The following is a 118,231-nucleotide window of genomic DNA, read 5'->3' as shown; positions in this document are numbered from 1 at the left end:
TTGCTAAGATGGGAGTGGAGGATCTAGGCCTTTTAATAGTTCTGAACTCAACCTAAGTGAACATATCTGAGCAGGTTCGGACTGGGCCGCCGGGACACCAGGAAAAACTCGGTGGGCCCCGGAGGCTTTGACCCGACCCCTGCAGGTGCTCCTCTGGCCCGTTCCTCCCCTTATGCGTTAAACTTTCACGTGCTTAGGGGAGGAAATCGGGTGTGGGTGAGGGGGTGTGGGGGACGCAGCTGGCAGGGGCACCTGTAGGGCCCCGGTGGGCCCTGCACCCCCCAGTCCGACCCTGTATCTGAGATGATTTAGAATGCTGCCTGCAAACCAGGCCAGATCACCCTACATTGGTGCCCAAGGAGTGCCACTGGAAGCAAATCTTAAAAACAATGTTCTTACATCTAGTGGGAAGCATTCCTAAAAGAGTGGAAACTATTGTAGCAGCAAATATGCCAATATTACTGGCTGTTTACTGTACTGAAATCAGAAACTACGGGAAAATAGAACATGTTTATTATATCTATAGAACCAATCCAGATATCACTGGGATGAATTAAAAAAAAATGTATGGAGAAAGAAAATAACACAAAGCTAGAAGGGTAACAACTGCACTGGCTTATTGTAGTAACAAGAGAAATAATTCAACTAGTAATCCCAAAATTACAGCAACAACAGGCTGCTCTTCCCACAAGCAAGGGCCCAGCAGCACAGACAGGCAGGCAGCACAAAAGCACGCCCAGAAGGAGGGCCTCATCCCCAATGTGACAGGACAGAGTGGAGCCCACACCGGAACTGTGAGTGGTGATTGTGAGGCACAGAAAGCCCAAACACTGGCATGCAGGAGAGGCTTCTTCTTGTGCTGGGGCAGGTGAGACATAGCTGCACTGCTAGGGGGCGGGCAGGGCGGAATGAAAGTGCAGGATTGTGAGGGAAGCGTGAGTATGAATGCGGAGAGAGTAGGGGGAGGCGGGAGAGCTAAGACAAGGAAAGCCTGAGTAGTGGTAGGGAAGTTTTGGGTGGGAGGTCAGTATCTGGGGTGTTTTGGGGGAATGAACGTTGATGTGGAGGGCAACAGCAGTGCAGAAATAGATTTTCGTTGTTTGCAGGATTCTGGTTATAGGATGAGGGTTATTAGGAAGAAACGTGATTGTGCTTTAGTGTCTATGTATTGTGTTGGGTTGGTAGGGAACAGATGTGCTGACTGTAGATTTGGCAGGCACTGAACAAAACACAAGCCACTAGTGAAGGGGGTGTGGGAGTGATAATAGAAGGAAACCATGCCTGCGGTGTCTTCTTCGTATGAAAGGACTCTGAGATTTGATCTGTCAATGCAGGACGCAGGAGCGGCCGCTAGGGGGTGCTGTGTATCGAGAAGCTGCCGGTACTCTCTTTATTTTGGAACCGGCGCCGTGTCCGTCCTGCCCAAAGCAATCTGACATGCAACGGTGAGAGCGGGCCGGCGTCCTGCTGCAGGATGTGGCTGAAACCTGAAGAAGTGCTGCTGAAGAACGCGCTGCGGCTGTGGGTTACTCAGAAGTCTAACGAGTACTTCATTCTGCAGAAGCGACGTGGACATGGGGACAGTACGGCCAAGTTCACTGGTAAGTTGCACTCTCTGAATGGAAAAACAATCCCATGCATAGAGTCGCCGTCTGCGACTCCTCCAGGTTGTACTTGAGCAGCAGCAGCAGCTGGGAAGCTCCAGACTGGAGATCCCTGTTTAGCAGAACACACGCACTTGTGATACTTCTCATTTTCACATGCTTGTCAGATTTTCAGTCTTCTGGCCTCACCCTTCTGTAAACTTACATTACAAATGAGAATTAGAAGCAAGCAAACTGTTGTAATTCAGTAGAATTTAGAAGCTGCATTAAATTAGGATTCCACTGGAGCTTCTTTAGATTTGAGCACAAACTATGCCAGCGATGCCCGGCCTTACAATTTGGGGCCTCATATAGAGGTGTTTGAATGTGCATCCATTAAAATGTATGCTTAACTTGTCAGAAGCACATAGAGCCTTGTGTTTTGTGTTATTACTCCGTTTTATGTATTTTTAAGTCTTGCCAGAAGCATAAACATGCAGTATATGTATAAGATTGCACTAAACCACAGGGCTGAGCGCTTGTAGCAATCACATTAATTCACATTAGTTATTGCAATTTATCTCCCAAGTGTTTTTCACTTCTTAATTGCCCCAGTTCATTCCTATAGGAATTGCCTGTATCTGTGGATGCACCTTCCTATTAGGCAATTAGAAAGAGTCTTCGATCTAAGATAATCTGATCCATGAGCACCCATGGGCAGGAATGAATAGAGGTAGATTCTGAGCATTTGTCACTTATCCGGCAAGTGGAAAATTCTCAGGTTACAAAATGCACAGCATTTCCCCATGTGCCTTGCCCATAAAGGACATGGGAATGTGGGTTCACTGGGGTGAGCCAGTATGTTAGGCACCCTTAATAAATCCAATAAAAAAAAAAAATGAACTGACCTGGTGTAAAAAAAAAAAAAAAGAACAGAACAGAGCATCCAGGCATGCCTAGCATTGACTGACACTCACACATGCACAGCAGAGTAAAATAGAAAAAATTTACTCTACTCAGCATGTCCAGATCTAACCCAGGGTTGTCTGGGAAAAGGTAAAAGGAATAGTTCAGTGTAAAAATGAATAAAAATAAATGAAATAAAAATGAAACTGGCTAAAATAGATAGACTGCGCAAAATAAAATATTTGTGATATAGTTAGTCAGGCAAAAATGACTTTAGAGGGGGCCACATGAGACTTAACTGTTCAGTTAGTATGTGAGTATGCACGTCAGATTCAAATGCAAACTAACTGAACAGTTATGTCCCATATGTACCCCCTATAGTCACTGATTGGTTACTGACTGACTGATAGCTGTAAAGGAGGAAGTAAAGTTCTGGCTATTATGTTAGACATCTGCCCACTCCAGCCTTTATAGATTACATTTTTGTCTAACTATATTGAAAACATTTTTTATTTTGTGCAGTCTGTCTATTTTACCCAGTTTCATTTTTACAGTGAACTATTCCTTTAAATGGCAGCACTGTGGTCTGCTTATTATTTCCCCAGTCTGGTGCAGGGATTTCTTAAAGGGAGCACTGGCCCAGGGAAAAAACTTAATGATTGGACAGGAATGCTTGGTTGTTGTATATCATAGTTGCAGTCCCTAGTGAATGTATCCTTTGTTGTCTTTTAATATGCATTTCCAATATACAAAAGACAGATACCCCTGTGTAAGGGCACTTCGGAATGCACAATGTAATTCTATAAATGGTTATGTGCTGCTGTTTTTATTGGGTTACTGCATTTGTATGCTAGTGATTAAAATAAGTGCCAGTACAGTACTGATTTAGTTCTTGGACAGAATTCACTTTAAAAAAAAACAAACAAAAAAAAACCTGTAGTATTTGTACTTTGTAATTTTAGCTTTGATCTGTCAACTGGACTGAGAAATATTTACTCCTATTTTATGAAATGCCCCTATTCTACCGATACAAAAAGCAATATCATAATCTTTTTATTGTTTGTACTTTGTGATTATGTGTGACTAATCCCACATTCTAGTTGTGAAGTATTTCAGAAAACCTTCAGAAGCAACTGAAGCCCTAAATTAATTAAAGGGGTTCTGTCATGATTTTTATGGTATACTTTTATTTCAAAATTATACTGTTTACATAGAAAATAATTCACTCTACCATTTAAAATTTGATCCTTGAACCAACAAATGAATTTTTTTTAGTTGTAATATTGGTGTGTAGGCAGCCATCTCAGTGCATTGTGACTGAGTCTGAGCTTTCAGAAGGAGCCAGCGCTACACATTAGAACTGCCTCCAGATAACCTATTATTTCTCCTACTCCCATGTATCCAAAGTTGTCCCAAGCTTGACTTGGATTTCTTACTATTAAGTGCAATTCTGCTATCTTTCCTTCCCATTGTTCTGATCGGCTGCTGGAATGGGGGGTGATATCACTCAAACTTGCAGTGCAGAAGTAAAGTGTGAACAAGTCACATGGTTGTGGCTCCCTGGGAAATGAAGAATATAGCTAGCCCCATGTGAAATTTTATAATTAAACTTAAAAAAATCTGTGTTTCTGAAAAACCGATTTCAATGCAGGATTCTGCTGGAGAAGATCTATTAAGTGATGCGTTTTGAAAAAAAACATGTTTTAACGTGACAGTATTCCTTTAACTGTGTGACTACGGAGGGCACCACATTTCAGCTGTCAACTCGACTGGCCATCCTGTAAACACTTCTGTATCAACCAAAATGCAAACTCAATCTTTGAGTGTTCCCTTAGAGCAGTGTTCCCCAACCAGTGGCTCGTGAGCAACATGTTGCTCGCCAACCTCTTGGATGTTGCTCCCAGCGGCCTCAAAGCAGGTGCTCATTTTTGAATTTCTGGCTTGGAGGCAAGTGTTGGTTGCATACAAACCAAGTATAATGTCAAACAGGGCCTTCTGTAGGCTGTCAGTCCCACATAGGGGCTATCAAATAGCCAATTATAGCTCTCCCTGGCACCCCCAGGAAACTTTTTCACGCTTGTGTTGCTCCCCAATACTTTTTCCATTTAAATGTGGCTCACGGGTATAAAAGGTTGGGGATCCCTGACTTAGAGAGTGGAGTTAGCCTTTCCTTCTCCATTAATGCTGTAAAATAATAAACAAAAGAGTAAGTTCTGTTTTTTTGTGGGAAGTTTTCAAACATATATTTAGAGATTTAAAGGGACTCTGAAAGGGGTTGCTGCAACATCTCCCTGTGCCAGCCACAACACAGGAGGAACCCACTGTTGTGGTTAAAGCAAGAAGGGAAGTTTCTAGCTGCTGCACGATGATGCTGCCTGCTAACAGTTTATTTTTCCCAGTGCTGTCAGTGTCACTGTACTTTGCTGGATATTATTTGGATATTACTTTGGTTAAATCAACTAAGGTTTGGTTTGGCATTTTGGTTAAAGGTTTGGTTTGGCATTTTGGTTAAAGGAACAGTAACACCAAAAAAGGAAAGCGTTTTAAAGTAATAAAAATATAATGTACAGTTGCCCTGCGCTGGTAAAACTGGTAAGTTTGCAACAGAAACGCTACTATAGTTTATATAAATGAGCTGCTATGTCAACACGGGGGCAGCCATTGAAGTTGGGAAAAAGGAGAAAAGGCACAGGTTACATAGCAGATAACAGATAAGCTTTGTAGAATATAATGGGGTTTTATCTGTTATCTGCTAAGTAACCTGTGCCTTTTCTCCTGTAAGGGCTCTGGCACACGGGGGAGATTAGTCGCCCGCGATAAAACTCCCTGTTCGCGGGCGACTAATCTCCCTGAGTTGCCTAACCCTGCCATCCCACCGGCGAACATGTAAGTCGCCGGCGGGATGACAGACGCGGCGGGGCAATTTCAGGGAATCGCCGAAAAAGACTCGCGAGTCTTTTTCGGCGATTTGCGCGAAATCGCGCCGCCGCGTCTGCCATCCCGCCGGCGACTTACATGTTCGCCGGTGGTATGGCAGGGGTAGGCAACTTGGGGAGATTAGTAGCCCGCGAACAGGGAGTTTTATCGCGGGCGACTAATCTCCCCCGTGTGCCAGAGCCCTAAATGGCTGCCCCCGTGGCTACACAGAAGCTTTATTTATATAAACTATAGTAGGGTTTCTAAGGAAAACACACCAGTTGTACCAGTACAGAGCAGCATTACATTATATAGTAATTACTTTTATACACTTTCATTTTTTGGTGTTACTGTCCCTTTAAAGGTTTGGTTTGGCATTTTGCAAGATTGAGGCAAACCTTTAGGGTTCAGTTAAACACTAAAAATCAAATGACTTTCAAGCGGTGAACAAGTGATTGCGACAAAATTTTGTTCACAGATTCACAGGGTTCAGATTTAATTCTGTGATTGGTCAAATCTTTTGTGGAAGTTTTGGTGATAGGCTGAATCCAGTCTTCAGAATGACAAAGAAGCTAGACTTTTAAAAGAAAATAGGTTACAATATAATTTTCTAGATATATAGGGAGTGTGAGTGGAAACTGTAAAAAAAATCTAGGAGGTGTGAAATTCTTTTAGCAGGATGAGAACAAATACTTATAATTTTAAGGTGTGTACTTTGCTTCTAATGATAAGACCCTCTGCTGTGTTTCTAATGCTATATATGCAGTGTGAGGAACTTAAAGGGATAGAGCCTACCTCTGAATTTTAGTGGTAATGTCTCTAAATTAATCTATGGTTCTCTGTGTTCAGCCACCTTCTTCATACTCACATGGCTTAAAGGTGGCCAGTGCGCATAGGTTAATTCTCATTAAGGCTTGGGGAGGCTTAGCCTCCCCAAACTTGACTGACCACTCAAAAAATATACAGGTACAGGTAACTTTGATGCAAAGGAACTTTTTTCACCCCTATCAAGAAGCTTGTTACACTGCGTGATTTTTACCTAAAACTTCTGACAAGCAGCAGTGGCAGACACTACTCTGATAGGTGGAAGATTCATTTTTGAACCACCTACCATTTTAGCCATTCATTGCTTTACTCACAGTAGCTGCTTATCAGAAGTTCTAGGTATTGGGCACAGCCTTCCAGATAGGGGCGAGTAAAATTCGCCCGCTGTTCGCGGGCGACTAATCTCCCTGAGTTGCCATCACCTGCCATCCCACCAGCGACAATATAAGTTGCCGGTGGGATGGCACATGAACATCGAGATTTGTCGCGGGCGACTAATCTCCCCGTGTGCCAGAGCCCTAAAACCTGCTTTTTTCTGTAGCTGTTGCGTTTTTCTTTCCCTGAAGATACCAGCAGTGCTGTGTTTCTTCAGCGACTCCCACCTTTCCCTAAGGGCTCTGGTACACGGGGAGATTAGTCGCCCGCGGCAAAACTCCCTGCTCGCGGGCGACTAATCTCCCCGAGTTGCCTTCCCTCTGCCATCCCACCGGCGAACATGTAAGTCGCCGGCGGGATGGCAGACGCGGCGGGGCGATTTCGGGAAATCGCCGAAAAAGCCTTGCGAGTCTTTTTCGGCGATTTGCGCGAAATCGCGCCGCCGCGTCTGCCATCCCGCCGGCGACTTACATGTTCGCCGGTGGGATGGCAGAGGGAAGGCAACTCGGGGAGATTAGTCGCCCGCGAGCAGGGAGTTTTGCCGCGGGCGACTAATCTCCCCGTGTACCAGAGCCCTAATCCTCCTGAAAAGAAGGGCTCTGATTCTGGTCGTCAAAAGACAGCTATACAACAGCTGAAAGAGGCAGATTATTTCTTGTTTATCTAGGGCTACATCAGTCTTGGACTTAAACTAGTTCATGGGTACTATTTTACTACATGTAACTTCACTCAATTAGCCTAATTGTGCTTGTCTTATCTATAACTACTTATTTTCATATAACATTAATAATAATACTAATAATATTTTTAGGCTTATTAAAACCTACTATATGTCTCTCCATTTTATGCTAAAAAAACCTGTTGGATGATCTAGTAATAAAATTTGCTGTACTGACCAGGTATTATTATTTCAGCCCATGTATAGGCCTCTTTAGCCTCCCAAACAAAAAAAATCACTCCGCCTATGCCAGCACACAATCAAGCAGTAATCGGAGATCTCTGTATAAGGGCAGCCTAAGGAGTAGTTCAAAATAGATGTACTCTGTGTTTAAACAGGTATTTTATTTACAACCATTCAGGACTGATCACTAGTCCTGCGACAAGGGTAACATTTGTGTCTTTATATCTTATTTTTACTATTTTACATATTTTACTTGACTGGTCATAGTTGGATAAAATAAAAACAAAACTAAGTTAGCCAATGACCCTATTCTTTGTATAGTGTATGAGTTCTTGGCCAACCTGAAATTTGATGCATGCAACTCCAATAGGCATCTGATTCACTGAACTATGTTCATGTTAATTTAACCTTCACGTTACAAGGGATCTTGTAAGCTCTGTGTAGTATGTTGGGCATTTTGCATGAAGTTTCTTTGTTAAAAATAAGTCATCCAAATTTCTGAAATTTTATAAAATGGCAGCATAGGTGATTTTCATTAGATTTTGTGTCCTGGCAGTGAAGGTAGTATTGAGCATTATTATGCCAGGTATTTAGCAAGGAAAAACGCAGAAGACAAAATGCCAGAAATCACTCCTTGTGCCTTTAAGTAATTTTTGTTGTCAGAATATATGCTTGCTGTCAACAAATAACATTACTGCACATTTGGCTTCAGATAATAGTTATGTCTAACACTCTTTTCCCCTTAAACACTCATTGTTTGTTCTGTCTGCTCTCTTACTGGTTTTGCTGTAGGAAATTAAAATTTATGTAATGAAACATGTAATCTTTATTTTAAGTAGTCTGGGATAACTAAAAAGGAAGCAGACCCTGTGAATGCTGGGATGCTGAGAGGTGACTGATAAGCAGTTTTTAAAAATGTCTTGTTCCCAAAGTTACAGTTAGTTCTAAAATGTTACTGTGGGGCCCAATAAATTCTGTTCTGCAACTTTTTATATTTTTTAAGGCCTTGCCATTAATGTGGTGTAATTCAGCCTTTTAATAGAGCACAAACCCTTGAACTCTATGTAATGGAGCATTACAGAAGAATGATATTGGCTTACTGTATGTGTTCCGCTGCATGGCTTCATTTAATTGAAACTGTGCCGTATACAGTATGTAGCTTGTAATTTTCCAGCACTGGCACAGCTGGCCTTTTTTTACTGACATTTTCACTGAGCTTAAGGTTTGTGGAAGTGAATTTATATAGCACATAAAGATATAGCATACATTTGCAATGATTAGGCAATAAACCTTCATGCAGGCTGATTTTACTACCCTTTTTGATGCATATTGAGGCTTTCTGGGCACTGCAGAATAACACACATTGTCTCCCCATCCAACTCCAAGCCAAGGTAATATGTTGTGACATCATTTCCTGAGAATGTTATGGAGCAAAGGGCACAAAAGATATAAGTAACAAACAGAGAGAGGGCAAACTGCAGAGCATATTGTAATTGAGACAGCAAATCTGTGTGGCTTTCCATACATCGGTAGACTGAGTTAATAAGAAAGGCATGTGGTATTTTTAACTGGAGTAGGGGGAGGATGAGCTAATTTTATGTTCTTGCTTCCTTCTCCATAGATCAAGGATGTACAACCCGTGGGCACTCAGCTATTATGCATCTACATTTCACAGGCAGATCTAGCCTCTAGGAAATCCCTACTGTGCAGAAGGAATGACAAACCCCTGGCCCTATTATTGTGTACTGGCACTGCAACATGGTTAGGATCAAGCATGTGCAAAGTTTGCCCATGCAATGAGTAATTTATGTTTAAATGTTACTGCCCACAATACATCAGCAATCCAACTCCCTGACACAATTACAAATGATGCAATATTGACCTCTTAAAACTGTTATTGCATATTATATTACTAAATCCGCTTTAAACATATAGACACATTCTATAATTGCAAAGTATTGTTCAAATACTTCCTGCAATTGTTTGCAGGCAGTTTATACAGCATAAGAAAATGGCAGAAAAAGTTGCAGAAATAAAACTTGAATCTTTACTGTGCATCAAAATAGCTAAAAATTCCAAATCCGACAATTCGCCAGCTAAAGGTGGCCATACACATTTAGATTTTAGTCTTCTTCCAAGAACATTTGAATATGGATCATATGTTTAAATGCAATGATCTAAAACTAATGTCTGAAATTGTAGGATAAAGCAAATCGGATCTTCTGAACATGAAATAGTTGGCAGACACCAATCGTACGAAAGTGACTTCCTGGAAATGCATTGTAGGTAGCCAAGGATATAATCAGATAAACAATAGGTGTGCAGATTTTATCGTTATCTGACCAAAATTTTCTGACCTGGGCAATTAACTAAATGACCAATCACCATGGTATGAAAACTATCAAGACGATAATTCTGAGCCCATGCACGGTCCGAAAACTGTACAAAACTCAGTTTAGTATGATTTTATCAGTGCGTATGTGACCAGCTTAAAACCTGCCAATGGCAGATGTCCCTTCCCTTGCATGGAGGATCCAATTCGCTTGAATGTGTTATACAATAAATAAAATGGCATTAAATAAAATATGGCAATAGGGTGTTGTAAAAGAAAATACACAGCTTTATAAATTTGCTGTTTACTTTACAACAGTTTTCCTGCGTAAATAATTTTATACAGTATGTTAATTAGGCCTCTTTTTGTGGTACACTGTAATATTGTAAATGTACATGTGGTTTATTCTTATTACTAAACTGATGCGGAAACCCTGTCCAAAAAAAGGCTGACATGAAGAAGTAGTGCACAAATCAGCAATGGTGGGCCTTTCTTATATTGTCTTTAATCCCCTTTGTCACAGCAGCTGACTGCATCTTTATGGCTTTACTGCATTATTTCATTTCTTGGTTCCCACAGCTGCAGAGACTACAAGTAATCTTTCCAATGGAGCAACTGTTTGAATGGGCTAAAAATAAGTGCATAGTTGTTTCAGCTGAATCATAATGGCTTCTAATTTTTAAAACTTTTTAACTTTTTTTTGAAGAATAAACTTTTTAATATTTTTTTTTATATCTGCCCCTACCTGCCCTATCTCTAATGTCACTAGAGGGGCTGACAATGAAATGTTCACACAACTCTTTGGTATAGTATAGTCATTGGTTGACTGTTGGCTTAGTGGTTATCAAATAGATCACTGTTGCATCAGGCACCAAATTTAAACCGTAGACACTATAGAAAGATATTACATAGAGGCTTGTTTACTAACACTGGTGTTTGCAAATGAACCCTGTGCCTGAAATATTTTGTGCAGAATACGTAGCTCTGTATTAGAATAAATGCAGTAATTATATTAAAAAATACATGAGAGACTGGGGATAAAAAAGACAAGCTAGCAGCACAAATGAATAGGAGTATGCCCAGTTAGATGAGAGACTATTTAGCACCCACCTTAAGGAGATGTGGCCATAACAAAGTTCCATACAGGTAATGTAATCTAAATATGTGATAAATACAGGTTACTGTGCTAAACAGAGAGAGAGAGACTTATCTTGATCTACACTCACAAGACAAGGGCAAAAAAAGTATGTGCTAGGCCTAAAAGTTCATGTAGACAACTTTTATAAATTCTAAGGGCATATCATTTTGGGTCATTGCAATAATTAACAAAAGGCTAGGTAACGATTTACTTAACCATTATCAGATAACACAGATTGTATAGTATAGTACATAATATATTAATCGAGCTCGGACTGGCAATCTGTGGATTCTGGCAAATTCCAGAGAGGCTGCTGTAAGATACAATAGACAGTTACTAATTAGTAGGCTAGTTGGGTGCTGTTTCGGCCTACTTTGAATCCCAGTCCAGGCCTGATATTAATTAATATATATTATACAAGTATGGAATCTATAATCCAAAACTTGTTATCCAGGAAGCTTTGGAATACAGCAATGTATCCCAGGAGAGTAAAGCTTTGGTAGAGAGGTGCTCCACAACCAAGAAATATATAGCAGAGCAACTATACTTGTTCAACCAGCCTCATTTCTCTGCAGAAAAGTGGGTATTCTAGGAGACTTATGCACCCCTTAGCACTCTGTACCCAGGGTGTTATAAGCGTGGAAGAAACCACAGGCTAGAGGTGCAAAGGTCCAAGGAAATAATGTAACAATTTTGCTTAAAGGGCTACTTTACATACTGTGTCTTTTTGATTCACAGGGGAAAAGAGAGGACTAAAAACTGCTGTAGTAAATCAACTAAAGGACAGGGTTAAATGCTAACCTAATCGAAAACCATTGGTTTGTATTTATAAAACTATACACCTGTTTTAGGGAAAGCTGCTACTCTAGATGAGAGGAATTTGTTATTACAACAGAACCCCCTCCATTGATCTCAACTGCTAACCTTGCAGGGTATTCAAGGCTAGCATTCTTACTATAGGCAGAAAAGACAGAGAAATGCATATTTTTTCATATACAGGGATGGGCAAATACTTCTGTTCCGCTATCACTGATATCTAAATGTTAGGAATTGCAGTAAGTGAGCTGGGAGATTGCAGGGGAGCTGCTCTTCTGGTTTCATTAGATTTTATTTATAGGCATGTTTGTCTCTAATTCTTGTAGTAACCTCATAGTGCATGACTTTATGCATTAGGGTTAAGACACACGGAGCTACTAGTAGCAGCTACTTGTCGTGGACAGGTACAATGGTTAAACAAGAGTGAAGATACACTTGCAAATGGAGAGAAGAGAATAGCTATAGCAAGGCTATATAACACATGGTGTTCTTTGTAGCAGCTACAAAACACCAGAAAATCCCCTGCCATAGACCATACCTCTGCTAAAACACACATAGGGGCCGATTCATTAAAACACGAGTTTGAATCCCGAATGGGAAAAATTCGGATTGTATACGATAATTTGTGAATATCACGAAAATGTTTACGAAAAAAATCGTATTAGTCACGATATTATTGTATTGGCGATTCGAAAGTCACAAAATTTTCGTAAACAGCGGCAGAACCTTTCCGAATTTTTCGCACAAGTGTATGGGAAAGTCGCGCAAGCGCGAAAAAATCGCCGAAAGCATTCATGTCTTACTATATCTCCCTATAGAGACACTTATCAGTATTGTCTATTTTGTAGCTTTGACAAGTAGCTAGCAGGAAACTTTGCACGACTTCGCAAAATGAAGTGATGCAGATTCCTTTATTGCCGATAAGAAGGCATTTTGGGGAGATTAGTAGACCACGGTAGTTGAGATTAAACCGTAGGCGACTAATCTCCCCGTGGGCCATTACCCTAAGGGACTGCAGCTATCGCTTAATCTCCTCAAGCATGGGCAACAAAATATCCAAAGTTTCCTTCCATCATCAGTAATTTAAGTTTGCAATGGGGAAACATAAATCACACAGTAATCAAAAATTGCTACTACAGGCAGCAGAGGCAATGCATATGTTTTCCCACCGGCAAATTACAGTAATGCTGGTGTAAAGAAAACTTAGGACATTGTTTTGTGCTGAAGGAGATGAAACACGGGCGACAAAATGTCCCATGTGCCTGTGAATAAACACGTAAATAGCTGCTAAAGTGCCAGGCTCCTCTTTTGTATGAGTCCCAAATTTAATTGCTGTTCTTGCAAATAAAGTAGACTGTTAGGCTAGTAATGCATGCACAGGATCAATTCTGTTATGTAATTGAGTTATTCAAAAAGCAAAGGTGCTATTTTGATAAACTGTACAGCAGAAACCCATATCATTACTCTTGTGTATTATTGTTTTAGTGGGAGCCATTGTCCTTATGTCTTAATGTTTTGGCTTCAGCGTTGCTTTATTGTTAACTTTGTTACCATCAAGTTATAGATACTTTATTATTTTTTTTGGAAAAAAAAGTTATAAAAACTGTTTGCTTTAATAGGACACTAGAAAATGTATTTTCTGTATTTTGGAGCTTTCTATATAATGAGTAAGGATAATTAGTCCCGTACCTGTACATATGTTTATATTACAAGAGGTTATTTTTCTGCACCTGGGTATATACATCTACACTTCTAAAAACATTTCAGTTATTTGTTATGTAAAAAAACACTAGGCAGCATATAGTTCAGAAAAAGCAATAAAAGGGTCTATTTCCTTGTTCATCTAGATAAGGGAGAGATTGGCAGTGGAGAAAAGTGGTAAAGGTTATGACAACCCCCACCCATCCCGCACAGTTTTCGAGGGGTTATAACATTTCCTTCGTTTTAACATGGGAAAAGGTATTTTTCCGTTTACTAAGTTATTGAAGCAACAGATGGAAATACAGGGACTTTTAGCAATGTTTCCTTGTTAAAGGACAATGAAAGGTTAATATAAATTAAAAGTAAGTCTAAAGGCATTCTTTTTAAGTACTTACTGCATATCTAAATTCCCAGATCCCTGCTTGCTTCTCTGAGATATGGTGCTGGCAGCCTACAGCAGTGTGAAGACTCCAGTGACATCACTGTAATCTCTCTTCCCCTCCTGTAGGCTGCCAACGGCAGCCTTCCTATTCTCTGAGCATGTGTGTAACTTGATCCTGTCTCCTGCTCTGAGCTACACATGCCCACCAGCCAATCAGAAGCACATCTGGCGGAGGGGGGAATGAAACACATGTGCAGTATGAAGCAAGGAGGGAAAGGAAGGCAGAATACCTTTTTAGAGATTGCTGCCTGTTCTAGAAAATGTGAAGTAAGTGTGACTGAGTAAATATTTGATTAGGTGAGCCAAAAGTGTGGGGTTTTTACCAAACAATAGGACGACTATTGGGCAGTATGCTTTTTAAATTTTGACTTGCATTCTCCTTTAAGCTTGTTATAATGTTCTTATTGTTTTAAATTTTCTCTCTGCGTATTGTGGAACACCAACTCTCTAAGCAATTTCAGCATTTCTGAAAACATGTACAGATCAGATTACAAAGGCAAAATGTTTTTTTTTTTTTTTTTTTTTTTTTGCATAGTTGGCTTGTGCATTTCTTTTCTACCATGGGAAATTTAAACATGAAAATAACTAGAACTGCTTAACTTCAAATCCCTGAATCATGAATTGTTTGCTGTGTTTTAGAATAGAAGTGTGTTCCTTGAGAAGCCAACAGCTTTTCACTTCTGTCACTACTGTTTTTTTCTCAGTAGAGCAAGACAAAATGACTGATCTTACACAATAGAGGTGCATTTTTACAGTAAGTGATTGCTCATGCACAGTAGAGATAAATTTTGACCATGGAACTGCTGCAGTAATTTTTTTTATGTTGTCCTTATGTCTGCATGTGTTTCTCCAGGTTTCTTGTCATACTCAAAAAACATAAAGGCAGGTAAATTGGTTACTGATTCAATTGACCATACTGTATGTGTTGTGTGACTGTAAAAGGGAAATTAGACTGAAAGGTCCTGTATATCACACATTGGGGCTTATCATCTTTGCTCTTTCTGTACCTATTATCTGCATCCACCCTCTGGATGTATTGTTTACATTGTGCTCCAGGCAATTTGGTGTTTGCTGCTGCCAGAGAAGATTGGGATTCCAAAATATACATGCACAAGGTGGTTAAAGGGAATGAGATTAATGGGATAATGTTATAAAAGTCTCAACGTTTGGGGAAAAAAAAAACCAGTAGGAAATATTTAGATTTCCCAATAGGTGACCCATAAATTCTACCTGCTGATTGGCTAGCATGGGTTACCAAATCTGGGAAAATTTCAAATTTGAAAGCATTACTTCCATTTTTTTACCAGTCCTAGATTATACAGAGGGCTGACCACCGATCATATCCATGGAGAGCCTACTAATGATGGGCTGCACCAAAAAGTTTTCTGTTGACATGTTAAGCTTTGACCAATGTCAGTATTGTAAATATGGGTCTTGGTATTGCCAAAGTCAAACCAGTACTGCAAGGGAAAGCTGCCAGGTACATTCTTACAAAAGTGCCTCTGTTGTCTAATGTTATTTACAATATACAGATAGCTGCCAAAACTCAATTTGTATGCATATACTAGACTTTTAGAGAGTTTGCCTATCTTTTCAGTGCTTTCTTGATGCCCATACAGTTTTTTTCAGCTCTGCACCTCCAATCAATATCTAACACCCACTGAATATATAATGCCATCAATCTATAATTCTCTGATGGAATTTTATGTGGCTATGAAGCTCATATGGAGACTCTTTGAAATCTATAGCACTTGACTATAACTGTAGGTGGTGAAGGGTGTTTTTGACAGTCATTTTTCAGTTCAAATACAGTTTAGCCTCTGTGTTGTTCGCTTGTCCAAGTGAAAATGCAACCATTGTTCAAAGTAAGTAGGGGTGTACGTGCTGAGTCTTCGTGTTTTTTCCTTTAGTTAACGCTGCATGATCTTCCTGTGTAAAACAAATTCTCTTTAAAGTGGCTAAGGAAATGATTTTTCTAGGAAATAAATAACCACAGTGCTGAACTAAACAAGTGTCTAAGTACCATTATAGCAACATTGTTAGGGAATATCACATTGTTACAATTCTACCTATTCTATTTTTGATTTAAATCACTGACTGAATTAGAATAATTACTTACATATGCAAAATAAACACAGGTCCTGGGCCTAGCCAAAGCATTCGCATGATTGAAATAATATGTATTCCGAAATCAGCTTACAGGATCACTGGGATTCCTGGGCCCAAGATGTGCTCAACCACATAAATAAAAAAGTTAATCACTTGCTGCCAGCAGGCCGACACATTAAGTGATGGTTGGTAATTACGCAGACTGGCCATACAGCCCAAACACATTACTAAGAATACATGTAGTGTGTATTGGTTAAACTGAAAATTGCATCTTAACAAGCTTTATTTAGAATTAAGCCACTTAAAATATGTAGAATATATGCTGTTAGGGTGAGATTTCAAAAGAATACCTATTTTCTCTCCTACAGTCTCACTTTGAGAGTTAGGTAAAGATATTTTGGGATGTCTTATTTGTTTTTCTAGATTTTGAAATTATGATTAGTTGACTGATAAAAAAATAACCCTGAGAAAAAAAAAAAAAAAAGTGTAAAACCCACAGCTGTGAATAAAAATGGATCACAAACACAGGCAAATAATTGGATGATATGTTATTCTGATGAAATTCAGGTTAAAACTGGGGTTGCAGCTACAATAATAACTTGCATTTTTTTTTTACATTTTTATCTAATGCCACCACAGGGAGGGAAGAACTGTCATCTGAGCAGTTATATTTAAAAACAGTCTGAAATCTCATGTGATACTGATAAGCTGAACCCTTATTGGGAATAATTAGGCAGTGGAACACTTCTTTACCAATAATAGAAAGAGGTGGGCAGCAGGTCCTCCCACTCGATCGCTGCTGTTTTACACAGCCTTGTGGTCTGTTGCATTACTTTGAGATGTAGAGACTTATAGTTTTGTATTTTAGTTTTAAAATAATACTTTTTCTAACTTTTTTCTACCTGTTTTTATTTTTGCTTCCTAGCTTTTGGGTTCAAATTTCAGTCAATATTCCTTAATAAATATATTAGAAGAGCAGATTATTATTATTTTTTTACATTTGTTAACACTCTTATATTCTCTAAATGCCTGTCATTTGAAATAACTAATAGAGCTCTGTGGAATGACCTTGGATATAGTCCTTTCCTTTTGCTTAGAGTGAAAACAAACACTCCTTTATTTTCCTTTTTTACAGTCCATAGTTTCTGTTACCTGGGTTGCCTTTTTTATTTTATAATACAGCAAGGAAACTTGTGCTGTACATGTTGCCTTAGGGCACCAAGTACACAAATACTGATGCAAGCAATGTTCAGATTTTAGCCTCAAGCTGTAGTGCTCCATAAAGTAGCAGACACCATTAGATTTTTAGTTGGAAGTCCATGCTTATGAAGAGTGTACATTACACATAACTGAAAATAGCCAAGGGTTGTGGCACAGCCTACAAATAGTTTACATTCTATAAATGGCCATCAAATAGCACTTTGCCAAATGGGTTCTTATAATCACCTTCCCGTAACTACAATTCTTGTCTGATTGGCGTTAGCCTATGGATCTGGAAGCGAGGTCCCAATTTATTTATTGTTTACTACTATTACTGTAGTTCCAGTATATGTCTTATGGGCTATTGATTTCTCTACTCTTGACATTTGTTCCTCTTTAAAGAGCCATTTATACTGAACAATGAGTAAAACAGTAGCACTTCCATGTCTTAAGGATGCTTAATTCCAAAGTTATTACTCAGCAAATCCTGGAAAATATGCAAATAATTACGGCTCCCTGGGTAGAAAAATCTATTGCTTTGTGTTTTACTGGACGATTAGAGAAAAATAAAAATGTAAATTCTACTTTCAGGACATTTTCTCCCTTTATTTCTGGGACAGTATGCTTATGTTCGTAAATAATATTCTAAAGTTACGCTGTCACACAAAGACCAGAGGGACTTTATCCCCCTTATCTCTGTTTACCAGCTCTACTGGTTATTTCTTTTCTAACCTGTTTTTGATTTTTCCTTTTAATAAAAATATACCTATATTTTTCTAGCATTCTAAATTAAGTTACAATAAATGTTTTAGGCACCAGCCATATATATATGGATGGTGTCATATAATTCTCTTACTATTCTCATATATATATGGGATATATATATATATGGGATTAAACTCAGGACCCTAGTGCTGCAAAGAAGAAGTGCTTCTCACTGAGCCACTGTGCTGCCAGTTACATTCACAGCTAAGGCATTATCTTTGTGGAGACTGTATGTTTTCTTTGAGCTGCTGTCAGTTTTATGCAGGTCCACCAGCATCCTTCCACAGCTAAAAAACTAAACCTAAATATAGGTTAATTGGCTTCTAATGAAACTAGTGTGCGTTGGTTTGGGTATTTTTTTCTCCCACACAAAGCACCCAACTCAATAAATCGGCCCATAAGATATATAAGTGTGATGTTGTTTTTTTTTTAATCCCACAGTAAATACTATACCGATACCTTTTAATTTCCAAAACTTTTTTTCCGTTTCAGTGTGGAAAAAAACTTTTTTTTTAATTTGAAACACACATGGACTAAAATTAACTAGCACTGTATTAATTTTGACACAGTGCCCGTTGCTTTCTGAGCTCTTATACATCAATGAATCGTTAAGCTGAGCTGAGCTGAGCTCTAACACCTTAAGAGACGGAACACATACAGCTCAAAGCAGTAACACATATTCTGCCTAACTTTTCTTGACTGTCAGTTATTATATTCAACACTGTCACTATGATTTTAGTGAGTGGCACAACATATGTAAGCTGTTTGGAGGCAACTAAGAATGTAGATCATTGTATGGACTTTTGTATAGAATTGTTAAATTATTTAATATAAAAATATTACATTAGGTCCAACCTTTCAAACCAGGTAAGATAGAAAGGCAAATAACCATCTGGAGATAGAAGTTCTTTAATTTATGACCATGCTGCATTAATCACTGATGTTGCCTTATAACAGTGGAATGGTTCTGCTTTTGAAAAAAACAAAACAAAAAGTCGTGCTTTCATTCTGCCTGGCAGTCTACTTAGGCCTGTGCTCATGTGTTTCTTTAGAAAATGGGAACTATTGAATGTCACTCACATGGGTGCAGCTGTTGCCCGTGACCTGTTTTGTGACAAAAGCTTTAACATTATTGTGAAATTTTACTCTGAGAGTAAAAATATTTATTTACCACTAAATAAAAATGAAAAAAAAAAATTTTTTTTTCCAAAAATAAATCTTGTTGATGATGTCTTTTCATGTAGAGGTAATTGGTTTTCTTGTACAAATGACCCTATATATTTAGATTCTGAGTACAGGTATGGGGCCTGTAATCCAGAATGCTCGGGACCTGGGGGTTTCTGGATAAAAACCCCCCATGCATTGCCCTTCACTGGCTCCCAATCTCCTCTGGCAACATCCAGATTACTAATACAGGTATCGGACCCCTTATCCGGAAACCCGTTATCCAGAAAGCTCCGAATTACGGAAAGCCCGTCTCCCATAGACTCCATTATAATCAAATAATTCAGAATTGTAAAACTGATTTCCTTTTTCTATGTAGAAATAAAACGGTACCTTGGAATTGATCCCAACTAAGATATAAATAATCCTTATTGGATGCAAAACAATCCTATTGGGTTTAATTAATGTTTTATTGATTTTTTAGTAGACTTAAGGGGTTGAGATCCAAATTACGGAAAGACCCCTTATCCGGAATACCCTTGGTCCCGAGCATTCTGGATAATGGGTCCTATACCTGTACTAACATTCAGTGTTCTTAACATTACAGTTGCTTCCTTCTGTATATCTCGGTTCTAATCTCAAAATATACAAGAAACCTATGCCTTCACTTTTTTCCCTGATCTTTAATTTATTCTATTCCTGACTGCAAGACTTATCTTGAGGTTCTACCTGTCTTTGGGACTGCCTACCAACACCTAACACTCCTAAAGACCTACATTTTTAGAAAAGCATATTCAGTTTATCAGAAATCAGCTTATCACATATAACCAATAGATTTTTCATCCTTATGTTTCCCATTGTTCCCTAATCCTCCATATTGTAAGCTCTTGGTGTGCAAGGCCCTCTGATCCTATTTTTATTGTGTAAAAATATTGTAAGACCCCTGTTTGTTAAAAATGAATGTAAAGTATAACTAACTGGTGCAATATAAATAAGTCATGATGATGACAGATTACAGTCATTAGCATTGTTATAGTCTATTTCCTGTCTTTACATATAGGTCGTCTGGTGGGAGCACTGGATGCCGTTTTGGATTCCAATGCACGTGTTGCCCCATTTCGCATATTACTTCAGGTCCCTGGATCTCAGGTTTACTCGGCCATTGCTTGTGGTGAGTTATTGAACGGATCAGAAGTGTACTGGGCCATAGCAATTGGTGAGTTATAGAGCTGACATTCTCAGCATGCTCAGTGACTGCATGTCAAGGATCTGAAGGTAACCTGAAATAACAGATGCTTGTGCAGTGATTCATAGCTTAATATTCCCTTCTATAACAAATGCTTGTTTTTTTGCTGCTGTTCCAATTCAAAATATGTGGCAAAAATGTAGCCATGACTGGAAGGTTTTAACTAGAAAACTAAACAAAATAGATAGTAGAGGGAAAAATCTAATATTTATAATAATTTAGCAAAGGCAATAAAGTTTAACTAGAAAATTAAACAAAATAGATACTAGAGGGAAGAGGGAAAATAAAACCTTTTTTATAATTATGGCTTACACATGATCCTCAATTTCACATTTAATTAATTGTATATTTTACTGCAATTTTTAATTTCCAGAATCACAGAGTATGGATTTTTTCCTCCATTTACAACATGTTTATCTAAGTGCTTGATGGTAAAATCAAGGTTCGTTTCAAGAATAGCATATTCTGGACATAGCACTTTCATTAGCTTTTTATGGAAGTTGTCATATAAAATGCTTTGCTTAGGAAAGGTAAAGCTCTTATCCACAAAAGTAGAGTTCTCAAGTGCCAAAAAGTAAAATAGTAAGTGTAAATTTGTAAAATAGGAAGTTAAAATTTAGCAGTCCATATCTTTTGAGCAAAGCAGCTGTAAGCCATGGCTTGTTTTTCTAACAAATAAAATCATAAAAACATTTTTTATCACTTGAAATTGGTCAGTGTAATAGTTCTGGGATCGTTCATGACATTAGGGATGGCTTTTTTGTGTTGTACAAAAATCTTGTCATCTTATATTCATGTGGTATAACTTTATATAGATAGATAAAAATGTACACACAACAAACAATGTAGAAAACAGCAAAACAATGTTCTGCACTCATGGGATTTTGGCAAATGAATGAAACATTTATTTAATCACTTTGCATGATATTTTTTATTTTTTTTGCTAGAAACCCATGAGTGCAGAATTTTCTTTTGCATATATTTATATATAAATAATGTGAAAGCTGCACTCCCTTAAAAATGGGTGGCCAGAACCAAAAAAATGTAACACACATAATACACTTGAACCAGCAAATAATTTGTACATAATTTGTATGTTACAGTTAGTAAACAGTGAATGTTTAGCCTTTATAGTAAATTTCATGTTCATGTCAGTAGCTTGGTAAATGTATAATGTAAATAACTCGCATCACATTTGATTAGAAACCATTCAAATATGGGCTCATTGTTTGATTCTTTATTCAATTCTTCGCCCACTGTACTATGCAAACATTGCATGCTATTTCTTAAAAGCTAAGTGTACTTAGTCCACGGTTTAATTATTACATTGACAGTTGGCGGTGTCCAAGACTTAGCAAGTGTGTCCTGGTAGTATGGATTTCTAACGATATAATCCTACCCCCCAGCTATATTCGAACTTCTCTGATAAAGAATACCAAGAGTTATAATTCAAAAACAGCTGGACATCTCTGGATAATTGGGTCAGATCTATTGATGAGGGTTGAAGGCAGAGCACAAACACACTGACAAAGATTTGTGGTATCAATTACAAGGAAGACACTACTCCAGCCTTTACCCATCCCAGTTCAAGCTTACAGCATTTGTCAGACATGTACAGCCTGCAGCACACTAGTTATTGATCAGCTACAGCTACCAACAACAAAATGAACTAGGGAAGAAATAGACAGTGGAACTCAGGGAATGTAAAAGTAAAGGAAATAACTGAATGAGTGTCATTGTAAGGATGCAGTACATTGGGTTTCTACTTTTAATAGACAGTAGCCTTTTGAAATCGAGCATGTTGCCCATCAGTTCAACATGCATGTTGAGGGCCAGCTAAACTATATGGTTCATTTTCTATTCTTTGTAGTTTGTGTGACTACTTTAAATGTTCCAATTGATTTTGCTATTTAAAAATTGCTTAGATAAATGAAATGCAGAATTGTCTTTAATCTATTTAATCTAAAGGTGAACTAGCCATTTAAACACTAAAGATCGCTTTAGTGTTTAAGGGGTCAAAGTTCACCTTTGTAAGACAATTTGCAATTGGTCTTCATTTCTTGTGTTTATTTTTTTAATTTGTTTTTGTTCAGCAGTTAACTGGTTGCAAGGGTACAATGTATCCTAGAAAGAAGGCTGTTATTTGAATGAGACTGGAATATGAATAGGAGAGTGTCTCCTATAAAAATCCCAAAATAATGCCTTATAGAGAACGTTCTAATAGTTTTTTGACTGCTATTTGACTATTTGAAAGCTGGAAAGACACAGTACAAAGAACTATATAAAAAATGAAGACCAACTGAAAATTTCTAAGAATAGGACACTATTAAACTCAGAAAGAACTGAATGCATAGTACCCAACTTCAGGCTCTGATTCTTTTATTAGGTGCCACAGTAGAAGAGATCACTCAACACTGGGAATGGCTGGAACAGAACTTGCTCCACACTTTATCAGTGTTTGATAACAAAGAGGATATTTCTAACTTTGTCAAGGGCAAAGTAAAGGTAGGATGAACTCAGTATTTCCTGAGTAAAAGGCTTATACATTTTACAAAATATTATTCTTTATACAGTGCCAACACATGTGTGCAGAACTTTTACAGATATTGTACATCATTATTCCCCAATAAAGCCTGAAATATCTGAATTCCTGTGTAAATGATTTAACTGATATTTGGGGGGAAGTGGTACAGTAGCAGACATTGTGTAGTGGTTGTATTGGTAGATTTGTGCAGTAAGAAGTACAGCCCTTGTACACAGAAAATGGGCTGTGGCTCACAGGAATTCAGCTTAGTGTTAGTATTATTTATAATAATAAATATATTCACAAACATCAACATATTTCACTTGGTGTGCAAGTTAAAATTACCGAATTCCATTGCATTCTAGAACCGTTCCTATCCAATACAGAAATTCCGAACAACCTAATACAGCAGTAATATTCTTTATGCAGTACAGGCATTCTACATGAATGTGATGGTTGCAGTCCATTGTTAATGTTTTAATATAATGCCTTAGCATATGTAAAGATTCAGTCATAAGTAATAATGGAATTTTAAAGTCCTAAATGATGATAATACTAAGAAATGCTAACATTATTATTATTTTATTATATGTATAAAGTTAATATTTCACAGTTCTGTACACTTAAAGATGCAAATTACAAAAAAGACTATGGGGCTGATTTACTAAGACACGAATTCGAATCCGAATTGGAAAAAATCCGATTGGAAAACGAACATTTTGCTACTTTTTCATATTTTTTGCGATTTTTTTTCGTCGCCTTTACGACTTTTCGGAAATTGTCGCGACTTTTTCATAACCAATACGACTTGCGCGAAAAGTCGCGAATTTTTCGTAGCCATTACGATTTGCTCGTATCTTGTCGCGACTTTTTCGTATTGAGCGCTCGTAAGCGGCGGCCCAAACTTTCAGACTTAGCATGATTTTGGAAGCCTCCCATAGGACTCAATGGCACCCTGCAGCTCCAACCTGGCCCAAGAAAAGTCACCATACTGAAGCTTGAATGAATCCGAATCTCTCGTACTCGGTGCGAAAGCTGCGAAAAAGTCGTGACTTTTCGCGCAATTCGTAACGGCTACGAAAAAGTTGCGAAACATTCGTAATGGCTACGAAAAAGTCGCGTCAATTTTCTGAAAAATCGCAAAATACCGATCATTACGAAAAAAACGCATTCGGATGCCGTCTGAACGTTCGTGGGTAAGTAAATGTGCCCCTATGAGTGTTAAAAGGGTTGTGTTTAAAAGAGCTTACAGAGTAAAGAAGGGGCTATGAAGCACAAGATGTGGAGATAGGCAAGAAGAGGAGACTGCAAGTCAGAGATTTGGCATTGACCATTGCACGTGGCAGTGGCATATAGTGTACTAGACTAGATATGGCTAAAGAAAACTGTTTTAAGAGATTGTTTATAGACAGAGAGATTGGGAAAATGTTTGATAGAATGTGAAAAAGAATTTGAGAAGGGGTACAGCTCAAGCTAAGTCTTGAATGCATGTGTATAAAGCTGTAATAAATTAGGTATATTTTATTGGCAGTAAGGTGGCTATTATACATTTGATTTTATACCTTAGGCATGCTAATTGACTGGTGTGTGAGCTGCATACCCAAATTATTAAGTACTAATATACGTTTAATGTACATTGCTGCAGAATATGTTGGCGGTATATACATTTGTGCTAATGATAAAAATAAATAATATATATTTTTACTATCCCATCTGTTTTTGGGCCAAAGAGTTATGACTGTTAATGCACTTCTTACTATTTTGCATAATTTTTCTTATTAGTTGCTGATATATAGAACTCTTTTTATTCCATACAGGGCCTTATTGCTGAGGAGACCAGCAGCAAGCTGGCAGAACAAGAAGAGGATCCTGAAAAATTTCGTGATGCCCTGGTTAAATTTGAGAGCAGGTTCAACTTTTCAGAGGCAGAGAAACTGGTAACTTTCTACTCCTGCTGCTGCTGGAAGGGCCGGGTACCACGACAGGGCTGGCTCTACTTAAGCATCAACCACATCTGCTTTTATTCCTTTTTTCTGGGAAAGGAATGTAAGTAACCACCATTTTTTACTCTAGTGCATGTGGCCTTGTATCCGGTTTCTTTAATATCAGGACAGTTTTATTTTAAAGGTGAAGAAAAGGCTAAATCACCGGGGGGTGCCAAATGATAGGCACCCCCAGTGATTGTAATTGCTTACCTGAAACACCTGGCTGGTGCAGTTTTTTCCTAACAGGAGATCCTAACAAGCGATCCTCTTCCTTCCTTCTCTTTTGATGAGATCCCAGGGCCGGGGCATGCGCAATTGAGCAGAAAGCTGTATTTTTTTCTTAAAGTTTGTCTTTTCACGCCACTGCGCATGTTTGAAGACCGAAGAAGGAAGAGGATCGCTATGTTGCAACATCCCGGCTGATGCAGTTTTCTCCTAACAGGAGCACCATCCGGGGGTGGTTTTTGATTCAAATGCCTAACATTTTGGAACCATCAAGTGATTGTAGCCAGGGCATGTTAGAGAACATATCTAAACAGCATCATGAAGACCAGTAACCTATAAATACATATCTTGGATAAAGGTCTGGATTCCCCCAGATAGGGGAAGGTTATAAAAAAAAAAATATCAAACTTCGAATATCTACCATAGCACTGTTACAGGAGACATATAGGATAAACAAAACTCTTGTAGGCAGTTATGAACAATATATGGTGCTGGATTCACTTTGCTCTAAAAATTCATATCTGTAAAAATAGTCCCTTTATTGAAGCTCCCTATAGATCTATTGAGGTCCATGTCCATGTTTCAAATGAGGGGTGGGTGTCCCCTAACAGTCGCTGCCAGAAGCACAGTAGGAGGAGGATAGCCTATTACAGCCCTGCAGTCACACAAGTAAAGACAGGCTTCAGTTCTCTATCAGGTCAGCATAGCTGCTGATGGTTCCTATCCTACACAGTGCAGTGCAACAGGAAGTGGAACAGTGGAGGACTAGTGGGGTTTTTGGAGAAATTTTCAATAAATCAGCCTGAAACATTACATTTAAGAGTACATTCATTCTATATTACAATTAATTTGCACAGTACTGTTTTTCACATAAAATGTGTAATTTAAAAAAAAAATCTGGCACTCCAACTTTCTACCAAAATTCAGCGACTGGATAAGGAGGGTATTAGTCAGAGAAACTGTTAATAGATTCACGGTTGATATGGGAGCAACCATCTATTGGGACAGCTATAACCCAGAATCTTTATAAAGCTGAGCCTTAAGCAGTTGTGGCAAAAAGAAATCCATTGCTGACAAAATAACTTTTGGGGTTTGCCAAAAGTATGTGGGACACACAGCAAACATTAGAAAATGTTCTCTGGTCTAGTAAGACCAACATGTAACTGTATGACTTGAATACAAAGTTCTGTTTTCACCCTGAGAACACCATCCGGAGAAGCATAGTGGTGTTATGGGAAAGCTTTTTATCAGTGGGAGTTGATACTGTACAGGACTGAAGACAAGACTGATGGAGCCCACTGGGGGGTGCCTAACAATTTGTTACCCCACCTGTCCAACTTGTTACCCTGCCTGTCCATGTCATCTAAACCAAAGAACCTGAATATTTTAAAATGACCAAAAGGCTGTGAAATTAAAGGTTTAGGTCCATAGTGATCTTTAAGCAGAATACTTTATCAACAGAATCCTTCACGATAGACAAGTTTAGAGCTAATTTAATAAAACTACTACCTTCAGCTTTCAGAAAAAAAAATAAAAATCTGCCTGAATGTCACTTTTAATTTTTTATGTATTACAAATCAATTTCTTTATGCTAGAATTATTGTATAGTAGCAGGAAATTATATAAATTTTAGCCTCCTTTTCCAACTCATTATCATTTTATGTAAGAGTTATAAAGGCTCAGAGGGTTCTAGACTTGAAGCAGAACAAGGATGGTATGTTTTGGGTTACTTAAAAGAACAGTTCAGTGTAAAAATAAAACTGGGTAAAATAGACTGCGCAAAAAAAAAATATTTGTAGGTAGTTGGGCAAAAATGTATAATATAAAGGCTGGAGTGAGTAGATGTCTAACATAATAGATAAAACACTACTTCCTCCTTTCAGCTCTCTAACTTCTTAGTCAGTGACTAAAGGGGGGGCCACATAGTACTTTCTCAAAACCTCACCCCCATGAACCCTATGACACTATGGTGGTCATTTTGGGGCACACGTGCATAATGAGTTCCCATTATGCGCATGACAGAGATTGGGGACGGTTCAGCTGATTCTATGTCACACGTAATGAGCAAGCTGGAGCAGCTGAACTTTAGATGATATTGATCTACCATCAGTCATACATAAACATTGTGGAAGGATATGTTTATTTGTTTTTGGCCTCTGATAATTATATTTAATTTCAGTGAAGCTTGTGATCCCCTGGGTTGATATTCAAAAACTTGAAAGAGCATCCAATGTTCTAATGGCGGATATTATCATAGTCACCACACATGAAAAGGAGAGAGAGTTTTCAATGTTTCTGGATATCAATGAGGTCTTCCGGATAATGGAGCAGCTAGCAGATGTGGCAGTGAGGCGGCTGTTGGACAATGAAGTGTTTGAGCTAGATCCAAATCTGCAGGAGCCAACACAGATAACTAAGAGGTAAATGTAATTTGAACTGAAAATTTCACATTACTGTTGACTTTGATACTGTTACCCCACAATACATTCTTTTAACACCCCTACTTTTTTAAATACAAAAAAAAAATGAAAAAAATTTAATTATCCATATAAACTAGCAATGTGTAAATAGGTCCAACCGAATTCTGTGCCAAGGTGGAATTGTGTCGGGAGCAATGTAGAAAATCTGTTCTGAACACTGCTCCTTTACAAAGGCTGTGCACTCCATTTCTAACAATGAACTTTTTCAGAATAAATTATAATCTCTCAAAGTGACCTTTGGTCAGTAACCTACAGTACATGTTTGTGACTTGAGGCAGTGAAGGAAGTTGAGACAAAAAGATACTGTAAAGACAGCCTGTCATTTGGAAAATTTAAAATGGTAGTAAAAAATAGTTTTACATGTAAATATTAGCGTCTTATGTAACGTTTCTGTTTTACTGCATTTAATATTGTTAGTCCAGTGCACCCTGTACAGTCTTATATGGGCCTGGCAGAGAATGTGTTGCATAGCTGTGTATAAAGAATATCTTTATCTTTTTAGAACAAAATAAATGTTAGCATTTTTGCAGAAGCCTTGAACAATATTTAGTCATTTCTTTTAAAGGATAAAAAGAGTTTTATCATATGTTCTGCTTAATGTTCGATAATAATTTTGAAACTATGAAAGTGACACATTCAGATTTTAAATTCCACACACTAATTTCATGTTCTTTTACCTGTTAACTTTTTCCCTGTTACTTACTTGCCGCTGTCAGGGACACAGTTTCCCCCCAGGTCTCTGAAGTGACATTTATAAGCCATATTCTCATGTTAATACAGGAAACATGTCAGTATTGGTTTTATCAAGATTACGAACTTAAATATGCTGGTTGCATAAGTATTTTGTTCCTGGAGCAATAACAAATTTAAGACTATTGGGGTAATTTATGTACCAGCTTTGTACACTGATCAGACTAATCTTGTTGTGCAAGCTAGTTGGATTAAATTTGTGATCCTTGGTTAAATAGTCAATCAGACTGAATGAGATTAGGACATAGTGTTTGGGATCTTTGTCCTGCTGAGGCATGAACTTTCAGATTCAGTTTATTTTGCAGACTTAACAGGCCCTTATGGCACAAATCTAAAACTGGCCAAACCTAATTAAAACACCATACCTCCCTATGAAGAATGGTGGTGGTTGTGGTGGTAGCATTTTGCTGTTTGACTGCCTTTCATCAGCAGGGACTTGTTAGGAGAATGGATAATGCAATATACAGGGAATACTGCAAGTGGCACCATTTGAAAAGAAGAGTGTGTGAGCTGTATCCAACCCCCCCATCCCCAGTGTTTAGCCATTTCCTTCTCCAATATTACAAGGTAAACACTTTTTGGGGTTTTTACAGAGTTAAAATTTTAGGGGCCTCTTCCCCAGCCTCCTGTCAGGGTGTGCAATTTCCGAGGGTTTTCAGCAGCTCAGAAAAAAAAGTTTATGTGCACATGTGCAATGATCTTTCAGGGAGGCAAAGGGCCTAGGGCACAGGTGCAGTGAGTTTTTAGTGGTGTAGGAACTGCTTTTGGGCATGAATGATGATGTCGCCTCATACTGTCACTTAACCTCACCCCCTTTTGGCATAGGTCCCCCGATAACTTTCATTTAGCAATTCACGTCTCTGTTGTTATTCAGTTAAAGGAGAAGGAAAGGTAAAAGCTAAGTAAATTTTATCAGAAAGGTCTATCTAAATACAGCCATCAACATTCACAGAAAAGCTGCTCTGAGTCCTCTATCAAAAGAAACACAAGATTTCTTTTCTTCTTTTGTGTAAACATGTTCTTCAGTGTCAGACTTCCTTTTCTCAGAAATCCTTCAGGGCAAGACATGAGTCTGCACAGCTTGCTCTTCTCTCCCTCACCCCTCTGTCCCTCTCTGCTGTAATCTGAGCTACCAGCAGCCAGAGCTGTAGCATGGAAGTTACTGACATCAAGCTAAAATGGTAGCTGGTTTTTAAACAAACAGAGAGAGCTCAGGTATGGTAAATCTTTCTACTAATTAAATATAGGGTTCTAGCTTGCACTATTGTGGCTAATCTGTTCGCAATAAAATGCCAAAATGCTTCCTTCTCCTTTAATGAAAAAATTGAAAAGTGTCTGAAATCATTATGGTATTTAGGGTACAGCTACGGAAACCTGAGATGCGAGTAATTCATTTTTTATTTTTGTTTATTTCAGTATGGATGTTCGTGTAACCTAATGAACGTAGACAAAATTTTGGTGCCACAGATTGCCCAGCCTGGTCTCTGGCTTACAGTTGTCCAATTTATTGTGCTTCCCAGCATTCCAAAATAGTATACATACATTAATATTTAATAGGACTGGTTTGCAGCAAAGCTTATTAGTCATTAAAATAGTTCTGAAGCAAAAGATTGTGGGTACGCTATAATTATGGCTAACAGACATCCTGCTGTTTATTGAATTTTCCTTCCTCATTGTTTTATCTCAGACAGGCAGTGCATAATGCATGCAGGTTGTGTATATCATGGATTGAATGTTCTAGTAATGTTTCAGATGGCAGAGGACTATTGAGCTGTTGGGCTGCAATAAACTGTTTTGCCAAGTGCTGAGCTTGCTTTTGATTTCTTAAAATATTGAACAAAAAAAAAAAATAGAAAAACCATAATTTATTTTCAGTGAATACTGGTTTCCTTAGAAAGCAACTGTCAGGTATGTATAATTTTGAGGTTATCACCTTACACCTTGTATAGAGATTAACTTTACTAATCCTTGGCGAAAGAAATAAGATGATTCAGCAGTGGGTGAAAAATAGTTTTGCAATTATTATTTTAAGCTAACATTTTATATATATATATATATATATATATATATATATATATATATATATATATATGTGTGTGTGTGTGTGTGTGTGTGTGTGTGCTTTATGGCAGTGAGCTAATAATTAAGCATCCTTTATTTTAGTTAACAGTTAATTTTACAGTTTTTACAGTCAGTAGCTTTGTCCTTTAAAAATGACTCACTGGGCCCTGCATTGTATCTTTGAGAAGTTTAATAAATAGCATTTTAGATGTGTGTAGTAAAACCAGTCTCACTTCCTTAATTCTTATATATTTTTCAAACATTACTACTAATTGGGCTCATTTTGAGGGACCTGAAAGCCTCACATAACACCAGATCCTTCTGTGTGGGATTAATCAAGTGGTTAAAAGAGGAAAACTTAAGTTGCCTAATTTATTCCTCTTGTTAATTCTAGGGGCAGTATCTTGGCCAACAGCTTGATAGGATACTATAGATTTATTATTTCTAGACTTTTTAGCAGATTTAATATTAGTGAATGCATCTGTAAACATTTATATTTTATTTCTGTATATCTGCCTGTGCTGTTTTGGCTTTATAACCTGCTCAAAACAAAGCATTTGCCAATTTCCAATGTGTCTGAGAGGCGCCTTTTCAAGTTGCAAAGAGATATCAACTGCAATCATTAATAATTCATTCCAAGAATATTAATAAGTAGGTCAGTCATATTAATGATTACAGTTAGCAACACTTCCATTTTTCTCATTTGAAAACAACCCGACGCCAATAGAGAAAAGTATTTGTCTTGTGTTTCTGAGCTTTCTCCTGAGATTCAAAATTGTTATAGTCCCTAAGTAACACAATGCAGAAGTATAAATTTGATACATATTTTCAGCATGAACAGAAATACTTTACTTTATGATGGCTCAATTCGGAGATTTGAAAGTTATTGGTCAGACAGACCAGTCGTGTGCACATGTAGGGGTTCTTTGACTTTTATAATATTATGTGAAAAAGTCTCTTGTGCTGCTTGGCAGTGTGCCATTTTGGCTTGTTAGACCAGGGAAATTAGTCTGTGACTGATAACATGAATTGGTTGTTTGCAGCAAAAAACAGGTTAAGGAATCCTCTGAAAATTGGTAATAAATACTAAAGACTAAAATTCATTATCTCTAATTACAGTCAGTTTTATATAATGATATATACTGATGTCAAGTGCTTAGTGTCGGAGGCAGTATAAAGGGTTAAATGGAAATATAAGGCAGACAAGTCTGTACTTGATATGGATACATTCTCTTAAAGTTAACTGTTATTACAAGGTAAAAGTCAGTTAAAATACAGTAAAATATAAAAAAATACTTAAAAAATATATTGCGGAAAAATGGCATTGCTATTTTTAGGGTGACATGTTTATAATTTGATACATGGTAGGATGGAGTATTACAGGCAGTCAAAGGTTGAATTTACCAGGGTAGTTTATCTTAGGGGCAGATTTATCAAAATGTGAGAGAAATTTACCACAGAGAAATTTACCAACTTTCTATTCATTCCTATAGGAATTTTTAAAAGCCTATTTATTAAATGGTGAACTCAATCTCACATTTTGATAAATTTGCCCCATAGTGTTGACTACAGGAGGCTGAGTTGTTAATATAGCCTTTCTGTGATTGTGGAACCCTGGTTTAGTTTTTTTTTTTTTTGTTGGGGGGAGGGAATGGGGTGGTTTAAATAAAAGATCCTGGTAGATGATACATATGTTCATTATGGGATCTACCTCCATAGGTCATTCCTTTGTTCTTTGACTTACAGTCTTTCTTATACAGGTATGGTATCTGTTATCCAGAAACCCATTATCCAGAAAGAGTCTATGGGAGATGGTCTTCCCATTTTTCAGAGCTATTATAAGCAACTCATTTTAATTTTTAAAAATGATTTCCTTTTTCTCTGTAATAATAAAACAGTACCTTGTACTTGATCCCAACTAAGATATAATGAATCTTTATCGGAGGCAGAGTAATTTGATTGGGTTTATTTAATGTTTAAATGATTATTTAGTAGACTTGAGGTCAGGACATCCAAATTATGGAAAGAAGACTCCTTATTCTGAAACCCCAAGGTCCCAAGCATTCTGGATAGCAGGTCCCATACCTGTACAAGTAAGCATAACCGCATATATGAGCCCAATCATTTTGGGTCTACTTTCATAAATTTGCTAGAAAGGTTTGTAACATGTTTCCCTCCCCCTGCTGGGACATATAGCCCAATATATAATAAATTATTAGTGGGGAAAAAAAGCATGCATTGCAAAAATGTTACCTCTGCACAAGTTAAGATATACTTTGTGAACACATTGTAACACAACCTCCAACAGAAAAATTGTGCCTAACAAATCATGCCTCTTTCAAGCAGGTATTGAATTAGCTTTCTATAGAGCTCACAACTGTATAATTACATTGTTTAAAAGTCAATATTCATGTCATCACTAACGTTTTAAGGTAAAAGCTTGCTTGGGTGCAGTCCATACTTGTATACAAATGAGCACTACAGTACAGATCTGCACTCACAGGACTTATAAATCAAAAAGGTGATCTATTTGAGAACAAACGTAATGTTTTGGCTAATGTTAGGTTAGTTCTCAAGTCCTGTGAATGCGAATTTCTACAGTGGATTTTGTACCAAACTAATGTGCTACTTGCAGCTTACAGATAATAAGCAATCAAAAACTAATGTGCTACTTGCAGCTTACAGATAATAAGCAATCAGTCATGTTAAAAGGGTACAGACATTTTTGATGTCCACTAATATTTTCCTAGTGATACACATTCTGATATTGCTTGCCTGGTTAGTTCTTGGCAATCTATTCATTACTGGAAATGTTTCCTCAGTGAAGCTGGTTTTCCTTTGCTTGTTTTCCATCTCTTTGTTTAAGGAACATTTCTTAGATGAACTATTATTCTGTGTGTGTGTCCTTGTTTGAAGGCGGTTACTTTCCATTGTGCAAGTGGGAATTTTTTTTCCTCTATTATTTGCCCTGTGTAAGATAGGAGACAACATTTTTTTGCATTATGCTTCATTAAAATGTCTGTGTTTAATCAGACTAATGTTTGCTTGGTTGAAAGTAAATTAACTAAATAAAATACTGCTGGGCTGTTCTCCACTCAGTGTTCCTGCGCTCAGGCGGAAGCTGTACTTGTCAGTGCACATAGACAAAGCTTCAGAAGAGGCAGATCCTAACAAAGCTAACTGAATCCATATTGGTGATTAAACAATCCTATTGGGTCTATTTAATGTTTAAATGAACCCAGATTCTTGAAACCTTAAGTAGCAAGAATCTGGGTTAATGGATCCCATACCTGTACTATGTATGCTGGGTGAAGGGTTCATCTTGCGCATGCCAGGAAAGATGTATATCTAATTAAGCATGGGCATATAAAGAAGGTCCCCTAGATATACCACACGTCCTCTCATGAAGTATAAAATGTTTTATATGGGAGGAGTCATAGGTCAATGGAAGTTTCAATGTTTTTTTATATTTGAATGTCCACATTGCAAGACCACTACATTCTATAATACTTAATAAGGACTGCCTTTTAAGCTTGACTTCTTCTACGATCTAATGGCCTATAGTTGTAAGTCATACTCATTAGGTTTAACCATATTAAATAGAGAAAGAAATTCTTAAAATAGATTTGTCATTCTTACAAAGTAGAGCATCATACAGAATTTTCTGTCTGAGAACCTGACATTTAAACTTTTGTGCTTTGGGTATGTACGCATTGCCTTCTTTATATGCCTCTCCATTTGTGTTTAAGTTACTATAGGGGGATTCATTAAAACTGTTGTTAGTGGAGAAAAAATGAGCAGTGCAAACAATTGTACCTACACGCAGACATTCTTCCTTTTTACTTGTTAGTATTCATTTAGGTTTGCTAATCTGCAAAGGTATTTAGAGACTAAACAGCCCAAAGAACACTTCCTCTTCAAGCTGTGGTAAAAAGCATGCTATGTGCATTGTAAAACTGCAGTGAAATAACAGGGGTAATATTACTTTGTGAAATGTATTTTATAACTTTTAAAATTCATGCATTGCTGTTTGAATATGTACTTGAAATGAGCACACCTTGAACACACATCAAACAACGTCATATTCCTTGAATAGCGGAATTGACGCATACAGTACCTTTCATCAATATTTATTTTGTTGGAGTTCTCCACATTTTGTTGTGTAACATCCTGGAATTGGAATAGATTTAATTGGGGTTTCTTCCGTTTGATTTACAGACCATACTTGACACTATGAAGGTTTATTTTTAATGTGACTTAACATTTGGTAGAATCCCCCTCCCCTTTGGCTGCAATTGCAGCTCCAGGACTTTTGACGGTAATTCTTAGCCAGTTTTGCCCATTTTACTTAGCTACATTGCTTAGGCTCAGTCAGGTTGGGTGGGGGGGCTATTGGTGAACAAATTTGGCCACTGATTCTTAAATGAATTGGGCTTTAACTGGGCCATTCTAAGATATTCAGGATCTTGGTCCTAAATTCTCCAGTGTAGCTTTGATTGTATTCTCGATGGTAAACCTCTGCCTTGTCTTAAGTCTCTTATAGACTGAAACAGGTTTTCTTCTAGAATCACAGTGGCTCAGTAAGTAGCACTTCTTTCTGGCAGTGGTTGGGTCCTGAGTTCGATTTTGGCTTGGGCACTATATGCAAGGTGTTTGTATCTTCTCCCCGTGTCTGCACACTCCAATAACATGCAGGCAGGTTAACTGGCTTCTGCTAAAAATTGAACATAGTCTGTGTTAATGATAGGGACCTTAGACTGTATGCTGCAGGGTGTAAATGATCTATAATCTCTGTAAAGCGTGGTTGAAATGCGTCAGTGGTATATAAATAAAGGAAATAAGCAGATCATCCCATATTTGCCTCTGTCCATCTTGCCTTCTTTCCTGACCAGTTTTCCTGCTGTAGAAAGGCATTACCACAAAATGATGCTACCACAACCATGCTTCTGCCACACATTCCATTTTGTACTAAAACCAGAAATTTCAGCTTTGGTCATACAATTAAACCTTTTTCTCCATGTGTCCCCCCATGCCTTTCGGCACACTCAAGGAGGGCTTTGCAATATTTATTTTTAGTGACGTTTTTTTTCTAACAACTTCAAATTTTGGGTATCACCAAACCCTGATTGGTGCTTTTCCAGGACTTTATTTCAGACTTGTTTTGAAAGCATCATTTGACATTCCCTTGAGCCTTCCAGAAGACGTACAGTATTCTGAGAATATATAAACAGTTAACTTTGATTTTGTCGCTTCTGAAGGCAGTTGGCAGCACCAGAATTAAAGGCTCTTGCACACAGGCATTATCATTTAAATAAAGGCAAACAGACATTTTAAATTCTGAACAATTATATCTTATGGACCAAGTTACACAAACATGGACTCACCAAACATCTATAAACATAGTTACATAGTTAAGTTGGATTCAAGTTCAACCCTTCTAAGTGAAGGGTCAAATCATTCTGCAAACTGGCAGCATCCTGCATGAAATTTATGGTTTTGCACAATTTAGTATCATCAGCAAAAATAGAAACCGTACTCTCTATGCCCACCTCCAGGTCGTTAATAAACAAGTTAAAAAGTAAAGGACCAAGGACAAACCCCTGCGGTACTCCACTTACTACACTGCCCCAATTAGAAGAATGTTCCATTTACCACCACTCTTTTTAATCTATCCTTCAGCCAGTTCCTTATCCAAGACCAAATATTATGTTCCAGACCAGTCTTCCTCAATTTTATCATTAGGAATGATTAGGATGAGATGTTTGCTTGCAATTAATGGAAGATCTATGTTGCTCATCCTCCAACAAACACATACATGCATTTGCATAAGAGGGAGCAAAACTCAGCAAACCACCCCCCCGAAAAAATGCAATTTCTTGTTGGTTAAATAAGCCAGAATTATTCAACACATCTTTAATAGCCTCCATACCCCCATCATAAGGGATGGAGGTATAGAGGCTAGGCTAGTGACATCTAGACCAGCCAGTATTAGACTCCCCTTATAAATATGCTTCTGAAAATCCAATAGAACATGGGTTTTATGTATTAAGCTCTAAACTCACATTTTGATAAATATGCCCCATTGAATCTACCACCTCCTTATTATCGTTTTTAACAAAAATTACTTTTGTTAGACCAAACAATTTCAATTTACCTGATCCACCATCTGGTTTAAAAAAAAAAACAAAAAAAAACGTGCCTAAAGAATGGATATAAATCAATGTCACAATCCAGATCATCAAATTTACTGGTAGGGGCAAAGTTCAAGTGTTTAGATAGAATAATGAGTTGATCTGGCAACAAAAAGTGAGACGTTAAAGATCACCTGAACTTTATTCTGTGACGCAGTTGTGCCCTCCATTCTGTGGCTTTAGTTTGCCTTCTGCGACAGCCCTCTCCATGTTTTTTTATGGCAGGACTTATTGTCCATGACCTGTATGCCAGCAAATTCTGCAAATTCTGTACATTTATTTGTATTGGAAGTGGTAAAAATAAATTATAAAATGTCTTCACGTCTCTTTTTGACTTTTTTTTTTTTTTTAAGGGATCTGGAAGCTAGAGCACAGAATGGTTTTTTTCAGGCCCTATTTAAGCTCCCAAGGAAAGAGAAGCTTCATGAAGTAGTAGACTGTTGTCTTTGGACACCTTTCATCCGCTGCCACACAGCAGGAAAGATATACACATCTGATCGCTACCTATGCTTTGCCAGCAAGGAGGATGGACTATGTAATGTTGTCATTCCTCTAAAAGAGGTACCTATTCCTCAAATACAAATAAATAAATAAATATATATATATATATATATATATATATATATAATATATATTATATATAAAAAATTATGCCCATCTTTTGTTCTAAATTGTAATGCTTAGGTATTGTAAACACATTTTGATATAGGCATTAAAACAGGTGGGCTTCTGACACATAAGTAAAACATTTTATTTCTAACTGTATGTCCCTTGCTTATGGAATGCTTTTTTCTTTAATTCCTACAGGCACGGTAATTCTTATGATAAAAAATGTATTTGTTTTGTCTGATTTTTAGGTAGTAAGTGTCGAGAAAATGGAAGACACCAGCCTTCTTCCAAATCCTATCATTATCAGCATTCGACATCAGATGGCTTTCCAATTTATAGAGCTAAAAGACAGAGATAGTTTGGTTAATGGCCTGCTGTACAGACTCCAAGAAATCAGTTCCAGTACCCTGTCTGCCAGGCATAACGATCTGGTATTTTCTTTTACACTGATTTCATAGTTTACATAAAATAGAAGTGTCAGTTTATTTTATATAAATATTTAACTTATGTGAACTATTGTGCTTGGGATGATTGAGTGTTAACCATACTAATAATAAGCAGTAAGTCTGGGAGAATTGGTACTATGTATAGGGCATCACACTGAAGCACTGGGTTTTCTTTTTTTTTTACTGGTCAGAAGTTCAGACAAGATTGCTTTGGTAATATGAACATAATGGTTAACCAAAGTGAAGATGGAAATGAAAAGGAGAAGCCGTCATTGAATGCAGAAGCGTTGATGGCTATGTTTCATCAAACAGGAACTGAGAGCCCTGATGCTGGCATGGTATACTTTTCTCACACTTATTTATGGTTTTATCAGTAGTAAAAGAGGAACTTCCGTTAGCCTTCATGAATATGTATTTTAGGCTTTACTGTAGTTGAGGTGACTCTTCATTCAGTGCTTATAATGCTGAATTCTCTCCTTGGGTGCTATTGTGGTTTTGCTTCTAAGTATAACAAGGACACTTTTATGCCTTAAGAAATTTAAAGGAACAGTTCAGTGTAAAATTGAAACTGGGTAAAATAGACTGCACAAAATAAAAACAAACTAGCCAGAACGCTACTTCCTGCTTAGCAGTTCTCTAAGCTGTTAGCAGTCAGTAACCAATCAGTGACTCACTAACTGAACAGTTATGTCATATGTGGCCCCCTCTAAAGTCACTGACTAACTAAGAGGTTATTATTTTGCGCAGTCTATCTATTTTACCCAGTTTCATTTTTACACTGAACTGTTCCTTTAAGTGTTCTTAAAATGATTTTCATAATAATTGAGCCTTAAAGTACTATTTCCCCCAGTCTTTATGACAAATTTAAAGGAACATTTCACCTTTATGTAATCTTATACAATATAATTTTTTTCTCTTATTTCCTAGTTTAACTGACACAAATTAAAATGCTTACTCCTAACTGTGAGTCCAAATAGTATTTTCTACAACCTCCCTTTTTTGGATCCACCCCAGCATACAATTACCAGACTTTATAAAACTGTTGCTTGTGTACTTTCAAACTGTGTATAGTATCTGAAAGCCTGCACACCAGTTTCCTATCTGTCACTATCAGCTCAGTCAGTCAGCACAGTCTTTGCAGGCAGAGTGGGTGCAGCAGATGAGGTATTTTTACCTGTTTATTCAGTAGAGCAGCTGGCCACATATGATGCAAGATGTTTCTTTTTCCCTATTGCAGCCATTTTTAACTAAATTGATCAATTATAGCTCTGTTTCTAAGAGTGTTCTGATTTCATTGTGTTGCTGGGGACTGAAAATATTCTTGTCCCCTTTGGCGTGAGTGGCAATTACTGGCACCCAATAATAATTAGCATGCAACCTCCCTCATGCAATTTCTTTTTAAAGAAAAACGATAGTTAACACTGGAAGTAATTTTCTACTCTTTTCAGTCCAGGGAACAGATAAAAGAGCGGCTATGGAATGACCATTTTGCAGAATATGGGAGAAGCGTATGCATGTTCCGTACAGAAAAAATCCAGAAGCTTGTTGCAATGGGAATACCCGAGTCACTCCGTGGAGAACTTTGGCTTGTTTTCTCTGGTAATCTGCACTATATATCCTCAGGTCATTTTTGATTTAAGGGGTAGTGAATCAGATCTACTGAAGTTTGTACTAAGAGATGAAAACTGGTTATCCCCTATATGTAATGAACATTTGCTCAGGTGCATTAACCCAGAGATAAAGACTACATGTTTGCTTTAAAACAGGAGACCTGGAAATGCTACCTTTTGATTGGTTGCCATTGGTGACTAGACCTATAGCAAACTTTGGTACATATTGTATAACTAATTCAAAATTAGAACCATAGCACATCTTCTAAGTTTGTTTTCAGCATGCCATGTTGCCATATCTCCACACAACTGACCAAGCATATTACTTGTATTACTAAGGATGACCATGACCAGAATGTGCACAGCAATTATTATTATTATGTTATATTTTCTGTTCTTTCTCTGCCTTCCTTGCCAGATGCAGTAACTGAGATGGCATCACACCCAGGTTATTATGGTAGGCTAGTGGAGGAGTCAATGGGCAAGTGCTGCTTGGCGAATGAAGAGATAGAACGGGATCTTCACCGCTCCCTTCCAGAGCATCCTGCCTTCCAAAATGAAACTGGCATTGCAGCTTTAAGAAGAGTTCTGACTGCTTATGCTTACAGAAATCCCAAAATAGGATATTGCCAGGTGAAGTGATTTGTAGAAGGAACTATATATGCTAGATCTTAATGCCATGATAATAACAGTTTGCATTGTTTTGCTCAATCCTTATACTGTTTCTGCTTTGCATTAGGAATACATGCACCAACGGATTACTAGAAAAGAAAATACTTATTTTTATTTTGAACTATTTTTTATGAGTATTCTAGTATTTCTATTTGCAAAGCTTTTATCTGTTTTCTCACGAAGAAGAAAAATAAATGCATGAATTTCATGCACTAGTTTGCGGTAATGTTGTATATCACAGGAACTTTTACATTGTTATTTCTGTCCTGATCCACTTACCTGCCTTAGATTGTAAAACTGAAAGTTCTGTCTGTTAAGTACCTGCCATGCAATCTACATTTCCATTGTCTTCTTTAATCTGTGCCCTGTGCACTAGTCACTGCAAGGAAAAGGATTAAGAGGGATTCCTGACTTTTACAAACAAGTCATGGCTTAATTTATCAGGCTCATTTACCTATCTACTTACCCCAGTGCAGTTGAAGAAAGTTGCCAATAAGTATTTGGCTGTTCACTGTGTCATAGGATGATTGGTTGCTATGGTTTACTGTATAGGTCAAATTTGCCGGTGTCCCTAGGGACCCTATAGATTATTCATTATTTCTAATACAGAATATGTAAACAAGTATTTGTATTAGTGAATCTTGTAAAGTGGCATAAAGTGCGGTACTTTAAACAAACTGGTATACAGTGTAGTTTTATAATTAAACAATTTTCTTATATTTCATTTCAGTCTATGAACATTTTGACTTCAGTCTTACTTCTGTATGCCAAAGAAGAGGAGGCTTTTTGGTTGCTGGTTGCTGTATGCGAGAGGATGCTTCCAGATTACTTTAATCACAGAGTCATTGGTAATGCTGTAGTTTAATATTACATGTTCTGTCTTTTGCTTCTGATTATACGATAAGTGGTGTAGGTGGAGGGAAAATGTCCCATATTCCATAACTTTCTAAAGCACAGCTATGTTTGCTAAAGTAACATTTTAGAGCTCTGTGAAAAGATTTTCATGTACAGTATATTTGGAGCAGCGGTACACGCTCGCATGAAAATATCCTGGATACTATATGAAGAATATATATGGTTCTGGGTCAGTAAAATTTGGATGGATTTTATACCTTATAAGGTATAAAGGGAGTGTAAATTGTTCTTAATGCACATAGTTAAAGAAGAACTAAACCCTAAAAGTGAATATGGGTACAAAATGCCACATTTTATAGACCAACTGTGGGCGATATCGGGGAGCTTGAAGTTAAGCTGCCGAGTCGGTCCAAGGGACCGATATCGGCAGCTTCTATCGGCCCGTGTATGGGGGCCTTAAGTTCAGTAACTGACAGCAGCACAGAGCAGTGCAGTAAATCAGCAGAGAAGAAGATGGGGAGTTACTGGGGGCATATTTGGGGGCACAGATCTTCCCTGCTAAAGGGCTGTGATTGCCTTAGACTGGTACAGAAGCCCAAAACATAATGTACAACATTTCTGCCCTAAACTTTAGTTCTCTTTAAAATATGGCAGACTGTACTTTTTGTTTATTACTGTTTTAATACATGCTTTTACTGAACAAATGTAGAAGTACTTACCTTTACTCCATAAATCTTCCCAACATAACACCAGTATAATTGCTGTTTTGTAGGAGCTCAGGTTGACCAATCCGTATTTGAAGAACTTATAAAAGAGCGACTTCCTGAGCTGGCTGAACATATCACAGATTTATCTACGCTAGCATCTATATCTCTGTCATGGTTCCTTACCCTCTTCATAAGTATTATGCCTCTCCAAAGTGCTGTGAATGTTGTGGACTGTTTCTTCTATGATGGTATCAAAGCCATATTCCAGATTGGGCTAGCAATTCTGGATGCCACTGCAGTAGAGCTGTGCAACAGCAAAGATGATGGTCAGGCTCTCATGATCTTGAGCAGGTACTGTGTGTCAGGTGCAGTGTCTTTGTTCTGTCTAAACTGCGCTATGGCCTGAAAACAAAATTATCAGAGCTATCTCTTATATTCAGCGGCCCATTAACTTCTACTGCTACTGAGGTAAGCACCTCATGTGCCATAGCCATGTAGTGCTATAATGTAGAGTGTAGTGTTTTTGTGAAATAAGCAAGTAGTACGTTGCTAATTATTTTAGACTCTTTCTGTGTTTTGCTTAATGTAGTACTGGTCTGGGATATCAGCATCTTCATCCGAATAAATATATATGTGTATTATATATATATATATATATATATATATATATATATATATATATATATATTTTTTTTTTTTTTTTTTTACAATTTCTATTAACAGTTATAATGAGGTTAACAAAAAAATATTTCAGGTTTTTGGAACATGTTAAAAATGAAGAAAGTCCTCTACCACCAATCGGCAACTTGCACAGTTTACTCAACAATGAGCAAGAGGTGTACCCAGTGACCGACATAGCCGATTTGATTCGGGATTCCTATGAGGTATTCAGAAATTAATATCACTTTCTTCTTTTGTCTTTATACAGTTTATCCATTACGGTTGTGTCTTTAAAGTGTAGGACACTAGCACAGCTGGAGTTAAGTACCCACATTTTATTTTTAGGAAAGAAATGGTCACAGCACCCAACTCATTAAAGACATTAACATGCATCAATCCCTAATACCAAAACTGCATTCTTATGTCAGTTACAAGATGACACTAGAGGGATGTAAAAATGGTGGGCAAACAAATGCTTTGTGGCTGTGCTATAACTACATACTGTATTTCCGTCCCCTGAGTGCCTTGGGATAATTTAGTGCTAAACTGCAGCATGCATTTTTTAGTCCCAAGTTAGAGTGGTTGGCTGGTCCTCCCATTGCTTTCCTTTCCTTTCCTTTTGCTATAAAGTAAAGAACGAGGACATAGATTATTATTGAAAATAAATTACTTTCTACATATTTGCATTTGTACCCATAAAAAGGCAGCTTGCCTTAGATGTCCTTCAAAGACAGTGGTAGCCATATAATTATTTGTTTACCACCGTGGTTTAGGCAGAAAACCACATTAATCAAACCACCCAAAATAACCTATTACTGCTTCTAATATAAAGTAAAAACTGGTGCTTTAAGACAGCCGCTGCTCTAGCATGCAAACTTTGGCATGTCATCCCGTCCTGTTTGCTAGAGCACTGCAGTGGCCAAAATACCCTGCAATGGCATCCCACTGGCTAGAATGTAAATCGCCGGGGTAAAGCGTGACTGATCTCCCTGTGTGTCACAGCCCTAATAGTAGTTTCAGCCACCTACCAAGCACATTTGATGTTGTGGGGAAAAAAAAGTGGTAAGTGAGAGGCTATTATAAGAATAACTATAGTATGGAAAGCTGGGAGTTGTCAGCAAAAGTTTTCCACTTTTGCATAGTGTTCACTCATAAATGTGGTAAATAATGATAATTCATTGCTTCATCTGTCAAACAGTTTCCTGGGATTGTGCATATGAATAGACAATGCTACTATTTATAGCCAATAATCCAATCTTCATAGACGCAACATCTGCAGCTTCTAGTATGTTGATTTATTCACTACATTAAGCCATATTAACACAAAGAGTACTTAGTGTGTGTCAGTTTCAAAGGACTAATGTTTCCTTTCAGAAATTTGGCAATAACTCTGTGGAACAGATTGAGCACTTACGCTGTAAGCACAGGATACGTGTACTGCAAAACCACGAGGAAACTACTAAACAGAATGTTGTGAGTTTTTTTTCTTTTCCTTGTTCTGCATGTAGGCCAACAAAACTTCTTGTTTTGTCTAATGTAAGTTGAAATGCAGTAAGACCATGATGTTTATGCCTATAGCTATGTACTTAATGCAATTATGGGGAAAGCAGGGAGATGCATTTTGCTGAGAAATTATTAGTTGAGTGCATACTAATCAACAGACATGTGCAGGCAGAGTGTGCAGGATTTTTTTGTATGTCAGCCTGTGGATCCTGACCAATATCTATGTACTAGGATATTGATCAGTTTCTGAATTGGACAAGTTCATGATCTGTAGGCAGATTGGTCTAAAGCTGGCCATACACGTCAGATGTCGCCAAGCGAGTGGATCTTCACCCGATATCCCCACATACGGGTGGGCGATATCGGGGAGGCATGTAGGCGGTCCCCGATACGATTTTTTAACCTGGCCGATCGATATCTGACCAATTTCAGGCCAGATATCGGTTGGCCAGGCCCCTCGGTTCTGCCCCTACACGGGCAGATAAGCTACCGAATCGGTCCAAGGGACTGATATCGGAAGCTATAATCGGCCCGTGTATGGGGACCTTAAGAGTGTACCTGATCTGTCCGTATATGGCTGCCTTTAAAAAGGCCAAGAGACCATGCCTAGCATGAAAGTATAATCATTGCATGTTTGCTTGTTACATGCAGTGATATGGTAGGTGCTGACTTAAGGATTGCTGGTATGGGTTCTTGTAAAATATGTCACTACATTTCCCTCCTTGTCTAGCTCCGAGTTGTTGCCCCTGATGTGTCCTTTGTCCATGAAGAATTAGCAGACCTGTATGATATGTACAAGGTGAGCATCTGATATCTACATCTGGTTATAGTGTAAAGCAAGTTGATTTATTTGGCTGACGGTATTCTGCAGTATTATGCCATATCTATTTGATTGTATTTACAAAGCACTTCTTACTATAAAGAAAAGTTTTATTCTTAGTGGAGAATTGTGTGGACAGCCATGTGTCCTGGCATCTTTTGTACACAATGAATATCTTTGGCTAAACTATAGTGGGGGGATGCGCATAATTGCATGTCGAATGCAGCATAAAATCAGGGTGAAATGTTAGAAGACTGCAGTGATGTTTTACAGATGCTAGTACTGTATGTAAGACAAATATTTTTATAAATAAGCAAATAATACATTTTGTAGAAATAGTGTAGCGCAGCAATGGGGATCATTTTTTGACACATCCAGGAAATGTTGTGGAACAACTACTGCTGGGTCACATATTGCTAACTCTGATATAGTGTATTGGTATGACTGCCATGGGATATATATCTGTGAGGCAAGGCGTGGGTGGGTTAATACGTGCAGCTCTCTCACTTGGGGACTTAAAATATGTATATGTGGAAATGCATTTATCTCCTTATTGGAAGAATTCAACTCTTATTTTTACAGAGAGAGCATCTTATCAGCTGTTACTGGGAAGGAATATCTTCTACACTTGAACGCCATGACCCAAGCAGGCCATATGCACAACAGTACAAGATTGACAGCCAGCAATTCAAAAACCTCTTCAGGCTCTGTTCCCCTTGGACATGTGAAGCTCACACTGAGGTCCTGGCAGAAAGGATTTTCCGCCTGCTGGATGAGAATGTGGATGGCCTGATCGAGTTCAAAGCATTTGCATGTTGTTTAGGTGATTATTCTAATGACTGTGACATTTTAAAAGCTGGAGGGTTTGGAAACTCTTTTGGGGTAATGTAATTAAAGGCACTAAGTTTGCCCAGGAGCAGTAACCCATAGCAACCAATAAGCAGCTAACATTTATTGGTCACTTGTTTAAAAACATACATCTGATTGGTTGCTATGGATTACTGCTCCTGGGCAAACTTAGTGCCTTTTATTACATATGGGGGTTTGTATTTTAACTAATGCATGTTCCATTTTTTAAATAATATCAAATTTATGTTTGGAGTCAATCTGGAGGAACAATTTGGTCGGGGAGAGTATGTAAATGGTAATGATAGTCACATTTAAAGATGAAGTAGTATCTGATTATGATTTTTGGGGGGAGGGTGGTATTTAATTTAAAAGCTCTTGCAGATGCTGTCTGCTATATTATATGCCCCACCCCCATGGGAATTACAAGGCAGATTTTGACCTTTTATATGTGACGCTGTAGCTGCATTCATACTGATCTAATTTTTTTTTTTTTGCAGATATTATGTATTATGGGGAGATGAATGAAAAAATCAAGTTTTTATACAGGCTCCATATCCCGCCAGGTAGGAATTTGGTTGTGTATTCTAAAACCAGTAATGCAGGAAGTGTCTCCATCATGTTTTACCATCTGACTGTACCTAGTGCCTTGTTATTATGCTTCATTTCTTTCCGTAAAACACTGTGTGAAATATAATGAGAAAAAATAGTAAAATACATCCAAAAATAGTGAAATACATAATGCTAAGCAACTTTACAATATACATTAATTAAACCTTTAGTTTTAAAGTTATTTGTAAATGTAATTTCTATTAAAAGCACTATATTTATATTTTTTTTACATTCTCTGCCCTGCTAGCTCTGACTTGTAAAACAAACAAGTTGCAAGGCAGTTAATTAAAACACCTGAAGATCTGACTCCTGGTACATTGTTTAAAAGGTGCACAACCACTATCTAAACTTCTAGAAATAAATACAAATGTAGAGAGAGATAGTAGAGAGAAACCTAATTCCACAGATTAAAAGGATGCAATGGTACTCTAATGAACCATTTCCCAACATCTGTCACAATTAATACACCATTACATCACCTTGTTCCATTGTTTAGATTCTGGGTAATGAAGTCTATCTGTTTCCATAGTGGGTAGTGCACAGATTGTTTGGATAGCAGAGGGCCTTTAAGTCCCAAAGTCCACAACTTTACAATGCAGTAAGGCAAGGCATTACAATGTGAGTCTAAGGGCTGTGACGGACGCAACAAATTTCCCTTGTCACGGGCGACTAATCTCCCCGATATGCCATCCCACTGGCTAAAATGTAAATCGCTGATAGGATGGTATACGCGGCGCCGCAATTTCCCTAAGTCGCGGAAGTTTCCTCTCAAGGCAACATCTGCGATTTCAAGAAATCTCTGTGCCACATATTCCATCCCACCTGCGATTTACATTCTAGCCGGTGGGATGGCATATCGAGAAGATTAGTCGCTGGCGACAAGGGAGATTTGTCGCATGGCGACTAATCTCCCCGTCTACCACGGCCCTAAGGAGTAGGGTGGGAAATGGCAAACACTAATTTAATTTATGGAATCAGGTATGTCTGTGTAAGAAAAAAATCCAGAAATAAATGTAAGTTCCAGTAGTAAATTGGCACCTTTTCTACATAAGCAAACTGAATTAACTTATGCCAACAAGGGGTGTATGTATGTATATCTTTATTTATTTATTTATTTATATAAAGCTGTACTTATGTACGCAGCGCTGTACAGTAGAATACATTAATACAAACGGGGTTAATAAGATAATAATAGATAAATACACAGTATAACAATAAATACAAGATACAGTTGCAATAAGTTACGAGTCAAAGACACAAGAGGATGGAGGTCCCTGCCCCGTAGAGCTTACAATCTAGATGTGAGGGTAACTTACAGACACAAGTAGGCAAATATAAGTGCTGTAGGTCACAGTGGGTGACACTGCAATATAAGTGCTGGTTCCCAAACCAGGTGTTAGGTGAGTATATTTTCCTTAAACCCAGAGAAAATAAAGGGATAAATAAACACAGGTTTTAGTAGCAAATACATTTACAATTAACTTCAAACCATAGAAAACCTTTTATTTATTTATAATGGTTTGCTTTAAAAAATTCATTTTTGGGTGAAGGATCCCTGTAAGTATTAAGATGAGCTCTCTCAAAGGAGAAGGAATCTCTTATTTACTGGCTATGATAAAATGTTAGGATCGCTAATATTTTTGTGCATGGGTCTGTGCTTCTTCTCAGAAAGAACCCTGGCCCAGGGAAGATTCTAGAGCAGCACTGTGCCCATATCTTTCCTACCTTTCTCAGGCTTCTTTTGCAAAGACTTAATTTTTGCATGCAGTTAAAAAAAATGTACTGTAATGTGCATGTGCAAGCCTGCTTTGGGATGCCTGGGAACGGTAAGAAAGGCAACAGTGTAGCGCTGCTACAGAAACTTTCCTGGGCTGGTGCATTCTTTTCTGGAAAGTAGAACCAGCCTGGAGGAAAAATTTGCCATGCTTAATATGTTGCTTTTCTCCTTTATTTAACAGAAATTTGTGCTGTAGAAGTGTTGTTGGGCATGTGACATTACTGCAGTCACTATAAAGCTCAGACACATGATTAAGTTCAGTTTAGGGAAAGGCGCAATGTAATTTATCATGCTATGTAACATCACTTAGATCAAGGAGCATTTATAGGTAATATCATCTAACCATTGCAAAATACATGTACCTATTTAATTTTAGAACATGTTAAGAAACAGTTTTCTTTTTTCTATTCCTTATTTGGAAACAGCTCTCTCAGAGAATGACCAGGACTGCCAGTCACCTCTGAAGGGCCCACTTCTGTCAACAACCAGGCCTCTGAAGATCTCCAAGACAAATGGCATGTGTTTATCTCGCTAAGTGATCAGATTCTAACAATCCTACATTCATGAGCATAACTAGGGACCAGTAAATCCCACAATATTGGTCTTTTTCTGCCATAGCAGACATGTAACAAGTATTAGAAATGTTATATATTAAATTTGTTGTTCCAGTTGTGGCCCCTTGGTCCTTAGTTGCATTTAAAACTTCTGCATTTCCATAATTAAGAGTATACAGATGCTTACTGTGCTCCATTATCTACCTCTCTGTGTTCCCAATACTATGCCAGCTAACATTGTAGAACTGAAAATATTCTTATTTTACACCAGGAGAAAAGAAAGATTATCAAAAACAGCTAAAGCAAATGCTCAAAGATTTGGCCAAAGAAAAAGAGAAGAATGCTGAAAAAGAACTACCAAAGATGACCCAGGTATGGATTTTGAACCACTGGTACTGCTTTATATGTGGTCATAGAAGAAAGCAATGAGATGAGACATCTGTACTGTATATAACAGAGAACCAAACCTCCTAATGCATTTTAGGCACTGTCTGCCTTAACTAAACCACAGCCCCTGCTCCCCCCTTCCTTTCCTGATTTCAAAAGGCAATGCCATGTATTGAGGTTGGCAACCATTTGAAAATCAGATTTGGATGAGCACCACTGTCTTCAGGAGTCCTTTAATTGTGGGCAGAGGGGTCTGTGGCTAAAATTGCATTTGAGGGGATAAATTTTACTTTTTAAAAAAATGTACATTTATACTTTAACAAAATCTAGAGGTATAATTTCTGGCCTTTACTATTCTTCAGATAAATACCATTTTCTGTCATGGTCTTTATTTTTTGTTATTCCAATTGGCACCAGAATTATCCAGTATTAGGTGCTAGAAATGAGTTAAAATAGCTGTGCCTGTGCAGCATAGCTACCAACAAGTAAGTACAAGATTTGTACCATCTTATTAGAAAGAAGGAAACAACTTTTAAATATTAAATGGGTTCTGTGAGATGGCCTTTCTGTTATTCAGAGCTTTCTGGATTTCAGGTTTCTGAATAAGAGATCCCCTACATGTTTCACTATACTATACACTTTTTTTTTTTATTTTGATGTCCGACACCAAGGGATGAAAGTGTTGTACAAGATGTTTTATACAGTAAATTTGTTTGTTTTGCTCTTCAGAGAGAGTTCATTCAGTTCTGCAAAACTCTGTACAGCCTTTTCCATGAAGATCCAGAGGAGAATGATTTGTACCAATCCATTGCCACTGTGACCACCCTCCTTTTGCAGATCGGGGAGGTTGGGCTACGCAGCAGCAGCTCAGGAAGCACTTCCGAAGAATTCCCTACTGTTGACCAACAAAATGAAGCATCCACATCCGACCAGGACTCTGTTTTCTCAGATGCAGTAAAGTCCCCATCATCATCATTATCTGAACCAGACTGGGTCATTTCTTTTGAACACATACTGGCATCTCTGTTGACAGAGCAGTCCTTGGTGAACTTTTTTGAGAAGCCTTTGGACCTAAAGTGTAAGTTAGAAGCTGTGAAACTGAATCCATACAGCCTAAAAACAAATTGTATGGGTACTGTACCCTCTGGTCTTCACAGTTAATAAGCTGCACTAATGACTGAATACAATTTTTTTTTCTTTAAATTGGGGTTTGGTGGCAGTTGATGTGCAAGAAAGAATGTTTCACTTTACTGCACATTCAACTCGTTGTGGACACAGTTGCATTACAGCATGGGAAAGTTAAGACAATCTCAATGCTACTATCATCCCGCATTAATGTTGAAGATCTTAGGGGTACACCATGGTCATTACTTTAATTCAAAATCAACTTGGAATGAGAAACACCTACTGTTTAAGCTATGAGCAGCCCTTGATGGACATAAAATCGCACAGCTGGACAGATTTCATTGCTATCCTGGGGAATGTATTGTTACATTGTATGGAAGACAGTGCTAAATGCTTAACATGGGTGAATTTCAGTTATTGTATGTGGTTAGAAAAGCTTTACAACATTTTGAAACCTGACCACTTGTTTATGCATAATAACCATAATATAAGACTTGCATTATGCATTGGCCAGGAGTGAGGATAAGTGATTCCAGCTTTCTCTACTCTGTGAATAACCAAAGCACACTGGATAATCTGTTACTTCCCTGTCTTTTTGACTGTGACTTTTTTGTGATGCATTTTAAGGAAACCGTCCGTACCCTAGCTGCAGGCAGGACGCCAGCTGGTTTGTGAGACAGTCCCCAGGACTGGCATGCCAAAATTTCTTACTGTTGGAATATGTTCCTTGGCCTCCCTGAGGTTCTGGTCAATGTCCTCTGTTTTGTATGTATGAGTTCTTTTCTTTGCACTACTAATTATGATGTTTCAATGCTGGAAATTGAAACTTTTATTATATTCGATTTGCTTTGGAATTTCTATGTTGGTCAAAAAAATGTCAGCGTTGACTTGCCTTGTGCTTTATCTCTAGGTCTGTGCACTTTTCAATAAATGCTTTTATTGTTCCCTTTTTATTAGCCGCTTACTGTTTTTATTAGCCGCTTACTGTTCTTTATTTCATAATAATGCCCTGAGCAAAAGAGGTGATTGCCGTTTCAACAATGTATAAGGGAATGGTTATTTCTATGCACACAATGCCGTTGCAACAAGTTGAGTGCCAAGCTGACTTTTGTATTCTGGAAATTACTTTGGCTTGAACTGAGTATGCAAGAAAAACCACTGAAAATGAAATAAAACAAAAGTGTTCCATAACCGCTATATAAAATGAAAGACGCCAGACACTGAAGTACTAACATTTTCAGTTAGTGAAGATTCAGACTAGACATTGGGGGGAATTCACAAAAGTGGTGATATTCTGACAAAATAAAAGTGGAGATAGATTTGTCGGATTTTCCACCTAATTCACAAACCTCTATCTCCACTTTTGTGAATTTGTCTTTTAAACAGACAGTTTTCAGATTTTGTCATTTTCCCGACATTTTTTTATGAGTTTGCCTTTAGCTCTTAGTAAATGTGTCGGTGCCACCAAACCCAGTCCCACAGCTATATGAGCCTTGGAATAAGGATTTTACCAGCAGGATTTGGCATTTTATTTGCCATTTGTCATTTCACTTTGGGGCATTTCCTGAGGGGTAATTTTAGTTTGCCCAGGGAAACTATACAACATTTTTTTCAGGACAATTTGGGCTTTCTAATGTTTTCTATATTTACTCATTACTGATCAGCAGCAATCCGGCCCACATACCAACATGCCCAGTAAAAAGAGGTCCAACAGGACTAGGACCCACCGGGTTTTTATCCACTGCCCTGTTGTGCCAGTCCAACCCCAATATCCCGGTTTGGGTGCCAGTGTGCATGTGCTGTTTGCTGATCACCAATATGGTGGCTGGGAACAGGTGGGGGCCAATGCTGTCAGGCAGCTCTGTAATTCTGGACATGCTATGGGGGCACAGATAAGTTGGGGCAAATGTCAGTGAAGTTATTACAGAGGGGGCACTGCTGCTAAAACTAAAAATTTGCCTGCGGGGCTTTACTTTTCCTTAAAATAAAAATGTTTACAATATATTCACACAAAATGTTATTATTGCCTCATTGATTAAGCTAAAACTAGCATAATCATGCAGATATGAGGGTAAAACTTTTTTCAATCAGTGTTTTACTTGTTTATAAAATGTTAATGAGGCTTTTTGCACCTATTGTTCTAGGGTTAGACAGAAACTTGTCCCCTAACAATAGGCTGCTAATCCCCATTTATAAGTTAATGAACCCCAATGGGGCCCCTGCCTTAGGTGTGAAATGGACACTGAGTGAAACCAAACAAAACAGAAGAGCTTAGAATTGGTCTGACACTGAGCTTTACTCCATTTTGAAAATGACAGGGAAAAATGTCGGGAAAAAATGTCGTTAAAACGTCGTATAAATGTCGTTTAAACGACAAATTCACAAAAGTGTCTGTAAACTGTCTTTCTTTCACCAGAAACGGAAAAGTGACGGTTGAGTCGGAATTTAGGCGGATTTCTGTTTGTGAATCTGTAGAAAGTGTTTTCCACCAGTTTTTCCACCACTTTTACTCCAAAAATGGGCTATCTCCACTTTTGTGAATTCCCCCCATTGAGTTTTACACTTTTTCTTTTGGAAACACTTAACAGTTAATGAAAATAGGATTTTGTTACTCACCGTTAAATCCGTTTCTCTGCAAGTCGATAGGGGGACACAGGGAACGTATGGGGTATAGCTCCACCCTCCAGGAGGCAGGACACTTGATTAACAATTAAAGGGGCGTGCCAGGTGCCGGCTTTACCCCTCCACTGTACCCAATCCAATCAGTTTGTATCAAAGAAATACTGCTACCGTATTAGAAAACTAGCGATATTATGCAGAACAGGTAACAGGAGAACTATTCCAACTGCTGACCAACGTGGTCACGGAATGTATTAAATAACGGGCGGGAAGCCCTGTGTCCCCCTATCGACTTGCAGAGAAACGGATTTAACGGTGAGTAACAAAATCCTATTTTCTCTGCCGTCTCAGGGGGACACAGGGAACGTATGGGGACTTAACAAAGCAGCCCCAGGAAGAACGGGGTGGGATACTGTTTTAGTGCTTAGAGACATTACTGCACCACGGCGTGCAGTACCTTGCGTCCGAAGGAAGCCTCGGCGGATGCAAAGGTATCTATTCTGTAAAATTTTGTGAAGGTATGTACAGAGGACCAGGTGGCCGCTTTGCAGATCTGGTCCAAGGATGCCGAGTTGTGCCATGCCCAGGAGGCCCCAATCGCTCTTGTAGAGTGAGCTCTGATACCCTTTGGTAATGGTTTGCCCTTGGTTAGGTAAGCCCTTCGAATGGCCTCTGTGATCCACCTTGCAATAGATGTCTTGGAGGCTGCTTGACCTCGTCGGGGGCCGGAAGGAATAACGAAGAGCGACTGACAACGACGGAATGCCCTAGTTCTCTCAGTGTACTTGCGAAGGGCTCTCACGACGTCCAGACTGTGTAGCCGTCGTTCCTTGTCGTTCTTGGGTTCCGGGCACAAGGACGGTACCACGATTTCCTGGTTCACATGGAAGGAAGACACCACCTTCGGTAGATATGATGGAATTGTGCGTAGCACTGCTTTATCTTTGTGGAAGATTAGGAATGGTGCGGCGCATGACAGCGCGCCCAACTCGCATACTCGCCTCGCCGAGGATATTGCCGTGAGGAATACCGTCTTCCAGGTCAGCCAGATGTCTGATATCGAGTCCAAGGGTTCGAATGGTGGCTCGAGGAGTGCTTCGAGGACCAGGTTGAGATCCCAGGCTGGTGTGGGTGGACGGAATGGTGGGACTACGTGTGCTACTCCCTGAAGGAAGGTGCGGATGGTGTCGTTGAGTGCTAGTCGCGACTGTAATAGAATGGAAAGTGCAGATACTTGCACTTTTAGTGAACTCAGTTTCAGGCCGGATTGAAGTCCTCGTTGCAGGAAGGAGAGAACCCGTGGGATGTGAAGTTCAAGGGGGGGAGAGTTGGACTCTGCGCACCAGGTAAAGTAAGCTCGCCACACCCTGTAGTATGCTCTGGACGATGTTGACTTGCGTGCTTTTAGCATGGTGGTAATGACCTCCTCAGTTAGTCCCTGTCGTTGCCAAATGGCTGCCTCAACAGCCATCCCGTCAAAGCAAATAGTCCGGGGTTGGGATGAAGTATCGGCCCCTGCTGAAGGAGGTCGTTTCTGGGTGTGAGTCTGAGCGGCTGATCTATTGACATTTCGCGGAGGTCCGAGAACCAGGTTCTTCGAGGCCAATATGGTGCTATGACTATCACCGTGAGACGTGACTGCTTGATCTTCTTCAGGACCCGGGGTAGCATTGGAAGTGGAGGGAAGACATATGCCAGCCCGAAGTGCCAAGGCTGAGTCATGGCGTCCACTCCGTCCGCCATTGGGTCTCGGTAGCGGGAGAAGAACCTTGGTACTTTGCAGTTGTCCCTGGATGCCATTAAGTCGATCTGGGGAATTCCCCAGTGGTTGGTGATCTCCGCGAAGACTTCCGGGTGAAGTTCCCATTCTCCTGGATTCAGCTGGTTGCGACTGAGGAAGTCCGCCCTTGTGTTGGACACTCCTGGGATGTGAATTGCGGATAGTCGTACGGAGTTGAGCTCGGCCCAGTTGAGGATCTGCTGTGCCTCGTTCAGTGCTGCCGCGCTGCGCGTCCCTCCCTGACGGTTGATGTATGCAACCGTGGTGGCGTTGTCGCTTTGAACTCTTACCGGGCCGTCCTGTAGGAGATGCGACCAGTGTGCTAGTGCTAGCTTGACAGCCTGGAGTTCCAGTATGTTTATGTGGAGTTTGGCCTCCGCCGGAGACCAGGGGCCCTGTACATGTAGGTTCTGGCATGTCGCGCCCCAACCCAGGAGACTGGCGTCCGTGGTGATTACTGTCCAGTCTGGTGTTGCCCAGGACTGACCTGTGTTCAGGGAGTTGACTAGTAACCACCATCGTAGGGACTCCTTTGTGGCTTGGGTGAGGCGGATAGTGCGGGAGAGGGGTCCCCCTTTCCATGCTCTTAGTATGTTTGCTTGAAGAGGTCGCAGATGGATCTGTGCAAAGGGCACTGCCTCGATGGATGAGACCATTGTTCCCAGCACCTTCATTGCCTGGTGGACAGTCGGGTACTGAGCATGTAGTAGGTTTTGGGTCAGGTGTCTGATCTTGGTCTGTTTGTCCTGGGGTAGATATACCATTTGCGTCATGGTGTTGAATACAAGGCCTAGAAATGTCATTTGTTGTCTTGGGTGAAGGTTGGACTTTGACCAGTTGATGGTCCAGCCAAACTTCTGAAGGAGCGAGATCGCCCGTTGTAGACTCTCTTTGGCCTGGTCCTCCGTCCTGGCTTGGATTAGGAGATCGTCCAGGTAAGGTGTCACAAAAACTCCTTGGAGTCTCAGGGTTGCCGCCGTGACGGCCATTAGCTTTGTAAACACTCTGGGTGCTGATGACAGGCCGAATGGCAGTGCCACGAACTGAAAATGTTGGTTGTTGAATGCGAATAGGAGAAGACGATGATGGGGGGGCCAAATTGGGACATGTAGATAGGCATCTTTGATGTCCAGGGACATTAGGAATTGTCTCGGTTCCATTCCTCGAATTACAGATCGGAGGGTTTCCATTTTGAACCGTACCGACCGGATAAACTTGTTTAGGTATTTCAGGTCTAGTACTGGACGGAAGGTGCCGTCCTTCTTCGGGACGATGAACAGGTTGGAGTAGAACCCGAAGAATCTCTCTTGCGGTGGTACTGTACTATCACTCCTGATCGCTCCAGTTTCAAGACACAGTCTAGGAATGCTTGAGCTTTGGTAGGGTTTAAGGGGACCCTGGACATGAGGAATTTCCTGGGTGGAAGGCTTGATAGGTCTAGGTGATAGCCCTGGGAAATGATTTCGTTGACCCATGCGTCTGTGGAATATTGGTTCCATACCTCCCGGAATCGCTGTAACCTACCTCCTATTAGGTCTGGCGTTTCCGGAGGGAGTGCCCCGTCAGGCTGAGGTTGTCTTGTCGTTTGTGCTCTTGTTGAAGGTCTTGTTGGGCTTCCAGGTAGAGCGATTTTTGTCTCCGGTCTTGTTTCTGAAGTTGGAACGCTGTGGCAAATTGGTTCGTCTGTTATAACGTCCGGTTTGGCCACGAAAAAATTTACCCCGTCTGTTTGAGTTGGTCATACGAGGCTTGGTTTGGGGCAGGAAGGTGCTTTTGCCCCCTGTGGCCTGGGAGATGATCTTTGTGAGTTCTTCCCCGAATAGCTGGTTTCCCTTGAAGGGGAGTGAGGTTAGAGATTTCTTTGAGCTGAGGTCTGCTGACCAATTCTTTAGCCACAGGGTCCTGCGCGCTGCTACTGCTAATGCTGATGTGCGGGCGATGATCTGGGATGTATCCAGAGTTGCATCACATAGGTAGGCTGAGGCGTCGCCTATTGACCGGGCGGACGAGATTAATTCCGATCTGGGAGTTCCGTCTTCGAGTCCCCTGAGGAGAGATTCGGACCAGGCTTGTATGGCTCTGCTCACCCACGCAGAGGCTAAGGCTGGGCGCAAGGCTGAGCCGGAGGAGGTGAAGACTGCTCTTAAGAATCCCTCAAGACGCCTGTCCGAGGGATCCTTGAAGGCCGCTGCGTCTGTAACTGGGAGTGTTGTAGACTTGGATAACCTGGAGACTGGGGCATCCACAGATGGAGGGATACTCCACTTGTCCATCAGGTCCTTGGAAAACGGATATGACTTTGAAAATTTCTTGGTAGCTTGGAATTTTCTTTCGGGGGAGTTCCATTCATCCTGTATTATGTTATTGAGCTGGTCATGTGAAGGAAAGATGATCGGTGACTTGTGTTGTCTTTTAAAAAGGCTTGTAGGGTGAGATTGTGTTTCAGCTGTCTGTGAAATGTTCAATATCTCGGTCACCCCCGTGATGATGCTGTTGATGTCGTGGTGAGTGTCTTTGTTTTTATCATGACTCTCTTCCTCATCCTCCTCCTCCCCTGAAGAGACATCGGAAGGAGGTAGTTCCCCTTCGGAACCTGACGGGCCCAGTTCCCCGGAAGAGACATCGGAGGGGCTATGCGTATTGGCCTCACCTCTGCCGTCTCCTGATCGCTTGCGCTTGTGGCTGGGCTTGCTGGTAAGTATGGTCAGTGCCTTTCCCAGGGAATCAGCGAGGGAGGGGAGTCCCTGAAGGGATGCCAGTGACTGGGATAATTGGACCGCCCATAGAGGAGCTGGTGGTTCGGCCTGGGGGCCCACCGTGGCTGCTGTGGATGTGCCCTCTAGGGGAAGTTCCACGGGTTGTGCTGTGGTCAGGCTGGTGTTACCTGCTGGGGCAGGGGTAGTTGCCTGATCCTTGGAGCAGGATCTGCATAGTGGTTCAGCCTGTCCCCCTGGGATCTTATTTTGGCATATGGAGCAGGAGAAAAATGTCATCTGTGCTGCCTTGGGTGCTTTGCCCCCTGCCCTGGGGAATAGCCCCCCTGACCTACCTTCTGCCATGGTGATTGTAAGGGGTAGGGGGAAGGGAAGACCGTGCCGCCTGTTAGTCCCCTTTTTAGCTGGAGTGCTGCTGTGGACAGAGAGGCTGCCGCTGTCTGGAGCGCCGTGGGAGGAAGTGGGATGCGTTCCACCGGTTGGTGCCAAGTCAGGGATGCGCGTGGTTGCGCGTCACTTCCTGCATACACGCTGGTATGGCAGGCGGAAGTGCCGTTGGGGTCATTGCACTCCATCTCCCGCGGTGAGCGGTATCTACGTGAGCGCGCGGGCAGCGCGCACCCAGTCCGGAGGCAGCCTGCAGAGCGGGGAACCCCCCATTTCCCTGCGCAGGGTGTGCGCCCCCGTCCGAAGCCAGCCTGCAGGCTGGGGGAAGACCCCCCCCCCCTTTCCATGTGCGGGCTGCGCGAGTCAATCTGAGAAGAGGGACGGGGTACTTACCGATGCACCGGCCAGAGCCTCTGCTATGCTCTAGGTAGGGGGAGCGGTCGCAGGGAATGTCTGGGTGGTCTGTGTGTCCCCTAAGGGATAAAGTTGACCCCGGTGGGTTTCCCTCGTAGGGGGCTAACCATTTTAGGTCACAGGTAACCCTGCTCCTGGTGTCACCCCGGGTGTCAGGGCTGGGCCCTGACCGAAGGAATCATGGAAGGTCACGCTGGGGACCTAGCTGTCCATCCTCCTGGTAGCAGGACACTTAAAAAACTGATTGGATTGGGTACAGTGGAGGGGTAAAGCCGGCACCTGGCACGCCCCTTTAATTGTTAATCAAGTGTCCTGCCTCCTGGAGGGTGGAGCTATACCCCATACGTTCCCTGTGTCCCCCTGAGACGGCAGAGAAACTATCTTTACATTGCTTCTTTTAATGCTTTAATAATGTTGTGAGTAGTCTGAGGATTCGTCCAAAATGGCATGTCTACAACTTTGGTTTGGCTGGACAAGTTTAATTGCATACTCGGGACTTGGAATGGAGACACTGTGCTAGTGGTGCTGTACCAGTATCAGCACTGGCATCTGATTTACTAAAGGTATTGTACTTTAGCAAACAAATCATACATACATTTACATACACGGGCAGATTTTAGCTGCCAACATGGGTCCTTCATACCAATTCAGCAGCTTATCTGCCTGTGGTGTATAGGTACCGCTGATGGGCCTACCCAACAGACATCTGGCCTGAAATTGCCCAGTTCTTATTGAAAGCAGAACAAAACCCTCCCCCAATCTGTTACTGCCAAAAGCATCCATCTTTGCTGCAGCATTTGCAGGTACCATCTTGCACCACTTCTGTCCAATTGCAGACACTGAACATGCAGATTAAGCTGATCTGGACCTAGCTTCAACATTGGATGCTTCATCTGAGGAGCTATGACAGAATCGTGCCTGGCTAGCAAGGGATCGGTCATGGAAGCTGCTGCTTTTGTGTATCTAAAGAACCACGGTTATGATAGTCAGAAGTATGACAAGTATGAAAAAACAGTGTCTTACAGAGAACTAGTAGTTGATAAATTATTAAAACAGATGGACAAAAACTGACTTGAAATCCATCAGTTACTGCAAAAATCAATACCTGTCTGTAAAAATTCAGTGAGCTTGGCAAAGTAACCCCTACAGCTGAGCTTACCCTAACAAGCATTAAACATCGAGGAGGACTGGTAACAGCATTATTTTCATGGTATTCATTATGTGCCCTCACTCTCTACATACTCCAAAAGGAGCTTGAATAGATTTCTACCACTGTGCAAATTTGTCCCAGATGTTGACAGCTGAATAACTAGGATTTAACTATAAGGCAGAATTAGGAACAATAAGGATTCCCCTCACTGTTCATCAAGTAAAACTGGTAACACCCAGTTAAGTTTACTCAACTGTAGACAAAAGGCTCAGCCTGTCATATTGTATGTTTTAAAACCTGCAGCAGTTCCTGTTCCTGGTTCAGCATTTCTAATTCCCCGTGACACCCCTAGGCAATGAGCAGAGAAGAGAATGATACCCCTAGAGCCAATAACAAACATGAAAATGAAAACTACATACCACTTCCTGTGGACATGAGGAACCAAACATTTAAGGAAACCAGCAAAAATCACATTCCACTAAGAAGCATCTCCAATCGCATTATGTAAGACTGTACATGAGCAAAGGATATACTATAAATTATATCCTAAAACTGTGCTAAGGTCACCTTAAGAGATCCAGGAAATGTATAAAAGCAGTCTGCTTTAGCCTTGTGTTTTTATATGGTCATGGAACTCCTTGATAAATTTATAATATCCTTATTTTACAGTAGGGGGTGCATAATTCTTACATAGTAAGTTATGTTGGAAAAGAGACACATCCATCAAGTTCAACCTTAATGCCTATGTATTACCTGTCTGCTAGTTGATCCAGAAGAAGGCAAAAAAAACCCCATCTGAAACCTAATTTGCAGCAGAGGGGAAAAAAATTCCTTCCTGACGCCAAGATGGCAATCGGACCAGTCGCTGAATCATATTCCCTCACTTGCTAAATAGAATGTGAAGCAGGTTTATAAAGATCCTGAAGAAAATATAATTCCACAGATTCGGCTGCTTAGCCACCTGGATCGTGCTTCAGTAAGCATGATGTGGCATGACTGGCATAGGTCAGGGGTGTGGTCAAGCATGCATAAACCATTTTTTTCCCATCAGGCACTACTTGTTAGCAGGGCCCTCAACCCAGTGGTCTACTGCGGCCCCCTAGGGGGAAGACACTGATAACTTAGTAGTGTAAAGCCCACTGATTCCCCTCTGCCAAGTTCTTTTCCTTTAAAATAGAAATTAAAAGGGAGGGTTTGCTTGCAGTTACAAAGACAATATTTAGCTTTTCAATGAAAACACTGAAAGCAATAACTTGGTATGGGTGAGCAGATGCTTCAGCTGAGCCCCTACCATTTTCAGATGCTTGCTAACACTGGCTTTCTTCCCAATCATTTAGTCTTAAGTCATAGTACCCAGATTTTGTGAAAGGTTACCTTTTAAAGAAATTTAAACATGTAGGATCACTTATCTGACTGAGCACAGCTGTTTGAGATCCAACACCAAGCTGTTCTCTACACTGAAAGCCACCTCCCAGCCAACTGTTTACTAAATGATGTGGCAGCTAAAATTGAGATGAATGCCGATATGCAACAACGCAATTTAGACAGCATGTACATTATACACACATACGTAGACCTACTGAATGCAGTACTGCACAAATAACACTAAAGGCATGTACACATTTACAGGAACCCATCACAGTAGGTAATGTTAAATGAAAATGCGCATATGAAAAACAGAGTTAGAACATGCCAGTAAGTGTATACAGACACGGCCTTAATCAAATGCAGCGCCCAAGTCAGATGATTCTGTTTCCAAATATGATCAAAACAAGAGAGATGAAATCAGTTTTACTTTTTATTTTAACAATGAACGCCATTTAGTTTTCATCAACATTGACGGTTTGAAGGCCTGGAAGAAATGGAAAATCCTTATTAGTGACAAATATTGCAATATTTAGTCAAATTACACCAGCATCAAATATGTAACCCTTTAGATTGTAAGCTCTTGTGAACAGGGCCCTCTGATTTTTGTTTCACTCAGTAAAACTTGTTTTTTGACTACCCCTTTTTGTTGCAAATAAATGTAAAGAGCTGCATATCTTGCTGGTGCTATGTAAATTATAATAACCAGGTTCAAATTTAAAGGGAAAGCATCCTAATTATGAATTAGTATCACATTTATAAAGGCTAACATGCTGCTGCAATGTACAATATGTGACTGCATACATTGAACATACTGATTTACATAAAAAGTGCCCAATATCTGATATCTGACTCTCCTTGGATTAACTGCACAAGTAGTAGATCTTTATGTGGACTAATCACCCAGAATAGGATCAATCCATATCCCCGGCCCTATAAACGGCGCATTGCCGAGGACCATACCCACAACTTAGAGGTCCTTGAATTACAGTATTTTCTAATGAATTACAGTATTTTCTAATAAAACTTCAACCTGGAAGGCAAAAATGCCATATACAGGCCACACTAAACTGTGAACCCTCTAAACTGCGTAAGCTCTTTAAAGCAACTAAGTCTAACTAATCAATTCAGCACTATCCATGGCAATCACATGAAACCCTGCATATAGACAAGAATGAATGTCTTTTACGTGTAAATGTATTTCAACAAGTCTAATTCAGGTTTCAGAGCTGACCAAGTTATATGAAGTCAGGTTATTTCATGTAACTAGTATTGTACTTTGTTGTATGCATACATCATTAAAGTAGCCGGATGCAAGGACACAACACCTGAATATTTATAGCACAGACAAGTATGCCTCTCAGGAAAAACTCTGCACAGAAAAACTGCACTTGTGGGAAATGAGCCGCCCACAGCAGATCAATTGCTTGTAAATACTACATTCTAAGTGGATAATGTAATAAAAGTGGCAAGATTTGCTGCAAGTCTAGCCACCCAGTGGCACCTATCAGCAAGTAGAATTTACCAGTCACCAGTTTAAAAACAAACACCATATTAATTGCTATGGGTTACTGCAAATGGGAAAACTTTGTGCTTTTTATTACAGTTCAAGTGAAAACCACCCTGAAGTGTTTTGTATTAATGTGAAAAATACACTACTGTTCTAAGCTTTTTTTTAGAACCCTCTTCCTCAGCCAAATCCAGCAGTTTGCTTCCTACACAAACCTAAGTTTATAAAGAAAAAAGCCTCTTCCTATGCAAGCTATAAGCCACCAACAAAATAAAAAGTATAATACCTTTGTAGTTTGTGACAGGTACATATGTGACCAGTGTGTAAAGTTTGTTAGGAGAATCTTCATCCTCATTGCGCTTTCTTGACAAACGTACACGTATGCGATATGGAACATTTCTACACAACAAAACATGTAAATTACTCATTAAAGTAAATGTGTCAAAAATAACAATCTTAAATGTTTTAAGGCTGCATGCATAAAAAAAGTGTATATATGTGTGTGTATATATATCCTGAGGACAAGCCCTGGGCGTGTGCAGTACATGTGGGGTAACGGTGTACAGCCTTGTCCCTCCTGCTCTGCTGCAATATATTATGGCTTACTGGTGTTTCCCTTTATACTTGTTTGGGACTGTTCCATCTATAAGGTGCAATATGAAAATTGTATTAATGGGCACCTCAGACGCTGGGGAAAACGTGCCTGGACTTTGTTTAGTACTACACAGACATCGTTATGAGAGAGTTTTTCCTGAATAAAAAAATCTCTAAGGGTTATGCATTTTGTACAGTCTCTCTATATAGAATTGGCTCTAAACAGGGCTGGTTGGGGCTGTAGATGCCTGGTTGCACCTCTTCCTAATAAAAAAAAATGGTAGTGTGGGTATGAAATATGTATAGTCTGTACAATGCCTGCATATTAAAGATGTATACGGAAAAATTTGCCTCTACTTAACCTGTAGCAATAAGTTTTCTCCTCAATACATTTAAGTGCTAAAACTTTTTCAGGGAATTGATGGTGTGTTCTTTCTTGCAAACCACCTTTGTTTTCTGCTTTATAGTAAAGGATATAGGTAGATAGCCCACTGAAAATTTTGGGTGCCTTGTCTTTGGTGTACTATATTGGGCTTGCAACAGCCAAGAAGCACTGCTGCCTACAAGCAATTGGTGTGCAGAAGCCTGATTGTGCTGCTTTATCTTGAAAAGCTATGGAAGGTTACAGTACCGTATATACTCGAGTATAAGCCGATCCGAATATAAGCCGAGGTACCTAATTTTACCTAAGAAAACTGGAAAAACTTATTGACTCGAGTATAAGCCTAGGGTGAGAAATACAGCAGCTACTGCTAAGTTTCAATAATCAAAATAAATACCAATAAAATGACATTAAATGAGTGGGGTATATGTTTTTAAATATTTATTTAAACGCAAAGAATTAAAATCCTTCAAAACTATATATAGTTTATATAGAATATAAAGTGCAATGTGTAGTGCAGAATGGGACAGGTGATGATGGCAGATGAAGATGAATTTGGGAGCAGCCAGGGCACTGGAGGGTCTGGTTGCGGGGGGCCTCATTTGCACACAAAGGACAGCGGGTGCTAGTCTGGAGGGGCCCATGGCACCCAACTCAAGTATAAGCCGAGGGTGACTTTTTTGGCACATTTTTGGTGCTGAAAAACTAGGCTTATACTCGAGTATATACAGTATATGTAAGGTTTTATATCCAAGACTCACCTGATTCCTTTGGCCCAAACAGCTTTGTTCAGTCTGGTATCAATACGAACATCAGGAGTACGCATTTCTTTCACTGCAAACTTCCTGATCTCTTTAAGAGCCCTAGGTGCACGCTTTTTGAACCCACTAAAAAAAAAAATGTATTAATAAAAGTTTCTATTAGAGGGAAAAAAAGTGGTTAATTGTTTGGCAACAATGGCAAAAATACCCTACCCAATACAAAACACTGTGAATATTTTACTTAAGCAGAAAGATAAGCTAAGTAGTAAATAAACAGTAACTGCTTATATAAATATTTCATGTTGTAGGAATTCTACATAAACTATAAAACCTATACAAGACAAACAATCTTTAATAGCTTGAATGAACTATAGATGCAAAAACTGATCTTTTAAAGAGACATGCTATTTATAATTGTGCCTTAAAAGTATTTGCCTGATGCTTTTACATTCCCTATCAGATCCCCATGTTCCTGTATGAGGAGGCTGCCATATTTGTGTAGCAGGAGTCTGTTAGCATTAGAAGCTATAACTGACAGGCTGAGAAGGGACAGTCAGATTTAGGAACTTCAAGTAACAATTACTCACAAAAGCAGCCCTATCTGCAAAAAATGATCATCATGACCTATAGGTAACTTTTAATGTGCATTATTTTTAAGGTGAAACACACACAGCAATTCTGATCTTTCGTGCAACCATTGGTCACACAAAAGATCGTTCTCATCCTCCACAGACGTTCAGCGCTGAATCGTCAGATATGTTGATAAAAACAATATAATCTCTACCTTGACCTGGCGATTCTGCCCTGAATGTAGATTTTGCTTGGGTGCCTTCAATGGTTCCCAATCAAAACCTTTCAACCTGGCCAATGGACTGATATCGATCGCCTCTTCGAGCCGCCATACACGTACCGAATATCATACGAAACTAGGTTTTGCACAATTATATGGCTGTGTGTATGGCCGGGTTTAGTGTCAGTATCACTTTAAGCTGACAAAAACCCTAACTATATGGGGCACAAGTGAAAAAAACCCTTAAATAGTTTTATTCCGTGAAAATCCACTACTGTTAATGTTAAAGACCAGCGCGGTGAGCCAGTACATCCAAGCAAACTTTTTATAGAAAATCAAGGACACTCACATTCCATGGATCCTTTTGTGAATATTGATGGTGTATTCTCTAGTGACCACCTCATTGATGGCAGAGCGGCCCTTTTTCTTCTCACCACCCTTCTTTGCTGGTGCCATTTCTTTGGAAAGAGAAAAACAACAGACGTGTGACAAAGATGAAACCTTTATGTAGGTTCTGCATTCTAAACGCAGGAAAACATGGCAAAATGTTGGAAAGGGCAGAGATTGTACTGGATTTATGGGGATACCGTGGTGAGTTTTATTCAATTCAAGCCTCAGCCACACTTTCCGGCCACTCAGTGACAAGGAAGCCGACACAGTTACAGTACTACCGAGTGGCTACTGCTGCAATACTCATATGAAGAATACATTCGGCTTATGTCATGATTTCTATAGCCGGCAACATACATAGTACAAATCACATTCTTAAAAACTAAATGTCTCTAACAGAGACGTCCACCATCCCCACGTCGCTAGGGTGATGCGATTACTGAAAACCTACCCCCCCCCCCCTCTCAATTGCGATATGAAATAAAGGCCCAGAAATGCCCGCAGTGATTCATTAGTACTGTAATGGTATGGGCTTAGCTGATATATCTGCATTAATGCCATAGATCCTAATGTCGCTAACATCTGGAACGCGGCCTTAATCTCCCGGGTAAGATAATACACAAAACGCATCTTATTTCCTATTTAGCTCCAGATAATGACATTAAGTTGTCGCCCCGAGTCTCACAGACAAGCCCGGGAACAACCGAAGGTATCCGATGGAGACAGAGCGAGGATGGTTACAGATAGAATTAGAGCAGTTACATTCGCCCGTACTCACTCAACCAGGGACTATGTCGGAAAGGAAGTAGAAAAGGATTGTGGGAGTGAAGTAAACTCCAACCCCGTGAATGCGTTTCCGGGTCGACGTAATGACGTCCGCTACGTTCTGAGAATCGTATGCGGAAAAGGGGTTGCTATAGTTACAAGCAGCTTGCTATAGATTTAGCGTCCGTAACTGTGTTTAGCGAGAAAAGCTATAAGGAAACAGAAGCGCAGAAAGCAAGTGCTAGGCACTGTAATGAGGCTTTTCTGCATAACGTACAGTTTATGTATCTTAAGTGTATGCGTTTTATAATGCCACAGTATATCAATGCTGATGTGTCAGGCGATTCATTTATTAATAGTTTGGAACTAGAATTTTGTTTTCCATTATGGGGAGTTTTTAATAAGTCGTCTTCATTATATAACCCATGATAAATATGTCATCTGGTTTTTGGTTTAAGGTAGTGCTGTCCAACTGGAGGGCTGCATGTGGCCCACGACACCCCAGTGTGTGCCCCCCCCCACCTGTCTGGCTGCTTTGATGGCTTCCCTTTGTGTAAACTGCCCCCCCTGCATGGTTTACACCTCAGATTCAGGCTGTAATTCCCCTGTATTGTTTAAACATGTAATCCCCTATAGTGTTCACACATTTTAATCTTTACAAGGTACACACCTTCGGCTCAGACTGTAAGCATACCTCCCAACATTTGAACAATGAAAAGAGGGACAAAAAGATTTGGCGTGTGCAGTGCTGCAATTTTTTGACCACGCCCACTTTTATGGCCACGCAAATTACCACACCCCATCCTTTTTTTTCCAAAAAATACTCCTTTATATAGTTGAAATGGTGAGATCAGATGCAAATTGTGCCATACCCTCATACTGTACTACCTAAGGAAAACAATATAGCAACTCCTACATATAAAACACAAATATAGAGAGAAGGCAGTCAGTTATAAGTGAGTTATAACTGTACCAGTTTTGCACCCCCATACACAGTGCCCCCAGTGGTCCAATAGACAGTACCCCCCATACACAGTGCCCCCCATAGAAATTGCCCCCATAGACAGTACCCCCCATAGAAAGTGCCCCAATAGACAGTACCCCCCCAAAGAAAGTGCCCCCAATTGCCCCCATAGACAGTACCCCCCATACACAGTGCCCCCATAGAAAGTACCCCCCATACACAGTGCCCCCATAGAAAGTACCCCCATACACAACGCCCCCATAGTAAGTGCCCCCAATTGAGACAATACCCCCATACACAGTGCCCCCCCCATACACACTCCTTCAGCTGCTCCTCTCGTTATGTGGCTTCTTATATGGTGGTGACAGGCCCTTTTAAGTGCACATAAGTATTACTCCATTAGCAATAACAAACACATTCACATTTGTTGCCACCCCTCACAATCCACCTCCAACAGCCTTTCCCTGGAAACTGCCACTTAAAGCTAGCAATTGTAGCTGTGCCCCTAGCAAGAAGGCCAGTGTATGTGGTGTAGGAGCCCAAAGCAATCCTGTACTAGATAGGGATTTGGTTGAGGTTAATGGGAACCTATAGTTCATCGTTGGAAGTGCCAGCCAACTGCATGGTAATGTCCGGCCATAAATAAACATCATTTGCATGTGAAGCCCACTCATTAAGTGTTACATACACTTCATTTTGTGTATTGAGGTGTGACAGTGTCAGCCATTATGGTACAGAAGAACAGGAACAGCACCTCTTGTCTTTGTAGATTAAAATGCCTTTATTGCAAAGTTTTCTGGGGCAAGTGTCAGCCATTATGGCATCATAATGACAAGTGCTTTAGAGTGTGCTGATTTCTTGCTGCATGTTGTTGGTTGTTAAAAAGAAGTGGAATATATTTTACAATGCACACTCATGGCATTAACAGAAATGTATAGAGAGCTACATAGCAACAAACTTGCTGGGGTTGAAAAAAGACACATCCATCATGTGCAAGTGTCAGCCATTATGGCATCCCAATGAAAGCTTCGTAGGAGTGTTCTGCTTTCTGTTCTGCTGTGTGTCTTTTTCTTGGTTTAAAAAAAACTGGAAAGTATTTGATATTGAGTGTCTTCGGATCAGTGCCACCTGTTATATCTAGCTTGGTAATTATATACCTATTTAAAGAGTTGTTGCTGTATGAAATTCTAAATTTAGTTTTGTAAAATTATATTAGGGCCACACCACATAAACAACAGGGCTCATGTATATCCACAAGTGCAGTTTTGGTTCCCACAGTCAGTTGAGCGTAAAACCACTTTTTATTAAAGGTACATATGTCAAAATGTGCTCCATGCACTTCCCTATATATTTGCGTTCAGCTCCTTTCAGTCCTTCTTGCCTTCTCTTACAAATTAAGCAATACTGCGCCTATTGATGAAGGGGGATCCTGGTTAGGTTACCTCATCGCCATATGCAGCACTACTGTATTCTTCTCAATTAAATGAACTATCTTGCACATTTTATTGGTCTTGGGTTTTGGAAGAAGCTTAACGATTTAATTGACATATTATGCCATTAAAACACCACAGTGTATGGCTGCAAAGACTGCAGGCAACATCCAATAAAAGCCCTATGCTCACTACACAGTGCAATTGTGTCTGCTTTTCACAAAGTGAGCATGAAAGAAATCAAGGGAATCCACTGAAGCATGAATAATTAGTAAACTAAATGCAGAATAACAATTTACACTGTAGAAGAGGTGCTGGTAAAGGTATTCAATATTAACCCTAAGGCTGGCCTTACTAAACTGCAGGAAAAAACACAACTTGTATTTTATGCTTATCTGTGCCCTCTAAATACAGTATATGAATTAATTTAATTTAAACAGTTACAAATAAGAAAAATATAAATAATATTACGCAACAAATAAGAAATGTAAATTTTTGGTTTTATTTTTTTATAGAAATAAGTCATCATTACAATAACTGTACAATACTGTACTCTGGTTACATATATCATTTTGTTACAGAAATGTCAACAAATCATATAAAAAATAGAATTCAAAAAGTGCACTTGTTACAATGAATCTTTTGGAGAATGTATAACTTGCATCACCCTGCAAATTAACCTGTAGTATATTCATTTGCAAGGAAAAGTTTGAGTTTATAGTTAACATTTAGTATGTTGTTGACATTAAAAGGCAATTTGCATTTGGTTTCTGTTTTGATAATTCTTCAATTATTTGCCTTTTTGTTTAACATCTTTATCTAAGGTTGTTGTAATAAGATATGCAGCTAGATCACTAGATATATCTAGCTTTTTCTCCTACTTTTTGGATTTTTGCAGTTGTATTTGGTTGCAGCACAGAGCAACTAGGAGCTAAAGCTTTTTTCGTAAGTCCTTTATACAAAGTTCTGCAATAATTTTTTATTTTTGATCACTAGATATATATTGTTATTAGAATGTTATTAGAATGCTTTTACCTATTTTGTCCCTGCCCACTTCATCTTCCAGTCCATGGTCATTCTCTCATGTTTGGCCACATCAGTCCCAAGGCTTCACAACGATGATCACTAAGCAGAAGAATGCATTCTGGAAGATGACCTTGCCCTGGCTTCTAGTGTAAATGTTCCCCACAGTGAAGTGTGGACCAGAAAATTAAGCTGTCAAAAATGGCAGCCTGCTAAACTCATTGTGCAGCTCTGAACTTGGCTGTCAGTTTGTCGGGTTGATAAAGTTGGGAAGGGGCAAATGCAATAGAGGGGGCTAGTTGGTAAAAAAAAAAAAATAAGAAGGTTTGATGCCACTTTAATGAACCATCATCAACTTAACATGTAGGTTTAGATGCATGTGAGCTCAGCCTACTATAAAGTATTCTTTTCTTTCATAAACACAAGCAGCCCTTTATTTCACTTGCCTCAAAGAAGGAACTAAAAACCTAAGAGTAAGTTTAAAAAAAATCAGTTTGAATATTTCAATTAGCATGACATTTCTTTTTTCCCTAACTATTCATGAGATATTTATATGTCATAGATATTTCAAAAATACCTTTGTTTTATCAGTAAAATGAATCTTAAGGCTCATTTTGAAAGGCATCCAGCATATTATCTTAGTCTGTGTAATGCGTTGGGTTTCCTATCAATATTCCAATAGTGTAGTGATAAAAAGAATATATACAGGCCTATTGCTCAGGGAAAAAATTGAATCTGAAGATCAAGAAAGGAAATAATAATAACTAATTCACTAGCAAAAATATTGTATGTGAAAAGCAACCCTGGGCACATGGTTTTCAGGGGGCACAGTGGTGTTTAGTGGGGGCAGAGCAGGGGTGGATGAGTAACAGCTTTACTTCTGTCCTTTGATAGAGTTAATCTGCTTCTGTTTATAATGTTTCTGTTTTGCGTCATTATATTCAATGCTTATATATGTTAGGTCATTAACATGGAAAAGAAAATGTTAAGGAGTAGCAACTTACTAGATATACATATGCTTTCTATGATATTTGTAAGGTCTCCTTTCCAAGGTTTCTTATTACATTAAATAAAGATTAAAAAATGAATTGACAAATTGAAAAGTGCTGGAATTTGTCACAAAAGGGTTGTTTGAAAGCAGAATTATGACTTTAAAGATCAGTTTGTATGAGTCAATATAAATCCATAAATTGTAATTACAAGCAACACAAAATTCTTTGTTAGCTTCATGATCTTGGCTGCATATTTATCAACTGCTTTCCCACGTATTCTACTAAACAGCAAGGTCCAAAATGTAAGGCAATCCAGGTTCCGGTAGATATGCGTTGGGCTAGTGCAGTAAAGAATTAACAAAGCAAGCATTCTAAAGTACACCTGATTTCTCAGAAAGGCTTTTAGTCCTTGTTAGTGTTAGTTGTTGCTGTTGGTGAAATCCAATCGTGTCTTGCTGCTGAGCATAGGTGGGCAAGCCCAAAGAATCTGGCTGTTGGTTTTGAAAAGAACTTGGGCTCTAATGGATACAACAAAGAGAATGGAGTAATAAATAAGGATATAGACGGTTTTTATGAAGCAGAGTTAATTTTTTACATAAAGTATTCATTCTTAGGAACTTTCTAGCATTGAGGTTGGAGTCAGGTAAAATGTGTGTGCAATGTGGTACCAAGTCTCTCAGACATAGTGGATCAATAACAGATATGCATTTTTATATTCACTTATGGAGCAGCTGTATTAACTCTTACAGAGACTTCTTAGGGACATGTCAACTGCAAAAATAATTTTTTGCCTAATAAAAGAAAACATAATTCTAAGGACTTTTGGACAAAGTTTTGCATTGTGCTATGTGGACTTCCCAATAGAAATGAGGTAGAGTCTTCCCTACCACGGCAATCCCTCCCTATATTATTTTTTTGGTTTTAGTTCTGGTTGTTTCTTAGTCACTTATTCACAGATCTAATTTACGGAGTGTCTTTAGCTAGTTGTCAATTGGATTTATTCATTTTAAGCACTTCTGGGGACTGGGAGTAGGTCTATAGGATATGTATAACAATTACCGTGAAATTCTGCTAGATATATGAGCATAGGGAATTACAGTACAATATTGCTGGAGTCAGCACTAGAAGATGGATTAATTGTCTGAACAAAGCAGAAGGGCCTAGGGTGTTTTTTATTTTTAGAAATGTGTCTACATAACAGTGTTTTACCTGTACATATTGCTGCTGCTGTTGTAGATGCATAGTCTGTAGATTTTGCTGCTGGGAGGGATGAGTTGTAGAAACAACTGGATGTAAGATTGCTTGCCCCATTATGACAATAGGCGCACTAGTGCCAGAAGTCTGCACCTCTACATTTCTAAGTATTTGTGAATTTTGCAAATACCTATTCAAAAAAAGAAAAGGAAAAAACACTCTCTTTTTGTCCAAATTATATAAGAATCAATGTCACAAGTGCCTAAGAGTTGCAACTGCTGGAATACAATTAAATTAAGAGATTAACAGTTTTACCCAATGTGTGGTTGTGACCCTATCTGATAATGCATCTGAAAAATGCACTGAATGTAGTCAATATCCCAACCCCCCCCTCGCCACAGACACACACTTTTGTATGCAATCCTATATCCTACAGCATGTACCTATAATCTGGGTTCTGTTAGACATTGGTACATAACTAAGTATATTTTGATATAACACTACAACACTTTAATCCTATAATCTGGTCTAGATTATTGCATAAAGTGCATGGTTCAGTTGACAGCCAGGTTGCTGTTGGGCTGATATGTGTGGATTAGATGTATTTTCAGTCTAGTGAGCAAATGCAATTATATTCATTCTCCACAAAAAAAATGTTCTGTTCATTAATGTTTTCAACACTGAGCATATAAAAATTAAATATAACATACTTGTAAGTAATGGTGTGAAGTAGCCAATCTCAGTTTTGAAATTATGTTACTTAGACCATAAAAATCCCAGAGCAAGGCAAGCAAGTCCTGTAGTGTTATATCAAAATAAACCTACATTTGTTTTTAAAGAATAAGGATACAGTGTGGCAGGCGTACTGAAGGAGCAAGATTAAGATTGGTACAGGTATGGGACCTGCTATCCAGAATGCTTGAGACCTGCTTGTGTTTTCCAGATATAGGGGTCTTTCTGTAATTTGGATATCCATACCTTAAGTCTTTTAAAAAATAATTTAAACACTAATTTAACCTAACAGGATTGTTTTGTCTCCAGTATGGAGTATATATACAGTGTTTTATTTTAGCTAAAAATATTTTTGGTTGTTGGCTGTTAAGCAATCTTTGACTAATATCCTGCTGTTTCACTGGTTAAGCTGTTAAGCCTGGTTTGCATTTTGGTGATACAGGTATCGGACCCCTTATCCGGAAACCCGTTATCCAGAAAGCTCCGAATTACGGAAAGCCCGTCTCCCATAGACTCCATTTTAATCAAATAATTCAGAATTTTAGAACTGATTTCCTTTTTCTATGTAAAAATAAAACAATACCTTGTAATTGATCCCAACTAAGATATAAATAATCCTTATTGGATGCAAAACAGTCCTATTGGGTTTAATTAACTTTTTATTAATTTTTTAGTAGACTTAAGGTATGGAGATCCAAATTACAGAAAGACCCCTTATCCGGAATACCCTTGGTCCCGAGCATTCTGGATAATGGGTCCTATACCTGTACCATCAGGTATCAGAGCATACGTAGAGGCCAATGTAAGGAGCATTACAAACTTAGCAACAGGCTTAGTAACATTTGCAACTTAGCAACAGCTTTAGTACATTTGCTTTCAAGCAAGTGATTGGTAAACACTACTTGCTAATTGGTTGCTATATGTAATTAGAACTGGCGCACATGCCATATATTACATTGGCTAACAAAAGTGTCTCCCAATACCACTGTAAAGCTACTACAGGTATAGGACCCATTATCCAGAATGCTCGGGACCAAGGGTATTCCGGATAAGGGGTCTTTCCGTAATTTGGATCTCAATACCTTAAGTCTACTAAAAAATCAATAAAACATTAATTAAACCCAATAGGATTGTTTTGCATCCAATAAGGATTAATTATATCTTAGTTGGAATCAATTACAAGGTTCTGTTTTATTTCTACACATGGGCGTCCACAGAAGGGGGCAAGAGGGGGCACTTGCCCCCCCCTGGAAAAGTAGCAAAAAAAACCTTACTTTCTGCACTGTCTCCTCAAGCCCGTTTTTGCTGTGCTCCGATTGGATCTTTCTTCTTGTGGATTCTCCAATCAGAGCACAGCTTCCTTGACAGACAGTAAAATTGACCAATCAGAGCACAGATGCACACAGGGATCGGGAGATTTTGCAAACTGGAAACAAATGAAGACTGAAAAGAAGAATCTGCAGCTGTAACTTTACCTGAGAACCAACTCTCAACTTTTGCTGCAGATTTCATCCCACAGGCACTATACACAGGTACTATACACAGGCACTATACACAGGTACTATACACAGGTACTATACACAGGCACTATACACAGGTACTATACCCAGGTACTATACACAGGTACTATACACAGGCACTATACACAGGTACTATACCCAGGCACTATACTCAGGTACTATACCCAGGCACTATACCCAGGCACTATACCCAGGTACTATACCCAGGTACTATACCCAGGCACTATACCCAGGCACTATACGCAGGCACTATACCCAGGCACTATACCCAGGCACTATACCCAGGCACTATACGCAGGCACTATACGCAGGCACTATACCCAGGCACTATACGCAGGCACTATACGCAGGCACTATACGCAGGCACTATACCCAGGCACTATACGCAGGTACTATACGCAGGTACTATACGCAGGCACTATACCCAGGCACTATACGCAGGTACTATACACAGGCACTATAAACAGGTACTATACCCAGGTACTATACACAGGCACTATACACAGGTACTATACCCAGGTACTATACCCAGGTACTATACACAGGCACTATACACAGGTACTATACCCAGGTACTATACACAGGCCTCTGTTCTGCCTCTATACAGATTTCAAATGGGGGCCAAAAATATTGCTCTGTGAGGCTACAATTTTATTATTATTATAATTTTGTATTACTTATTTTTCCAAGTAGGCCCCTTAACTATTCATATTCCCATCTCTTGTTTAAACCACTACCTGGTTGCTAGGGTAAATAAGACCCTAGCAACCAGATAGCTGCTGAAATACCAAATGGAGAGCTGCTGAACAAAAAGCTAAATAACTGAAAAACCATTAAAAATAAAAGTGAATTTGAATGCGAACTAGCCCTGATCACAAACACAAATGTTTGCAGATCCCCTCACAGAAATGCGCATATAAATACTTTAACATACTAAACATTTTAGGGTAAAAACAAAAAAGCCCCCCCCGCACTTTTGTACAGTATCCCTGGGAGTCAGTGGGAACGGCAAGAGGTAGTTGGGAGGTTAACTTTTTACGCCAGCAGCGAATCCACTAAGTGTCACATTAGCTGTAGGTCAGTCTGTGTATGGGCCATCTTTAGCCTCCCCTAGTATCATCCTGCAAAAAAAATATATATATTTATATATATATATATATATATATATATTTGTCTGTTGCAGGATGATACTAGCTTACTTGCCCCCCCTTGGAAAATTTTCTGCGGACGCCCATGTTTCTACATAGAAAAAGGAAATCAGTTTTAAAATTCTGAATTATTTGATTAAAATGGAGTCTATGGGAGACGGGCATTCCGTAATTCGGAGCTTTCTGGATAACGGGTTTCCGGATAAGGGGTCCGATACCTGTACTATAAAAAAAATCCCATGAGTCATTTGGGCTTTGTGCGAAAATTAAGAATGTGCCATTGCATTATACTCCTCTAAATATAAAAGAAATTCACTCAGAAAAGTAGTGTATCGGGTTGATTATTGAAAAACCAAAACCTTACTCTCCCCTGCCATCTTCCTGCTGCCTCCTTTCCCAGGCTGTGCAGGAGAGCCCGTGGCACTCAGCACACTGTAGAACAGGAACCAATCAGCAGCTGGACTGACCTGATAGGGAACTGAATCCTGCCTTTGCTTGTGTAACTGCAAGCCTGTGATTGGCAACCCCCTCCTGCTGTGCTTCTGACCAGGGAGCTCCAATTAAGTGGTCTTTTTAAAGATAATATTAATTTTTGCCACAAAGTAAAATCAGCATCTTATGTTATTTATTATCGCCTACAAGACTGGAGAGGTTTTTAGTTATGGTATATGTCTTTATAACATCAATATTCTTTCTGGTATTGCTAACCTCTGCTATCAGAATGGGTTACTAATTTCTTTTATATACAATGATATAGGTATGTTTTATGTTTTACCTTATATTCATCTAAAAGATTTAACGCTTATCAAGCAGGACAAACCACTGTTTACTGCAGATGTAGTACGTACTTTGACTGACATCCAGTATCTAAGGTCTGCCTTTTGTTACATGAGACTGGCATCATTGGCTGGATTGGTTGATTCAGCAACAGCCTATAAAAAACATTTACACTTATTACACTGTAGGGTACACAGAGAGTAGATTTGTTGTAGCTGTTGTTCACACATATAACATTATTAGAAAATTTGCTAATTCCATCATTCATCTATCCTTTACCATCAGTATATACACATAGGGGCTGATTTACTAAGACACGATTTCGAATCCGAATTGGAAAAATTCTGATTGGAAACGAACATTTTGCGACTTTTTCGTATTTTTTGCGATTTTTTTGGCGTCTTTACGATTTTTGCGTAAAAACGCGAGTTTTTCGTAGCGTTAAAACTTAAAAGGCGCGACGTTTCGCGCAAGTTTTAACGCTACGAAAAAATCGCGACTTTGCGCAACTTTCGTAATGGCTACGAAAAACTCGCGTTTTTACGCAAAAATCGTAAAGACGCCGGAAAAATCGCAAAAAATACGAAAAAAAGCGTAGCGTTAACACTTGCGCGCAAAGTCGCGCCTTTTTCGTAGCGTTAAAACTTAAAAGGCGCGACGTTTCGCGCAAGTTTTAACGCTACGAAAAAATCGCGACTTTGCGCAACTTTCGTAATGGCTACGAAAAACTCGCGTTTTTACGCAAAAATCGTAAAGACGCCGAAAAAATCGCAAAAAATACGAAAAAATCGCAAAATTACCGATCATTACGAAAAAAACGCAATCGGACGCATTCGGCCCGTTCGTGGGTTAGTAAATGTGCCCCATAATATTGCCTTATATTTTACAGACAGCAAAAGAAATACAGATACATTTACAGATGCTTCTCCTGTCTTCAGAACAAACAGCATTGCTAAGGACCCTTAAACGTGTCACAATTTTGTTGTGTTGTTGTAGACTAAATAGTAAATGAAATCAGTTGCAAAACAAGTGTGTTATTGTAGGGGCCCATAGGGTTAACTGTCCCCATGGATGTAAATTTCCTACAAATGATATTTCCCTAGTTGCTAGGCAGAAGCCTTTGTATTTATCTATCTTATTTTCATATCTTTGTTATTGGCCAATAGGTTAGTAACCACTTCCTGCCACACACTTTGATACAGTTATTGGAAAGGGGTGGTTTTCCCTCTTTGGCTTCCATGTTCTGACCTAGGTGAATGTATGCTGGGGGGCCTGGGGTCAATAAGGCCCAGTAAAAAGTTCTGCCATAGATGGACAATTTTTCTAGAAAAGGTCAGAAAAGGAGCTTTGTGCTCCACATTAGAACTGATAGCTAGAGGTAGCTCTCCCATAGGTCCTAAAGTGAGGGGATCAAACTGCTGAAAAGATTCAGGCTTTAGTGTATCACTTCCTGAACAATTCCAGTTGACAGGATCCAGACCACTAGCTGGTAACCTAAAGGTGTATCTTAAACCTATAGTACCATGCATATCCACAGTGGTGTCATATTATTCAGCTCTGCCTTGTGAAAACTTTTCACAATAAGCCTGTTCATTTGGAAGAACCTCGTCCTGTTTGCTTTGATACTGCACCAGAGATCCTCTCATGTCCTTCTTCACTTAGCAAAGGCCTATCTGCAGTCCAGTGTGACCCATGTTCTATTGTCACTAGCTGATAAATTAAATTTTGGGTCAAGGTAGGGTACATTATACATACATTATTTTGTCTTATTGCACACCCTCAGTTTTTGGCAAAATAATTTGTTATTTAGAGATAATAATAGATAAATAGAATATATCAGGGGCATTTTTAAAAAGGGAAGGGTTGTTTAAAAGAGAACTAAATCCTCCCCACAAACCAAAGCCCCATCCACTGCCCTCCATTGTCCCCCCTTGATGCACCCTCCCCAGAGACAATTACGTTAGTTAAAAAGCGTCCCTATTTGTAAACCTGGCAAACAGATGCAGAGTTCACAGGCACCATGTATGTACACTGTAGACAGTAATAAGAAGCTGACCTTAGCTGCCTGTCATGGCTGAAGTCTGGTGCAGTAGAACGCTGAATGCTTTCCTGCTGTGAATCAGAAGATGGTACTACGTCCAGACTTTGTGTCACTTTGGAGGAGGGATCATTGAGCTGAGAGGTAGCATTTCTGGTAGATGGCTGGGCGCTGTCTGATATTTCATGCAGACTTCTTATTGATTTCTGTCCCTAGAACAAATACTCTGTACTGTTAATCCATAGCAGGCGCTTGCACACTATGATACATTGTCCAATTAGTTTACAACCTCACATTAAGCCTGTGGGAAATCTAAAGCTCTGTAGTATTAGCATGCCATCCCCAACACTGTACAGAGTTGGTATACATTACACAATGTAATATTTTGTACACTTCACTTTTGCTGCTGTAAGACAATAATAGTTAGCCTTCAAGATATTGTTAGGTTGCAGAAATCCCTATTACTGTTCATTGAGAAAGCCTTCTGTATATCCAGAGCAAGGTCCCACTAGTAATGTTATGAGCTGAAACTGCTGATGCAGCTTGAACACATTTTTTCTTGCATAAAGAAATTGCCTGTCTGCTTGTCAGCAGAATATTCTGCTTGTCAATACAAATATTTTGCCATTCTTTATACAAAAATAAGTGATTTACAGTTTTTAATAGACTTAAGGTATGGAAATCCAAATTACAGAAAGATTCCTTATGTAGAAAATACCAGGTTCCAAGAATTCTGTATAACAGGTTTTGTTCCTGTATTTGTAAATGGAATTGCTGGATTCTGCTACACTGTTTCAATAGAAAGAAAGGGAACTGCAGAGGGAAACAAGCAAATGCTCTCAACAGCAGTTACATTTACGTATCACTTTTGAAGCCAAAATGCTTAGAATTATATAAGGAAATCATGAGTGATTCCCTTTAAGAAATACATATAATTGATAATTGTATACTATTATGAACAGAATAGTTTGGATTTGCAACTTTTGTGCTGTTAACCCTTTTAGTGCCAGTGGCCACAACATAGACTCTACAGTGCTGGAACTATAGTTTAATTGCATTTTCCATATAGTCATATTTAAGCAAATCCTATTTTTTAAGGCTAATGTCCCATGGGGAGATTTAGTCGCTGTGATTTTTAAAAAACGAGTTGATTCGAATAGTTTTGGTTATGAATGACAATGCTTTCTCTATGTAGAGAAAAAACGAGCGACTTGTCTCTGGAACTCGCTTTTTAAAAATCGCAGCTACTAAATCTCCCTGTGGGACATTATCCTAACTGATTTCCCCTTCCTCTGTAGTAATACAGAGGAATGAGTAAATAAGCTCATAAATCCATGTTGGGGGTAAAACAATCCTATTTGTTTTATTTGATGTTTAAATGTTTTTTTAGTAGCCATTAAGAATGGTGGTCCAAGTTGCAGGTAATAGATCCTATACCTGCACTGCATCATTTGCAGAAAGAGTGGTGGAAGCTGGTTTTGAGCTTCAACTGCAGGTATTCCTGTACTATAGAAAATATATACTATACATATATATATATATATATTTATATATCTGCCTTTTTGGTGTTAGTAAGAAATAAAATTGTCAAAGTTCTTAAAATAAATTATGCTTTACCTTACTTGACAGTACAGTGGAATCCCTGAGCACTTGCTGAGATGAAACCACATGCTGGCCTGGAATCAGTTTAGAGATAATCTGCCCTTGAGTTGGAAGGCTCAGCATAATGTGCTGTGGTTGCTGAGGTATGGTGCTGGATCTCTGTTGGACTGGATGCTGCTGTGTCTCTGTTTGGTGTAGGTTGCTGAAGTTTAGAGCAGGTGTTTGGGGATGACAAAATATCTAAAGGAAGATGAGTATATTTTAGTCTGTCCTGCATAACACTAAAGACAAAGGTATAGAAGAGCAGGAGGGAGGGGGTGAAAGAATCAACCACAAAGCAGATGGTTTGGCAAGAATTATGAAAGAGCGCTAAGGAACGGTAAAACATTCCCCTTAGTGCTTAGTTATGTCTGACTTGCAGCATGGGCAGTTTTCTGTTCTGCACCTTGTGCAGGATTAAAAATGATGCAGAGCACAATGGCTGCGGATGCAGAACAGGCCTGTCCTTGTGGCCTCCAATAGGCTTTAAATACAGGACCTTGTTGCAGACTTTACCCACAGCTGTACTCTTACTTGCATGTTAGGCTAGTGCCACATGTGGGCATTCTTAGCCTGCAGAAAAACATACGTAAAGAAGCTTTTAAGGAGCTTAGGGGCCTTCTGATTATTTGCAAGAATCACCCATTTATGGCACTAGCCTTAGGGCATGGTTTTCCAAATGAAGGCCTGATGTGACCCTTCAAGGGATTTTTATGGCACTTAGTCTGTTCCATATATTTCACTATATGACATCATTATTTTAATTGAACCTGGCCCTCTAACATGCTTTATGAGATAAAACTGGTCCACTACTTGTAAATAAGCAATGCCTTACACCATCCGCTACGCTTACACCTGTTGCATGTCATTTAGCATGTAAGGCAAGGTGCAAAGTGCAAAAATAGTGGCATGCACCCATTTTTGCCCATTTTGTAGTCAATGCATTTAAGACAAATAAAAGTTCTTGTGTATCCATTGCTTTCCAAGTTACATGGTATGGGTTCTGTTATCTGGAAACCCATTATCCAGAAAGCTCCAAATGATGGGAAGGCCATCTCCTTTTTTTCTGTAATAATAAAACAGCACTGCGTACTTGATCCAAACTAAGATATAATAAATCCTTATTGGAGGCAAAACAATCCTATTGGGTTTATTTTATGTTTAAATAATTTTTTAGCAGATATTTAAAATTTTAAGTAGAAGGTAAAAAGATCCAAAGTATGGAAATACCCTTTATCCCAGCTCCTGTTCATTCTGGATAACAAGTCCCATACCTGTACTACCAATATAATTTAATAAATACATTTTCATTGATTTAAAATGTTTTATTCCCAAGCTTTATGACTACTTTTTTAGGACACCATAAAGAAGAGAGATGTATGACTGAATAGAAATAATCCAGCAAAATCATATTTTTCATTCTAAAGTAATAGGTAACTTATTAATGTAGTGCAACTTCAATTCTAATAGTAGGGTATTCACATTCTCCCTATATGCATAGAACAATATAAAATGCATATAGTAAGGTGGAGGGGACAGTCAGCTATATCTTATGAACACTTGCATTTATTATTCACCTGTATGTTAGACTCCTGGACCATATGAAGCTGTTCCTGGATCTTTTTAAGTTCTTCCTGTTGCCATTGTATGCTAGCCTGGAGAATCTGGGTTCTCTGCTGAAGCTGGCTTTGTATAGCTTGGATGCTAAACTGGGCAGGCAGCTTATAAAAATGGAAAAATGCCTTAATTAAAAAAGTCTGCAGATAAAATACACTTATCTTTCTATATAATATGAAAAACAGTGCTGGGCTATACATAACAAGTATAGTTAAGACTGTCTAAACTCATCATGGAATGAGAAATATTTATGTACAGTATTTTGTTTCACTTTTCACAGTATTAATTTTCCAGCATTGCATTGTAGTCTTAAGGTGAACATGAAGTATATACTGTATATTAAATATAAAATATCCAGTCATTCTGAGAATAGTATGTAACTGCACATTTTACAAAATAGGAACTGTATACATGTGTTTGAACTATGCTAATATTCTAGGTAACATATTAGTTCCTTTGTTGTTTATCCATTCAAGTGAAAAACAAACATTTCTATAGGCAACAGCCTTTTCCAGGCATTTTCTGCCTAAGCAATTTCCAACTGGGTGGGTGACAAAATGCTTTTAATCGCCTAGCTAAATTTAGTTCAATGGCCAGTGCATTTACAGGCGATTGGCATAATGACAATGTCTAAAAACAATGACTACCACATTTTAGAGCACCAGTCACCTGACCTGCAGATCCATGCAATTGCTATTGAAAAGAATGGGGGCAATCTCACTGAAATACAAAACTTTCTAAATATAATCAATTAAAAATTATGAACAGGTACTGTGTATAAAATAATGAAATTACGTCTCACTCTCAGCAATCTGTCTCTCTCCCTTCTCTCTATATCCAGGATTTGTACTGAAGTTGGTAATTATGTTGGACTTTGTTTGTGTTGGAGTTGGTTATTTGAGCGAGCTCTAAAACATCTGCTAGTAAAAGAAGCCTCCTTAAAGATGTATGAACTTGACTGTCAATAAAAATCTGGCACTGACTCCTGCATGAAGAGAGAATGATGAGGGGACAGATGCTGAGAGGGGAATAGTGAAAATTAACTTGATTATTTCAGAAATAGTATGGAATTTTTAAATTATTTCCAAGAGATAAAGATATATTAATCTATTATTACTACTACTATTATTATTATCCTTTTTTGACTTTTCCTCAAAAATTCTGTTCAGAATTCTGATTTAGAAACAAAGTTGCATACCTACCTGGGTTGTTGGAATGGATTGGTTTTGCTGTAGACTTTGTTGCAATGAATGTGACTGCATATCACATGTCTGACAAGGTACTGATGGCTGCACAGAATTGAAAACATCATCATAAACATACATGGATGTTCTGGTAAAAGGGATACATATAAACCCCATGACACTAGAACCGTTCTATTTGTAGTCTGACGCTTCAAAATGATGTAAAAAATAATCTACCCACACTGGACCTTTGACCATTAACAAAACAGCCTGATTCTTTAGAGTATGCCACAGAAACATATAATGACATGTGAGGTTGCATTATATCACTCCCCTTCTGAAAATATATTTGTTTTTTAATTCCATTCTCACTCTAGCACAAAGGATTTTTGTTATACCCCCTCATTTAGATCATGTTTTTATCCTTTTATTCTGTACCTAACCCACTGGGCACCCACTTACTGGCTCTCTATTTGGTGCATATTATGAAATGCTCAGCTAAATACTTCTTCAGTCAAAATCCATGGCCCTTCTTAATGGCCACCAATCTTTTATTTTGTAGCTTCTCAGTATGCACAATATGACATGATTGTGTACTTCTTTAGAAGCAACTGGCAGCATGTAATATTGGGAGTTCATGTTGCAGAGGAGGCTTTACCTGTAATTCTGGTGAAACAGTGGTTTCTGATGAATACTCTTCCAAACTTAATTCTTGTCTTCTATCCACTCTTACATCTGAATAACTAATGACAAATTTAGATTGAGATGACTGGTTCTGAACAGAGACAGGCACAATTTAGTAAGACCTTCTTTCATTTTCCTTTACAAAGCCCCTCACATGGAGTACCTGGGGCTGCTTGGCGTTTAGCCCTAGAAATCCAGTTTAGGGAAATTTGGAATGTAAGGTTCTGCACAAATGGAGTTTACCCTACAATTGCATTTTAGACGTTTTCCCACCTTCCTCTTACATGTGTGTTTTTACTGGTAATACTGGATATATATACATTGACAGAATCTTTGCAGACTCCAATAACAATATATATGTAGCTCTATTTTTAGCTTTTCCTTTTTTCATAGAGATCAAACCAGGGATTGGCTGGTACTCTTTTCTTGCTCTTATAGGGCATATTGTGCCAACAGTGTCCGATCTGTTAAATGATTTAACACACATAAGCATTATAAAAACTATGAATTTTGTGACAACTAGGCATATATGTTCATAGTACAGGTATGAGGTCTGAGGCCATCTCCCATAGACTTTATTTTAAAAAAATAATTCAGATATTTAAATATTATTTCCTTTATCTCTGTAATATTAAAACAGTACCCTGTACTTGATCCCGATTAAGGTATAATTAATCATTACTGGAGGAAAAAAAATTGTACAAGGTTTGATTAATGTTTAAATGATTTTTAGTAGACTTAAACACGAAAATTACAATTACGGAAAGATCCCTTATCTGGAAAACCCCAGGTCCCAAGCATTCTGGATAACAGGTCCCATATCTGTATTTGAAAATAATTTACTAGGTCTCCTTTATTGAAGCGAGTACTGTCTCATACAGCTGAATGTTTTATACAACAAGTTTGTTCTTGTTGGTACTGTGCGAATGAAAGAACTCACCAAGTACACTACATGAAGCCTTTTCTGCTGTACAGTTATCTTGGATATTATACACTGAGTCAGGCAAACAGTAAGAACTGTTTAATAACCAATGTATATGAAGCTTTGCAAGATGTTACATAAACCCTTGTCATGCTGCACTGTATATATTGAGGTATGTTTAGGAATATTTCCTTGTTGTAGGGCCCATCCCCTTTCCAGCTTCATTTGTGGATTCTATTCTCCCATCTGCATGTCAAAGATTTTATTAGGATCTCAAGGACCTCATCAAGAGGTGACAGCTTCTAATGGCTATTAAAGCAGAAAAAGGTAATTAGGGACAGGGACTTTACAAAACGGTATTTTTCACTGGAGAAGTGGAATGGTGGAAGAAATTCTCTTACATAAAGGATAACATAAACAAAAGCTCTTCTCTATGCCAGCACCACCAAGCCGCTACTATGTCACCAGTGAAAGGGTGTCCAAACTTTTACACATGCTGCAATTACTATTTTCTTTATTTAACTGTGCATAAACTATTGCAAATACTATCCAGAAAACATGGGACATGGGGTTTTGCGGATAAGGGATCTTTTCATAATTTGGATCACTATTCTTTATGTCAAGAAAATAATTTAGAATAAACCCAATAGGATTGTTTTGCCAATAGATTAGTTAGGATCAAGTGCAATGTACTGTTTTATTACTACAGAGAAAAGGAAATCATTTTTAAAAATTAAAATTATTTGCTTAAAATTGACTCTATGGGAAATGGCCCTACCATAATTTCTAGCTTTCTGAATAATGGTGTTGTTTTTTCAACACCCTGGTTCTGCAGTAGCTGTTTCACTTACATGCTTGCAGCTAATCATGCTGTATCATAGTCCTAATAGGTCCAATGGTGACAGGTACTCCCCTCCCCTTTTCATTAACCATTCCTCTTTCTTTTTGTTCCACAAAGGAGTGATGTGCATGTCAATGAAAAATCAACCTGCACCAGACCCTAACATGCCTGTAACCCAGAAAGTCTCAGTATTTATAGAGTGCATGCCCCACCCCTCTCTGATGTCACAAAAGGGGTGGAGCATGCAGACGAGGATGTATAAATAGCAAAGTCTTGAGGTTGAAGCAGGACATAGTACGGTCATGGGCAGGGTGAGCGCATGGTGAAATTCAGCCTAAATCTGCCTGCAACCCGTGAAAGCTGTGTGGATGTCAACCCAGACCCACCCAACTCACAGGTTTTGGCCAACCTGCACATCACTACCATAAAGCTAGTGGAATATGGTCAATTTCCAATGAAAGCAACAGAACATACCTTACAACGTTGTGCGTACATACAATAAATTCTGGCTTGGAATTCCACTGATGATATGTAATGTAGTACTGGGTCTGAAGCCAGATCCACTGTTGTCCTTTGGTAAGAAATCGATAGCAGCAAGACTTTCCTTTTCCGCACTGAAGTACTGGTAACAGGAAATACAGAAAAGTTCTTAATTAATGTTGCCTGTCCAGAATTTTAATTAACAGAGAGTATACAATATAGACGGGGTATTTGCTAGTATCATTATCCCTTACATACATTTGTAATGAATGGAAGAAGGTAAGATATCAGTCTGATTTCAGAAGGCCACAATTTGATTCGAAAGCTTTGTGTACAGACCTATGTATAATTAGTAGCCCTCTTTTAAAAATAATGCAAATTATTCTAAAATTAGAGGAGAGACTTTAAGCATTGAGATGAAAAGGGCTAAATTTTAACATATCAAATCTTTTTACATCAAATTGCCTAGCAAAAATACAAGATCCAATTTACAGTTTTAAACCTAGTGAAAATAACCCTGGTTTGTACTCTAATTGATTATGCTGCAAATAAAACATTTGGGGAGTAGACATCCCATCTCACAAAATAATAAAATGTCATAAACATCTTGTTTATTGTTCATAATCTCAATAAATTAACAAATATTTCCACCAATGTATAATCAAAATGATTTCTTTTGTTCATAATTTGGCCTGAATTTGTATGACAAATATAGTACAGGTATGGGTCCTGTTATCCAGAATGCTTGGGACCTTGGGTTTTTTCAGATAAGAGATCTTTGTTTAATTTGTATCTCAATACCACAAGGCAGCCAAAAAATTATTTAAACATTAAATAATCTTAGTAGGGTTGTTTTTGCCACCAAAAGGGGTTAATTGTATCTTAGTTGGGACAAAGTACAAGGTACTGTTTTATTATTACACAGAAAAACAAAATATGTTTTAAAAATGTATATACAGGGTGGGCCATTTATATGGATACACCTTAACATAATGGGAATGGATTCCCATTATGTTAAGGTGTATCCATATAAATGGCTCACCCTGTAGAATGGGTTTAAGGTAACATGTCTTGTGATATATGGATTTCCTTTTAAAGAAATAATGACCGAATAGCAAGGGTGGTTGGTGATAAGGGGTGAACATTTATATAGAAATCCTGTTTTGCCTTTTATTTCTGATTCAGTTGCTTTCCATAATAAGCTTTTCAGTTAGTAGTCAGGGAGTGAATTGAAAATAATTTGTAAAAAAATGGAACCCTCAGTAATAATTCAACAAAATACTCTACTGTACAGCGCTGCATACATAAGTAGTGTTTTATAAATAAAGATATACATACATATATACATACAAATGTACATTTTTTTAATGAGGTGTAGAGTTGCTCTATGCACTAAACAGAACTGCTCAGAAGGTACTTACACTGTTCATGGCACCTAGCCAATATTTCAAGGTCATCTACGTGATAATAATCATAACCAGATGTGCCAAGAACTTCAATAGGCAAATAGCCAATTATAGGTGGTGCTCTATAACAAATTAAAATAATTTAGTACCTGTCAGGTTATATACATGGTATTCATGCACACACATAAACATATATGCACATACATTAGTATATTTATTATATTTCAGAGTGTACAGTGTTACTAACTTAAATAGAACAGCAATAAAATAGTATACAAATAAGACATTAGAGTCCAAGTATATTATTACTAATAATGGGGTAAGGTTACCTTCATCTGTCTATATAACTAAAGTTTAAAATACAGTATGGGACCTGTTATCCACAATGCTTGGGACCTGGGGTTTTCCAGATAAGGGATCTTTCTGTAATTTTGATCACCATACCTTAAGTCTACTGAACAATCCTTTAAACATGAATTAAACCCAATAGGACTGATTTGCCTCCAATAAGGATTAATTATATCTTAGTCAGGATTAAGTACAAGGTACCATTTTATTATTACAGAGAAAAAGAAAATCGTTTTTAAAAAATTTAATATCTTTATTAAAATGGATTCTATGGGAGATAGCCTTCTCTTAATTCCGAGCTTTCCGTATTGCAGGGTTCTGGATAACAGTTTCCATACCTGTATTTACTTTGTGAAATAAAATAAGAAGGGTACATAAATTAATTAATATATATATATGTAAACTAATGTTCATGTGCATTCTCACAACATTTCTGTAACTGTACATGCCCCAAGCAGGGGAAAGTACTTACCTGTGATCTAGAAACAAGAACTTCCATTCTAGACTATGTCTTGAGGTAAATTCTTCAAGGGATTCTTCAAACATGCACATTTCCTGCCAGAGATAAACATTCAAATTTAAAGAGTACATACTTTTATATGCAGTTGTTGTCCTTGCACACTGACCTGTTGACTTTGATCTCACCATACTACCAATTTAATATTATATTTAAAAAAAACATGTTGTATGCTATGGACAGATTTTGTTAGACAGTTTTTAAGCACACCACCTTGTCTGGTCATTTATAGACAGGGACCATGCTGGGATCCTGTCTGATTACAGTTGATCATTCCAAACTGGAAACATTCTCCTACTAAAGCATCTTGTTGGTAGCTGTATGGTGAACTGGCAGATGAGTCAGTTTAGGTATGTGTAGCTTCAGTTTACATTCTGTATGTCTAGTTGTACACAGTCTGGCCTATAAGACAACTGACTGACTGGATACCTTGAGGGGTTGGCTAGAAAATGACAATCTTTAGGGCTAGTTTAAGAAATTAAAATAAAAACCAAAAACATTTTTTCCATTAATAGTACCCCATAGGTCTATTAAAATTCTGAAGCATAAATTTTAAATTAGAATTTAGTAAAATTTAAGTAAATCAAAAATCTATTATTCCAAACTTCTGGACACTAGTTTATATACTTCTAAAATGTTCCACATTGCATTTATACCAATGCTGTTATGGTGTGTTATGTACTTTTGATTTAATTACTTAAATGGTTAAAAAATTATAGTCAATATAACTGTTCTTTTCATCAAATTTTGAATTCATCCAATAACTGTCCATTTGCAGCATGTCTAGCTTTGCAGAGTTTTGGTATTCTAGCTGTCAGTGTTTGAAAGTGGATAAAAGATTCTATTCCTAGTATTTCTTTACTTGCCAGAGATAAAATCATAATAAAAAACAACAGTACATTTAGGTGCAAAATAAATTCAATAGTATTAAAGGCACTGCATAACAGTCACTGGTTCACAAAGTTTTGTCCATTTGCAGAAATTCTAGCTTTGCTGAATTTTGGCAGTACCCACCCCTAGTAAATCACCCACCTTTAAAAACTGAGGTGTTGCAAGTCTAACCGTGGCAACTAAACACATCTGTTTATCAAGCTGTGATTGATAAGTCATTGAAACAGGCCCTTCAAACCCATTACAAGTGGTATTGGGTGCTGGAAAAGAAATTGAATTGTAGGCAATTAATATTTCAATCTTCACAAACAACCCAAGCACAAGGAATTAACTAGTAAGTAAATTATTACAACCACCATCAGATTGTGGAAAATATGCTTGATTAAGGGCCTAATAGGGCTTGAAACATTGCTGTTATGCCCTAAAATCTGCAATAAATGCATTTTAAATACATAAGAAGTGTTCAAAATTGACTTTCAGTGGAAAATATAGGGACATAAACAGTAGATCAATGACATAAAAAAAGATTTATTATTTGCAACAAATACCCATGAAACAATGTTACTCACAATGGGTACTCACACAAGTCTCAGAACATAAAAGCACAAATATGGCTTAAATACTTTCTCCAACGGATGTTAGGCGAAGTATTTACTCATGAAGACAATGAGTTAACCTAGTTTAAAGTAATCTCACTGCTGGAACAGTGGGTATGGGTGCACATTCCCCAGTCCTTTGGCTGAGGGAGAAGTCACACAACCTTGTAGAGAGACAGGCTGGCACAAGTTGGGCCAACCGAGTCCATTTTTTTCCAGTCTGTCTCTCTACAAGGTAAGATGTGTACTCACTCTTGCATAGCTCCCAGTCAGCAAACATCAATGCCCAATTCTCCTAAAAATAAATGCCATTACCAAAATAATTAGAACTTTAAAAAACAGCTTAACTACACACTATTCAATTGATTAACAAGTGCATATCACCAAGGTAGTCTACATTACTTCAAGAGTTATGTGTATGTAGATTGCATGTGTCAGCACTGCAATAACCATCTATGCATTTAATTAACCTAATATTTAATAACAATAATTACACTAGTGGAATTTTGCACTTTCTGCTTTTTATTTGAAGGAGAAACAGACAGTCCGTGACAGATGTCCGTGAGTACACATCTCTGGACTTTGGGGAAGCGATACTGAAATTTTACTCTTTGAGAGTGCCTGTGTTTATGAAGATTTGCCTAGCCTTATAGGTTTTCCTGTGGATCACTAATTTTTTCATGATGTCTCTCTGGAAAACAAATGCAGGATAAGGTATAATAAAATAAACATGTTACAGTGGTGTATCAAAGCTGAAGTCACAACAAAGAATGTTTACAGAGACAATGCTAAGCTGGACACATTGCTGTCAGTTTCACCTAAGGCTACCCAATATTTCCTGCTATAGAACACAAGACAGTGTTGAAATATGTAACCCAACCTGAATGGTTAATTACATGTACCAAATTAAATAAACGTCTGGGGTAAAATAAGGGCACTGAGCGACACAGCCTTGAAGCCTTCAGCCTAGAAGAAATTGTAAAAAATGCTGTGTACTTTCTAGAACCCACAATTTCTACAAATTACAGCATTTTAAAAGATTGCTGGCAGAGATAGTGCTATACTCTAAGTCTAAAGAATGATGGGCAAGTGCAGTACTCACAGTTACAAGTACAATTTTGCTTGCTGCATAAAGCCTTTATAACACTGCTTTAAAACATATTGCAACAAAAATGCTTTATAAAAGAATATAAATGCAATGAAAGTAGTATACATCTCAAAATATTGCTTAGATTCCTTTTCTTTACCCTTAAACAGTATGAAGGAGTAGCTTATTATTCCACTTAAATAAGGTATTGTGGGAAGGGAGTGGGGGTTGAATTGTTTGTGGCAAACTTAGTATATGAGACCCATGGTGCATCAGTTGTGGTGTTTCTTGTCTCAACTGTGCAGAGATTAATGACATCTGTTGGGAGTATTTTTTTTCCAGTGAACACTGCATGGAAAAATTATCGGGAGGTTTCACAAAAATGTTCACTGCTGGTGAACCGTTAAACTGTACTGAGCGAAAGAGTTTGCTCATCCCTGCATTTTGCAAATGTCTTATATCTCTACCTCATCAAATGTCACAAACATGCACCCATATCATGACCCTAACCCCATCTGGCAGCAATCCTCCTCTGCCAACACTGCTCCACATTCATTATTATTGATGCACCCCCTCGTCCATTTTCCAAAGCCAAAAGTTGGCAATCCTATCCCCATCATATGGATATGTCCTTGAAAATGTAATACTTTATAAAATAATTCAACCATTCAAACATAATTCAAACAATATGGCTAATACAAAAAGCAAATGAATAATAAATTGGCACATCACAAATAAAAGGAGATTAATTAATAAGCATTAAGTAATTAATCCCAACACTCTTTAGAGTTTGGACTGCAAAACTCTTATTGGGCTATTTTTTTATGAAGCCTAAATAAATTCACTGACAATTAGCAAGAAAATGGGTTTTGCTTACCATTGCTGCAAGGCCAAAAATTTCCTACAAATTTTATGTATTCATACATAGGAAATTCCTTGGGGTTTAGTGTTCCTCTTAGAAGATGACAGCAGAACTCTACGTTGTTCTCAGCTAATATATAGAAATAAAGGGGAAAAATATAAAGATGTCAATAAATACATTAACATTTATTAGATATACCTAATCTTGTATTTTGCCGTTTTACATGCATCAGTTCTTTCATCTGCACTCATTTTAAATAATGATTAGTTTTCATATGGAAGTGTTTTACAACACTCTTTCATTTATAACCTAATTATCATTTCTTTTTTCACTTGCTCATGGGAGCAGATTTATCAAAATGTGAGATTAGAGCTCACCACAGAAAAAAGTAGCAAGTAAAAAGTAGCATTTTGAATGTATAAAATTTTTATTTGTTTTTAATCCTTTTTTGTGTTTAATCCTTTGATAAGTCTTTCCAAGATAATATATTGCAGAGATCCCATTCACAGGTCTAAAGTTTGGTGTCTTAATTAGATACCTTGTAAAGTTGTCTCTGTAACTTAAAGGACAGGAAAACCCCACACACAAAAATTTACTCAGTGAACAGCCTCTTTAAAATCTTTCAATACTGGCCACACTGGTTGTCCAGAGGTTAATAGTAAGGCTGCAACATCTCCTTAATCACTTAGATTTACTTCTCCTCCTGTAACCCACTCGCCCCCCCCCCCCCCCCCCCCTATTACTGTCTGTCTGGCTGGCTTGCCAGACATGCTCAGTTGTTATAAACTCAGATTACTAAACACGCCCTCCAGTCTAGCAGCCAGTGAAGAGATGGCACTGACACTAGTGCTGGAGATACATTTGTATTATTAGTTATTGGCAGATCCAAAAGAGCATCTTTCCTAGAAGGTTCCTGAATATTAACAAACCTGCTAGCCTTTTTTTTTATTTGGCTACCCCATTACTCCATTCTCTGGATAACAGCATAGCACAGCATACCCCCTTACTCTAAGGTGCATTTAACTCCCTAAACTCACTCTGTCTCCCCAAAGTTGCACAAGTCACAAGCAAAGTTTCCAAAATAACATTTTTCTTTAAAGGAGAAGGAAAGGCTAATAAAGTGTTAATCTCAAGCTGCAGGCATATCTTCAGTTGTCTCAATAGTGCCCTTAAGTCTCCCCATATTTCACCTGATCAGATGATCAGAAGCCAAACAGGAAGAAAAAACGCTGAGCTGTGTAAAGAAAGTTCCCATAATGCCTCGCTCCTGCACAGACACCCAGACCAAGTGAACATGCTCAGTTAGTAAGACTATGAGTCAGATTCCTGCTGATTGGCTCAGATCCACATTCCTAAGGGGGGGGGAGTGAGTTCTTAGCATTCCTGAGGGAGGGGGGAGCAGGAGAGAGGAGAAAGCTGAAAGCTGCATGTCTCTGGCACATGAATTACAGACATAGAGAAATCTTTTAACAGAGAAGTCAGTGCAGCGTTTCTGTGAGTGCTTATGGCTGTTTTTAAATAGACCTTTCTAATAAAGTTTACTAAGTTTTTACCTTTCTTTCTCCTATAAGCTTTGGTCCTAGATTTCTGAATTCATGATTTATGGTCCTCTACCATTCATTTTGGATGTAAGTAAGAATGTGTCTCTTGCTATACATTATATACAGGTGTATATAAAAATCCCTGTGTAGATATTACATGGTCATGGTACATCTCGGTGGCTTCTATTATCCTTTTAGTATACAATAGGGATATTTTATGCCATATATAAAAGGGTATACATATGGAAATCAATAAACTTACAGTTCAAAGAGTTTAAATTTGCAGTATCAGTTACAAGCATATGTGAAGATAATATTTTAGAGATGTCAGGATGTTCTTGCTCTGGTAGAAAGTTCAACAGATTCTGATCCATAATATCAGACTGTAATTTGTGAAAAAAAGAGTTATTTGAAATGGTTTATTTATGAATTCTCAGACATTAACCAGACGTTGAAGCATGCTTTATACTCACTGACACATGAAACAGATAACTTCTACTATAATGCTCATTACTTTGAGGTAAATGATTGTTTAATCTTGGTATTATTTCAACTATTATGCAACTATTAACACTTCATATGTTCTTGTCTCTTTATGGGATTGTCAATTTGAAGATGGAATATATTAGCCTGAACAACCAATTGAAACTACAAAAAAAAAAATATGAAAACTAATTGCAGATTGCCTAAGAACATCATTGTCTACCTCACACTAAGGACCTGTTGAATTTAACGGGGGACCATGATCTAGGGAGATGAGGGAAAGCTGCAGAAACAACCGCTCTTTATCTCAAGGCAGGTACAAAACTTTTAGCAGTCATATATTACAAAGTTGTTTAATTTAGTTCTAAGCATCTATACCTTCACTTTTAAAAAATTACTTTAAATAATGTTTAACATCTCTCAACAAATCTCTAACAGTTTTCATGTTTGGATTGAAAGTTAAGTCTTTCTTACAAATATGCCTTTGAATTTAAGTAGATATGTAATAATTCTTTTTCACAATAGGTTGTGGAATGTACAAATAAATAGTGAAACATATATGAACACAGTGAAAAACACTGCCCTGTTATAGCAGAATATAAAAACAGTAGAAAGTACATTAAGAAGTAAGAAAGGCAATACAAAGTCAATGTTCAGATTACTTACTGGTAAATGCCCAAGTAATGGTGTTATACTATCTGAAACATATATTATGCTTCCTTCTGTTGTGACTGCTATAATGAATCCATCAAGTGCCTAATGATATAAAAGACAGGTACATTATAAAAAATTAAACAACGGTTGTCACTAGCAAAAGTCAAATCCAGGGCCAAAGTTAGTATACAGTAACCATCATCTGTTATCCTGTAATCTACCGAAACATGATTTTTAAACTAATTTACCGACAAATGACATACAAATTACAAAAATAAATCACACCTATGAAATTACAATAAAGGTGGCGTGCACCTGAATTAAGTATCAATAATGCAAAATTTAAGGATAAAGGAAGAGAAAATGTGCCTAGGAGAAGTTATCAGTAAAAGCTAAGTTTTATTACATTATTGAGAAGAAGCAGCTGTTTTCGGGAAGTTGCAATAAGAACTGCATTCTCCTATGGACTTTTTCTCTCTCTCTCTTTATCCCTAAATACTGCTTTACTGACAAATTTAACATGGAACAAGAAATATGACCTCCCCACCTCACAGTCAAAATTAAGCTAAATAATTGCATTTACATAGTATTTTTACTGAAAAGTACTCATTTAATCAGGTATTGCCAGGCATATACAATTGTGAAAGTGAGTTCCTTGAATTCTATTGTTGAATATTTTAGTCAGTTATTCTTTTTTATACCTCAAGCATGAGCTGGGTGAACTCCTCGTTGCTGAGAAATGAAGGCTTCCAGTCCTGCTGGATATCACAAATTTCTGTTTCATCAGTAGTTTCTGACAAAAAAACCATACAAAGTTTTATATTGGACAATGGACCAATGCGGCAGAATCCTGCATTGATATCTGTTTTTTTAAAAACGCACAAACAGAAAAATAGAAATAACAATAAAAAGAGATTGCTTATTCCAAATCCATTTGGTGAATGTGGATGCTACTATCCCTTTGTAGAAAGACAAATGGTTGCCCTATTTATTGTATACCAAAGAGATAAACTGACAAAAAGAAGTTGGCCCCCTGTATATGTCAATAAATAAATTAGAGGTTGTATTTTAACATTGGTGAAGAAAGCTGAAGGTAAAATTGCCTCTCTATAATTTAACATTGCAATGCTAGAATTTAACATAAAAAAATTAAAGATAGGAAAGGTCTGCCCAAGCCACGTCTAACTCTGAAATACTTGACCAAATTAAACATACCACAATATTTAGGTAATCTCTGTTTTCTTCAAAGGGGAGAGCATTTTAAAAGAATATCTTAATGCCATTTAGCATAGAGGTATATCACAATTATGAATCACAACCAACAAACCCACTATATAATTTAAAAATATGTAGGGGTGAGCACAGATTTGATTTTTTAAGGGATTTCTATTACTTGTTTTACTAGCTATTACTATTTCCCATATATACATGTATCCTTTTTTTAACGGTGGAACACATAAAGCTTTATATATTGAGAGAGATACAAGCATTGTTAAAGGTGGGATACCTGGTTTAGCAGCAGCTAATGCTGTATTCATGCAAGTGGATTAGGAAAAGCCGGATAGGTGAGTCCTGGAGTAAATGGAGGGTGAGTAGTTTAGGTCCTCCATTCCATACTCCAGTTTAGCATTTTGATTTGGCCAGCTGTAAGTAGCTGCCTGATTAGGCTGCAGGTGAGCAGCAAATAAAAGGGTATTAAGTTGAGAGGTGATGGGTGATTAAGGTTGGGGACACAGAGGGGTTACTTTCAAAGCGGGGCACAGGGCAGGAAGGCTGCCTGCCTGTGTTAAGAACTCCCAGAGGAGCTGGGGGTGCCACCTGCCACTGCAAGGAGCAGAGGGAGCGGTAACCAAGTGAGGAGTCACCAGGAAAGGTCTGTCAGAGTGGGGCACAGGGCAGGAAGGCTGCCTGCCTGTGTGAGGAACTCTCAGAGGGGCTGGGGGTGCTGCCTGCCACTGCAAGGAGCAGAGGGAGCATTGGGCACGTGTTTGAGTGACGGAATCAACAAATAGGTATTCAACCGCACAGCCTCTTAATCAGGCTTCATGCATCGATCCTCACAAGGCACACCGCTGAGCCCTTCAACACAATCCAGATATAGAGGAGAGCACCATAAAGCAGAATTCTGCTAAAACATTATTTATTTCAGACCATAATGTATTATGGTCTGAAATAAATAATGTTTTAGCAGAATTCTGCTTTATGGTGCTCTCCTCTATATCTGGATCGTGTTTGAGTGCCGGAATGTTTAGGCTTGGTGAGAAGCCTAAGTGTTCCAGAAGTTGGTAAGCTGGTATCCCAGGAGGGGAGAGGCAGCAGGGCTGAGTGAGTTGCCCAGAGTGTTCACGAGTGTGAGATTCACCGTGGATGTTTGAAAGCCATTGGGAGTGGTGAGAAGCCCCGGGAAAAAGGTTCCAGTGTGAAAGTTACCCTGGAAGGTGAGAGCCCTGAAGCAGGGACAATTCATAATCATGTTTGATGAACTGTTTATGAACTGACTGTTATGTTTATGTTGGGAGAAGAGTGTCCCAAATAAACGTATGTTTTTGAGGAAAAAACGTGATGTCACATGTGGTGTCCCTGTCTCTTTTGCTCCTGATCCTCTGCATACCTGCCTACCATAGCTAATTCCCCCCAAAATTACATGTACAGGCAGTCAGCATGTCACAACATATATCACCAACAGACAATGGGGGCTTGAGTAACACATATGATACTTGGACACATATGATACTAATAGAGTATATAGTATCATATGTGTCCAGATGTGGGACATTAATAAATTACTTCTTTTCATAAGGTTCTACGTAGCAGAGATCATGTCCAGCCTACAGCATCATCCATTGGTCAGTAAAACCCTCTCACTTTTGGGCTCTTTGGAATGTTTGTATTGTAAGTACAGGTATCGGACCCCTTATCTGGAAACCCGTTATCCAGAAAGCTCCGAATTACGGAATGCCCGTCTCCCATAGACTCCATTTTAATCAAATAATTCAGAATTTTAAAACTGATTTCCTTTTTCTACGTAGAAATAAAACAGAGCCTTGTAATTGATTCCAACTAAGATATAATTAATCCTTATTGGATGCAAAACAATCCTATTGGGTTTAATTAATGTTTTATTGATTTTTTAGTAGACTTAAGGTAATGAGATCCAAATTACGGAAAGACCCCTTATTCGGAATACCCTTGGTCCCGAGCATTCTGGATAATGGGTCCTATACCTGTAATAAAAGTTTCAGAACTCTTCACACATCCATTCATGCAACTCTAGAAAGTAACACCTGTTTTGAAGAGTTGCATGATACTTTGGTAATCCTTTCAAAGTAACTCCACAGCATTCACACCTCTGTGAGTTTCAGATGTCACCTTTCTGAAGAGTTACAAAGTGCAGTATATATGCTGAGAACTTCCCATACCAGTCAGTTGAACTGAAGAAGCTGCTCAGATGAGTAGTGAAACGTCTTCAATGATTACTTAACAAGTTCAGTTGCTTTAAATTTATTTATACTAGATAAGCCTATAGAATGATATTTTAAAATATGCAAGTTATAGGTATGGATAGTTAAATGTAAAGTCTACTACTCATTTCAGTCATTAATAGGTTAAATGTTAATTTAATAGGGTTTTTATTTTTAGCATAGACTAAAACCACATTTTATTAAATAGGAAATATATTAAGTTCAGGAATTCAAATGTATCCATACGAATAACTGAATAAGTAGGTGTTATAGTATAGAAGTAAATAAATGATTATTGTAATCACGTAGTTAGGCTATTACAATATAGTATATCAAGGTATGGGACCCGTTAACAGAATGCTCGGGACCTGGGGTTTTCCAGATAAGGGGTCTTTCCGTAATTCGAATCTCCTACCTTAAGTGTACTAAAAAATTATTTAAACAGTAAATAAACCCAATAGGATTGTTTTGCCTCCAATAAGGGTTAATTATATCTTAGTTGGGATCAAGTGCAAGGCACCGTTTTATTACAGAGAAAAAGAAAACCATTTTTAAAAATGTGAATTATTTGATTACAGTGGAGTCTACGGGAGATGGCCTTTCCCTAATTTGGAACTTTCTGGATAGTGGGTTTCCGGATAAGGGGTCCGATACCTGTATTCAAATTCTTAACAGGTATACATTTTGCTAATAAGGTAATAGTATCTTAACTCCCATATACCCTTACTCCTAACATAAAAAATAAAAGGGGGGTTAGGCTGATTAAATATATTATTATATAATTTATTAATCTGTAATTAAGTAAAAGTAGGTTACTGTAATATTTCAGTATCCTTTAAATATTTCAAGGCAGTTTGTAAAGGTTTTCTTAAATACTGTATACATGGGGCCATTTTAGAAATCTATGAAAATCTTAACTGACCAGACCAGAATGTATTGTTCTGTACCAACACATGCCTATGTCACCCAGTTTTATCATTTTTGTTACCTGTTTTTAAAGAACTTCCTATCTCTTTAGGATAACAAAACTGAAGGATAAAATTTCAGCTCAGACTGTGTAAAATGCCATTATTTCTTACAGTAGATAATACCAAGGGGCCCTTTATAGGCCAACATTTGTGCCACTGGAATGGAAAGTAAATAGGACATTAGGAAAACCAAGTTGCAATATTAAGGTAAATACCCTCAATCCATCTCCAGCAAAGTCACAGTGCAATTCACAACCCAACCATATAAAAAGCAAAGGGATAACTGAAGAAACGCAGAAGACACATTTGCCACAAGGATATATTTATCTTTACTTTGGATTCTGAATTTATTACACAATTACACAAAATGGATGTGAGGGTAATATACAATCTTTTGGCAGGGCACAGAAATATCTGCACCTGGTGCTGTATATAAATGGAGCATGGAATCTGTACAAGCCTCCAATTATGGGAAACACTGACCTATGACTTACATTTCCATTAAAATGTATTTCCAGTGAAATTCAGTCTGATGGTACAAAATACCCCCAGGACAATGATTAAATATCAGGGTTTGAAACATCCCTGATCACTAGCTTACCATTGTGTTTTTGTAGATATCCAATCACTTTTTCTAGTACAGTAGTTTTATGTATTCTACGTGTGTTTTCTGGAAGCATTGTGCTAAGTTCTTTGATGAGTACATTTAACTGATCGCGCCTTTTCTTTTCTGACTTGCTACGGGAAGCCCTGGAAAGATATAACAATGAAATTCATTTTAGCAGTGCTGCAATGGATTTATCATTACTATGCAAAATTTCCCTTCCACAAAATAGACAATGTGCCAAGCACGGAGTGAAGTAGTCATTTCTTTTACACAGGAAAATGAGAATGAAACCCTTGCATGAAAGGTAGTGGCCCTGAAGAGCCCCCTTCCCCACATGTGAACTGTTCCAGCTTGCCCTCACCCCAAATAATGCCCCAGTTTACCCAGCACATTAAGAAGCAAAGTAACACAGCAGGGTTGATGGACACCATGTTGCACAACAAAATCTTCCCTAACAAGCGACTGCAGAAACTGAGCACAACTGAAGCCAGGTCTGGATTGGCTTGAACTTCAATTGGCCTGCATACTTAAGGGGAAAATTTATCTAAGTTCAATTTTTTTCTCACAGTTTTTTTGCTCTAAAAAATCTCAAATTCTAATTATGTCTCAAAAACTCAAATGTCAGGTATTTATTAAGTGCAAAAGACCCAAAAACTTGAATGTAAAATTTGCCATCTAAAAGCTTGCAAGGTTCTATTGAGGTCAATGAGCGTTGTCGTAGGCAAAGGCAAGCCATATTTTCAATTTGAGATATTTGTGTTTTCTAGTTTTCTTTCAAGTTTGTAAATTTGAAGTCAGTAAATAGGACATTGACTCCTTCCTATACAGAAAGAAGGCTAGGCTCGATCAGTCGCATAGTGGATGCAGCTCCTTTCTTCGCCTTATCGCCGTAGTTCAATTGACAGGAAGCCAAGTTTTAGCAGGTATTTTCTATTAAAGCATTTACCGTATTTTTCGCCGTATAAGACACACTTTTTCTTCCCCCAAACTGGGGGGGAAAAGTTGGTGCGTCTTATACGGCGAACTGCATCTTCCTCTGATGTTGCCGCGGCTCTCTGCCGCATCCCCGCTTTTATAAGGTTGCGTCCGTGCGTATCTGACGTCACTACGCCCACAGGGGCCAACCTTATTAAAAGCACAGAAGCAGCTGGAGCTCGCGCGAGAGAGGAAGACAGCACGGGTAGCCTGGAGGCCGGCTGGGGGAATGGAAGGTGCTTGGGGGCCCTGGGGAAGCTGAAGAATGCTGGGGGTGCTGTTGGGGGAAGTGGAGGATGCCTTGGAGGCCCTGGGGATGCTGAGAGGATACTTGGGGGCCCTGGGGGAAGCTGAAGGATATTTTGGGGGGGCCTGGGGGATAGCTGAAGGATACTTGGTGGGGGCCCTGGGGGAAGCTGAAGGATACTTGGGGGGGGCCTGGGGGAAGCTGAAGGATACTTGGGGGGGGCCCTGGGGGAAGCTGAAGGATACTTGGGGGGGGCCTGGGGGAAGCTGAAGGATACTTGGGGGGGCCCTGGGGGAAGCCTCATTATGTGCGAGCCCAGAGACAATTAACTTTATACAGTTGATATAAAATATTTTACTACAGTATTTGGTTCAGAATCTTTTTTTTCTAGATTTTCCTCCTTTAAAATTGGGTGCGTCTTATATTCCGGAGCGTCTTATAGGGTGAAAAATACAGTAAAATACTAAGTGATTTGCAGGATAGGGCAATTATTGGTGCAGGGTAGAGTAGCTTTTTTACTTAAAACATTTTAGTGTTACTTTTCCTTTAAGAGTGTGGGGAATGATCCCTGCAGCACAGGCAGGTTATAGTGGTTCCAATCTGTGGAATCAGGTACGTCTGTGTGAAAAAATTATATTTATATTTATTTCTGTAAGTTCAGATACTGTTTATGTACCCTTTCTACAAAAACCCAACTGAATGAGCTCATGTCAAAAAGGGGGTTATATTTTTCCTTTAGCAGTAAATGTAAATTGTATTTATTCACTCACCTGGAAAAACAGGTAGCAAAGATTGACATCAGATACAAAAATAAAGTATCTGCACTTACCTCCTTGCCTGGTCTTTCTCATCCTCGTCTATTTGTGTCTCTGTGTAACCTTTCCTAAAGAGAAGAAACCACAGCTGAAGCAAAATGGATAGCCACCTTAGAAATTGTGGGGTTCATATATAAGTCATTTTATAATTATATATAGATATTATTTTAGGCATTTAATGGATATGTTTTGTAATGGAAATCACTTTTATGGATTGCTTATTCATACTGCACTTCCGGGGAGAAGTTTAAGAAGTCAGTGGTTAATCTGGTATGGTACCTACAGTATGGATTATAAGAGAAAAGCTGATACAATTCATATATTTAAAAAGGAATTACTATCTCAGCCTGGCAATTATGGGCCAGTAAGTTCGATATCTGCAATGGGAAAGTTATTTGAAGCCTTGTTAAGGGATCACATTCAAAATTATGTTCTGGAAAATGGCATAATGAGCTGTAATCAGCATGTTTTATCAGGGGAAGTTATTGTAAGTAGTGTATCAGTGTTTGCAGATGACACAAACCTATGCAGCCCAATTAATTCCATCCAGGATGTGGCATCCTTGCAGCAGGATCTTGACAAACTGGCAATCTGGGCGGGTAAGTGGCAGATGAAATTTAATGTTGATAAATGTAAGGTCATGCACCTGGGATGTAAAAATATGAAAGCCACTTATTCCCCTAATGGGTTAATTCCATGAGAAAACATTTTTTATGGTTCATCAAATGAAAACTTTAGGGAAAAGATTCAATTTTAACAAAGAAAACTTTTCTCCTAATTCAGTTCCAGTTTTTTTTCCCAAAGACTTCAAAGAGTTTTCATGTGAAACAGCGAGATAAGTTTTCTCATTGTATTGCATCTGGCTCTATGGGAAAATGTAGAACTGAACAATGAGAACATTCTCTGTAAACTACCCCAAGTGATTGTGCAGATATGAAAATATTACTATTTAGTCAATAACTCTCTTGTGATATTTAGAGATTATTTTATTTTACACCATTTTTTTAAAGGTCCATTTTACAATAGTGTTTTAGTTATAAAAGGCAATTTAACAGTAGAAGTCAGGTATGGGGAAAAACACTACCACCAAATGTAGCCACAAGTGTCTTCTGGAGGTCTGGGGATTCCGTTTTCTACAGCTGTTGCACTAGGGACATGATCTTGGGTGTCTATATAGAAAATATGACCCTGTTCTTAGAAATGCATTCACAGGAACTCATGACAACATATTTATATATTGAATTTTGAGTTTCTCAGTTTGAAAATATGTACATTTTATATGTTATGCCCATCCTCTTTAATTTTGCTAAACTGGATTAGCCAGCTCTCAGCATAAAAAGTAGGTCAGATCAACAACATTGTTGCACAATGATGTGACAGCAGTAGTCTTCTACCAATCATTTCAAGCCTTTCAGTTATTTCACATCAAATCTCTACCCTACAAAACATTTCAGCAGTTTGTAAACAAGCACAATAGAGTGTAAACTATGCTAACACTATGTTATTTAAATCATTTCTCCCTTGTAATATAACACCTAAGACCAGTCATTTGGGAAATAAATCGATGAACACAGCACAGGAGCAGGTGGCTGGGTCCGTAGCTGGAGCCTCCCACTCACCAAGACAAGTATTCTTCTTAAAGAACAAAAATTGGCTACTCTGTGCTAACAACAATGGCAACAAAATTCAGTACATAAAAAAGGCATAATTTTTTTACGCATTTCTTCTTAGAGCAACTTACTTACACAAGATCGGAAGTGGCTGTAAAAAAACAGCATCAAATTTGGCATTCAAACAGCATAAAATAAAACACACCTTGATAAACTCGCCATTTATTTTACACAGCTTTTTACCACTTTTTTCGCTGGAATTCACGTACCTCTTTCACCTACCCCTAGTCTGGGCCCTTGTCCCCACTCTGTGCCCATGTCCCCCTTACCAGCTGAATTAGCTCTTAGTAGTTTTCAGTTTCAGTGTGGGCGAGCACACGGGGGGGGTTGGCAGTCCAGGTCGCAAACCTAAAACTGCCATACATCTACACACAAGGCTCAGTTAATGACTTCCAGAACACAATGCAAAAGCATTCTGTTTTGTTAGCACATATTTATGCATTTTAATTTCATTATTTAACTTTTATAGTAAAGCAATCTTTACGTAATTTTTAATCTTTAGGATTCTGATTTTTACATTTTGAAACTTTTGGTATATTGCTTATAGATACTTCTTTATATCCCAGTCTCTTCTAATTTCAAGAAAAGCTTTTCATAAATTTCTTCTCCTACCCTGTTATTCACTGGTTTTATTTTACTTGTGGCATTTTATTTTACCTTATACAGTATTTATCCGGGTCTTACACACAGGCGTTCAGCCCAGCATCCCCTTGCAGTGGATCTTTAATGTGTTCCACCACAGTCCCTAATTTTCAATCACTTTCTGCAGTGCAGTACTGTGAATACAATCAGGTAGGAAATACAGGGCTGCATTTCTTCCTGCATTCTCCTATGGTGGGATGCAGGAAAGATCCATGGGAACACAGGAACAATGCTCACGTGTAAGAGCCCTAAAAATGCAAACGTACAGGGACCCTCGGCCAATTCTGTCTTTACTAAAAAACAAATCTTACACTGAAATGTTGTTCTCTGTCATATTTTAATTTTAAAACACTGAAACTCACAATTATTTTTATGCTCCGTTGTTTAATGTTACGAAAAAATTGAAATAAAAACTTTTTGTATCCACACTTCAATATTCTGTAGAGCCACCTTTTGTACCAATAATTCATCAGATTTGCACACTGTTCAGGAAGATTTTGGCCCATTCTCCCTGGTAGATTTTCTCTAGGTTCTTCAAATTATCAGATGACAGATTCTCTGCTTGATTGAGATTATGCCTTTAAATGGGCCATTGAGAGGCATCACCATTTTCTTTATTAGCTATTCCAATATTACTTTGGCAGTATACTTATTGTTAAAGGGCTGTTCACCCTCTAACATTCTTTTCATTTAATTTATTTCTTTTTCAAATTCACGATTCAGCTCTTAATGTTAGTAGAATGGATGAACAATCTTTTCTGCGACCAATGGTTGTGGGAAAGATCGTAATTGTAGCATGTATGGCCACCTTAAGAATCTTTAGTAAGGACAGCACTGCTTTAAAAGCAGCCTAGTGCCTACATCACTGTCCAGCAGGCAGATCCAACAGGATCATAATGATTAGTGCAGCATTGTCTTACTAAAGAGTCATACCTACTGCCAATCACTGCATCTGCACTTCACCCAGAGACTGGATAATTGAATTATTAAAAGGAAAATTTACATGACCTTATTCAGTTAGGCTTATGTAAAAAGGTGCATAAATGCAGACAGATTATCATGGTTTCATTTCAAAATATAGAATCAGGTATGCCTGTGTAAAATAAAAACAGAAATAAAGTAAAAACACACATCTATTAATATACATGTAGACATTGTTTAGGAACCTTTTCTACATAAACGTGCAGTATATTTTCCCTTTAACAAACTGTAAAGTATAGATGACATTATTACATAATGTATTTGTAAAAGTTCTTCTTTTTAACTTTGGAAAATTAATGTATTCCTTCCTTTCAGTCTGTGGAATCAGGTATGTTTGTGTAAAAAAAACAACATACATTTATATTTATATCTGGAAGTTCAAATAGTGTTTATGTTTCTATTCTACATAAGCCCAAATTAACTAGCTGATATCAAAAAGCAGGGCATATTTTCCCTTTAACTGTAAATATGTAGAAAAAAATATTTGTGGCTATGCCAAAAAAATAGAATGTCAATATTTTTTCCTGTGTTTTTTATATTAATTTTTGAAACAGAAACTATGGACAAAATGTTCTTGAGTGTTCAGTAGTCAAACAGAACATGTTCAGGCCCTTTATCTTTCACTGACTGAAAGTTCTCAGAATGTTCTAAAACATGTTTCTTCCAGGCATTTTTAAAATATGATTACACCTTGACTAAACAATGAAATAATTTCAGTTTGTTAAAGTAATTTGTAAATGTAATTGCAACTGAAAGCAGTTTATGTCTGGCTTTTTACATTCTTTACACTTCTGTGTGTGACTCCTGAAACACAAGCCAATTGACAGACCTGGAGAAAAACTGACAAGGGCGAGGTCAGACGAAGCGTCTATCGGCATCTCTTGGCCCTGCAGATCCGCTTCCATATGTTCCGGAGCGTGAGAGTGAACGTTTTCCCACGCCAGAGAGCGGTCTCTGTGCTCACATTCAGGCTGTTGTCATAGCCTTTAAGGCAGGCACACAGAGGAGCGTACGGAAGCGGATCCGCTTCTCTCAACCTGGCAAAAAAGCGCATGGCTGAGAGAAGCAGACATATGCTTTTTCTGTCCTTGCCCTTATCCAACAATGGCCAGATTCAATTTGATGAGGAAGACTTATCTTCAAATTCAATTCCAGAGCCAGATCAAATTCAGTGAAGTAAACTTATCACAAAGTTTCTTGCCTGAGTGCAGTTTTGTGTCAAAATCTGGGACTGGATTAGGAATCTGGAAAAAACTGGAACTGAATTAGGAAAAAAGTTTTCTTTCCTCAAACTGAATCTCATCCATAAGTTTTCATGTAATAAAATAACTAAAATAACTTTTTCTTATGAAATTAAATCTGGCCCAATGTTTAGCAAGTAAGAACAAGAGAACAGAAAGGGTTAAACTAACACTCCTTTTAATTGCAGTTGCATTTAGAAATAATTGTAGAAATCCAAAAATAGGAAAAAAGCTTCAGTAGGTTTGCTGCAAAACATTTATTGTGGGTAATGGTAACACAGTTGTTACCACTAACCACAATAAATGTTTTGCAGCAAACCTGCTGAAGCTTTTTTCCTATTTTTTGGATTTCTACAATTATCACTATAAACCCAAATCACTATAAACCCAAATGTGTGTATAAAAAAGGTATATAGTTTTGCTACAAAAAGGTCTTGTAGTTTACCCCAGGACAGATAAAAATGTAAGCAGCAAAAATCTATTGGGCCTGCGTAGGGCTGTTAAGGGAGGCACTCTCACCCACAGGCCCACCTACTCTTGGTGAATCAAATTCTAAAAAAAACCTCCTACACTCAAGGGGTCTTTTTGGGACTTACACTTGCAGGGGCAGGCCCGGATTTGTGGCGAGGCCACAAAGGCCCGGGCCTAGGGCGGCAAATACACAGGGGCCGCCGCAAGCAAATGTTAACATTTTGCTCCCATACGGAGCAATGGGGACATCTCCCCACTGCTCCGTATGGGAGTTCTCAGTTAGGCGCTTGCGCATGCGCATTAGCGATAGGGGTTGTTCGCGCATGCGCAAGTAAGGCGCATGCGCATTCGCGTTTACGCGGTGGGGGTGGGGGTGGGGGGGGGGCGCCGAATGGGGGCGGCCTTGGGGCGCCCCAAGTAGAAATCCGGCCCTGTGCAGGGGTCCTTAACAATGTCCCTCAAGGCCTTGTTTTGTACGATATTCGGTGCGTGTATGGCAAGTCGGCGAAGCGACCAATATCGCAGAAAACTGTGGATATCGGTCGACTCGCCAATCAGGCAGTTAAAAGATTTTGATCGGGCGCCACTGAGGACGCCTGAGCAAAATCTATAACTTCAGGGCTGATCTGGCAGAAGGAGGTAGAAATCCTATTGTTTCTACCTCCATATCTGACGATTCAGCCCTGAACATCGGTGGAGGGTAGGAACGATCCTTCAAAAAAAGATCGAAAATCACCACGTGTATGACCACCTTTAAGGACCTGAAACGACAGCTGAAATATGGTCAGGATCAGAGATCTTGCATTGCATGCATGATGCGGATGCCCCACCGGACCTCTCATTGCTGTAGATTATAATGTATAAAATACCACCTGCTATGCTTAATAAAGATATTATTAATCACCTCAGACCTATATATAATGGCCTCTACAAAAGCTGAGGCCTCCTCCTGTTATATAATCACATTATGCCTCAGTGACTTTTAATATCTTTATAAATTACAGCAGTGGGTACATTATCCACTATATATATGTATTTACTACATATATGTGTGTGTGTATGTATATGAAATACCAATACCAATTGTAGTCCTTCATTGGTCAATCATAACTGAAGAGTCATGTGAATAAAGATAACTAGCCTGTATAGTAGAGGGGACAATGCCACTCAGGGTTAATAATTAACAAAGTACAATGTACAATTATTTAGTATATGGAAAAATATGTCCCTTATCCTTAGGAAAATATAAAAAAACCGTCTTTCTATAAAAGAGCTTCTGGTGCTATGCCGTAAGTACCTCATGCCTAGCGGGGAGGCCACCTTCCCTGGGTCCCAAGGCTGCTTACCTGGCGGTGCTGCGGTGAGGAGCACTGGTTTGTCCGTGTTGCGCTCCACATTTGGGGCTGCCCTCCCAGCTCCGAGTGCTGCTGTCCGCTGAGGCGAATAGGGTGCCCGGGCGCTGGGTATGGGACACCCCGATACTGGAGCTCCTGCCGGGCTGGTCCGGCGATAAAGTCTCCTTACTGCAGCCGGGAGCATTCCCCTGGGTTCCCCTGTTGCTCCTGCTGCCTCCTTTGCTGTTATTTCTCATGGTGCGAGTTGTCAGCGCATTCAGGGCTGGGGAGAGGGAGGATTATGGGGCAATGCCTCGGTAGCGAACGGGGGCCACTGTGTATTTATCCTGGCGGAATGGTATGGGGGTCTGAAGCCCAGTTTGGAGGTGGCATTTCAGACAAAGATATAGCTGATGCTGCGTTACGACTGAAGCATTTGTTCGGACTTGGTATAGTGTCGTTATACGGCTACAAGTAAAGTGCTTCTGACTCCGCTGGTAACCCAAGAGCCACTCTTGACTGCGTCCTGGGCAATTGGTTGGCGGCAGGTAATGGCTACAGGGAGCTTTATAGCGAGCACATATGACAGTATGGCTGAAGGCAAAGCAATGGTAAGTAAAGCCGGGGTAGTTGGAGAAGGAAAGCCAGAGAGCTGTGCGCTCCTTAGCACAAGTGCAGGAAATGTTCCACTGACCTACATATTCTCCAAACAGACGTGACCTTTTTCTGTGCTGAGAGGGAGGAGACGGGCGCACATCCAAGGCAGGGAAAGGAGAAATAGAGCAAATACTGGGAGGTTGCTCACAGCCTTATTTTAAACTTTATTGGGTTTTACACAGCCATTGTCTGGGTTCTTCTGACATTTGTTTTAGTTTGTGGGTTTATTCATAGAACTCACAGCCATAAACAGATTTCTCTTCCAAAACAGCAGAACTAAACTCTGGCTGCTCTATATGTCATTCCGACAACTGGCACCCAATTCCATTATGTGTTACATCAGAGAGGCTAAAGATCCTCAGTGCACCATGTAAAGATAGAATCAGTTTGTCATAGACTTAGCCCCAACTACAACACCATGACCAATAAAGGACACATAACAATAACCTTCCCATGTGAAATGTGAAGCCTGATGTTGGGTTTGAACCAGTGATATTGGGCTTTTTGGCTTTCTGACCTTGCCTGTGGCCAACAGAGGAAGGCTGTGTGGCCCTGGTTTTACTGTACTGACAACTTGCCATTTCTCTTATATATTCAGGGCTCTACATATTATATTTAGCAATAGTACGTTACTCAGCATTTGTGCTGAGACCTCCCTTTGTGTCTGCCTTATAAAATTCCAGTTATGCACTTTGCTTTTGCCTGTGAGTTCCTAGGTGTGCTTTTGTCTGTGCCTTCCTTCTTCTACTATAGGCTAAAGATTACACCAAGCCCAGGTTTCTTCAGCCATGCATTACAACACCTACAATTCACCCTCCTTTTTCACAGTCTGCACTATGACAACCAGAGTTGTCACCACATGTGACCCACATAACTGCATTCCTTCACCTCCAGTCTGTGTTCAGCTTCTGTGCTGAACTGTCCTTGCACAACCTCAACAGTTCCACCCTTCCAAATGCACCTCCCAACTCATAGCAGTTTTCTGTCTAAGTTATCAACCCCACAACTTCCCACCAGTTGCCCCTCCATCAGTGCACCACTGGTCCAACTCAGAGTAGTTATTCCTCCCAATGTACTGTTCAGTCATCACTTCTCTATACTTACTCCTCCAACTGGCCCTCCCACATGGTTCCCTTTTTCACTTCACTGCTCCCTATCGCCAATTATACCTACATTTTCCCTCCAACTAGACCTCTACAACTTCATGACTCTCCTGCCTCCTGCACTTCCTACTTACGATGGCCTATTTTTTTTTTTGTAATTTTGCCTCTGTCTCTCCCCCATGATTCCTGCTGGCACATCAGTTGTTTTGGACCCACAGGTTAGAAAATGTGGAACAAATCTGCCTGCAGTGTTGCACATTTTATGATTTGTCTGCCACCGTGATAGGTCCGTGGAGATTGTTGTGTGTTTTGCGTAGGGTAATGTATGCCCCTTTAATTGCTCAGAAAGTAATATCCAAAAACACATTTCGATGGTCTTGATGAATGTACAATGAAAGAGCATTTCCAATGGCATTTGTTCCTGCTAGTGATGTGAGATCTAACATTAGTAAAGGGAACTTGGATTCGTGTAAACATAAAGTGAAAGATTAAAGATTTGTTTCTATTCATCTAGCCTTGTACAGGGAAATAGACGAGCCAACTATTAAAATGAGTCTTTTTCTGTCATATGTTCTATATATATATGTTCTAATATAAAGCATTATATTTTCCCTAATTGTGTCTAAAATGTGTTGAAATGTCAGCAGTTGAGCACTGCAAATTGCTGTAAATGGTTTCCCAATAAATGATTTTTGAGAAAGTAAATCTAAAAACCAGAAAATAGATACATGGGAAAAGAGAGGCTTTATTTGCTTTTCTTTACAGCCTGTAGCTGTGGCTGGCATTCAGTTGCTTAGTATGCATTTAGTAGGTGATCAGAATTCTGAGAAAAATACTGTTAAGAAAAAAATCAGTCACTTTTACTTCAGTCAATCAATGACTGAATATTTTAGCAGAAAATGGATTCTTAATTTAAAGGATAAGAAAAATAAGTATATTATATATACAGGTATCGGACCCCTTATCCGGAAACCCGTTATCCAGAAAGCTCCGAATTACGGAATGCCCGTCTCCCATAGACTCCATTTTAATCAAATAATTCAGAATTTTAAAACTGATTTCCTTTTTCTATGTAGAAATAAAACAGAACCTTGTAATTGATTCCAACTAAGATATAATTAATCCTTATTGGATGCAAAACAATCCTATTGGGTTTAATTAATGATTTATTGATTTTTTAGTAGACTTAAGGTATTGAGATCCAAATTACGGAAAGACCCCTTATCCGGAATACCCTTGGTCCCGAGCATTCTGGATAATGGGTCCTATACCTGTATATATATTGTGACATGCTGAATGCCTGTACACGCAATTTTGGGGGAATTAGCATTGGTAGGCAGGCAGGCATGCAGAGGATCTGGAGCATAGAGACAGGGACACCAAGTCTTCAGGCAAAACTCAGGTTTATTAAGAGCCCATTCTTCCCAACAGAAACATAAAGACAATAGTTCATACACAGTTCAGGGTTTTGAGATGTCCCTTCTTCAGGGTTCTCACCTTCCAGGGTTATTTCCACGCTCTGGAACACTCAGGCTTCACACTAAGCCTTGCCGAGCCCTCTCAGCACTCATCCGTTGGTCAGCACTCCCTCTGCTTCCTGGCAGTGGCAGGCGGCACCCCCAGCTCCTCTGGGAGTTCCTCACACAGGCAGCCCTCCTGCTCTGTGCCCTGCTCTGAGAGTGACCTTCACATAGTCACGGTTCAATTCCAACTCCCCCCCTCTGTGTAAATCATACAGCCCTTTTATTGGCTGCTCACCTGCAGCCTAATCAGGCAGCTCTCTACAGCTGGCCAAAACAAACCTTAATGGGAGATTTACTCCAACACAGCATTACCTGCTGTAAAACCAGGTATTTTACCTTGGGCCATTTGTATCTCACCTTAAACACTGGTAGAAATACGCCAAATAATGACCTTTCCCATTGCATCTCTCACAATATATATATATATATATATATATGTATATATATTATAGTCAAGTGATTTATAATAAAAAATATATTAAAATATACATTTTGAAAGCAGATGGGAAAATGGCTGTGTAGATACCCACAAGTAGGGATGCACCGAATACAGGATTTAATTCGGAATCCGAACAAGATTTGGTCTTTTTCAGCAGGGTTTGAATTTGGATAAATCCATGTGCCTGGCCTTACTGAATCCTTAAAATCACGTGACTTTTTGTCACATAAACATGGAAGTTGTAAACTTTTCACTGTGCAGTTCTCTTTGCATATGCAAATTAGGCTTTGGATTCGCTTCGGTATTCATCAAATCTTGCACGAAGGGCCAAATCCCAAAACAGTGGATTCGGTGCATCCCACAAACATAATTCAGTATTGTTAACTTGTTAGAAGTTACGTGTTGCTGAAGCAAGACAAATTAAATAATCACTGATCCCTATGGTATAAATTACACTAATGATCATTTATGTAACTATAGTTTGTAAATGCAAATAGTTGAAGGTTTCTGCAACTGATGTCATTTGTGATGAAGGTTATTTCCAAACCACAGCCTATTAGTGACTTGCCCTTTGCTACAAAACTGTAAACAATTAAACAAAAAACATTTTCTACATGAAAATCAATTGATTTTAAAGTGAACATTACATGAAGTTTTTGAAAAGCAAAAAGTGCAAGATAAAAATATGGCTAGAGACTGATTTCACATCACATGTATTAGTAAGCAATAATGCACTGAAATTAATAAACATCAATAACATCAGACCCACCAGAAGCTCTGTCTTTTGGGCATATTAACCCTTTAAGTGCCAGCCGAATTCGTCATTTCGGTTCCCCCCAGTGCCAGACGTTTTTTAAGCATTTTGTACTCATTCACTTTAACAATGTTTTTTGGTAGGAAAACCTCCACGAAACTAGGGAAATTATATATCGTTTTTTTCGTCACTAATTGGGCTTCGACATACATACCAAATTTTATAACTTTTCTGGAGATATGATGTGTATTTTGGGTGAAATATGTAAAAAAAAAATAAAATTATGAAAAATTTCTGTATATTTTGAGGTTTTTTTCCATAGAAAAGTTAATTTTACTCACTTTTTTTTATTGTTTGTAAAAGCCCTGATACTCCCAATTCCAACGATACCAAATATGTGGTGGTACCCCACAGTTCCTGTCCAGAAGTAACCCCCAAACTAAGGCAATACTTAGTACAATATCACACCAGAACAAAGCAGAAAAGCGCTTGTAACAGTTAATGCAGCATAACTTATATGTAAATCTAAAATATCCCCTCATGTTTGGTATCTTTAGAAACTACAGACCTTCAGGTTTCTAGGTGCAATGTAGTTTTCACTCAAAAGCCAAATACCTTTTGTCAGTGCATTGTGAAATTTGGAACTTTTTATGACATTTTTTTTTTTTTTCTAAAACGTAAACTTGGACGCATGATCAAATGTGGATTTGACAAAAAAAAATCTCATAAAAATTTTCTAACAAAGGCATATTTGAAAGACAAACTTCTCCTGAATAAAATGATGCCCCATATGTATGGGTGCACATAAAGACATGGGCACCAAACACTCCAAAGCAGGGGCAATGCACAAGGGCAATTACAGCTAAAAATGTGGGGGCTGCGCTCTATGTGCACTTCCTGCAGTTTTTCAGTGTTAACCCCCCTACCTGTGAAATAACCCCCACAAACTATATATTTCTGAAAAGTGCACACCTTCAGCTATTCAGAGACACCACTCTTCTCTTTCTACATGGAAAATTGTGGCCGCAGTCCCTTGCAGAAGTCAGCGCTTTGGTCAGAAATCAAGGAAAAACCAGATAAAAAACCTAGATTTCTCCCCAAAATCTCCATGGCAACTACCAAAAACTTACTAACCATCAATCTGCAAGTTCCCCTGAATAAAACAATACCCCATATGTATGGGTGCACATAAAGACGTGGCCACCAAATGCCCCAAAACAGGGGCAATGCATAAGGGCAATTTCAGTTGAAATTTTGGGGGCTGCGCTCTATGTGCACTACCTGCAGTTTTTCAGTGTTAACCCCCCCTACCTGTGAGATAACCCCCACAATCTATATATTTACGAAAAGTGCAAACCTTCAGCTATTCAGAGACACCACTCTTCTCTTTCTACATGGAAAATTGTGGCCGCAGTCCCTTGCAGAAGTCAGCGCTTTGGTCAGAAATCAAGGAAAAACTAGATACAAACCTAGATTTCTCCCCAAAATCTCCATGGCAACTACCAAAACTTATTAACCATCAATCTGCAAGTTCCCCTGAATAAAACGATACCCCATATGTATGGGTGCACATAAAGACGTGGCCACCAAATGCCCCAAAACAGGGGCAATGCATAAGGGGAATTTCAGTTGAAATTTTGGGGGCTGCGCTCTATGTGCACTACCTGCAGTTTTTCAGTGATAACCCCCCCTACCTGTGAGATACCCCCACAATCTATATATTTACGAAAAGTGCACACCTTCAGCTATTCAGAGACACCACTCTTCTCTTTCTACATGGAAAATTGTGGCCGCAGTCCCTTGCAGAAGTCAGCGCTTTGGTCAGAAATCAAGGAAAAACCAGATACAACACTAGATTTTGGTCAGAAATCAAGGAAAAACCAGATAAAAAACCTAGATTTCTCCCCAAAATCTCCATGGCAACTACCAAAAACTTACTAACCATCAATCTGCAAGTTCCCCTGAATAAAACGATACCCCATATGTATGGGTGCACATAAAGACGTGGCCACCAAATGCCCCAAAACAGGGGCAATGCATAAGGGCAATTTCAGTTGAAATTTTGGGGGCTGCGCTCTATGTGCACTACCTGCAGTTTTTCAGTGTTAACCCCCCCTACCTGTGAGATAACCCCCACAATCTATATATTTACGAAAAGTGCAAACCTTCAGCTATTCAGAGACACCACTCTTCTCTTTCTACATGGAAAATTGTGGCCGCAGTCCCTTGCAGAAGTCAGCGCTTTGGTCAGAAATCAAGGAAAAACTAGATACAAACCTAGATTTCTCCCCAAAATCTCCATGGCAACTACCAAAAACTTACTAACCATCAATCTGCAAGTTCCCCTGAATAAAACGATACCCCATATGTATGGGTGCACATAAAGACGTGGCCACCAAATGCCCCAAAACAGGGGCAATGCATAAGGGCAATTTCAGTTGAAATTTTGGGGGCTGTGCTCTATGTGCACTACCTGCAGTTTTTTCAGTGATAACCCCCCCTACCTGTGAGATACCCCCACAATCTATATATTTACGAAAAGTGCACACCTTCAGCTATTCAGAGACACCACTCTTCTCTTTCTACATGGAAAATTGTGGCCGCAGTCCCTTGCAGAAGTCAGCGCTTTGGTCAGAAATCAAGGAAAAACCAGATACAACACTAGATTTTGGTCAGAAATCAAGGAAAAACCAGATAAAAACCTAGATTTCTCCCCAAAATCTCCATGGCAACTACCAAAAACTTACTAAACCTCAATTTGCAAGTTCCCCTGAATAAAACGATACCCCATATGTATGGGTGCACATAAAGACGTGGCCACCAAATGCCCCCAAACAGGGGCAATGCATAAGGGGGGGCTGTGCTCTATCTGCAGTTATTTAGTCTAAACACCCCCATATCTGTGAAATAACCCCCGCAAACTATATATTTCTGAAAAGTGCACACCTTCAGCTATTCAGAGACGCCACTCTCCTCTTTCTACATGGAAAATTGTGGCCGCAGTCCCTTGCAGAAGTTAGCGCTTTGGTCAGAAATCAAGGAAAAACCAGATACAAACCTAGATTTCTCCCCAAAATCTCCATGGCAACTACCAAAAACTTACTAACCATCAATCTGCAAGTTCCCCTGAATAAAACGATACCCCATATGTATGGGTGCACATAAAGACGTGGCCACCAAATGCCCCAAAACAGGGGCAATGCATAAGGGGAATTTCAGTTGAAATTTTGGGGGCTGCGCTCTATGTGCACTACCTGCAGTTTTTCAGTGATAACCCCCCCTACCTGTGAGATACCCCCACAATCTATATATTTACGAAAAGTGCACACCTTCAGCTATTCAGAGACACCACTCTTCTCTTTCTACATGGAAAATTGTGGCCGCAGTCCCTTGCAGAAGTCAGCGCTTTGGTCAGAAATCAAGGAAAAACCAGATACAACACTAGATTTTGGTCAGAAATCAAGGAAAAACCAGATAAAAACCTAGATTTCTCCCCAAAATCTCCATGGCAACTACCAAAAACTTACTAAACCTCAATTTGCAAGTTCCCCTGAATAAAACGATACCCCATATGTATGGGTGCACATAAAGACGTGGCCACCAAATGCCCCCAAACAGGGGCAATGCATAAGGGGGGGCTGTGCTCTATCTGCAGTTATTTAGTCTAAACACCCCCATACCTGTGAAATAACCCCCGCAAACTATATATTTCTGAAAAGTGCACACCTTCAGCTATTCAGAGACGCCACTCTCCTCTTTCTACATGGAAAATTGTGGCCGCAGTCCCTTGCAGAAGTTAGCGCTTTGGTCAGAAATCAAGGAAAAACCAGATACAAACCTAGATTTCTCCCCAAAATCTCCATGGCAACTACCAAAAACTTACTAACCATCAATCTGCAAGTTCCCCTGAATAAAACGATACCCCATATGTATGGGTGCACATAAAGACGTGGCCACCAAATGCCCCAAAACAGGGGCAATGCATAAGGGGAATTTCAGTTGAAATTTTGGGGGCTGCGCTCTATGTGCACTACCTGCAGTTTTTCAGTGATAACCCCCCCTACCTGTGAGATACCCCCACAATCTATATATTTACGAAAAGTGCACACCTTCAGCTATTCAGAGACACCACTCTTCTCTTTCTACATGGAAAATTGTGGCCGCAGTCCCTTGCAGAAGTCAGCGCTTTGGTCAGAAATCAAGGAAAAACCAGATACAACCCTAGATTTTGGTCAGAAATCAAGGAAAAACCAGATAAAAACCTAGATTTCTCCCCAAAATCTCCATGGCAACTACCAAAAACTTACTAAACCTCAATTTGCAAGTTCCCCTGAATAAAACGATACCTATGTCTGGTTGCACATAAGTACATGGCCGCCAAACCTGAAAATGCATAATATTGGGGCTGCACTCTATGCACCCCTTTTTTTTTGCCTGCACCCGAATGAATGGGATACGCTCGGGTGCAGGCACATGTAGCCGATATACGCATGAAAACGCGTGAGAATGCAAAGTCTCGCGTTTTCATGCGTATATCGGCTACACGTGCCTGCACCCGAGCGTATCCCATTCATTCGGGTGCAGGAACAAGTAGCAGGCGTAGGGCTGAATTTTCGGCAAGCGTTTTTCCACTTGCTGAAAAAATCAGCCCTACGCCTCGTGTGGCATCAGCCTAACCCTTGGCAATAGAAACTACCAGAACAATCTTAGCACCTCTGGACCTTTCTAGAACAACTGAAATCAAATGGAATAAAACCACTAAAAGCAATCAAAGAACAATAGTTGCAATGAAATCGGTGGTCAGAGCCCTGGATCCACCAATGTCACTGCAAAAGCAACCTTTTTGGGGGCACTAAACACACAATAAAGAACAATGCAAAGATAAAACACCGTAAAATCCAATAAAACCACCTAAACCAACAGAAGAACAATAATTGCAATGAAATCGGTGGTCAGAGCCCTGGATCCACCAACGTCACTGCAAATTCAGCACCCAATAGCAATACAAAAAGTTACAGTGCAATAGAATAATTCAAAAACAGAAATCAATTATGAAAATGCCAAAAAAACACTAAAATGCAACCAAATAAATCAGATAATTATAGAGCAAGATCAGAAATAAAGTTTTAGTAAAAAAAAAGACTGCCAAAGAAAGCAAAGACAGAAAGAAAAGAAAAGAAAGAAAGAAAAAAAAAAAAAAAAAAGTGTAAGTGTAAGTGTGTGTGTAAGTGTCTGTGTGTGCTTGGGAAAGTTGTAAATCAGTGTGTATGTGTACAAAAGTGTAATAATGACAAAGATAGAAGAAAAAATGCAAAAAAAAAAAAAAAAAAATTTTTTAGACAGTTGAGATAGAAATAAGCAAAATAAACAGTGGTAGAGAGTTGTAGTTCAGCTTACCCAAGGCAGGCAGACGATCAGGGGCGATCAGGGGAGATCAATCCAGCAGGAAGGCAGCAGGGGAGCTCCATCTCGTCCAAAGTGCGCAGCAGGAGTGAGGGAGCCGACAGTAGGCGGCGCTATTTAAAGGGACAGCAGTGGACACGTCATCAACGCGTGTCCACTGCTGTCATTGGCTGGCGACGCGATCGGTGCGGCTCGGGGACCCGGATCGGTGAGTATGTCTATGTTTGCTCGTTGCCTAGGGGGATCTGAGGGGTTTACAAGCGCTGCGCTGCTTTAAAAGCGAGCGCAGCGCTTGTAAACCCGACAGTGCCATTGGACGTAGATTCTACGTCCCATGGCACTTTGGTCCCTTGGTACCTGGGACGTAGAATCTACGTCCCTTGGCACTTAAAGGGTTAACATGATGATGTGGATGTTTGGTATCATGCTCTGACGTCCAAAGTCATCACCATGGTGTTAAATATACTTGGAAATGTTATATAACCATAGCAACTCATAGTGTCCATGGAAACAAATGAACACTGTAGAATCTGCTTTCTTGGTGATGCTTTTCCAAGGTGATCAGTGATTGCATGGCAATAAAGAATGACAGGATTTGTATGAAACTACAAAATAGTACCCATTAACATGCTGTTATCTTATTCCTCTTTGCAGGAGTAGTTAGGCAGGTTATATATAGGCATTATGGTTGAACTTGATGGACGTATGTCTTTTTTCAACCCAACTTACTATGTTACTATGTTACTATGTTACCTACCCCACTATGGTGTGGGTGCAACCTTGTAACATTTTTGCTTCTGGCTCTATGTTCTGCAATTTTCTGTTCCATTCTGTCCAAACAAAATCCAGCTCCAGCCTGCCCTTTTCAATTCCCAGGCCATCCAGTTCCAGCCTGTTCTGTTCTATGCCTGTAAGAGGGAGACTAAAGCCTAAAATGTTATTTGTGTGTAATGTTTATTTATTTTTCACCAGTAGATGGTAGTATACCATTTTATTGTTAATATTAAAAAGTGTAGTTACTAAAACTACAAAGAGAGCTGGAGAAAATGAGCCTCCCTGGAAAAATTTTATAAAAGGAGGGCCCAAAGGGTATTAAAAATTAGACTGAAGCGTGTGTTGTCTCTTTTGTCCATCAAGTTCAACCCATCCGAGTAAACCCAGCACACAACCTATACTAACCAATCTATACACTCACATACATAAACTATATATATACAACCAGTAATACTAACTGTAGATATTAGTATCACAATAGCCTTGGATATTCTGCTTGTTCAAAAACTCATCCAGGCCCCTCTTAAAGGCATTAACAGAGTCTGCCATTACCACATCACTAGGAAGGGCATTCCACAGCCTCACTGCCCTCACCGTGAAAAACCACCTACGCTGCTTCAAATGGAAGCTCCGTTCCTCTAATCTATAGGGGTGACCTCTGGTGCGCTGATTGTTTTTATGGGAAAAAAGAACATCCCCATCTGCCTATAATCCCCTCTAATGTACTTGTACAGAGTAATCATGTCCCCTCGCAAGCGCCTCTTTTCCAGAGAAAACAACCCCAACCTCGACAGTCTAACCTCATAAGGAAGGAAGCTGTCAGGTTAAGCCAAGACAGGTGTAGCTGATATTATATGTCTTCGTAGAGACAAAAGGCTGAGAATACATCTAGGGCAGCTGGAGTACATTATTTAAAAAGTGCAAAGATGCCATTATTGATGACTAATATTGTTAACTAATATTGCACAGAAATTTCCAAATTATAGCTGTTACTTACCCTTACATTCAGTGATGGTATTTAGGCAACCTGGTTGGCCACCTTGGCCACCCCTCCTCGCCTCATGGCAGCAGCACCCCGATAATCAGTAGAAAACTATTATAGGTTATGGATGCATGTATCATTTTTATGCAATGTATGTGGTAGATTTTAAACCG

At 39.0% G+C, this 118,231-nt stretch overlaps 3 protein-coding genes and 1 long non-coding RNA gene across 7 annotated transcripts; 2 read left to right on the top strand and 2 right to left on the bottom strand.

Moving 5' to 3' along the window:
• Positions 1-727: 727 nt before the first annotated feature.
• Positions 728-50,771, top strand: tbc1d8 (TBC1 domain family member 8). 3 transcript variants are annotated; one of them, XM_012957666.3, is made up of 21 exons: positions 728-868; positions 1,335-1,601; positions 20,234-20,389; positions 22,806-22,924; positions 24,761-24,989; positions 27,333-27,573; positions 36,989-37,196; positions 37,493-37,675; positions 37,882-38,028; positions 39,139-39,289; positions 39,719-39,933; positions 40,703-40,820; positions 41,600-41,885; positions 42,289-42,418; positions 43,569-43,667; positions 44,428-44,496; positions 45,100-45,340; positions 45,864-45,929; positions 48,178-48,267; positions 48,578-48,678; positions 49,423-50,771. In XM_012957666.3, exons 2-21 carry the CDS (start codon positions 1,475-1,477, stop codon positions 49,852-49,854), a joined length of 3,408 nt encoding a protein of 1,135 aa, XP_012813120.1. In that variant the 5' UTR covers positions 728-868; positions 1,335-1,474; the 3' UTR covers positions 49,855-50,771. The 3 variants fall into 3 exon arrangements, with proteins under 3 accessions (XP_012813120.1, XP_012813121.1, XP_017947119.1); XM_012957667.3 differs by having other exon boundaries at positions 730-868; positions 20,234-20,344; XM_018091630.2 differs by lacking the exons at positions 728-868; positions 22,806-22,924 and having other exon boundaries at positions 1,481-1,601; positions 20,234-20,344.
• A 9,896-nt stretch (positions 50,772-60,667) lies between these two features.
• Positions 60,668-65,476, bottom strand: rpl31 (ribosomal protein L31). 2 transcript variants are annotated; one of them, XM_012956773.3, is made up of 5 exons: positions 65,449-65,472; positions 64,634-64,742; positions 63,495-63,620; positions 62,044-62,156; positions 60,668-60,734 (listed from the first exon to the last, which is right to left on the bottom strand). In XM_012956773.3, the coding sequence occupies exons 2-5, from the start codon at positions 64,738-64,740 to the stop codon at positions 60,703-60,705; spliced, it is 378 nt and encodes a 125-aa protein (XP_012812227.1). In that variant the 5' UTR covers positions 64,741-64,742; positions 65,449-65,472; the 3' UTR covers positions 60,668-60,702. The 2 variants fall into 2 exon arrangements, with proteins under 2 accessions (XP_012812227.1, NP_001005118.1); NM_001005118.2 differs by having other exon boundaries at positions 60,670-60,734; positions 65,453-65,476.
• On the top strand, positions 62,889-63,577 carry LOC108645799. Its single transcript, XR_001924080.2, has 2 exons — positions 62,889-62,978; positions 63,465-63,577. It is a non-coding gene; the product is annotated as an uncharacterized LOC108645799 (long non-coding RNA).
• Positions 65,477-68,316: 2,840 nt separating the features above from the next.
• On the bottom strand, positions 68,317-107,163 carry npas2 (neuronal PAS domain protein 2). The gene is made up of 19 exons (XM_004911781.4): positions 106,436-107,163; positions 100,099-100,152; positions 98,042-98,190; positions 93,713-93,804; positions 93,024-93,113; positions 92,137-92,257; positions 90,349-90,462; positions 87,930-88,048; positions 86,853-86,935; positions 86,048-86,154; positions 84,621-84,768; positions 82,358-82,442; positions 81,718-81,804; positions 80,476-80,619; positions 78,875-79,099; positions 77,276-77,469; positions 75,291-75,374; positions 71,058-71,232; positions 68,317-70,366 (listed from the first exon to the last, which is right to left on the bottom strand). The coding sequence occupies exons 1-19, from the start codon at positions 106,678-106,680 to the stop codon at positions 70,220-70,222; spliced, it is 2,463 nt and encodes an 820-aa protein (XP_004911838.1). The 5' UTR covers positions 106,681-107,163; the 3' UTR covers positions 68,317-70,219.
• Positions 107,164-118,231: the final 11,068 nt, after the last annotated feature.

The sequence above is a fragment of the Xenopus tropicalis genome, chromosome 2 (assembly GCF_000004195.4).
Source record: "Xenopus tropicalis strain Nigerian chromosome 2, UCB_Xtro_10.0, whole genome shotgun sequence".
NCBI lineage: Eukaryota > Metazoa > Chordata > Amphibia > Anura > Pipidae > Xenopus > Xenopus tropicalis.
Note: the sequence above shows the minus strand (reverse complement) of the source record. Positions and strands in the feature narration are given on the sequence as shown.

Bases quoted from the DNA above. Each gene is read 5' to 3' on its own strand.
- tbc1d8 (XM_012957666.3), top strand. From the start codon at position 1,475: ATGTGGCTGAAACCTGAAGAAGTGCTGCTGAAGAACGCGCTGCGGCTG. The intron at 24,990-27,332 runs GTAAGTAACCAC...ATTTAATTTCAG, and splicing joins CTTTTTTCTGGGAAAGGAAT to TGAAGCTTGTGATCCCCTGG. The intron at 44,497-45,099 runs GTGAGCATCTGA...TTATTTTTACAG, and splicing joins ACCTGTATGATATGTACAAG to AGAGAGCATCTTATCAGCTG.
- rpl31 (NM_001005118.2), bottom strand. From the start codon at position 64,740: ATGGCACCAGCAAAGAAGGGTGGTGAGAAGAAAAAGGGCCGCTCTGCC. The intron at 62,157-63,494 runs GTGAGTCTTGGA...TTTGTTGTGTAG, and splicing joins GTTTGGGCCAAAGGAATCAG to AAATGTTCCATATCGCATAC. The intron at 60,735-62,043 runs GTATTATACTTT...CATTTCTTCCAG, and splicing joins ACCTGTCACAAACTACAAAG to GCCTTCAAACCGTCAATGTT.
- npas2 (XM_004911781.4), bottom strand. From the start codon at position 106,680: ATGAGAAATAACAGCAAAGGAGGCAGCAGGAGCAACAGGGGAACCCAG. The intron at 92,258-93,023 runs GTAAGTAATCTG...CACAAATTACAG, and splicing joins CATTACTTGGGCATTTACCA to TCTGATATTATGGATCAGAA. The intron at 80,620-81,717 runs GTAGGTATGCAA...CATTTTTATAAG, and splicing joins AATCCATTCCAACAACCCAG to CTGCCTGCCCAGTTTAGCAT.